The sequence below is a fragment of the Apodemus sylvaticus genome, chromosome 9, assembly GCF_947179515.1.
Source record: "Apodemus sylvaticus chromosome 9, mApoSyl1.1, whole genome shotgun sequence".
Classification (NCBI taxonomy): Eukaryota; Metazoa; Chordata; class Mammalia; order Rodentia; family Muridae; genus Apodemus; species Apodemus sylvaticus.
In genome coordinates, this window is record NC_067480.1 from 93527733 (window position 1) to 93671911 (window position 144179).

General features: G+C 40.1%; 1 protein-coding gene across 4 annotated transcripts; it reads right to left on the reverse strand.

The window, feature by feature from the left end:
• Positions 1–203: 203 nt before the first annotated feature.
• Positions 204–86924, reverse strand: Fam135a (family with sequence similarity 135 member A). 4 transcript variants are annotated; one of them, XM_052193041.1, is made up of 23 exons: positions 86728–86924; positions 85230–85318; positions 74014–74105; positions 72829–72944; positions 63935–64014; positions 52608–52747; positions 52446–52516; positions 51490–51663; positions 50025–50151; positions 49215–49368; positions 45146–45223; positions 42504–42553; positions 40568–40723; positions 22676–22749; positions 20819–20973; positions 18271–20605; positions 16491–16651; positions 14802–14893; positions 14255–14352; positions 11628–11779; positions 10442–10552; positions 3528–3641; positions 204–1882 (listed from the first exon to the last, which is right to left on the reverse strand). In XM_052193041.1, the coding sequence occupies exons 4-23, from the start codon at positions 72903–72905 to the stop codon at positions 1677–1679; spliced, it is 4605 nt and encodes a 1534-aa protein (XP_052049001.1). In that variant the 5' UTR covers positions 72906–72944; positions 74014–74105; positions 85230–85318; positions 86728–86924; the 3' UTR covers positions 204–1676. The 4 variants fall into 4 exon arrangements, with proteins under 4 accessions (XP_052049001.1, XP_052048999.1, XP_052049002.1 ...); XM_052193039.1 differs by having other exon boundaries at positions 86654–86924; XM_052193042.1 differs by having other exon boundaries at positions 205–1882; positions 18271–20017; positions 86654–86924.
• Between the last annotated feature and the right edge of the window lie 57255 nt (positions 86925–144179).

The following is a 144179-nucleotide window of genomic DNA, read 5'->3' on the forward strand; positions in this document are numbered from 1 at the left end:
ATTATGAGTGAGGCCTCTGTCAAATCAGAAGGTGCTTAAACTTAAAAGATCAACTATCTAACTTATCCAAACAAAAAAATATGGAGCAAAAATATATGGTTGACAATGAATGCATTTATGTTTTTGAGCTACAATACCTTTGGTAAATTTATTGGTTAGTTCAGTTCATAAAAATCTTGGATAATTTTTTAAAAGTAAGTAATTATAAAAAGTCATCAATGAAATTCTTTAAGAACTTGGCATATAGGAAAGACTACAGTGTCTAGTTAAGGGTGAAGTCACTGGGTGATGAGCACACATTCTAGGAAGAAATCTGGGTGCTGTGTAGCACCAGGATGTGCTCACATAAACATATAGCACGCAGCCCACGACACCAAGGCTGCATGGATGTCCATCACTGACACAATGGTCACAATGCTCCTCAGGCCGCTGCTGCATCTCTAAGCATTCTTGGAGTCAGCAGGCATTACAAATGTCATTGCTATCCTCCAGAAAGGCATTTGCACATTTATTAACATCAGAGGCAATTACATGATACTAAAAATAAACATGCACCAATTATACATAACACAGACTCAACAACGCTTTGTCCACAACCATCGGTGAACGAAAACAGACCTTTCCACCACCCTCAGTGCATTACTGTTTTCACAAGTAAAACAGGAGGAAAAATAGTGAATTTAATGCTAATCAGCACCTTTTGTAAAGACTCAATATCGCCATATATCAAAACACCTGCATCTGTACCACTAAACACGTGAAATTAATAGTCTCTCAATTTTAAACCGAATATTTGATTTACATGATTTTTTTTAGCCTGATAAAATTTAATAGTATCTAAAATTTATCTAAATTCATAAAAGTATTTCATAAATGTCAACACTGAATTATTATATACAAGAAACTCTATGAAAAGGGTTACAGGGATGTTGTGAGAACATTCACGCAACATTACCAAACATAACAAAATTCCAACCAAATCAGAGGGCATCCAAAAGTCTTTATAAGCTTGAAATGAACAAGAAAAGTTCCAGTAATAAAAGTCAATATGAGAAATAATGTTGAAATTACCAGTAAAAATAGATTTTAATAAGCATGACACATGTTTAATAGCAACAATATGATTTATAGAAAACGTTTAAAACATTGGCATGTATGAACCACCTGGTTTGATCAAATGTAAATTGAATCTTAGAATTAAAGAAGTTGATTTCAAAAATACATTTTAGCAGCCATTATTTTACTTCCAGTTAAAACAGAATAAGATGTTAAAAGTAAAATTTACTGTCTACTAAAAGCCCCAAATTAGAGAATTCAAAATACTATTCTATTCTAGCAATAACAGCCTTTAATGTGATATAGTCTGAATAAGGATTGTGGAAGCCAATAATAAGAGATCAGACAGACACATGGGCACAAGGTTCACCTAAATACTTAGGTAGCAAAATATATGAAAAATAGAAAAGTAAAAAGATAAAATTAAAAAAATATTGCACAGCCACATTACCTAGAAAGTAAAGTTGATGTTTAAAAGGCTCTACACATGGATGATATAAATTATCTTCCATATAAAAAGGTATAAATATGTCATAAACTTAGCATCTACACAACTATAATACATTATTCAAATCGTCACTGAATGAGGTAATTGGTAAGTCTCTAATGATGCTTCAGTCCTACTGAAAATATTTGAGGGCAGCAACCAGGAAAAACTTCTCTAAAAAAATCTCAGAATCAAGAACAGCTATGTGTGCAGCTCTCCCGATGAGTGAATCAGCCGTGTTGGGCAACGCATTAATGACATTGTATCGAACCAAATTACAGCCTTTGCTTTGTAGAACTGGGCGAAGCAAGTTGTGGATCATTTCGGAATAGATTTGTCCTATAAAACAGATAAAAGGAAAAATTATTTGCATAACTGGAAAGGTCTATGTCAACTTTTCTCTAATTTATAAAATTTGTATTATTCCCATATAAAGCAGGAAAGTATCATCAAATTTGTTCTTCAGCTATTATTTTGAGAGTGTTTAACAGGAAATATTTACAGAAATATTTATACAGAAATAATAATAACTTACCTGGCCAGTTCAAATTTATCATACACTATTTTTGTCAATTTTTAAACTCAGAACAAATCATGTAAAACAGTTTTCTTTGAATGTAGTCAATTATAATTTGCTAAACAAAGAAAATAAGCTGACCATGATAATGTTTTCATTAAGTAAAATAAAATACTTTATAATAAGAACTTTTGGACAGAGAACAGCGACTTCCTCTTGTCAGCGTGAGCTGGCCTGCAGAGATGGCTTTGTGGTCGGAGAGGTCACTCAGCTCTTGTCGTGAGCTCCACCACGTATTTAGGTTTGAAGTTTAATTTGAAGTTTGATTCTTTCACTCATCATTAAAGGAAAACATGGCGTCTGTCTTTCTGAGCCAGGCTTGTTTCATTTAACATGGTTGTATCAGTTTATCTATTTCACATGGGTGCTGGTTCCCTCTTTTTTAATAACTGAATATGTGCCAAACTTTCAGACGCCAGAAGAGAAGCGAAAGAATGACAATAATAACACTAGAAGCAGAACACAAGAGGAGGGGACCAGGAAGGGAGAAGAAGAGAGAGGGGGGAATATGGGGAAAACAACATCACCGCGGACCCCACTTTTCTGTATACAAAATAGACAAACCCCTGAATCTGCTTCAATTCAAAGTTGTACTCCTATTCCCTGCTTCTTGTTTATTTAATTCATACAAGGGGTTTAGTAGGTCATGTTAAGCAAAAGAGATAAAGATTAGACCTGTCATGCTTGTATATAACAAGTATGGGAGCTACTATAAGGTGCTTACAGTGCGTCTGTACTACTTATCTTTGGCTGAACATCTTTTGTACTTCCCCTATGTAGGCGCTAGTTATTCAGACGTCACAACAAATGTGAGATGAACCAAGGGCTATGCTAGGCTCTGTCAATGCACACATATTAAAAGCTCCCACTGCTGCCATAAGGAGCTGTTTGCTGTCATGGTGTGTATTGAGAAAGGATCAAGTGTTTAAGAAGGGAACAATAGTGAAGGTAGAAGACCCGATCCGAGCTTTAATCCTGTATTTGTCAACATCTTTGAGCTTTAGTAACTGAATGAGCAAGTACGACTCGGGTTGCCTTGCAGCTCTGATTTAAACTGTAACTCGCTGCAAACGGACAAGGAGCGCTCAGTGGCACTGTAAAGGGCGCAGTCCTCGCTGCCATCTCCACTAAGTGGTGCACAGAAATGCACGAATAACAAACACTACACAACAACTAAGCCAAACAACGGAGGGAAACCACAGTTCAGATTCATTTCCAGACTGTGGAATGCAGAAGCATTACTTAAAAAGACAGCTCATATATCAGGAGGGAAACTGAAAAGCATGGAGAACAGCCTGTGAGGTCACAGGAGGGGAGGGGAGGAAAGGGAGAGAAGGGACTCCAAGGCATACTGGGAACAGTTCATGCACAGAGGAGACTGGCTGCGGTACTGGGTTACTTCATCACCTGACTGCTTGTCCTTTAAAGCTGTTTTACACATTTCGATGCGGGCAGAATGATAAGGAACATAGCGATCCTGCAGAGACCCAACCAGCACAACATTCTTGAAATAATGAAGCCCTAAAGGTAGAAAATAAAGAATTATAAGGCAAAACTTAAACCAGATTTAAAACTTAGTATATAAAAATTAAATTTCCTCACCAGCATTATGTTTTTGACTTTTAAAATAATTATGAATCTAGTCTTCAAATTCCTAACATACTCTTTAGAAAACACCCATTTCAATGTATGCGATCTACGATCTAGGAGAAATCCGAGTTTGCACTTCCTGACTGCACAAAGACTCTGACATGGTAGACTGAGGACTCAGATGTGGGCCTCTAGGGTTCTGTTCTGTATGAGCATGTGATGGCATTCTTACCTCTGAGAACATACTTCATAATCCTTATGGATAGTCCCAAAGACACAAAGTCACATTCTTCCATAAAAACACACCATCCACTTAAAATTATTTAAAGCTTTTTCTTCAGTTTTCCCTCATAACAGTTGTCTATCATCACTCACATATTTTGCTTATTTGACTTTGTGAAGAGAACACATGCTTAGATTTTCTTAGTGACAATAATAATGGATGCTGTGACTCAGTCACACTTTTGTCATCCCCTCCTGACCCTTTTTCTCTATAGAGGTGAATTCAGGGTAAGGACAGGGGTTCTTGATTGAATGAACCCATGTAGTACTTGACCTCTTAGCATCAGCAATATTCAAATTTGCTGTTTGCCTTCATTAATGAATAAAAATTCTTATAATTATTAACTACAACAGTGGCAATATATTAGAACTAAAGTATGTAGACATGATATTTTGTTCTAGAATGTTCCACAGTGGAGGTTTGGTATTTTATGCTTGAGTTAGAATCTTAGGACAAGGTAACTGTGAGAATGACTGTTAATTTTGAATACAGGACTTTGGAGACATATTTTTTCTTTGGTAACTCAAGGAGAGTAGGTGGAACCTACAGAAACACCACAGTAACACTCATGGCCACTACCATGCATGCAGAAAACAAAGCCATTCTGCCCTTTTCCTCATGAAATGCTACAACTGTTCTGAGTGACAAGCGGAAAACCACAGCTCTCAAGCAGTAATAGAAACAATCAAATATCTATAAAGGAATTAATCAACTGCATACATAAACACAAATATTGAGAATAAGTGATTGCCTTCTTCATCATCATGTCTGATGAACCTGATCTGTTCTCTCTTGGGCACCACATGACAGGAACGGTACCAACGCCCAGGTCTGCACACTGAGTGCTCACTCCCCGAACCATACAGTCTCTCCGAGGGGAGGGACATGCAGAGCATTGTCATCACTTATTTTCAATGTTTTCTAAGGATGATTTGTTCATTTCCCACTTAAAGATTTTGTCCACATGTATATATGTACACCACATCTGTGCCTGAAGAGGCCCCCAGGGGCCAGTTGAGAGTGTAAGATTCTCTGGAACTAGAGTCACAATTGTCTGTGAGCTGCCGTGCTGGTGTGAGGAACAACCTGGATCAGCAAGATCCCTTAAGCCGTGAGGCATCTCTCCAGCCCTGTCACAGTCTCTTCCCACCCAGTGAGGATACGGCATTTCAATACTTTTAGATGAATGTTCAACATCTTTTGTCAACAGGGAAATGAAAATCAGTAGCCTTCCAATATACAAATGACCAAGAAAGAAATCAGGCAAACAGTAATTCTCACTATAACATAAAAAATAAATTATTGGGATCATAAACTAAACAAATCAAAGAATTTTATAACAAAAACTTTAAGACACTGAAAAAAATTTGAGGAAGACAGCAGAAGATGGAAAGATCTTCCATGTTCATGGATTAGTAGGATTAATATAGTAAAGATGGTCATCTTACCAAAAGCAATCTACAGATCGAATGCAATCCCCATAAAAATTCTAACACAATTCTTAGAGAAACTGAAAATTAAAATTTAAACTTTGGGGCTGGAGAGATGGCTCAGTGGTTAAGAGCACTAGCTGTTCATTCAGAGGTCATGAGTTCAATTCCCAGCAACCACATGGTGGCTCACAACCATCTATAAGGGGATCTGGTGCCCTCTTCTGGCCTGCAGGTGTATATGCAGCAGAGTACTAATTCATTTAAAAAAAATTTAAACTTCACATGGTAACACAAAATGGCTAGGATAGCTAAAAAAATCCAGAATTAATAATGATGATGATGATGATAAAAATGCTGGAGGTACCACAATCCCTGATTTTTAAGCTGTACTGCAGAGCTATAATATTAATTTAATAAGTATGGTAACAGCATAAAAACTGACACATTGATCAACTGGGACTGAATTAAAGGTCCAGATATACGTCCACACAGCTATGGAAACCTGATTTGTGAGAAAGAAGTCATAAACAGACACTGGAGAGGCCAGTATCTTCAAGTGGTGCTGACCCAACTGGATGGCTGCATCTAAAAAAATGCAAATAGATTCCTATCTATTATCTTGCACAAACCTCAAATCTAAATGGACCTCAGAATAAGAGCAGATATCCTGAATCTAATTTTATTTTTATTTATTAATTTATGTATTTATTTATTTATTTATTTTGTTTTCTTTCGAGACAGGGTTTCTCTGTGTAGCCCTGGCTGTCCTGGAACTCACTCTGTAGACCAGGATAGCCTTGAACTCAGAAATCCACCTGCCTCTTCGTCCCAAGTACTGGGATTAAAGGCATGCACCACCACCGCCTGGCCCTGAATCTAATAGATGAGAGAATGACGATTAGGCTTGAACCCACTGGCACCAGAAAAGATATTTTGAAGAGAACACCAATAGCACAGGCACTAAGACTAACAATTAATAAACGGTATCTCATGAAACTGAAAAGCTGCTGTATGGCAAAGAACATGATCTGGACAAAGCAACAGGCTATAGAATAGGAAAAAGATTTTCTTCAACTACACATCTGTAGCATGCTAATATCTAAAGTATTATAAGGAACTAAAAGAAGAACATCAGGAAGAAAAGCAATTTAATTACAAATGGGGTTTGGAACTAAATAGAGAGTTCTCAAAAGAGGAAACACAAACAGCTGAGAAAAAAAGAAATGTTTGCCATCTTTAGTCAGCATGGAGATGCAAATCAAAATTACTTTGAGATTTCATCTCATCCCAGTGAGAATGGCCAAGATCAAAACAAATGTCAGCATATGGTGGTGAGGATGTGAGGAAATCTTAACACTCAACCACTGCTGCTGAGAGTGAAAATATGTGCAGCCATTATGGAAATCAGTGCAGGCAATCAGTATTCAGGAAGCTGGGAATAGATCTACATCAAGTTCTAGGTATATCCCTCTTGAATATATATCCAAGGGTGCTTCATCCTACCAGAGAGCCATTTGCTTAACCATGTTTACTCCTGGTCTCTTCATAAAGGCCAGAATTTATATTCAGACCAGATATCTATCCATCAGTGGATGAATGGATAAATAAAATGTAGTGTGCTTACACAATGAAGCATTATTCAGCTCTTAAGAGAAATGAAATTTACAGGTAAATGCATCAATCTATCTATCTATCTATCTATCTATCTATCTATCTATCTATCTATCTATCTATCTGTTTAAAAATTATCCTCGATGAAGTAATCCAGACCTCAAAAGACAACTATGACATGTTTTCTCGTATGTGTGAATGTTAGCTTAAGCTTCAATGTGTGTGGTAATCCATATAAAAACAGAGGTTAGGTACTTAGTAAGTATCAGGCAAGAGAACAGTCCCCAAGGAAGGGTCAACAGAATACAGAGTCATGGAGAGATAGGGGGACACTAGAGTGCAGAGTCATGGAGAGATAGGGGGACACTAGAGTGCAGAGTCATGGAGAGATAGGGAGACACTAGAGTGCAGAGTCATGGAGAGATAGGGGGACACTAGAGTGCAGAGTCATGGAGAGATAGGGAGACACTGGAGTGCAGAGTCATGGAGAGATAGGGAGACACTAGAGTGCAGAGTCATGGAGAGATAGGGAGACACCAGAGTGCAGAGTCATGGAGAGATAGGGAGACACTAGAGTGCAGAGTCATGGAGAGATAGGGAGACACTAGAGTGCAGAGTCATGGAGAGATAGGGAGACACTAGAGTGCAGAGTCATGGAGAGATAGGGAGACACTAGAGTGCAGAGTCATGGAGAGATAGGGAGACACTAGAGTGCAGAGCTAAGGAGGAAGGGGGCGGAAGAGAAGAGCACAGGATGGAATATGGAAGGAAAGGCACACACTGAACACCGGTCAAAATCTAAATGGAAACTGAAACCCAAACTGAGTCACTGATAATACTGAGATACCCCACCTAGGTATCTCTTGCTACCAAGTAAAACCTCCAATGTCAGACATGGGTTAAATCTTGCTGAGTCATTCACCACTCCTTCACATCACAGGCTGTTGCCCAGGTTATGGGATGCCCTACATAACCCAATGGTAAGGCCCTACTGCTGACGACAACACTCACATATGTTATCAAACACAGAGAAGTTGAGCTGGTGCCAACGTAGAAGCTTCACCACTACCGACAAGCATTCCTCATATTTTAAGGTATTCTGCATACTACCAGAGAAAGAAAAGCATCAATATCTCCCAGCTACAAATTCTGTAACCCACAACAGCAACCTGCTGCAAGATATACTTGTGCAATAATGACACAAACGTTAAGGGAACAACTACCACTTTTTGTTTGACTTTAAGGCCCACTCCCTGTTAGAGCTCACATATGCCACTGCTAAAAGTGGCTGAGAGCCCGAGATTAGACAGGTCACGAGACTAAAGGAAACGCAACATCATTATTCTGCAGACGTTTTATTATATGCATAGATTGGTACCTCACTCAAACCACATCAAAACTCTTATTGCAGTAGAATTAACTTTTCTTCTTGCAGGGAACTAACAGACATCCACAACGAGGATAATGTGTAGACTGAGGGACTTTGGAGCACTAAGTCAAAAATAAGATGTCTACATCAAAACTCACCCCTCAATGCTCAGGGATCTACATGGAAGAAAATAATACTGCAAGTCAAAAGTGATGGATGACTCCAAGCAAACTATATTTTCAAGATAGGGCTGATGCACATAAGAAGAAATCACAGAGATGGTGGCAGTACACACAAGGCCTGTGCAGAGACCCATTACTGAGAGGACACAGTAGACACAAGCTCTTTTCTCTAAGCAAGAAGCTATATGTAGCTGATACCTGCTGACAACAGGAAAATCAGCGGAGTTTCACTAGATATATTAACCACAATTCAGAGAAAGCCCCAGGCCCAGGAGTAGTTGATCAACACACAACAAGCTTATTTTTTTTTGTATGTGCTTTTTATTTTATTTTGGTTTTTTTTTTTTGAGGGGGTCTTATAGCCTTTGCTTTTTCTCATTTTCATTTCTGTGTTTCTTCAGTGTTTTGTGTTTTGAAAGCAAGGGGGAAAAGAACACACAGTTGGGTGAGTAGGGAGATGGGAAGCACTGGGGCGAGTTGGAGGAGGGAAAACATGATTACACAAAAAAGGAAGACGAGACATTATAGCACTCTATCCCCAAAGAAAGTGCCATTTGACGCTTTAAAAAATGTTTGACAATGAAAAAACAAGGAAGAAAAAATATCTGTCAGTTTATATAAAGGGCTGAAGGCTGGAGTGGGGTCAGCTAGAAGACCAGAGATGGACAGAGATAGTGCTAGAAAACCCTGATTAATAGGGGCGGTGGGATGACGCTCAGGTAAAAGCGCGTGTGATCCAGCAGAGCACGTGAGTCCAAACCCCAACCAGATGGAGATGGAAGGACAGAGTTCCACCATGTTCTCCTCTGACACTCAAATGTGTGTTGTGGCATGCATGTCTCTACCCTACCTACCTGCCTGCCTACCTGCACGCACGCACACACACACACACACACTTAAAAGTTCTATACAGCTTGTAAAAGCCACAATCCTATCAAGAAATTAAGAACTACTCTAATAGCTTAGCATTAGATTCTGATATTTCTTTCCAAATTATGCCAGAATGGTACAGTCCATCGGCAGGGAAGGGAGACACCTGGTAATCTGTCAGCTCCCAAGCTACCAGCTAAGCTGCAGCTCCGTACTCACCCACTTTATTTTTTTTTAATTTTTAAAAAACATTTTCTATATCCTTTGTTTACATTCCAAATGATTTCCCCTTTCCTGGTTCCCCCTCCCCATAAGTCCCATAAGCGATCTTCCCTCTGCCATTTCCCAATCAACCCCTCCCACTTCTCTGTCCTGGTAATCCCCTACATTGCTGCATTAGGCCTTTCCAGGACCAGGACCCTCTCCTTCCTTCTTCTTGGGAATCATTTGATATGTGAGTTGTGTCTTGGGTATTCAGAGATTTTGGGCTAACATCCACTTATCAGTGATTGCATTCCATGTGTGTTCTTTTGTGATTGGGTTACCTCACTTAGGGTGATATTTTCCAGTTCTAACTATTTGCCTAAGAATTTAATGAATTCATTATTTTTAATAGCTGAGTAGTATTCCATTGTGTAAATATACATTTTCTGTATCCATTCCTCCATTGAGGGACATCTGAGCTCTTTCCAGCTTCTGGCTATTATAAATAGGGCTGCTATAAACATAGTGGAGCAAGTATTCTCAACAGTAAAAGAACTTCTGGGGGAATCAGTATCTCAGAACTCAAGCAGTACTATAGAGCAATAGTGTTAAAAACTGCATGGTATTGGTACCATGACAGGCAGGTAGATCAATGGAATAGAATTGAAGAAATGAACCCACACATCTATGGTCACTTGATGTTCGACAAAGGACCTGAATGGTTTCCATCCAGTGGAGAAAAGATAGCCTTTTCAACAACTGGTGCTGGTTCTACTCACCTGCTTTATTACTAAGCTTATATAAAAATGTTTGGCGAGGGTCTGAATGATCTCGACATGTCAGCTGTAAAAGAGAGCCTGATTTTTTCCATTTCTGCATAAACCAGAGACCTGGAAAGTTGAATATGATACGTAAGCACATATGGGAAGGTAGTAATCATAAAATTATTGTTAGTATATACTCACTTAAAAATATCATTTAATAGTTAACATTTTGTTAGTTAATAAAAATGTATTTGCCAAGTACTTCTACTCTCCGATAAATGTATTTACATGCATTGTTTAATGGTGGTTTACAGAGGCTTCTGTAGTAACAAAATATACAATAGTATACAAACAGCAACCTTGGGATAATTGTGTCTTTAGACATCCTACTTAAAAGTATAAAACAAATAGAGAGCAAAACTTTCACCACAGTGGGTCCAAATGTCTATGCACTGAACTGTCAGTGTAAAGGTAGTCAGAAGGAAGGTACAGAGACTAATTTAGACAGCATGTGGAATGAACAACTTATCAACATCTAGCGACAATTTGAAATCACTGGTTGGAAGTGGGTACAAAACTGGAACGATTCATCAATGAAAATTTAAATGTATTTTTACAGTGGGAATCGGACTAAGCTAGCATATTAAAAAACCCAAGGGAAATATTAAATCAACCTATAGGCAAATTAAGGACTTATCACATATCAATAAACATTTTATATTGGTTTGGCACTCTGACACATAACCTTTGATCCTAAAGTTATGCTTCTTTAACTTTCATTGATTTATTTAGTTTTCCGAGTATGAATGTTTGCCTGCATATAGGTATGTGCATGCCTGCTGAAAGTCCCTAGTCCTGGTGTGAGAAACCGTGTGGGTGCTGAGATCACACCTGGCTCCTCTAAGGGAGCAACCAGTACTGAACTGCGTGCCGAGCCGCCTCTCCAGTCTGCCACCATGCTGTCATAATTCAAGATCAGAGAAGTGGCCAGCTAGCTGGTAGGGGAGATCTGTAAGTAACTATTATAACAATAGTTTTTATTAAATTACTTCATATAAACAACAAGATAAAAATGAGCTTTATTTTCTATTTTTACAAGACTTCAGGTATGTGACAAACTGGCTGTAAATATAAATAGCAAAAAAATCCTAAAATTATCTGCCTATGTCAAACTTTTAAACAGAACAACAAACCTTTCTACCTGTATTGACGAGAGCACTGCTATTGTAGAGTGTCCCAAGGTGAGGTCCAGAAAGAGAGAGAAAGGTATGAAGTTTGCTGAGGTAATATTTAAACCTTGGCCTTGTAAGCACTGAACGGATTATTAAATTGCCTAATGAATGTCCAATAAAGCTGTAAGAAAGAAACAGAAAAATGTATTTACAATATTCATTTTGAAGAGACAAACAAAAAAAAACCCCACTCAAAACCTGATACATAAGAGATTATTTTGAAATATTAAGAATTTTGAAATTTTATTTTTAAACTATAGCTTAATACTTGAAATACTTTAACTTATAAAAAACGTAAGAATTGGATCTCAATTATTATGATAAGAAATACATCTTATAACACCTATCATAATTAGCAACTGTGTGGAAATAAATACTTAAAAAAGTATTTGTAGGGGCTGGATAGCGCATAGATAGCTCAGCAGTGAAAAGTACTTGTTGCTCCTGCAGAGGACCCTGGTTCAGATCCGAGCAACTGCACTACAGCTTACAAGTGTGTGTGACTCCAGTTCTTGGGGCTCAGATGCCCTCTTCCAGCCTTGATGATTATAGGCATACATACGACACACAGACATTCATGGAGATAAAACATTTGTATACACGATGTAAATCTTTAAGATATAGTCATAAAATAACTAGGTCATCATTTTTTCTCTTAGGTACACATCAAAATTATTTACTTCTTAAGCCTCAAATATAACAATGAAATTGTGCATATAGAGGACAAATTTTAAGAAATTATCTGTGCTGCTCTTATGCTGCTGACAGTTGAAAGTAATGAAATGAGGAGACAGCGGTTGCTTAAGTGCTTGCCCAGGAAGCATGAGGACTGGAGTTCAATCATCACATGCACATCTGAAAAAACAACACTAGGAACATAATCCCCTGAAGCCACATGATGGAAAGGGAAACTGAACCTGGCTAACTGTCCTGCAGTTCCCCATATATGCTGTGTGCTATGGTATACAACCCCCCCTAAAAAACAAACACAGAGTAAATGCATTTTATTTTTTTTTAAAAAAAGATGTGTATGTGGGTGCTCTTTGTGATCCTGGTGCGGGAGAGGCAGGGACAGGTGAACTTCTGGGGTTGTTTGCCAGCTAACCACTCTGGCCTATTTGGTGACATCAAGCCTAGACAGAAAGCCTGTCTCAAAAACAAGGTAGACAGCGCCTGAGGATGGACACCTGCGGCTGTTCTCTGCTCTGTGTGTGTGTGAATATACATGCATGTGCATGAACATACATACCCACAAAAATTTAAGGTAAAATAATTTAAAATGTTACCTGACATGTATTACCACTATGTATCTGTAGGTTACAATGTGTTGGTTCAAAACATGTATGTAATGTATCATCCCCAAATCAGGGGAGTCAGCATTTGCACTCCTCAGACAGCTATCATTTCAATCTGCTGGAAACTTCTGGCTCTCCTGGTTATTGTAGATGAAACTAGACTGTTTTCAAGGCACGGGAATAATGTCTGCTACTACTATCCTAGTTTCTGTCCCTAATGTTTATTCTGAACACTTTATACAAGAAAATACTATAACCTTTCCTCAATGGTGATTAAATGTGTACATGTTTCTGTGCATATACATATAGGGACATATATGTGCATATATGTGTAAAGGCCAGAGACTGACATCAGCTATCTTCTTTTGTTGTTTTCCATTTTAATTCTAGAGACAGGGTCTCTCAATAAACTCAGAGCTCACAGACTGACTAGACAGACTGGCCAACAAGTTCCAGGATCCCCTGACTTGTCTCTGTTCCCCAGCACTAGGCTGGTAGATGTGTACCATTGTGCACTAGGCTGGTAGATGTGTACAATTGTGCACTAGGCTGGTAGATGCGCACCACTGTGCACTAGGCTGGTAGATGCGCACCACTGTGCACTAGGCTGGTAGATGCACACCATTGTGCACTAGACTGACAGATGTGCACCACTGTGCACTAGGCTGGTAGATGCACACCACTGTGCACTAGGTTGGTAGATGCGCATCACTGTGCACTAGGCTGACAGAAGCGTACCACTGTGCACTAGGCTGACAAATGCGCACCATTGTGCACTAGGTTAACAGATGTGCACCATTGTGCACTAGGCTGACAGATGTGTACCATTGTGCACTAGGCTGGTAGTTGCGCACCATTGTGCCTGGCTTACATGGTGTTGGGATCCTCCTTCTTGCATAGCAAGAAACAAAGCAATTTACCAACTGAGCCAATCTTCCTAGCTCCAAAATATAGTTATAGGTCCTTACATTTCACTGCACTAGCATAAACTGTTTTGTGTAGTATGAATGTATGTATGTACGTATGTACGTATGTATGTGTGTATATATATATATATATATATATATATATATATATATATGTATGATGTATGTGTGTGCTGCAGTGTACATGTGGAAGTCAGAGGACAACACAGAGATGTTGGTTCTCTCCACTGCTCCAACTGGCTGTAGACCTTGTTATCTGTCAGCTGAGTTATCTTTCCAGCCCCAGTTCTTAGGCTGCAGATTAGATTAACAGTACTACAAATGTTTTGTTCTTTAAATCATAGAAATATAAAAACAGTGTAATAATAATGTTACCTTATTTTTGAGACTGTTAAACTATATATTTGAATATACTGTATGATCTCATCCAAAAGGCGATCAGTCATGCAGTCAAAATCAGCAAAAGTGTCATTCTAAACAAGAGAAAAACATATTATATACTAAAATACTTAACATGAAAAACTGGATACAATTATATATTTTTAAAAATTTAGGTGTTATCAATATAGTTGAGCTCATTTTAAGGCAAGTTAGTGATTATATAAAAATGAACAAGAAGTTTCTAGGGAGGAGTCAGTACCTGCAGCAGCACGTGCTCCGCTTAGCTGGGCCTTAGGTTAGTAGTATTAAACACAGCGCCACATATAAAGCTTAATATAATTTTTGTACAGAAATGTGAACTCTAAAATGTTTTATGCACAAAGAGAACTCCCAAGTCAGAATGTATGTCCACTGTACATGAACTGATGGTAATTTCACAAAAGTCAGAGTGTTTGTAAGACCACAGGCACTGTGTAGCAAGCAGGATGTAGGAACTGGCACAAGCATCTTTGCTGTCACTGGAAATACTGCCTTACTGTACCTGGTTTCTCTCAGACATAAGAAAATCAACTCTTCCCCCAGGCAGTCCAAGTTCAATGTATGTTTTTACTAGTCGGAGATCTGCACTGTTTCCTAGAAAATGAAAAGTGATGTTTATAGACGGCATGGAGGAATAGGTATCATGGACGCTATCATGCATTTTTACGGTTTCTGACAACAGACTAACTGGACACAGCAGCAGTCAGTGACTGGCTTGCTCCCTATCACTGCCCCAGGGGACCATGTAATAAACATTGAATGTAATTTATATTTATGTCTGTCAACTTTCCTATGGTGGCTACAGTTTAATAATATTGATGTATTAACCATAAATACATCAGTAGGCATATTTAAAGAAAGAGAGAAAATACACAGATATAAAATATAGAACATCTTTTAAACTAGTAGATTTTTCTGATTCCTTTGGTTTGCTAGGAATATATATATGCTATTATCAGGCGTTCAATTTTGTTTTACCCTTCTAATATTCACTGTTTGGTATTTCAAAATCAATGTATTAGATATTATACTTTTTTATTCCTAATTTTAAAATGAATACCTCTAATCTTCACTGTTAAGTGTAAGTCTTACATGGCTTAGAAACATATCCAATTAGTCACAACTATGGGCTAGAGAGCAGTTCTACTAACTACCTAATGTTTGGTTCATAGCTCATATTCACTAGGAGTGATTCTTGAATCTCATCAATTTTCCATATTAATTTACTTATGTACTACTTTAAAGAAATTTCTTTATATTTATTGCTGTATTCTGGACATATAAAATTTGTTATAATAAGTTAATATTGATGCTATAAGCTAGAGTTTTATCATATCAAATAGTCTGTTTAGGGGAGTGTTGGTATGATGTTACCAAATTTGGTACCTAGTTGGAATAACCACAGAATGGACTGCCCTCCATCTTTTTTCTATTACTCTGAACCAGTCTATGTGACATAAGGACAGTCTGTGTTGTGGAACTTTCAATGAAGGAAATCTGACAGAAAACTCTACTGCCAAAAAATCTTGTTTTGCAGATTATTCTTTGACATGACATTATCTGAAGATAGGGTTAAAAGACTGGCACTGAAGATGCTTTAATTCTTGAAGAGTCTTTAAAAAAAGGTCTTTAATATTTTTTATATCCCACAAAATAGTTTGTTGTATAATTATAGTAATATGCCATATTAATCTAGAAATAGGGTTTTTTTCCTATTAGCTTCTCAAACTAGAAAGGAAAGTCTGCTGATGAGCCATGGCTGTTGTTCTGAAGCTACAGCATGACTGTAGTAATGCCTAAACTTAGCAAGGATACCAACCCCCCACCCCTAAGGTATAAAATTGGTAAGGATACCAACCCCCCATCCCTAAGGTATAAAATTGGTAAGGATACCAACCCCCCATCCCTAAGGTATAAAATTGGTAAGGATACCAATCCCCCCATCCCTAAGGTATAAAATTGGTAAGGATACCAATCCCCCCACCCCTAAGGTATAAAATTGGTAAGTATACCAATCCCCCCACCCCTAAGGTATAAGAAGGAAGGTAAAAGAGAATAAATAGGAAACTATTAAGGGGGCATTACTGAAGTTATAGGTTATAGTTGATAAATGTGAAATAGTTGAAAATGGGATGTTCTATTAGGAAAAGCTACTGAGTTGCGTCGGTGGGTATCAATGGCTGCCACGTACCATCTAGACCATGGACACAGACAATGAGATGCACGCCGTCCTCAGAAGCATCCTCTTCTTCCATGCTGAAGTATGGCGCTGAGGACGCCAGCAGAGGAACGTCACTGTACATGAAGCCAGGCAGTCTGAGCTGCCTCAGCTCTTCCTTTGCTTGTAGGAAGCTGAAGTGAAGGATTACAGAAAACAGTCTTTACTAAAGGCTGGCCACTCTTTGTTTTTAGAAACACAAAGAAAACATAGTGAATTTACAGAAGTGAAGGAAAAGAAGATCAGCAACATTTGTAAAAGTCATGAAACTATGTGGGGTCATCTAAATGACTTTATCAAAGGATAACTGTTTTGGTTCTTTTAGTATATATTCTAATTAAATACAATGAAAACGTTAAGTCTGAAGTAACTTTAAAGTAGACTTTTAAACTTGAAACTAAGAAAACGTTAGAAATGGTTTACGCTTTCTCCAAAATTTAGTATTACATGCAGAGAATAAAAGTACTGGGAAAATGGCAACTGATATTTATCATGCAATCAACCTTTTTCTTTTTTATTATCTTACAACTTAAAAAAACAAGAAAGAAAGAAGCTATCATATATAGCACAGTTGTGAGCATGGTATTAAGGCAGGTGGGATATTCAAATTTTTTTCTAATGTTCCAATAAAGAGCAGCAACAAGAGGTACACAACTCTAACGCAGCATACAGTATTTGGTACAAAAATAAATCTAATTTGAAGGCTGTAACCTGCCATTTAACATGAAACCCACTTGGCTGAAATCAGGTGGGAAGGATGGAACAGATGGAGAGTAGCCTCTGGGGTGCATACTGGGTGAAGACAGAGACTTTGCCTTCTGATGCCTCAGAGAAACTGAAGATCCCAAAGGTGCCATCAGTTTTTCTTTACTTCTGTCCATGTGGCCGTGGTTGTCCCTGGGAGGGCAGGCTGAGCTTGAACTCATAAAGATCTGCCTGACTCACTCCTGAGTGCGGGATTAAAGACTTACGCTATCATGTCAAGCTAGTATGTAAGTTTTCAAATCAATGACTGTTACCATATTATTGCTTTAGTTTTATATATAATTCATAGTCATTTGTGACTTTAAAAATCTACTCCAGGCAGTGGTGGCGCACGCCTTTAATCCCAGCACTTAGGAGGTAGAGGCAAGCGGATTTCTGAGTTCAAGGCCAGCCTGGTCTACAAAGTGAGTTCCAGGACAGCCAGGACTACACAGAGAAACCCTGTCTCGAAAACAAACAAACAAACAATCTACTGTACACATGCCCGATTCCTCGCCTCACAGATGATGACTTGGTCTGGGCTGAAATAGAAGACCTTAGGAACCCGAGCACACAAATCAATCTGCTACTGCAAACAACTGACTTAAGGAAGGCGACGGGGCTAAGGCCCCCGTACATGGGTTTAAGCAGTTCCTACAGAGGTGTCATTCATTTCCTTATTATCACCTATAAGTCCCACATGTACTCAGTACAACCCAGCTCTTCCTCGAAATTATGAGGGAGAACTGATGTACTGTCAAAAGCAGAGTTTTAATCTTAGCTACTGTACACTTCTAACATAAAACTGCTGAAAAACAGATCTAACCCATATGACAGGACCCTTTGGAAGCAGACTTCCAAAGGTACATACAGTGTCCATTTCATCATTTTTAACAATCAAGGAAACATGTTTTGTTAGAAGAAACAACAAAAGATTCCACCTTTTGGCACTATATTGATGTTCCAGATATATGCTTAGCACACAATTCCATTGAGTTCCATTACTTACGCATGTATTTGAGGCTTTGGTGAATTCTCATACCAGGAGGTTGAAGAACTGAAGCTGTAAGAAATGCTGCTTGGCTGCTTTGTGATGGCATCAAGTTTACTTCTAGAAGAATATTTAACGCAAGGAGACTCTCGCGGAGCAGATGGGAAGGACAGACAACCAGATGTACACACAGCAGGAACAGTTATGCTAGCCCTCAGATAGTCACTGCTTAGTTTCTCGGACTGTTCATGTCTTTCTTCTCCTAACTCATTTCCACTTAGATAGTGAACACTTACTGTTCCATCTGTAGCTGAAAAATCTGTTTCTTCATGATACCCATTTTGAACCATTTCTTGATCCTCCTCCTCTTCGTCTTTGCCCTGGTCCTGCTGAAGATTACTAATTCCTTTGTCAGAGGTTTCCTGAGAGCTAACTGGGCTGTGGCAGGTAAGAGCACATGCATCAGAAACATCTGTATTGCTATGAGATCCAAAATAATTTTCCACAAGCCCTTGCTTAACCACATCAGTGCTATTGGAAAGAGAGTCCCCTGTACTCGGAGGGTCGCTCTCTACAGCAGGGGCTTCTGAACACCTTTGTTTGTGACTTAGTGGCTCACTGCTTTTCCCTTCCACAGTTCTGTCTCCACTGAGCTCGGCATCAGTGCAAACGGAACCTGAAACCACACAAGGAGAACCTACAAAAATCAGTTTTGAATTTGGTGTTGGCACTGTGTCCGTGGAGTTGTTACTAGATGCGCCATGGCTCTGGGAGCTGGTAAAGAGAGCGTCCAAATGAGGCTTGGAGCCCCAGCCACTCCCTACACCACCGGAAGCATCTTCACCTGAGAAAATGAGCTGCAAAGGGTCCTCACTGCTTAAATCTAAGGAATGCACTGCTAATGTATCACTGTCCAAATGCTCTGAAAAAACAACACATTGTTGTTGCAAAATAATACTTGACTTTTTAGTATCATCGCACTTTGGCAGATCCATGGTTCCTAGTACAGCTTTATTATCACTTAGATGACAGTCAGGCACAGCAGATTTCTTACAGTTATCATCAGGTGACAATTCATCATCAGAAGGCAGTGAGTTTATTGACGTCAAAGATGACTGTATTTCACTTAAAGCACTTGTGCTCTCAGTGCAATGACTTCCTAGTGAAAATTTTACATTGTGATCAGGCCTCATCAAAAGCTGAGGAAATAATCTTTCATTATTGCAAGGACCTGGCCCATGGAGGGTTTCAAAGGCTATTTCCGGATTTGGATGTGTTGCAAAAGAACTTGGTTCACTTTCAACACCTGAATCTGAAAATCTAGAGGAAGCATACATGGCATTAGTATCTGGTAATTTAATTGTGTCACTACTTACTACAACATGATATTCTCTTGTAGAAGGAGCAGGTAGATAACTTCTGAGTTTAGTTAATGATTCTTCAGTAGAATGACATTTTGCCTCCCGTAGAGCATCCTTTTCAAGAGGTATATCTATAGACTTGGATTTATCACTGGAGTCTAAGGCCTCAAAATCGGGCAGTAAATTATCCACAAATAGTTCATTTTCTCGAAGCTCTGTCCAAGGTCCTATTTTAATTTTTTCTCCACTGAAAGACTCTTTACTGCTGGACTTGACTTCAAGTGTTCTAACTCCTGAAGATGGGGCTGTCTGAGAGTCATGGCAATCATTTGATGAACTTGTAGATGCCAGATTGTGTTCCGTATCTGGGATATCACTATCGTCTTGGGAAATAGCAAGTTTACCTGAAATGGACAAATTTGCACAAAGATTTAGGCTGCCAGAGTTCAAGAGATCGAACTGGTCTGGTTGCATATTTTCAGTATCTGGAGACTTGTGTTCAGTTCTGTCTGTATTAGTTGACAGAGAGCTAGCTTCCTTTTGACTTGGCTGTCTGATGTAGGTCTTTAGGTCAAAATTATCTCCACACATTGTGGGATCCAGACCTTCCTTCTGACTAAGTGAAGGATTGCCTTCAAAGCATTTAGTGAGGTCACTTGATGCTGTAGTTTTCAAACATTTGTAGCTTACTAAAACCACAGAATCTTTAGAGTTCTGTTTTATTAACTTTTTTGTGTTTTCTGGTTTCATTGTTTTCATGAGCTTAGTGACCTTAACCTTGGATTTATTTGATTCTTCATTCTTTCCTTTCAGAGACTTTGTTAGCTGCTTTTCACCTTCTGCATTGCAATTACTGGAGGCAACAGCAGGTCTGACCTTCAACTCTGGGCTAGAAAGTCCTGCTACAGAGCTTTCTTCAGTCTCATGTTTATCCATTTTACTGGTCTCTGATATCTGAAGACTCTGAATTCCCATCCAGGGCGCATCTAAGTCTTTTATTCAAAGAAAAAAGATTCAAGTTTATAAGTGTGAGAACTCAAAGGATCAAAACTACTTTTTCTAACTATAACTTTCTACTTTCCTCAAAAGTAAATGAAACTAGAGGGGAGAATGATTTACTATTAGGGGATGGTTTTATGTATATTTGGAAGAATATACTGAAATTGACATACAGAGCTTATGTATTTTAGTTAGATTATACTTACCTTCGATAACTGAATCTAAATACCTATCTTCAAAGATTATAGGTAATGAATTGAGATCTCCATCTAATTCACTACATTCAATAGGTAGGGGTGGAAGAGAGCTGCAGAAGGAAGTGTTTTTGATAGCGGTGCACATCTGAAGATGACTCTGAGCACTGAAAAATATTCTTAAGTCAGATGGTAGTGACAAGATAATTCCACCCGCCTCCACTTTAAACTCACTCCTGTTCTCTTCCCCACCAGTTCTCGTCCCTTTCAAGATACTACAGCCTTGGGAACATTCTCTTGGTCAGAGATAAAAACAGGCAAAATGATAATTAGGGTTTTCTGATACTAAATTATTGACATAAAAATATAGTTTGTTAACAAACTAATTCCTAATCTATTTTATCATTTCAAGGTTAATGCCAATGCATTTTGGTTGAAGGGTCAAATTTTCTGTAAACAATTCATAGAAGTAGTATCAAAAGTTCAATGCTTACTAATTATATAAAGAGAATACAGGGAAAATGTGTGTTTCACATGGCTGCTTTCTTAATACATATTGTACAGTGAACAGCTATTTCAAACAAGATATATAAATTTCTAATCCAAAATAGTGATCAGAAAAATGTTCTAGGGGACTGGAAGATGGATGACTTGGTAATTAAAAGCACTCAGTGTTCTGGCAAAAGGCCTGGTTTGAATCCCAGCACCCACATGGTGGCTCACAACCATCTGTGACTATAGTTCCAGGAGATGTGAATTCCTTCTCTGATCACCAATAGTACCAGGCATACACATGGCGAAATACACACATTCAGAAAAAAATACCAGACACACACAAAAAAATTTTTTTAGAAAAAAATTCTAATAAAAATTCTTTAAAAAGTCAAAAATGTATAGTAAAAATTCTATTTAATTATTACCAGTCTGAACAATTAACACTTGCCCTAGTTTTATAATTTACTACTGACTACCTTTGATGTCCAATTATTGTTTATGGGTATTTTTAGGAGGTTTTTTATATATACATATAAAATATATCCTATGATTTGACAAATATACAACACAGAACATTTCCATCTACCCAGTGTGCTCCCGTTTCCTTAATTTCCCAGTCACGCCAACCCCAAGAGGACCACTGTTTGGGCTTTCTTCACATTAACGTTTTGCTTGTTCAAGACTTCATATATATAAAATCTTACAGAATTCACCACTTAGGGTCTGCTTTACTTTTTTCAAGTGAAATTACTTCAAACCACTCTTTAAAGACAAAGAAAATGAGACCTAACCATATTCAGTAGAAAAGATGGAAGGCATTTCTTTTGGATTTTTGTTTTGATTTTTAAGACATGGTTTCTCCATGTAGTCCTGGCTGTCCTGGCACTCCTATGTAGACTAGGGTGGCCTCCAACACGAGACCAACCTGCCTCTACCTCCTCACTGCTGGGATTAAAGGGTGTGCTCCACTGTTCAGCTATTTCAATTTCCATCACTTATGTCATGGAAGGCAGTGCTGTTCCCATTTAGACTGAAGATGTTACACAAAAATGACCGATGTGAGCTATTGTGACCTGAGAAGGGAAAAGCAGAAGTCGGGCACGGGGAAGAGTAGAGGCCCATGGTAATGTCAAAGGTGTGACAAAGCTTATCTCCAGGGACACAGTGCAAGTCCATTATGCTTTTATTAGATCAGAAAGGGACTTTCAAGAATTAATTCCTTGGATTAAACCTAATGTCACTGAAGTTCTAAACTGAAATTCCTTCATTTTCTTCTGCTTTAAATACTACGAACTCTGTCATTAATTATGTCTAAGATATCAAATATAAAATGATATAAAATAGAATTCTCTGCATTTTGAATCTGCTACTTACTGGAGTTCCTGGTATGCAATGGCAGCTTCTCTTGGATGTTCAAAACAAAAGAACGCTTCCGAAAATCTGCGAACCTACAGAATTCAAAAAAGGAGCATTGGTTGCGTGGAGGCTCATGTCAGTCTAGCACAGAATACAGGCCGAGATGCCGATTCCACCAGACACCCAAAGCCAGGCCTGTGAGAATTCACCTTCTTCCCTTCAGTGCTGCTAAATCACTGTACTTCTAGGTTGTGTGGACTAAAGAAACAAAAGGACCGTGTGAGAAAAGTTTACAGTTGTATCTCTCATCTCCTCCCTGAAGGTAAAGATGGCACTTGTCCTGCTTACTTCGTCTACAGTTTCTGAAATACTCCCTGACAGACACGTGGGGGACAATGTCCACTGTGGCAGACATTAACAACGTACATGAGCATGAACTGACTGACCTATTAGCACTGGGACTTTGGGCACTTGACCTTTGAGCTTCAGGTGATGCACTTTCAAAAAACATTCAATACTTGTTATGCACATGGCATTGTGACGAACAAAGAATATGTGCCCAGAAGTTTCCATGGGGACAGTCTGTATAAGGACATGCTTTTGTCTAGCACTCATTGCATTCTGCCTTAACACAACTATGCACAAATGACATCCTTCTCTAGCAATATGTTGTTCTTTAGGACAGGAACTATGTTTTGTATTTTGCTTTTTAAGACTGGGTCTAACTGTTTAGGTCTGTGTAGCCTGGATCTTGCAATGTAGACCAAGTTGGTCTTGAACTCACTGGGATCAACTTGAGATTTACTTGCCTCTGTTTCCCCAGTGCCAGGATTAAGGGTGTGGCCATGATGGCTGAAGAAGCTGTGCTTTGATGACTTAGATGCCTGCTAATACATTCTGGTGTGCTATAGAAGAATATACTTGGTAAATACATATTGAATTTACTATTTCCTCCACTGTTTGTATTCTGACATTTATTTTTAATTATAAAAATATAATTATTTATAATTATTAAATCATATTATGCTAAGGATTTTCTTGGTGTGTGTGTGTACATTTACTTGGTGACTATAAAGAACAAATGTCTATTTTTGTAATATTAAGTGCACAAAGACAGAAGCTTCATTACATTTCTTCACTAACATCGACCTTTTCCTTAACCCTCTTCCCTCTGGCTGTTCCCCAGAGGACTCTTTCACTTCATTTGTCCTTCCTTTCCTTTAGCGTCCACTGGACTTCCAGAGTCCGTGAGCTGCTTCCTTCCTCTCCTTAGCAGCCCTGATTCCCACAGCAAGCCTGGGTGAGACTGATGTAAACCTTAAACGTGCCACAGGGGAGGTATCTTCGTTTAGTACGTGAGGAAGCTGTGCAAACAGAGCCAAGGGCGGGATGAGCCTGGCCTTTCAAGCACACATTTGGGAAACTCCAAATCTGTGCTCTAAAGGTCTTAGCTTTTTGTTTTGTTACACCAAGGCTTTGTTACAGAAATACTCCCTTGCCTTATGTACTCAAATGAACTTCTTTTTCCAAATTCTCTGAGTTATATTAGCACACTGGGATAATATGCAACAAATGAGTCTCCGTGTCACAGTAACTGTGGTCTGACTGCCGCCTGATGGCAACACATACTAAAATTTGTTAGGTTTGAAAATTTAAATTTAAGGTATATAATACCTCCCCCATATGATTGCTTTGTTACAGCTGCTTATAAAACCAAGTCTAATTTAAATATAATCTGCTTGGCAATATCACAACTATTCAAACTTGAACAGATAGAAAAAAAGCTGAACTTTTGCTTTAAAGAGCTAAGTTCTTTTCTGGGCTCACTCTACTACTTTGTTTAAATTGTTCAGCATATTTGCTATACTAATTCTATATGCCTAACACTGAGTATGCAGGGTCTCTATGTCCTAGATTATAATCTTTATATTAACCTGAAAAATGAATACACTTCACAAATGTGTGATTGCATGTCCTTTGCTATTTATGTTACCACAATGCTTTCTTACACAAAACTATTTCATATACATAATATTAGATACAATTCTAACTTATTTAAATAAATTGATTTCTCTATCCACATCTCTTCCAAAAGAGTGAATTAACAAAGAAGAACTTTATTTTTGTACGTGTACTAGGCCATTTTATCTATCTTTATTAAATTGTCTAGGTCTTTCTGTTCTTCCTGGCACTGGGATCAGAACCCAGCACACGTGTGAGGTGGGGCTGCCGCAGGGAGTTCTATCCCTTGCTCAGCATTGTCTGGTTCTGTGGAGGGACATCTGAGTTATGGAATTACACATTTAAAGTGAAATTTGAGGAATTCTGACATGAAAGCATCACTGTACTAACCGTCAAGGAGACCATGACGACTTGCAGAGACAGCTGCACATCACTAGTCAGACAACACTGAGAACCAAAGCTTGCTTGTTTCTCTTACCCTTCTCTTCTCTTTTCTGAGACAGGGCCTCACTCTGTGGCCTTGTACTTGCTAGGTAGTTCATGTTCATCACAAGCTCATGACCCTGTTATCCAGAGGCAGGGATTACATACATGAACTACCATGCACAGCTATAATTCACCTAAAATAGAAATATCCGCCTCAGGCATGATAGCACAGGCCTTTACTTCTAGTATATGAGAAGCAGAAGTGATCTCTGTGAGTACAAGGCCAGCATGCTCAACATGCTGAGTTCCAGGACAGCTACAGCAGCACAGTAAGACTCTCTCAAAAAAGAAAAAGAAAAAAGAAAAAAAAAAACTCTGACTAACCTAATTAGTTAACTAACTAGCTAATCACTTTCTTTCTTTTTTTAATTTTTTTATTCGATATAATTTATTTACATTTCAAATGATTTCCCCTTTTCTAGCCCCCCACTCCCCGAAAGTCCCGTAAGCCCCCTTCTCTTCCCCTGTCCTCCCACCCACCCCTTCCCACTTCTCCATTCTGGTTTTGCTGAATACTGTTTCACTGAGTCTTTCTAGAACCAGGGGCCACTCCTCCTTTCTTCTTGTATCTCATTTGATGTGTGGATTATGTTTTGGGTATTCCAGTTTTCTAGGTTAATAACCACTTATTAGTGAGTGCATACCATGATCCACCCTATGAGTCTGGGTTACCTCACTTAGTATAATGTTCTCTAGCTCCATCCATTTGCCTAAGAATTTCATGAACTCATTGTTTCTAATGGCTGAATAGTACTCCATTGAGTAGATATACCACATTTTTTGCATCCACTCTTCTGTTGAGGGATACCTGGGTTCTTTCCAGCATCTGGCAATTATAAATAGGGCTGCTATGAACATAGTAGAGCATGTATCCTTATTACATGGTGGGGAATCCTCTGGGTATATGCCCAGGAGTGGTATAGCAGGATCTTCTGGAAGTGAGGTGCCCGGTTTTCGGAGGAACCGCCAGACTGATTTCCAGAGTGGTTGTACCAATTTGCAACCCCACCAGCAGTGGAGCTTACACCAGTCAGAAAAGCTAATCACTTTCAAAAATAATCCCCTTCCAAAAATCCTTGTAAGTAAAGGATAAAAAAAGAAATACTAGTAAAAAAAATATCACTTGGGACCTTTTAACATTGGATCTAATATTCCAATAATTATAAACTAACTATAATTATTCACTTTTACTATCATTATAAATATTATTTATAATGATAGTAAAAGTGAAAGTCTGCTCAAACCTTGTAAAAAATAAAACAAAAATTATTTAGAAAATATTCCTTAATATCTTAACATTCATATTTACAGTTGTATTAAAAGAATATTAAATAGTTTTAGAGAGGAGTATATCTTTAAAAATGCAATGCAAACTTTTTACATCACTATAGAAATGGCAATGTGGCTATTTCAAACTCCTCCTACAACATAAATTGTACCTACTCTGTTAAAATATTCATTCATTCATTCATTCATTCATTCATTCTTTCTTTCTTTCTTTCTTTCTTTCTTTCTTTTATTTATCTTTGGTGTCATGGGTCAAACTCAGAGCCTTGTACAAGCTAGGCAACTGGTTTACCACTGAGTTGTAATATCAAGCAGCCAACCTTTTAAAAAAAAAAAAGATCTTGAATCTTAGTTACAGCTTTTCACAGTTCCCTGGCCCACTGTCTTACTGGAAAGCAGTATCTACACATGAGAATGAGGGTTAGTCAGGGTTATTCAATTTGGTAATTTTAAGTGCCAATGTAAAACTGTGTTTTCCCCACAGTCAGAACTGCACTCAAATGAGGACATGCCATGTTCAACTCCCACTCTTTTTACAAGAATGGTGTTCATTTAGGCAACAGTAGAACTGATAATAACTTGGGTGAACTTAAAAACCTGTACCTATGTCTAGACCTCAATCATTAGTTCATGGTTTTTTTTTTTTAATGTTTCTTAGCTAGACTTGAAAAATTGTTTTAATTTCACCAGTGAGAAATTGATTCAGAACCCATGATATAATAAAAACAAACTACAAAACTGGAGAAAGTACATCAAACAACAGCAGCAAGAATTGAAGAAAAATGCATTTACATTCAAGGAAGCAGGAAGATGTAAGGAACAATCAAGAAGTAAATGCAGATCGTAAAGATGACTTCAAGATAATATAACTGTTATAAAAGTAGTGGTTCAACTTTTAAAATCTTTTAGAGAAAGATTAGCTTTATTAAAGGAAACCAACCCCTCAAATACCAGGCCCCGGTTCTATCCCTGGTCGAACAAGCAAGCAAACAAATGAATCAGCTTCCACTGAGACATGATGACAACTGACATGGGGCAATTTAGATGGATGGAAAACCTTACTTCCAAAAACAGTAAAAAATACATCCAAAACAAACCCAATATAACGCAAACAAACAAATGAATCAGCTTCCACTGAGACATGATGACAACTGACATGGGGCAATTTAGATGGATGGAAAACCTTACTTCCAAAAACAGTAAAAAATACATCCAAAACAAACCCAATATAACGCAAACAAATGGTAGCTACGTGCAACCCACATGGTCATGCATTCTGTATACACAAACACACAGCCAACAGAATACAGAGAATAACTGTTAGCAAAGATTTGCAGAAGTCATAGAATCCTTCTGCATTGCTAGTAAGAATATAAAACTGTACAAATGCTGTGTAAAAAAGTTGGAGTTTCCTCAGAAAACTAAACAGAGAATGACTGTATGCCACACTAATTCCATTCCTGGATAAACAGTCAACAGAAATGACAACAGACAGTCATCCAAATATTTCAGACAAACTTCACAGCATCACTACTCATAGCAGTCAGAGGCAAAGAATTCTGTTACTTTTTGTCAATGTGTCAGTAATGTAAAGAGAGATGCTTACTTTAACTCACAATTTCAGAGGGTATTGCCCAAAATGGCAGGTACAGTACTCTTGCTGCTGTGCCTTGGTTCAGAACCAGAAGATATACTTTGAAGGCCAAGTAGGCCAGTCTCAAATGTTGCAGAACCTTCTAAAAGGGTGTCACTAGGGGTTCCCACATACAAGAGTCTGTGATGGGTATTTCCCACTTAAACCATATTATCGGTTTATCTATCCAATGGAATTTGGCCATAAGATGAAGTATCAACATATGCAGTAACAGGATGAACTCCGAACAGTGTACTGAAAGAAACCAAGCACAATGGTCAGGCCTGTGCTTACTGATAGGAAACATGCAGGAACTATAAGTGAGACTGTAACCACAGAAGAGGAAGGGAAGGGAAGAACAACAGGTTCACATCTGGATAAATGTCCTAGCTGAAGGTAAAGGTGACAGTTGCATAACACTGTAAATACTATAAATACTACAGAGTTATATATAATCTTTAACGTGTTTTATGTTTTTCTGATTGCAAAAATGAGGAAAAAGTCTTGGGAAACAGCTACATGTTACCTATTACACTGACTCCATAAGTCTTATCAATACATATTTTGATCTCCTAGTCATTACGCTATTGGTGGGATGTTTAATATTTTAGGTCATCAATTCTAGTAAATAAGTGCAAATGAAACATGTTCATATCAGTTCATATTCAAGCAAAATGAAAATTCAAATCCATATCTTTTATTGCCATGGTCATCGCAGAAAATATAATTGAGATTATATGTCATCTCGTAAAACACAGATGGAACAACACACAAGAATCAGAATGAAAGGTATACTACAGCGCAGGACTACTGTTTACTCTGCATGAACACACTTCATGTGAGCACACTTCCTTTCACAGCCTCCCTTCTCTCGTTAGTCCTTTAGACAGCTTTACTTCTTTCCTGTCATGTGTGCACTAATGTTTTTATGTATTCATATAAAACCTACGAGTCAAAATTGATAAAAACAAACTAACAGCAAACAACATGCAATACTCTCACACCAGCGGAGGTAGCCAGAGAAAGAGCGAGACTTCTTATGAGAAGTTCCCACTGTTACTAATGAATACATAGTAAAACCATGAGCTTCCCTCTGCTGTCTTTCCCTGAAGAAATACTGTACAACTTTTCGGCTAATCTGGTTATTATAGGCCTTTCAGAATGTCCAGGTAGTTTAAGTTCATGTTGAACTGAGTAAGTGGGAGCCCGACATCAATCAAAGCTATAACTGCCACAGTTTTTGTGACACACTACAAAGCAAGGCACTACAGCATTTTCTCATTATATCTTTTTTATTCCATATATTCTTTATTTACATTTTAAATGATTTCCCCTTTCCCAATCTCCCCTGCCCCCCGAAAGTCCCTTAAGCCATCTCCCCTCCTCCTGTTCCCCAATCAGCCTCTCCCCGGGTTCCCTGTCCTAGTATTCCCCTACACTGCTGCATTGAGCCTTTCTAGGACCAGGGGCCTCTCCTCCCTTTGATGTCCAATAAGTCCATCCTCTGCTGCCTATGCATCTGCAGCCATGGGTAATGCCATGTGAACTATCTGGTTGATGTTTTTGTCCCTGGGAGTCCTAGGTGGCTCATATTGTTGTTCCTCCTATGGCACTACAGACCCCATTCAGCTCCTTGGGTCCTTTCTCCAGCTCCCCCATTGGGGACCCTGTGCTCAGTTCAACTGAGTTGGCTGGCTGAGAGTGTCCCCCTCTATATTTGTCATGCACTAGCAGAGCCTCCCAGGTGACAGCTGTATCCGGCTTCAGTCAGCAAGCACTTGTGGGCATCGATAATAGCGTTTGGGTTTTTTTTTTTTTTTTTGATATATTTTTTATTTACATTTCAAATGATTTCCCCTTTTCTGGGTCCCCACTCCCCACAAGTCCCATAAGCCCTCTTCCGTCTCCCTGTTCTTCCATCCACCCCTTCCCACTTCCCTGTTCTGGAATTCCCCTATACTCTTGCACTGAGTCTTTCCAGAACCAGGGGCCACTCCTCCATTCTTTTTGGACATCATTTAATTTGTGGATTATGTCTTGGGTATTCAAAGTTTCTAGGCTAATATTCACTTATCAGTGAGTGCATACCATGATTGATCTTTTGAGACTGGGTTACCTCACTTAGTATGATGTTCTCCAGCTCCATCCATTTGTCTAAGAATTTCATGAATTCATTGTTTCTAATGGCTGAATAGTACTCCATCGTGTAAATATACCACATTTTTTTGTATCCATTCCTCCGTTAAAGGACACCTAGGTTCTTTCCAGCTTCTGGCTACTACAAATAGGGCTGCTATGAACATAGTGGAGAATGTGTCCTTATTGCATGCTGAAGAATCCTCTGGATATATGCCCAGGAGTGGTATAACAGGGTCCTCAGGAAGTGTCATGCCCAGTTTTCTGAGGAACTGCCAGACTGATTTCCAAAGTGGTTGCACCATCTTGCAATCCCACCAGCAGTGGAGGAGTGTTCCTCTTTCTCCACATCCTTGCCAATACCTGCTGTCTCTGAGTTTTTGACCTTAGCCATTCTGACTGGTGTGAGGTGAAATCTCAGGGTTGTTTTGATTTGCATTTCCCTAATGATTAATGATGTTGAACATTTCTTAAGGTGTTTCTCAGCTCTCCGAAGTTCTTCATGTGAAAATTCTTTGTTTAGCTCCATGCCCCACTTTTTAATGGGGTTATTTGGTTCTCTGGGTTCTACTTTCTTGAGTTCCTTGTATATATTAGCCCTCTGTCAGATTTAGGGTTGGTGAAGATCCTTTCCCAGTCTGTTGGTTGACGTTTTGTCCTTTTGATGGTGTCCTTTGCCTTACAGAAACTTTGTAGTTTTATGAGGTCCCATTTGTCAATTCTTGATCTTAGAGCATAAGCTACTGGTGTTCTATTCAGGAACTTTTTCCCTGTGCCCATGTCCTCCAGGGTCTTCCCCAGTTTCTTTTCGATTAGTTTCAGTGTGTCAGGTTTTATGTGGAGGTCCTTGATCCATTTGGAGTTGAGCTTGGTACAAGGAGATAAGAATGGATCGATGTGCATTCTTCTGCATGCTGACCTCCAATTGAACCAGCACCATTTGTTGAAAAGACTATCTTTTTTTCCACTGGATGCTTTCAGCTCCTTTGTGAAAGACCAAGTGACCATAGGTGTGTTGGTTCATTTCTGGGTCTTCAATCCTATTCCACTGATCCGCTTGCCTGATATTGTACCAATACCATGCAGTTTTCATCACTATTGCTCTGTAGTAGAGTTTAAAGTCTGGGATACTGAATCCCCCTGAAGTTCTTTTACTGTTGAGAATAGTTTTAGCTATCCTGGGTTTTTTGTTATTCCAGATGAATTTGAGAATTGCTCTTTCTAGCTCTATGAAGAACTGGGTTGGGATTTTTATGGGGATAGCATTGAATCTGTAGATTGCCTTTGGCAAGATGGCCATTTTAACTATATTAATCCTGCCAATCCACAAGCATGGAAGACTTTTCTATTTTCTGAGATCTTCTTTGATTTCCTTCTTCAGAGATCTGAAGTTCTTGTCATGTAGGTCTTTCACTTGTTTGGTTAGAGTCACCCCAAGATACTTTATGCTGTTTGTAGCTATTGTGAAGGGGGTCATTTCCCTAATTTCTTTATCTTATCCTTTGAATATATAAAGGTCTGCTTATCCTTTGAATATATAAAGGTTACTGATTTGCTTGCGTTGATTTTGTAGCCAGCCACTTTGCTGAAGTTGTTTATCAGCTGTAGGAGTTCTCTAGTAGAGTTTTTAGGTCACTTAAGTATACGATCATATCATCTGCAAATAGTGATAGTTTGACTTCTTCCTTTTCAATTTGTATCCCTTTGACTTCCTTATGTTGTCTAATTGCTCTAGCTAGGACTTCAAGAGCTATATCGAAAAGATATGGAGAGAGGGGGCAGCCTTGTCTAGTCCCTGATTTTAGTGGGATTGCTTCAAGTTTGTCTCCATTTAGTTTGATGTTGACTACTGGTTTGCTGTATATTGCTTTTACTATGTTTAGATATAGGCCTTGAATTCCTGTCCTTTCCAAGACTTTTAGCATGAAAGGATGCTGAATTTTGCTTTTTCAGCATCTAATGAAATGATCATGTGTTTTTTTTCTTTGAGTTTGTTTATGTAGTGGATTGCATTGATGGATTTCCTTATATTGAACCATCCCTGCATCCCGGGGATGAAGCCTACTTGATCATGGTGGATGATCGTTTTTATGTGTTCTTGGATTCGGTGGGCAAGAACTTTATTTAGTATTTTTGCATCAATATTCATAAGGGAAATTGGCCTGAAATTCTCTTTCTTAGTTGGATCTTTGTGTGGTTTTGGTATCAGCGTAAATAGTGGCTTCGAAGAAGGAGTTGGGTAGTGTTCCTTCTGTTTCTATTTGGTGGAAAAGTTTGAAGAGTATTGGTGTTAAGTCTTCTTTGAAGGTCTGATAGAATTCTGCACTGAAACCATCTGGTCCTGTGCTGTTTTTGGTCGGAAGCCTATCTATGACCCCTTCTATTTCTTTAGGGGTTATGGGTCTGTTTAGATGGTCTATTTGATCCTGGTTTAATTTTGGTAATTGGTATCTGTCTAAGAAAATGTCCATTTCCTCCAGATTCTCCAGTTGTGTTGAGTACAGGTTTTTGTAGTAAGATCTGATGATTTTTTGAATTTCCTTGGTTTCTGTTGTAATATCTCCGTTTTCATTTCTAATTTTGTTAATTTGGATACTTTCTCTGTGCGCTTTGGTTAGTCTGGCTAAGGGTTTATCTATCTTGTTGATTTTTTTCAAAGAACCAGCTTTTGGTCTTGTTGATTCTTTGTATGGTTCTCTTGGTCTCTACTTGATTGATTTCAGCCCTGAGTTTGATGATTTCCTGTCTTCTTCTCCTCCTGGGTGAATTAGCTTCTTCTTGTTCCAGGGCTTTCAGTTGTTCCGTTTATCTTCTAGTGTATGCTCTCTCGAATTTCCTTTTGGAGGCACTCAAAGCTATGAGTTTTCCTCTTAGCACTGCTTTCATTGTGTCCCATAAATTTGTGTATGTTTTGCCTTCATTTTCATTAAATTCTAAGAAATCTTTGATTTCGTTCTTTATTTCTTCCTTGACCAAGGTATCATTGAGTAGAGTATTGTTCAGTTTCCATGTGTATGTGGGCTTTCTGTTGTTTTTACTGTTACTAAAGACCACTTTTACTCCATAGTGATCTGATAGGAGGCATGGGATTATTTCAATCTTCTTATATTTGTTGAGGTCTGTCTTGTGACCAACTATATGATCTATTTTGGAGAAGGTACCATGAGGTGCTGAGAAAAAGGTATATTCTTTTGCTTTGGGATGAAAAGTTCTATATATATCTGTTAACTCCAATTGGTTCAAAGCTTCAATTAGTTTCATTGTCTCCCTGTTTAGTTTCTGTTTTCCTGATTGGTCCATTGGTGAGAGTGGAGTGTTGAAGTCACCCACAATTATTGTGTTAGGTGCAATGTGTACTTTGAGCTTTAGTAAAGTTTCTTTTATGAATGAGGGCGCCCTTGTATTTGGGGCATAGATGTTCAGGATTGAGAGTTCTTTTTGTTGGATTTTTCCTTTGACCAGCAAGTAGTGACCTTCCATGTCTCTTTTGATGACATTAGGTTGAAAGTCAATTTTATCTGAAATTAGAATGGCAACTCCGGCTTGTTTCCTGGGACCATTTGCTTGTAGAATTGTCTTCCAGCCTTTTCCTCTAAGGTAGTTTTTGTCTTTGACACTGAGGTGTGTTTCCTGTATGCAGCAAAATGTAGGGTCCTGTTTACGTAACCAGTCTGTTAGTCTATGTCTTTTTATTGGGGAATTGAGTCCATTGATGTTAAGAGATATCAAGGAGTAGTGGTTATTGCTTCCTAACATTTTTGATTTTAATTTTATACGTGTGTGGTTATCTTCTTTGGGTTTGATGAAAGAAGCTTAATATCCTACTCTTTCCAGGGTATAGTTTCCCTCGTTGTAATGGTGTTTTCCCCCTATTATCCTTTGTAGGGCTGGGTTTGTAGAAAGATATTGTGTAAATTTGGTTTTGTCATGGAATATCGTGGTTTCTCCATCTATAGTAATTGAGAGTTTCGCTGGGTATAGTAGTCTCGGCTGGCATTTGTGTTCTCTTAGAGTCTGCATGAGCTCCGCCCAGGATCTTCTAGCTTTCATAGTCTCTGGTGAGAAATCTGGTGTAATTCTGATAGGTCTTCCTTTATATGTTACTTGCCCCTTTTCTCTTACTGCCCCAAGTATTCTTTCTTTGTTTAGTACATTTGGGGTTTTGATTATTATGTGACGGGAGGTATTTCTGTTCTGGTCCAGTCTGATTGGAGTTCTGTAGGCTTCTTGTATATTGATGGGCATCTCTCTCTTTAGGTTAGGGAAGTTTTCTTCCATAATTTTGTTGAAGATATTTGCTGGCCCTTTAAGTTGTACATCTTCACTCTCATCAATGCCTATAATCCTTAGATTTGGCTTTCTCATTGTGTCCTGGATTTCCTGGGTATTTTGGGTTACAAGCCTTTTGCATTTTGCATTTTCTTTAACTGTTGAGTCCATGGTTTCTATGGTATCTTCGGCATCTGAGATTCTTTCTTCTATCTCTTGTATTCTGTTGTTGATATTTGCGTCTATGGTCCCTGATTTCTTCCCAAGGTTTTCTATCTCCAAAGTTGTCTCCCTTTGTGCTTTCTTAGTTGTTTCTACTTCTGTTTTTAGATCCTGGAAGTTTTTGCTCAGTTCTGTCATTTGCTTGTTTGTGTTTTCCTCTAATTCTTTAAGAGATTTTTGTGTTTCCTCTTTCATGACTTCTGCCTGTTGATCAAAGTTCTCCTGTATTTCTTTAAGTGATTTTTGCATTTCCTCCTTATTGGCTTTTGTATTCTCCTGAATTTCTTTCAATGATTTTTGTGTTTCCCTTGTAAGGGCTTCTAATTTTTGATCCATTTTCTTCTGAATTTCTTTAAGTATGTCCTTTATGTGTTCCTGTACCAGCATCATGACCAGTGATTTTAAATCCAAATCTTGTTTTTCTGGTGTGTTGGGGTATCCAGGACTTGCTAATGTTGGAGAATTGGGTTTAGATGCTGCCATAATGCCTTGGTTTCTGTTAGTAACATTCCTACGTTTGCCTTTAGCCATCTAGTTCTCCCAGGTGTTAGATGGTCTTATTGTCCCTGGCTGGTGCTTCAACCTACTGTGGATCTTTAAGGTTATCTCTGCAACACTGGATGACTAGGTTTCTTCTGGCACAAAGACTGAGAAGGCCTTTGGAGCCCTTCTCAGTCTTGCCTCAAGCAATATTTTACTTAGGTTGTCAAGGTCAACCAGGTGTTCTCTGTCTGCTCTATTATGGAGCTAAGATGTTGTGGTGGGGGTCACTCCCTCTGTCGATTCTCACATAGGACACAGGTCCTGCGATGGACTGGCTTGCAGATGAACCGCCTATGTGCTCAGTTCCTGAGTGCAGGCAGACACCTGGCGGTTTGCACCACCAGAAATCTAAAGCTCAGGATGATACAATACCTAGTGATTCTTTTCTGTCCCGGCAGGCAGCAAATATGGCCACGGGGCTTCTCTCCTTCAGCAGCTCCCTGGGCAGGACATGGGCCCAGAGCCCGGCGGGCTGGCAGAAAAACCCGCCTATCGCATTTGGGTTTTATAACTGAATATGGGATAGATCACTAGGTAGGGCAGTCTCTAGATGGTCTTTCCCCCAGTCTCTGCTCCACACTTTGCATCTCCTTCTGTGGGTATTTTGTTCCCCCTTCTAAGAAGGACCAGAGTATCCACATTTTGTTCTTCCCTTTTCTTGGGCATCATTTGGTTATGTGAAATATGTCTTGGGTATTCGAAGCTTCTAGGCTAATATCCACTTATCAGTGAGTGCATACCATGTGTGTTCTTTTGTGATTGGGTTACCTCACTCAGGATGATATTTTCCAGTTCCACTCATTTGCCTATAAAATTACAAAGTTTCTATAAGGCAAAGGACACTGTCAATTGGACAAAACGGCAACCAACAAATTGGGAAAAGATCTTTATCAACCCTACATCCAACAGAGGGCTAATATCCAAGATATACAAAGAACTCGAGAAGTTAGACTCCAGACAGTCAAATAACCCTATTTAAAAATGGGGGTACAGAGCTAAACAAAGAATTTTCAACTGAGGAATATCAAATGGCTGAGAAGCACCTAAAGAAATGTTCAACATCCTTAGTCATCAGGGAAATGCAAATCAAAACAACCCTGAGATTTCACCTCACACCAGTCAGAATGGCTAAAACCAAAAATTCAGGTGACAGCAGATGCTGGTGCGGATGTGGAGAAAAAGGAACACTCCTCCACTGTTGGTGAGATTGCAAGATGGTACAACCACTCTGGAAATCAGTCTGGCAGTTCCTCAGAAAACTGGGCATGATATTACCGGAGGACCCTACTATACCATTCCTAGGCATATACCTAGAGAATTCCCCAGCATGTAAGAAGGACACATGCTCCACTATGTTCATAGCAGCCTTATTTATAATAGCCAGAAGCTGGAAAGAACCCAGATGTCTCTCAGCGGAGGAATGGATACAGAAAATGTGGTATATTTACACAATGGAATACTACTCAGCTATTAAAAACAATGAATTCATGAAAGTCTCACTATATCTTAATTACTTTTTTTCCTTTAGGAGTTAAAATATGGGCTATCTTGGTATTAGAAATAGGGCATGGAAAGGAACGCCTGAGTAAAATGTTAAAATTTATCCTTGTCATTCAGTGAATGTACAAGTATAAGAAGATATTCTATGTCTTCCTCTATTGCTCACTTCAAAAATGGCTTCTCAATGAATGAGAACCTCACCATTTCAGCTAGGCTGCCTGACCAAGACGATTTCAGGTTCCATCTGATTTCATCTTATATGGTGGTTTGAATATGCTTGGCCCAGGGAGTGGCTCTATTAGGATGTGTGCCCTTGTTATTTGAAGTGTGTCACTGTGGGCATGGGCTTTAAGACTCTCCTTCTAGCCACATGGGAGCCAGTCTTCTTGCTGCCTTCAGAGGAAGATGTACTATGTTGTGCCTGCCTGGACGCTGCCATGTTCCTGTCTTGATGATAATGATCTGAACCTGGAAGCCAGCCCCAACTAAATGTTGTCCTTTATAAGACTTGCACTGGTCATGGTGTCTGCTCACAGCAGTCAAACCCTAACTAAGCCACACTCCAATGCTGGGATTGCAAGCATGCATAGCCCTATCTGATGTTTTCCATGGTGTTGAGCTTTGGAAGTCAGATCCTCATGCACAAGTGTTCTTACTCATCTCTCTAGCTCCTAGCATTCAAATCTGATCTCTGTCTCCCTTTTTTATTCCTTCTCACCAGCCAATCTCAGTATTTACATTTATATTTTTGTTTCTATTCAAGACAGCTTTATAAAGTATGTTATAAAGTTGTCTCCAAACTTTGCAATCAATTTTTTTTCTACAAACTACACTAGGGTTCAGTAGGTAGTAACAGTAACTTAACAAAACTGTAAAAATTTTTCTCTTAAAAAGTTTTTAGTATATTTTGAAGAGTATCTTCTTTGTTCTAAACTATTTTTGAGCTTTATGAAAAGTAACATTCAACTTGTTTTCTATCAACTTGAATTAAGAATTACTCATCTTCTTAGCCTTGCCTAGGATCAAAGGATTTTCGTGTTGTTTTTCCTCTTAAGTAATAACATATTTAAGGACGGCCCAGAGCAGTATCCTCTCAGAGCTTTCACGCACGCGTGCCGCCTCCCTCCCTCAGTCCCCGCTCCTGCTTTCCACTACCCACACTTCTCTGCTCACTTAAAAAATCTCTTCCAGCTCATCCTTACCTCTCTGGCTATCCTGATTCCCATGATTGGTAATCGATGTTTTGCATATCAAAGAAAATGAAGCTTCTGAGTCTACATTAACTGATTAATGAATGGCCTGGTGAACTATTTGAAAACAAAGTTCTCAAAAGTCAATAAACACATGAAACAAGTGTCGAATATCCTCAGTCTCCTGTGACGTGGCTTTGTTACTTCATCGAGTTCCAGTCAGAATGGCTCTCAAGAAAACCATGACAAGTATGCAGTGAGCTCCCAGAGGAGGCAGGCTGGCACTCCAGTCATTTCCAAAGAGTACCACGTCAAAGGCTTTAGTTCACTAGTGTTAGTACCACACCACACTATAGTACAGGGCTGCATTTCTACTAAAATTCATCACTGCTCATGGTCTTCATGGTGAAAAATGTTAATGAAAATTGCCTAAAAGAAACACGCTGCATTTATTGAGCTATTCATTTTAAATTGTTACACTAAGCTAAAGATCATTAGTAAGGTGGTCACTGCAATTACACTATTTTATCCACTGTGAAATCTTATATAGGCCTTTTAGAAATGTCTAGTCTTTATTAAAGTTTATTAAAGAACTTCTAAGGAAGAATCCTAAAGTTTCCAGTATGATAATCCTACTTACTGAAATATAGTAACAAGAACAAAACAGAAAACCAAACACATCAAAGAGAGAAGTAACAACATGAAAAAACAGTCCTTTAAAAATACTAATAAAATGAGAGATGTTCTCTTTAAGGCCAATTCAGAAAAAGATAAGGACATAAAAATATTAGTCATGAATGGTGGAAAACACTACAGAACTTGCAGATATTAAAAAGGGGGGGGGGATTCTGTTATTCGGTAATAGTAAATTTAAAAATATAGACAAAACAGGAAACTCCTTAGAAAAATATTATTTATCAAACTATGAAAAGTGAAATACAACGTCCCTACTTACATTGTGTCATTTTTACTCTATTTACTAGGAAGAATAGACTAGACTGAGGGTACTCTATGCAACCTCTGGCCAATACTCTGCAAAACACAATCAGTCACACAAGGTAAAGATGTAAGAAAGACTTCACATTAAATGAATTTAAAGGGCTGTCAGAACTGAATGTGATGTGTGAATCTGAGCTGGAGCCTGACAATAGAGACAGGGATGGGGCTGTCAAGCAGCACATGGCCACTGGTCACATTTGCACATGGGTCTCGCTGTGGCTTGAATGTGAAATGTCCCCTGCAGCTCATATGCTTGGACACATGGCCACTAGACTGTGACACTGCTGGAAGGTAAGAAGCCTTGCAGTTTCTGGTCTGGCCCCGCTTACTGTTCTCTCCCTCCCCCCACCCCCACCTCTCTCTGCTTCCAGACTGCTAACACAATGGAACCAGCAGGCCTCATGCTCCTGACATCATGCTTCCCTGGCCACGGTAGACTGTATCCTCTCTGGAACTTTAAGCTAAAATAAACCCTTTCTTTCTTATGTAGCGTCTCTCAGGATACTTTATCCCAACAAAAATTTAATTCAGACAAGCTGTAAACTAAACAGTATATCAGTATTAAAATGTTTAAGTTGGCTACTATGATGGATTAAGTGTTCTGAATCTTGGGAAATACATACTGCAGTAGTGTATGAAGAATAGATAAAGGTGCTCTTCAGGGACACTGTTCTTGGTTTATAACAGTTACAAACATAGGAGAAATCTAAACGTCTATCAACACAACAAATTGTGTGTGTATTCTGCATATATATGCACAAATGGGACATATTACAAGAGAAAACACCTGGTGGCTACAAAAAAGGTGCATTCAAGAGGCTATCACATAGTATAGGATCTGATGTATGCAGAATTTAGTAACGAGTAGATGCTATATAATAAAATAGTTTTATAAGCTTTCTGAGTAAGGGCCAAAGTAGATCTACAGCAAATATATCTATATTTTCTTTATCTTACAAAATTCCTAATACATATTCCCACGAAAGGCTAGGGAAGGCAATGCAAAACCAAAGTGAAAATAAACGAAAGACCTTCAGAGATGAGTTACTGATTTCTACCTCCTGCTTCTGGGTTCCAAGAGCTATCTCATATCACGGATATTCATGTTTTATTTACTTTTAGGCAGATTTCTTAGTTGGCTTTAGAAACAAACAATAGCACAATGAAGTCTCTCTTCTTACTTGTACAGAGCCATATTGGGGCAGTCATGCACTTGGTCAGAGTTTGACTTTGGTCAAGGTTAACTTCTCCCAGATAGCCAGCATCCTGCTCCACCTAGGGTGGAGTGCTCTAAGTAAAGGTTAAGTTCATTGTTCCTCCAGGTCTAGGAATTCCTGAATTAAGCAGGTGACCCACCCAGCTGCTGGAGCAGTCAAGACGAGGACCTCAAAGAGAAGCTAGACAACTTCTACCGGAACTCAGCCTGGAGTCTGGGGGGAAGGGTTTGCCCAAACTGTTAAAAGGTCTGGCGCCATTAAAGTTTCTGGCTTTGATCAGTGAATATTGTCTTAGCCATACTTCTTTTCGCCCCTCTTCCCTATTTATCCCCCAGCTTCTGTTCCAGAAACCCACTTCGTAATAGCTGCAGGCAGCTATGGAACCCAACACTGACTTACCTACATATTATACATAATGAATTCCTAAACATATAAAGTACTAAAGTGCCATATGTCTTTAACTTACCCTCAAAGTATGGTGCTCCTGTGCTAAGAGCACTCTTAACTCCTCATGCAGAGTTACAGCCTCCAGAAACTGGGCCCACAAAGCCATGAGAAGTGAGCAGAGCTGTGCAAGGTTCATGTTGATCAGCTCGGCCAGTTCATCAGGGTTTTCTACTTTCTAGAAAGACAAGGACAAACAGCTTCACTGCTTCCCGAGAATTACTGACAATATCTCACCACAATACTACTCAACATCAGTGTGAAGTTCAGTGTGTGAGAGAGAACAGCTCAGAGAACAGCTGAACAATGATTTCTTATTTAACTCATGATACTGAGGAGATTCCAGTGAGCTAGCCAGTACTGTATTCACAAAGCAGTAAAATCATAAAAAGAAACCCCAGGGGTTTCCACCATGGAAATGAAGGCTGCTCAGCTGGCGAGGACGGAGAGGGGAGAGAGGAGAGCTGCCAGGAGCTGACTGACAGGGACTGTACTCAGTGCATGTAGAACAGAAGGTGAGACCAGCCACCTGACCCTGCGAGAGCGAAGTTTGCTGCCTGAGGAAGGGACAGTTGTGACAGCACACTGAAAATCTCACATGTCAGATTTACAGAGAAGTGGGGTTTAAACGGAGGTTCAGCACCATGTCCTGTCAGCGCTCGACACTGAGAGGAGAGGTTGGGCAGATAGGACACACGGAGGTTTCCCCTGAATGAAATGTGAGAGAAAAGTCAGCCAAAAGAATGGAACACAAATGAAGAGATTTAAATACTAAAGGACCAAAACCTAACCAGACCAAACCGAACCTAACCCTTTAATCTCCGAAAGACTAGATTTTTTTTTTTTATATTGAGTGCATATTTTTTATAATTATTTTTAAGTTAATATTGTCCTTTGGGTAACTATTAAAGAACAATGGTTATATATTTTTGTAATCTAACCCTTTATTTTATGTAGATGGGTGTTTGCCTGCATATATATGTACATGTGTTCAGTGTCCATGGAAGTCAAAGAGGAATTGGATTCTGTAGGACTGGAGTCACAGATCACTGGAGACTGCCACGTAGGTGCTGGGAATAGAACTTGCAGTCCTCTGGAGGAACAGCCAGAAGTTCTAAACTGCTCAGCCAACTCTTCAGCCCTACACTGATAATTTTTAAAGAAAATGGTCATTTGAATTCTGAAGCATTGTGATACTGCATAAAATTACATCCTTTTCCATCTTGCATACTGACAATTATTAAGGAGATCATTCTCAAAGAGAATCTAGTTTTCATGGAAACAGACAAACACTTCAAACCAAATGTAGTTTCCTGTGACTTGTGGCTTTGCCTTTTGTCCTGACACAGCTGGTGAGGAGTGGACCCACCGTGGGCCTAACAGTCAGGGCACTTAGGTTCCTGACCAAAGGTGAGAGATGTGTGCAAGGTGATTTTGAGGATGAGCTGGAAAGGCACCACGAGGCACGAGCAGTCTGCTGGGGTAAAACATGCTATTTTAAAGACCTGCCAGGCAGGCAGGAGGGTTGGCAAGAGGGCTGAGCTGCAGGACAGACAGGGCAGTGTGCAAGGAGGGACAGATGAGAACCGAGTGTGATAACAGGTGTTCAAGAGTGTCATAGAAAACTTATTTCTTTGCATACTAACCGAAAGTCATCAGATGAAAAAAAAAATGATGTTACAAAACTACACAAGTGCTTTAAAACCTGTCCAGAAATTCCTTAAATAAAACCACAGAAGATCAGTTAACTGTTCTTTACAAAATAAAACTTTTCAAAGCAAAAGTTATTTTTATGTTGAGGCTAGATGCTTTTGACCATTTAATCTGTGGTATTACCATGAATACCCAATTTATCTTTGAATTTTAAGAAAGGGTAATTAGATTTTCTTAGACAAATATTTAGAATAGGAAACAGAAATCACTCAAAGAATGAGTATTAACAAAACAGCTACACATACCTTAACTTCTTCACATAGTTCAGTAAGACGAGCTTCTACATCCATTTCCTCTGAAAGGGGTAAAAATGAATTAGAGGGAAGATTTCAATGTTAGCTCTGAAAACTATCTTTGATAATATATGAAGGATAACATTTTTTGCAATAAAAAGTTAATCTCTAATGCAACAGGATATTAGATACTGTTACAAGGTGATTTTTTTGGTCATATAATTATGATTTACTTTTGGTCATATTATGATTTACCTAAGTATACTCTAAGCATGTTAAGAAATTTATAATTAAAATGGTAATATCAACAGGGAAATATTGAAAGTAACAACATAAAGATTATTATTTTTAAATGAAGAGAACTGCATTAACATCTCAAATATAACCTTTAACTAATTTTAATTTTTAACTAGAAAAAACATAATTGAAATGAGCTCTTTTTAAAAAAAATCATTCTCACACAAAGGAAAGATACATCCTATGACATGCTGCAATGAACTCATTAGGTCACCGATTTTACAATTAATCTCACTGTCAGAAACATCAGTGGCTTCTAATGTTAAGTTAACAACAAAACCCATCAGCAAACCCTGCATAATTTCATATGCCAACATCTACTTTCAGACTGCTCACCATCCTTTCCTATCACAGAAGAAAAAAATCATTAAAATTAGATTTAGGATATTCGTCCCATTTCAGAAGATAAACCTAAAAACTGGATACCCCTTTTCTAATGTTTCTATCGAAGAGTCCAAATATCCATTATAGCTGGTGAGCTACTTGAGGGAAACGTTCTCTTGTGTAAGCAAAGGTCAGTCTCTCAGTGAGTCAGCGCTCTGCTCCCATGTTAGGTTGCACAGCCACACTGCATGGGATACAGGCACAAGCAGTTACCCTGGCTCTTACTTCAGGGATGGGAATCCTAACTCAGGTCCGTACACTTATGTAGCAAGCACTTTAACCACCTAGTTATCGCCTCCACCCACAGCATCTTTAACAAGGAGTGAAAGCAGAATTTAACTGCTAAACTTAATTACAATGGTTTCAAATCACTTAAGAGTTTTACCTCACTTTAAAAATTAGTTTTAATTATATTTTTCTTTCTAAATGCTATATTATGAGATAGCAATGAATAGAAACAGGGTTTCTCTATGGATCTCTGTCTGTCCTAGAATCTGCTTTCTAGACCAGCCTGGCCTCAAATTCAGAGATCGGCCTGCCTCTGTCTTCTCAGGGCTGGAATTAAAGGCATGTGCCACCACCCCCTCACACCCGAATTTATGCTTTAGTTTAGGTCAAGTCTTTCTCCAACAAATAAAAGTCCACTCCCCCGCTTTTTTTTTTTTTTTTTTTGGTTTTTTTCGATTTGGTTTTTTTTCCGAGACAGGGCTTCTCTGTATAGCCCTGGCTGTCCTTCTGTAGACCAGGCTGGCCTCGAACTCAGAAATCCGCCTGCCTCTGCTTCCCAGAGTGCTGGGATTACAGGTGTGCACCTCCACTGTCAGGCTCCTCCCCCCTCCCCACCTTTTAAGAGAAGCCTTAATTATATTAAACAATATTTTATGAAACTAGACTGTTCCCAAGCTAAGCAGAATGGCTGGCAGTACACTAATTAAACTAGAAGTATATTCTAAACACTACACAGAATCCTAACATATGCCAAAGATGGCCATTATTTCATACTATAAATTGTCTAATTTTAAGTAACTTCATATGAGAATATAACACTATAATTAAAATTTCAACCTTGATTCTTTCCATGATAAAGAACTGCACTTCTGAAACAGTTTTGGTAACAATTCAGCATTTTAAGCTCCAGCCAGCCCCATCTGACAGACACTGCCTTCATTTCACCTTATTCCCTTATCTGACAAACTGAAAATACAACTGTATTTCATATGAAAATTGCCACAGCTATCCATAATTTTAAAAGCTATAACCATTATTGAATACCACACAAAACCTTCCAAGATATTTACAGAAAATTAGTCAACTCTGTGCTATGGCTATGCAAGGACGAAGCTAGACTGTGGCATGGAGGCCGTGCCTGGTGGCTCACACCTCGGATCCCAGCACTTGAAAAGTAGAGGCAATAGGATTTCTGTGATCCAAAAATTATACATAAACAATATGAAAAGTACAAACAAAAACAGATAACCGGACTGCCTCCTTTAATACAGTAACATTTAGATAGCAGGTATTTAACATCATTTTCTTAAGTCTAGGATGATAAAAAACATGCAAATTGACTACAGCCCTGAAACCAATCCTGAGGGTTTATCCCTCCAACTCACAAAACCAGCTTCAGTCTTTAAATCACACCACTAAGGATTAGGTGTGGATTTGAATTTCATCCTAAGATGAACTTACTTTAAGGACTTTAATGGCAATTTTTATTCAATAAGCTCATTTTGGTGGTGTAGATGGTCTTGAAAAAGCTAGATTATGTGAAAAACCAAAGAGATATTCATACTTTCATTTTCACTTCTAAATAAAAACTTCAACATTAAAAATCAATGAAATTACTCCAAACTTAACTACAAACCAAATTGATTATATACATTAGCTCTTAAGTAAAAGTGTTAAGAATACACTCTGCTATTTACAGAGTTTAACTGAAAGGGATTATTTCATTAACCTACTTGTAAACATACCTAGACACGTGTCGTTCTGAGTTCTTGGCTGTGTTCTTCTGAGGAGGCGCTCATATAGGACCTGCATGCTGGCCTTGGCTAGTCATAAGGGTTGCACACAGCACTAGTTACTACACTCCTTTTACAATAAAATTTATTTGAATTTTCCAACTTGTTAATAATAGACTTAGTATTGATAGGGCAATTGGTTAATTAGCTTATTAGAATTACAAATGATGTACATTCAAGTTTAAATTATTTTTTTAATATTTGTTATGCTGATAAATATTTCTTATTCCAGTATTATTTTGATGTTTAGTTTCATAGATTGAGAATTTTAGTCGGGGCCAGAGTCTCAGAGACCAGCCAGCTCAACTCGCCACTTGTGCAAGGGTAGGTGTTAGGCTCAGACAGGCTAGCCTGTCACAACCTAGACTCCAGAAGTCCTGACTCCAGTTTTATGAGCCTCTTTAGAGTAGAGCTCTTTTAATCCAACCAGTAGTTAACGCTACATCCTCAAAACACAATGTACATCATTTATCTAGGACAGAAGAAGAGGACAAAAGAGCAGAAAGGAATTTAAAGTATTATTTTAAAAGAGGGAAGAGTTTATATTAGTTTTATTCAAAGCATGGTGCTTAAGAAATTTAACTCTATACTTATTTGAAACATTAAAAATATTAAATAGAAATATATAATATATTCTCTAATCAGGAGCTACTTTATATCCCCTTATTAAAGCTAGTGATCATAAGGATGTTTAATAAGTAAATAGCACATTATATACCATGGAAATATATGAAGTGTCCACAATTCAATCTTACTAGAACAAAAACACTGTTGATAAGTTCAGAATGAAAAACACTTTTACTTTAAGCAGTTCAGAGTATTTTTAGATAATCTCTAGAGGATGTATTTAAGAGTAAACTAATCTACAATTAAGAGAAAGACAATATAAGTAATCAAGTTTAAAGATACATAGAATTACTAATAATATTTATTGAAGATGAGTCTTAATTTAAAAAAAAATCCCTACGAATCTATTATAAGCTGTGTTGATTGGCTATACTTTTCAAGTAACACAATAAAAACCATATTTTCCTGTTTTTATTAGTTAAGTAATTCAATAAGCCGGGCGGTGGTGGCGCATGCCTTTAGTCCCAGCACTCGGGAGGCAGAGGCAGGTGGATTTCTGAGTTCAAGGCCAGCCTGGTCCAGGACAGCCAGGGCTACACAGAGAAACCCTGTCTCCAAAAAAGAAAAAAGAATAAAAAAAAGTAATTCAATAAGTATATTCTCAGTAAGTATAAGCAATATACTTATTTTCTAATAAGCAATATAATCTTATTTTCTAACATTTTTATTTCTAAAACTGACGTGTAGTCTTACTTTAGGATTTTGTTTTGTAATATTTTAAAGTAAGTGATTTGGAATAACTTTAATAATTAACTGCCAAATTTAAATAAGGGCCTTTTTAATGTGAAATTTTATAAAATGTACTTATAAGCCCCAAGTTATACAACAGAAATAAGAAATTTGAGACTATTATAAATAAATAAATGATTAGGCAAAGTTAGACTAATACAAATAAAAATAGTGCTAGCACTGTCTAAGTTATTTGACAAAAACTGTTTTTGTTCAAAATTGGCCAACACTTGGCCAACAAACATGTTTCTTGGTTTTTGAGAAATGTTTCTCCTTACTGAAAATTTGGCTTGTGTGTCTTTTTTTTCTGTAATATTATATGTTAAATCTTCTTGAACACTGTATGCTGAAGGTCATCTTCACAATGATGCTTTAGAACACTCCACACTGATAGAAGATATCATCTACCCACCCTAGCAAAGTGCTGGCTTGTCACCCCTGCTGCAAGGAGAGTCATTTAAGACTCAGACTGGTCCGTTCCCCTGCACCTAGCAGGGTGCCTGACACTGCAGCTACTTTAAAATCCAATGATATTACCCTGAGAAGCCCCTGCTGCTGCAACTCTACACCTGTGGCTCCTGAGTATTCTTACCCTGAGTTTTTGATCTTCCAGTGCAATAGTGACTCCTAATCTGGAAAGTACAAACTAGCTGGTGTTTACTGAGGCAAAGCGAAAGACTTTCAAGCACAGATGATGAACAAAAGCCTCTCTTAATTCTAATATGGTATTTCTCATGGATTCAATTATTTTTTTCTCATAAAAATGCCATCATCGCACAAAGTTGAATTTTTACTCTTATGTTGGTACTGAGGACACAGCCAAGGACTCCCACATAACAGGCGAGCACCCAGCCTGCCTGGACACTTTAGGTCACTGCTCTTCACAAACCCTCCCTTCCAGCACACAGTGCCCTTAACAATACTGTGGCTTCAGAATTTTGTGTCCTAGTCGATAATTCTAACCAAATTTATAATTTCCTTGCAAAAATATTTTGAGTATCAAGTTACATATTTAGGACATTGTTTTTATCAGAGATAAAGGATGAGTGAAATTAGCTCTACTTGATAAAAGATGCTTCCATTTCTAGCAGAGAACTTCATTTCTGTCTGAGGCAACAGTTTCCTATACATTCTTCCTAAGGAAGAGACAGAGGCGTGTGAATACACGAGGCAGCCGGAACAGAGGTCCTTGAGAGCAATGAGCAGAGGCCTCCCTCTCCAATGCTACCATTTGCACTCTGAGGAGGACTGGGTGACCAGGCTATCTTCCTACTAACTAAGAGCAGGCAAGTGTATTTTCCTCATGATTGCTATCCCTCGAGGTTCCAGAATCAAATCAACAGTTCACTCAGTGATAGCTGTATTTTGTCAAGTGAAGAAGCGTGAACTCAACTGACATTCACCACACCCAGTCTTCTAAGAAGCAGCATACTGCCTAGCATTCTCTCATAACTAAACTGACATGAGGTTAGAAGGAGTTAAGATTTCTTACAATGTTTTTGAAAATGTTCTTCCCTTATTTTTATTTTATGCACATGGGCATTTTGCCTGCACGTCTGTATCCGCATCACATGAGTGCATTGCCTGAATAGGCCAGAAGAGGTTGACAGACCTCTTGTGACTGGAGTTAGAGTGGTGAACCACAAGGTGGGTGCTGGGAATTGAACCTGGATCCTTAGGAAGAATAGCCAATGCTCTTAATCAGCGAGCCATCTCCAGCCCCTCTTGCAATGTTTTATAACCTCTAGGACACAATTAAAACAAACAAAAAATCTTCACTTAGTCTCAAATCTAAAAAATATTTAAAATAAGTTACCATCTTAAGAGAATGTATTATTATTGTTAAAATACTTCCCTTGAGGTACAAAGAAATATATGAAGAACAATAGTTAAGCAAAAATTTCAAAAATTCCTAACTTATTTAAATAAATAATGATGAAAACAACTCATTCTGTCAAGAAAATTAAATGAGGCTTTTATGAACTAGTATCTGTAAGTTTCTAAACTAGACATGAAGATGGGTGGTGGTGGAACAAACCTTTGATCTCAGCACACAGGAGGGAGAGGCAAGTGGATTGCGGTGGACTTGAAGCCAGCCTTGTCTACAGAGTGAGAATCAGAACAACCAGAGCTACAGAGAAGCCCTGTCTCAAAAACACAAACTAACAATTAGATAAATAGAAGATAAACTAACCATGCAACATCTGAGAAAAACTGAAGCTTGATTTAGGTACTTTTGAAATGTTAAAATACTAAACACTGTTACTATTTTTTAAATTGATTTCAGAGAAAAAGAGTCCTGGGATAATTATCGCCAACTATGTACAGAAGTGTCTAAGTGTCTGTACTGCGTAGGCTGCTGGCGTGTGCATTCCACTTGCTTTCCTAAGACTTCAGATAATCATATTTGATTTCTGGTATACTGTTAAATTAATGTATGACTTGTTATTTTAAAAACCCACTAAGACTCACTTCAATCTTAGCACCGAGAAATTATTTCTCCACATTCTAAGAAAAAGTTTCAAATTTCAGAACGTGATTATCAAAGGTAGAAAAAGTCAGAAGCAAGAGAGAAGTGAACACCTAATGCAGGAAGGCTGCGGCGAAGCTGCTCATAGAAGAGCGGTGGAGAGAAGGACGGGGAGGTCTGGCCGCTTGAACATACCCAGGTCTAGTTTCTGACAAGAGGGAATCTCTTCTGTTACCGTAATGAAGTAGCTGTGCAATCCCTTGAAGGCTAGCAGCAGAGTAGCACAAAGTGTGTAATGAAAATGATAGGCGTGGTGCAGGAAGGACTCTGCAATGAGGAAGCTACAGCCCTAGGAAGAACACATTTGGAATACAAACAGTAAGCAAACATCAAAAATGTTACACTTGAAACCTTGAAAAACTAAGAAAAAACCCACAACCAACCTATTGCCATTTAGTTATTCTAAGGGTGTAAGAAATTCATCAGTATCATACTCCTCCTGCAAGTGATGTAAATGTATAAAATGATCATAGCAATTTTAGTCATCACGGGCTGCTAAAGCACCCGGATGAAGTTCTGGCCTTGTTAATATGAGGTCGCTACCACAGCTCTTTGGAGACACTGCTTTCGGTCTTCAGCAGCATTTCTCCCTTCCTGTGCTACTTTCTCTGACTCGACACTTATGTCCACCATTCTTCTTAAAATGCCCCAGTGCATGTTCCTACTAAGTTTACTAAAGGAACATCATGTGACTACAACAGTCTTACAAAAAAGATCTTTTTACTAAATTTGTCAACACTTTAAAGTTAGAGGTTGGTGTTTGTAATACACAATTGACTAGCCAATTGGTTTTGATCTCATTTAACTAGACCTTTAAGTTACTGAACTCCACTAATTCATCAAAGAAATTAAATTCACTTACAGATAAAATACTCAAAACATTTCTTGTAAAATAAGGGAAAAATAAAATACGAAAAAAAGTTTATACATGTATTCAATGCTTACATCTGGTGATAACTGTTTTGTGTAGTTAATACCAAAGACTACACTTTCCAGAGTTGGAATCGCTGAGTCTTTGCTCTGTGCTGGTGCATTTCTATTTAACCAAGTGGTCTTCACAGGGCGCGGAAAGCTGGGGAGACAGGCAGCACGTCATTACTGTCTTAACAGTCTACTGTCATGGAAGATATGTACGAAAGAAAATACTACAAAATGAAAAGCAAAGGCTTTACAACATTCTAAGTTCTATAGTATTCGTAAATTTTCTTTTAATAATTCGAATTTATGTAAAACAGTACAATGAACATTAAGGTCTAAGGCTAGACCCTTAGATTGCTTCTCTCTCTGTGAGATACGGAGGACTGAACCCAGGACCTTACACATGGCAGGCAAGCACCGAGTATACCAGGCAAGTGCGCCAGCTTTTTCTGAGGGCGATTCTACAGCTCACCTGCTTAGCAGATAGGTTAGATTTTTATAATTATATATACCCCTTATGCATCACCCCAACAGCTGTTACAATCACATTCGTGTTAGAAGTTGTAGATAGCACAGAAAGCAAATCTATGGAGTATTTTCAGGTAAAGTTTTTGATTTGAGAGTTCCAACTACTGCCAACTTTACCAAGGACTTCTATTTTATGGTCCATACAGCACGATTGTGTCTTACACTGATGAAACGTAATTTTTCTCTCCATGGAAGTAGTCAGAAAAAGTAATTACCCAATGAATTTATTACCTAAAATATTACATATTATTTAAAGCTTTATCTTCACTTATTTTACTCATGTGCATGTACAGGAAGAGGAGTGTGTAAGAGTGCAGATGCTCCAGAGGGGTCAAACCTCCCTGGAGCTGGAGCTGCAGGCGTTACGCGTGCCCTGGGGAGGTTCCGAGAATAGAACATGCGTCCTCTGAAAGGGTATTGTGCACTCTTAAACCTTGAGCTATCTCTGAGCCCCAATATTATACAATTCCAAGTGAAAATAGTATTATGGCATAATATAAAAAGGTTAATAAAAATTCATAAAAATTGTTTAAAACTGTAAAAGCAGTAACTCTGGTATGAAATAGAGGATCTAGGGAAAAGACAAACAAAACAAAGCTAAGAACACATTCATATCCTCTTTCACAGAATAAGTACATTACACACATGCACGCCCACACAAACCAAAATACATTAAAAGTTAAGCCAGAGATTAAACAATGTTGCATGATTTCTGATTTGCATTCTTTTCCTTAAGTAACTGAATTATTAAAAAAAATCATTCCTTACTCCATATTTCTGCCATAAAAACATTATTGATAATAATGGTCCCATGCTCTTAAATCATGTCATTTTATTATGTTAGCAAAAAGTGAAATTACATTAATAATTATTTTACTACTTCAGTTATTTTTGCCAGAGTATGTTTCAGCATAAAACAGAAAGGCATTACATTAATAAGTAGTAGGATCTTAGCTGAATTCACCTTATTAGTGGCTGGTGTAGTGCAACTAACGATGCGTGGACTGTAACGGACACCACAGAAAGGTGGAAGTAATCAAACATGACATTCGCATGGTGATGAAGTCCTCTGCAGATGCTATAGTGCAGCTTCAATGTCCGGCTGCTTATTAGTTGTAAGGCATTCAGATCATCTGCCCTGCAGAAAGCAACATATTTTCATCTAATTATGGGATATTTAGTAAAGGCTAATACGTCTAAATCAGTTGTACCTACTCCTTAAAGGCTCCGCTATTCCAGCTTACAACGAGAGGGACTTTGAAGCATCGATGTGATGTGGAGCACTGTGAGAGCAGCCAGACTCGGTGTACAATACGGGCTGCTTTAACTAACATGCCTATAAACACACGTTCTTTTTGATAGTCCAACGAGTAATATCCATCTTAAATACTGAGTCACCCACTTACTTCAGCTTACTCTACTTAAGGAATTATTACGACTTGATGTCTTAAATGAATCCAAGCACAGTGTGCCTCTACCACATGTGACTATTGCTCAGGAGCGTGGGCAAGTTCAGGATAACTGGGATCTCAGACATTAACAAACTAGAAACACCTGTGGAGTGTCATCAGCTATGTGCATTCTGAATATTAACAAAGTTATACCTAAAGAAGCTATAACTCATGCCATGAAAAATTCACCAAAGACCAATGGAAGACAAGTCAGGTAAGTATTTTATGGTAGTGTTATTATAGTTTCTAGAGTCTAGGAAAGGATTTTATAATTTTTCACCACATCTGATCTCACTACCGGGTATGGGCATGGTATTAGTCCCCATCCTCTCAACAGTCTTTCCCAGAAAAACAGAGGCATTTAGAATAGAAAAGAACAAAAGACGTTCCAAAGAGAAAATGGGGTTCACACGAATAAACCATGAGTTGGCTACAGATGTCTACATGTCTGAGCAGCCAGCCTACTTACGAATAGTCCCCATCTGTGAAATGCAGATCCAAGGATAACAAAAAACTTATTTCTTCAAGGGTTTCTTCAATCTAAAGAGAAATTTATAAGATGCTTAATATTTATAAATGTTATAAATATGCACTGGGGTTTCACAGTAAGTAGATATGAAGAGATGCTTACCTTTCTCTCGTCCAACAGCATTTTAACTTTGAAGATCATGACATCATTTAAAACAACTTCTTCATTTTTATATAGGATCTGAAATGTTTTGCTGCAAACCAGAGCATCATGAACTGAAGCTGGAAAGGCTAGTGTCATGCCTAAAACAGATGAGAAAGACGACTGAGAGGTGAAAGATCAACAGTACAAGAAATTAAATGCCATCTTAAAATACTATAATTTGATATAAAATACTATAATTTGCCACTACCATTTTACACAGAAGTGTTAAAAATATTTGTGAAAACTTACTAATTCCTGATAAAAAGTAAGTACACCATAATCATTATGAAAATTCCTGTATAGACTTGTCTTTAATTGAAAGGTAAGTGAGGAAATATGAGTAGGTATTTTAGAGTGAACACAATCTAACACAGTAACCGGTAACTTAGACCTCCACTGCTGAAGTACAGAGAGATGCAGCCGGGTCTTTGCCTTTGTTGCTGGGACAGAAGACCCCAAATCCGTGTCCTTAGATTTCTTTTGTTAACTACGGAGGACCCAGAACGGGCTGCCAAAACATGAAGAGAAGCCATGTTATTAGAGAACTGGCTTTTACCACAGGAAATAAGGTTACTATCTAAGCAGGGAAAAGACTGGGGAGTTGAATTTATGTTAGGAATAATCAAATCTTGTGCTCACCTAGTAACACATCAATACAACTCTGGACTCAGGACTTTGGATGAACTTCTCTGGCTTATAATATTGCAAGTTCCTATCTAGACTGGTTGGACATGTGAGTGATGGCAATGCACCCTGGTTTTGTGACGAAAACAATGGAAGCTTACATATAGGGCTTTACATATTCAGTCTTCTATGATAACTTTGGTTCTTATGGAATGACATGGTCATCATTGTTTTCTTCTTCTTCTTCTTCTTCTTCTTCTTCTTCTTCTTCTTCTTCTTCTTCTTCTTCTTCTTCTTCTTCTTCTTCTTCATTGTTTTCTTCTTCTTCTTCTTCTTCTTCTTCTTCTTCTTCTTCTTCTTCTTCTTCTTCTTCTTCTTCTTCTTCTTCTTCTTCTTCTTCTTCTTCTTCATTGTTTTCTTCTTCTTCTTCTTCTTCTTCTTCTTCTTCTTCTTCTTCTTCTTCTTCTTCTTCTTCTTCTTCTTCTTCTTCTTCTTCTTCTTCTTCCTCCTCCTCCTCCTCCTCCTCCTCCTCCTCCTCCTCTTCCTCCTCCTCCTCCTCCTTTTCTGCTTCTTCATCATCATCTAAGAAATTCTATAAGCTCCACTACTCTACTACAGATAGATGATCCTGAACAAAGTTATTGTTTCTGTTTCCTTTTCTGGCACAGAGCTCACATTCTTGGCATTTAGTAAGTTTATTTAATTCATATCCCCTCCTCTCTCAGCCTATTTTGTTATTACCAGAATTTTAGATGGGCCATTGAATTCTTACTTCCTGGTGTCCACACTCTTGTATAATTTCTTCCCATAACATAATCAGGATTAATGTTTGTGAATAAAGCAAAGGTAATGATATCAGAAGTAACTGACAGTAACTTGTGACAGACTCTGAGCCTGAGGCATGGGGATAAATTCCTGACACACAGAAATAATGTGGTGTTTAAAACTAAGTTGGGTGGCAAATGTTTACACATCAAAAATTAATTCACATTCCATCTAGTCTCTGACCCATGCAACTGCACATCAAGACCAATGAATTCTGAACTGTTAAATCCAAATGGAAACCCTCAAATCTCAGTTAATTGTCAGCATCTACCTTAGTTACAATTTGTATCAGTTCTGGACAAATCTAAAAAAATAAAGATTTGTTTATTTTACATATATAAGTACACTGTAACTATACAGATGGTTGTAAGCCTTCATGTGGTGGCTGGGAATTGAACTCAGAAGCTCTGCTCGCTTGGGGCCCCCCTTGCTCTGGCCCAGAGATTTGTTATAAATAAGTACATTGTAGCTGTCTTTATATGCACCAAAGAGGGCGTCAGTTCCCATTACAGATGTTTGTGAGCTACCACGAACTTGCTGTGATTTGAATTCAGCAGAATTCTTTTCTGTTCAGAAGAACAGTCAGTGCTCTTAACCACTGAGCCATCTCTCCAGCCCTCCTGAGCACTTCTTAATGTGCCTTTCTTGATAACACACTCTTGAGGTGTTCTGAGAAAGTATTCCACTCACAGGCTAAGCAGCTAACCTACTATAGTTTCATGGCTGCTCACAGAAGACACAAGACAAGAGAGTTTATAATTCCCAGCACAGACAGTGGATGCATCTCAGTTACCTCCCTTTCCTAAGTCCCATGGAGTGATGGGAACACTGGCTAAGTGAATGTCACATGTGCCCTGAGTGTTTGGTTGCCTCAGCCTTTACCAATAGTTATATGTAAACCTGTCAAATCTTGCATCAGCAGAAAACAGTCTCATGATCAGACCAGACAGCAAAAAATTTTACTCAGTGGCTCAAATGAAGACTTTATATATAGCTTCCAAAGTTGTCCACAAGCATCTTTCCAAGTCTCCAATAGGTTTTCCAAGTATCACTACTCAAAACATGTACAGAAACATGGAGAACATGGAAAGCAATTTTCAACAATGCACAAAGTCAAATATTAAGATTCTTCACAATTCCTGACATTAGGCCTCTGACTAATCCAATAAAATACATCTGTAGGAAACTGGGAAGGTAGCTCTGGGCAAAGTGCTTACTATACAAGCACCATGACTCACTTTTGAATCCCTAGTTTCCATCTAAAAGTCAGGCAGGGTAGTAGTTTGCTCTTTGTGGGACAGAGACAGGATACTCAGAACCTCTGGGTTGGCCAGGCAAGCTCAATCAGTGAGCTTCCAGTTCAGTGAGGGATGCTGGGTTGTTTTGTTTTTTGTTTGGTTTTAATTTTTTTTTCCCTTTTAAAAAAAAAAAGGCTGGAGGGAGAGAAAATAGGAAAACACATCCAGTGTCACCTCTGCCCTACAAAATGCACATTGCAGCTACAAATGCTATCAAGAATTTCTTAGCAAACAGTTTCTCAATTTAAAATTAATCTCAAAGAGATATGTTCAAGCTCTTCCAATATCTAATTACTCCCTTCTTTCATTGAATCATGGTCAGACAACTGAGACCTAGCAGAAATCTAAATGAAGCTTCTAATCATGCAAATTAGAAAACAAACCACTCTGTTAATGTTGTTCTTATTAAAAGAGGGATGAAGCCAGGCGGTGGTGGCGCACGCTTGTAATCCCAGAACTTGGGAGGCAGAGGCAAGAGGATTTCTGAGTTCAAGGCCAGCCTGGTCTACAGAGTGAGTTCCAGGACAGCCAGGGCTACACAGAGAAACCCTGTCTCGAAAAACCATAAATAAATAAATAAATAAATAAATAAATAAATAAATAAATAAATAAATAAATAAATACATAAAAGGGGTGAAATACAAACTTTCTCACCAGTAAAGAGAATATCAGCTGAAGTTTTTCATAAACTTTTATTAGGTTTCAAAGTTTGCTACAATCTGGGGTGAGAAGATTTTTATGACACTAGTTGGTTATATACTTTTCTAAAATTTGATTTTTAAATTAGCATTTTAACTTCCATGTTGGTGGGGTATGAAGCAGTATATGCAGTGGTCAAATCGAGACGAACAGCTTTAGTAACCATCACTCTGCCCCACTCCTGGGTCCGTCTTTCTACACTTCTATACTGTCGCTTGCAAAATGGCTTAGAAATAGGTCAATACATGCTAGGTCTATCCAATCCACTGGTCTGAGTCAGAAACAGCGTTTGAATGTGTTAGAGGAAATGGCTCCATGAGGCCGAGAACCACATTTATCTTTGTCAGTCCATTAGCATTGGATTGAACACCATATCTTATATATAATAGCATTTTATAATTATTTTTGAATACATCACCACCTAACTTGTTTATTTCGTGACTTATTTTTGTTCAAGTGACCACTTACGTTTTGCTGACCAGCTATTCTGTCACAGACTTTTAGACACTTGAGAAGCAGAAGCTTACCTAGTATTTGCATCAATCTACATCTTCACCTTTTGGCTATACATAGCTTTGATATCTCTTAATGTACTTTGTGTAAGTGGTCTTTTATCCCACCTCACCTATGTCTGTGGTATGGTAAGGTACAGAACTGCAACACAGGCAAGCACCATGCCCAGCTCCTGAGTTCACAGCATGGTCAGGGTACAAACCTTCAGGAAGTAACTGCATTCTTGCCCTGACAGAAGGGAACTGCTCAAAGGAGAGCAAGCAACGGGAGGCCTGGAATGCCAAGCCAACCTAAAGGCCTCAAAGTAACCCAAAGTTTACTGAAAGATAAAAACCTGATAATGAATTTTTTACTCAAGGCTGCTGAGATTGTTACCAATAACAGTAAATAATTGGAGACATGGGATGAATTGCCTCCAGTTACTTATTGTCTTAAACTATCCGTTTTTTTAAAAGCACTGTTTTTTAATGGGTTTGATAATTGGCTGTTATAATGGAATTTTATTTCTGAGAAAAAAGTGAGTTTTCTCAGGGGTCTCCAAATCCTAGTACCCACATCCTTACTATTTAAGAGTGACATCTGAATGAGCAGCTAAGCCTTAGCTATGTCTGCGTCTCCCTATGGACCCACTCATCTAGATCAGCACTCGAATAACTGGACCTCCCTTAATTTTCTTCTAGAAATTTAAGCCTGTTCTTCTTTTATGCTGGATAGTCATTTCAATTTAATAAGTCTGTATCCTCTTATGCAGTAACAAAAAAAATTTGAATGCTGTTAACGGGTTTTCAACCTGTAATTACAAACAGGGCATATGTGTGCAGTCACGTGAGGGAGGGAGGCGCTGCAGGTAGAGGAACACAACACCTGAGGAAGGTGGAAGGACTCCTTCCTACTCCAGAACTGACTGATCTTCAGCTATCTGCCTCCATTTAGACAAAATGTCTACCAAGGAGCTGGGAAATTGCTCAGCAGTTACGAGCTCATGTTCTTACTGCCATGAAATACAGCTTCTGCTCCAGTTTCCTGGATGTGAGTCGCTCTCACAGGTCCCAATGGGTTTAACGGCACACAGTTTACACCCTTCCCAACTACAGATCTTGAGACCCCTGACCAGATCCTTAATTCTGATTGACTGTCCATCACTATTTTTGATTAAGGACAGAAAAAGATCCTCTTGGCAGGAATACATCCATAATGGAATATAATGAAGCAGCAGTCAGTGAGTCACTCACAGCTATGGGAGGAGGAAGGAGAACCACAGCACTGCTAAACCACCTGGGCATTCATGTTTCATTCTCCTCCTAGTCCCCAGCTTAAGTAAAAGTAAAAGCAGAGACATGCTTCATAAAGTTTATAAAGTTTAGGTCAACATTACTAATAGAAGAAAAAGAAGTTACAGCTATCATAATGCATAATTCAATGAAACACATCAACCAGACGCAATGCCCTGTCATTCGCTTCTATCTTCTAGATCTCTCTAGATATATCAGTTTGCTTTCAAAGAACAGCTGTCCGCTTGTCACCGGCTCTCCTGTCTGCCCCCTCTGGCTCCACAATCTTCCCTAGAACCATCCTGTAACACTAAACCTCACTAGCCTGCTTAGTCCTCCCAGGTGACTGGTTAGAACCTAAGAAAACTAAGGTAGAAGTAGTTCTTTGAATTACTAAAAAATTTTTAATTTTAACAAAAGTCTTTATCTCTTAAATATAATATTTTCTCCTCCCCCACATACCTAGCATAAACAAAGAGCTATTTCTGGTGCATATAGTAAGACTATGTAATGAACATAATAGATTTATTCTTTCTAGAGCATTCCATTCTGGCCTTTCACACAGTCATTTGCTAGGAATCTGCAACTTACCCAGTTTTGTATACATTCTATCATTTCCTCAACTCTCTTTGTAGAATTCTTATCTCCTCTCTTACCCACAATTAGAATTTTCTGAATTAACTAAATGATCTTACATCTAAACATCTAAAAAGCAATGTTTAAAATATTAGCCTCAGCATAAATTAATTCAGCCGTAAAACAATACAAAACAAAACAAAACTTCATTTCTTAGTGAGAAAAACATCAACTGCAAAAAATATTTACAATTTTCAGCTACACAGTGGTGGCATACACCTTTAATCCCCAGTCTTGAGGAGGCAGAGACAGGCAGATCTCTCAGTTTGAGGCCTAGTCTACAGATTGAGTTTGAGAACAGCCAGGGTTAAACAGAGAAACAGTCTTGAAAAACTAAAACAAAACAAGTTTTACATGTAAATATTATATCAATATATAATCCATTAATATAATTATATAACATATAACAACATATTGATCTAAACAATATGGAAATGTTATTTACATATATTTGTATATTAATATACAGTATATCATTATTGTTTATATTTATTAATATATAATGCTGACATTATTAGATTACATTAGTTTTTGAGATTATTAGTACTGTATTTATATAATTTTTATCCCATATACTCTCCCAATTTGTCTTGTGTTCCTCCAACTCCCTCTGAGAGGGAAAAATTTCATAATTTCTTCAATTATAATTGTGATTTATAGTTTATACACACACATACATGCACACACACAGACAAATATAAATATCAAATTTGGCCTTAGTTTTCTCCAAATTTCATTACTATAAAATAACTAATTCTATTTAAGAAATTCAATATTAAAAAGCAGTTAACTCAGTGTTTTTGAATTTACATAAACTATACTGACATCTGCCAAAGTATTTCATAAACCAAAGTTTGAGGTTTTTGCAATGGCAACCTCGAGAGATAAAACAGCAAAGCCATCGACCTGCTAGATTTGGGGAAGTTCAGAGAGGAGTACCAAGTCTGTTTTGAAACTGCTGGTGTTTCTTGACATTGTGGTTGTGAGCCTAGTCTTGACAGCTGACCCATCTCTCCAGCCCCCTCCCTCTTGTTTCTTGAGGGTAGATTTACAGAAGGCTTTATTACGACAGTAAGTATGTATGTGCGAAAACAAAGTTACTTTGTTTTCCCTTAAGCAACAAAAGCTGTTTGTGTATGTATGTAATCATAACAGGTTCCCTGAATATTTTGACAGTGTTTGAAAGATAAACTCCTATTAAGTGCAATTCATCAAATGTAACAAGAACAGCATGTTAGTATCTACAGTGTGATTTAAAAAAGGGTAAGTTTAACAATTCTATTTTTCAGTAAATTTCTTTAAAAATCAAAAATGGTCTGTTTGTGCTCAGCCTACTTTTAGGATTAGTGTGTTATTATTTTTATAATGCTTTGAAAACTATAATATCAGGTTTATATGTCAAACTTTAGAATTTCTTACTAACCATCTCGCTTCCTTACACTTTTGGTTGTGAGCCTAACCCTGAACAGCCAAACCATCTCTCCAGCCCCCATCTCACTTCCTAACTACATGGAATAAAAACACAAACAAGCTGAGTATTTCTTATCCAGAATGCTTGGGATTAGAAATGCTTAAGGTCTTTAATCTTTTTGAGAATGTGGAATATCCAGACATAGACATAGTACTTATACATTGTACCTTCCAGCTTATGTGTGGATATAATGTTGTTCTGGGGGGGAAACTCAAGACTAAAGGCAAAATTTTATGTTTCTTATACATGAAGGATGGAGATAATTTTACACAGCATTTTTCTTGTACTTCTATGGCTGGGCGTGGCAACATGCAATTGTAATCCCAATATTCAAGAATCTGAGTCCCGGCTCTAACACACCCAGGATCATAGAATCAGAGGTGAGGAGGACACAACATCTGTCCCAACACTGGGAGTAACTGGGACCAGTGGTACCCAGGCACTAGGAACCCTGCCAGACCAGTGGCACAGGTTCCTTCTGGTCTGTCTGGGCTAGTGCCCTAAGGAGACCTTGGGCGCAAATTCTACAAACAGTCCCACAACACCCAGAGGAAGCTCCACTCCCAGGTGCTTTTACACACCCAGGATCCCAGGATCCCAGGATCTCAGGATCCCAGGAGCTTGATCATGCCAGGATCTCAGGATCCCAGGAGCTTGATCATGCGAGGATCTCAGGGTCCCAGAGGCAGCTTGACTTCCAGGAGCTCAGACACATCCAGGATCTCAAGATCTCAGAATCACAGGATCCCAGAGATAGCTTTATTCTGAGGAGTTCTGACACAACCAAGATCACAGGAAGGACAGACTACAGTCAGATATAGTGAGGGCAGGTAGTGCTAGCAATAACCAGATGGTGGGAGGCAGCAGCAGAAAACCAAGGTTACTTGGCATCATCAGAACCCAGTTCTCCCACCACAGCAAGTCCTGGATACCCCATCATACCAGAAAAGCAAGATTCGGATCTAAAATCACTTCTCATGATGATCACCAAGGACTTTAAGAGGAACATAAATAACTTGCTTAAAGAAATACAGGAGAACACAGGTCAACAGCTAGAAAGAAGCCCTTAAAGAGAAAACACAAAAAGCCCTCAAAGAATTACAGTAAAACACAATCAAATAGGCGAGGGAAATGAGCAAAACCATCCAGGATCTAAAAATGGAAATAGAAACAATAAAGAAATCACAAAGGAAAACAACCCTGGAGCTAGAAAACCTAGGAAAGAAATCAGGAGTCATAGATGCAAGCGTCACCAATAGAATACAAAAGATAGAAGAGAGAATCTCAGGTACAGAAGATACCATAGAAAACATTGACACAACAGTCAAAGAAAATGCAAAATGCAAAAAGCTCCTAACCCAAAACATCCAGGAAGTCCAGAACACAATGAGAAAACTAAACCTAAGGACAATAGGCATAGAAGAGAGGAAGATTCCCAACTTAAAGGGCCAGTAAATATCATCAACAACATTATAGAAGAAAGCTTCCCTAACCTAAAGAAAGAGATGCCCATGAACATCCAAGAAGCCTACAGAACTCCAAATAGACTGGACTAGAACAGAAATACCTACCATCACATAATAATCAAAACACCAAATGCACTAAACAAAAAAGAATATTAAAAGCAGTAAGGGAAAAAGGGCAAGTAACATAAAGGCAGACCTATCAGAATTACACTAGATTTGTCATCAGAGACTATGAAAGCTAGAAGATTCTGTAGATCTCACACAGACCCTAAGGGAACACAAATGCCAGCCCAGGCTACTATATCCAGCAAAACTCTCAATTATCATAGATGGAGAAAACAAGGTATTTCATGACAAAACCAAACACAATATCTTTGCACAAATCCAGCCCTACAAAGGATAATAGCTGGAAAATACCAACACAAGGAAGGAAACTACACCCTAGAAAAAGCAAGAAAGTAATCTTTCAACAAACCCACACAAACATAATTCCAGCTCTAACAACAAAAATAACAGGAAGAAACAATCACTTTCTCCTAATATCTCTTAATATGAAAATTACCAACATATCCTAATGGATTGAAATTCAAAAAATGAGGAATTAGAAATTTGTTGGCTGTTACCCAGTGGTCTCTCTAATTAGGTAATTGGAGAAATATGTTCAATATTGTACAATCTCCATATACACTTTCTGCTTGTTTGTATGTGACAGCGTCTGGCTGTGTACCACATAATGGTTGTGAGATCATGCTTCTCCTACCTAAGCCTCTCTACAAGTAGGATTATTTATTTGATGTTTTTACACTATACTATGGTTTTCAGAACAGCTTACATTATTTCAAAATTATTTATACAGCCAAAAGGAATGTAGACAATTAATTTGGGAGGTGGCTTGTAAGAGAACAACAAAGAGTGAGACTGAATGTTTTGCTTAATATTTATAATTATTGTATAAAATTTGAAGAAGATGACCTTCTAAGTTATTCTTTTTCTGAGATGAATGCTTTTCAAAATCATCACAGCCACTGAACCAGAATCTTACCCTCACCCTAATGTCTGTGCCACCCCTCCAAGCAGAACCATTGTTATTGAAACAGTTGATAAATGACTTCATGGATAAAACATCTTAATATACACACCATTTCTTAAACGAGTGCAACCTGTTTCCTGTGGGCTAAGAATGATGACAATCACTCAAGTCAAATAGCTTTGACCATAGCAGGAAATCTGTATCCAAATAATTGCGTCTACAATTCATTCCTTGGCACAGCAGAACTGTCACCTCTTAGTTTAGCTACTATGAAGGTAAACTCCTTTAGTGATATGAATTATAATGAATATGAGGGCCTTATTACAATGAACTCCAATGTCTAAAAATTGTTCTTATTTTGAGTTTGTACCACAGTAAGAGCCAAGATTTTAAGCTCTACTAAAAACAAAGAAACAAGAAGACTTTATGTTTTTATGTTCATTTAGTAACAAGTCCATCATTTGTATGATTGGTGTAAAATATATATTGTATTGAATATAATAAAAAAATAAAATTAAAATAAGATGAAAAGCAAGGATGGATAATAACCCATGTGGCCCAAGTGAAGGATTCGTGACAACACTCAACACTGCCAGATTCAGCCCGACTGCTCTGATCCACGTGATGACAGGAGCAGTGGGCGTGGATACTTCAGCTTTGGACTGGTAGATCCCTTACGAGCGCTTGATGATTGCATTTCTTTTTTTTTTAAATGAGTCCTAGATTTTTCTGGACTGTATTGTTAATATTCACAACCTACTAATAGTAACATGTGCAGAGAAATAAACCAATATAATTTTCACAAAAATAAAAAGAAGCTGAGTCACAAGAATACAGAATTCAAAAGCATTTATTGTAAAATTTCATCATATGACAGTCTGGTAATTTTTTTAAGTCAAGTATGTATGGACTTTGACTGCATACCCTTTTAAACCTCAACTTATTTTTAAAGATTTATTTATTTATTTTATGTATATTGACAACATTGTATCTGTACAGATGGTTGTGAGCCATCTTGTGGTTGCTGGGAATTGAACTCAGGACCTCTGCTCACTCCAGGACAGCTCGCTCCAAGCCCAAAGATTTATTTATTATTATATGTAAGCACACTGTAGTTGTCTTTAGACACACCAGAAGAGGGCGTCAGATCTCATTACAGATGGTTGTGTGCCATCATGTGTTTGCTGGGATTTGAACTCAGGATCTTCAGAAGAGCAGTCAACGCTCTTAACCGCTGAGCCATCTCTTCAGCCTTAAATCTCAACTTACAGGACACAGTTTACATGTGTTTTTAAGAAACACATGTTTCTTAATAAGGGAAATTATTACTATTACAATACTATTTGCTAACTCATGCTTATAATTAAGAGTCAAGTCTTTATAAAATGTTTTCACTGACCAATACGCTATTTAAAATTCTTATTTTTAACGTGAAAATCTGTCTTGACTTACCTGTTGCGTGTAACAAACTGGCTTCTACTCTGTGGGGAATTCTTGGTGGTATTTTCATTGATGCACGTATTTGGTAAAAACTAAAAGAACAATAAAATAAGTCATTTTAAAACATATGTTCCCATCTTTATATTCTGTATCTACTAAAATAAAATTCTGGCTCCAATTCTACCAGTTTCTACAGTTCTACCAGTTCCCTGTAACATTTCCCATAGTCCCCTATGAATATTAGCACAGCATGAAACCAGAAAAGAAATCTGATGAACAACAGAAACAGAACAAACAAATACGGTAGCTTTGCTTTACAGCAGTGACGGTGACTAACCTATAGAATTACAAAGTCATCCAAGAACTTCATCATGTACCTTAAGTTTCTTTAAGAGATAATGAAATTGGGCTGACAAACTTGCTGCCACTCCTGATTTCATAAGTTAAGTTCAGTTCCTACAAGCTTCATGGAAGGACAGAACTGATTCACTCATATATGATGTGCAAGCACGTGCACGTACACGCACACCCACACAAATGTTAAAAAGAAAAGAAAATGTTCCCGATTGTGAGTGTGAGAAAGACATCAGATTAATTTAAAATAGCTTTTGAAAACTGGTTTTATGTATGCCTTCAATTCTAGTTTGCAGAAATCAGGAAACTGGTGCAAAAAGAGTTTAAGTTTGAAGCCAGCTGGGCTTTGTACGGCCCTGTCTTAGACAAGCAAACAATAAAAGCCCTTCGTATGATAAACTAGAAGTACTATGTACAGGTGCTGTGTATACGACTCGGGGAGAAAGGGAATGAACAGTGTGGTCCAGCTGTGAGCCCTGTGAGCGTGGAGGATGGCCTGCAGGAGACGGGGTTAGCTAGACCCCAGAAGGAACAGGGAGCATTCCTGCAGTTCCACCAGTCGCTGACAGTTCCTGGCACCTGACGCTTGCTGGGAGCCCATCAATCTGCACTGGGGATGAACCTCTGACGGGCTGCCTATGTTCTAATGCAATAGAAGCAAATGTATAGTTGGCCTTACGGATGCATTGGGAGCACTGAGTGGACTCAGTGGATTAAAAAGAAAAAGCAAATGAAGCTGAGAGAAAGAGTGGGAGAGACAGGAGGATGTAGAGAGGGAGGAGATGGACTAACCAAGGCACACTGCCTACGTGCATAAAAAAAATCAACTAAACTGCATTTGGTTCATCGGTCAAGAATTCAGTTGTTTTCAAGGTGGGAACTACTTTCTTATATATTTTTCCTTTTTTGTTTTAAGACATTTTATCACTCACCGCAATCATTTTAAATTAGATAAAAGCTATAAAATAAAAAATTTCTATTAACACAAGAGTTTGCAAAGTGAGGCAAGCATTAAAACACAAGAATACGCTTGGGACAGTGGCACACACCTGCAATCCCAGCACCCAGGATACAGAGGCACAGAGAGAGGCAGGTAGATTTCTGTGAGTTTGGGGCTAGCTTGGTCTACCTAGACCTAGTGAGTTTCATGACAGCCAAGAATGTATAATGAACCCCACCCCACCCCTGTCCCCCAAAAACAAACCGAGAGAAGGAAAGGCAGGGACACGAAAGGTAGCGACACAGGGACCATGCTCTCAGTGAGCACAGCAAAGCCCGGCTCCCTTCCGATTGTCCTCCTTAAGCCACAGGCTCACTCCTGCTTTTTATGGAGGGCTTCGGATGTATTACTTATGTATGTGAATGACATGAAGAAGGAGCAGGCCTGGGCTCACATCCCAGGCAGAATCAGTCACGACGAGCAGAGGTGTAAGGGCCCTAAGTGGACACAGCAAGCTCCCGAGGAGAGCAGGACTGTGAGAGTACACAGTCTGCTGGCAAGCAAAGACAGCTGAGACTTAAAACCAAATCAGGGGAGACCTTCAAACCAAAGAGCAACGTTTGCGAGGAGCTCTTCAACCTCTCACATGAAGAGCATGGTTAATATTAGGCGAAATATTGTAATTTTTAAGCATAAATATATGACACAAAATCTTATTAAGACTAAACAAATACTAGGTGATATTTCATTTTAAACCACTGAAGCAGTACTATTTGTTAAGTCTCTAACCATAATCTTGTATTTGACAGTTTATACAAAAATGAGCACTTAATATATTCTGGCTAGAAAACACAAAAGCCCACAAGTCTAAAATACATAATTACCCCCCTACACACACACCATAGAATTACAAACATCAAAAAGAGCAGGGTTGGAAGTCTGTGGAGCAAAAGACCCACGGCTGCTGGGAGTACATGGGAATATTGGGTATTCCATCTTGGAGAACAATACGGCAGCTACCCCAAAACTAAAACAACACGATCATATGACCCAATGACTGAAACTCCTATGTGAACCCCATGTTGTAGTATCACTTGAAATGGATAAGCAAGCTAGCTGTCTATCTATGGATGACATAAGAAAATGGACTCCATAAAACGAAATGTATATAGTCTTAAAGGGGACGTGCTGTCATTTGAAGTAACATAAATGGAATGCAAAGGTGTTTTGCTATGTGAAATAATCCATGCACAGCAACTTACATTAACTTAGTTAGACAGTTGAACCTATGACAGTGGCATGTGGAATGCCTGGAGAGACCTGAGAGGTAGAGGGTGTGGGTGTGTGAGTGGTGGTGTGGGTGGGGAGGAACAACTGGGGGAGGATTGTGGGAGTTGGAGTGTGTTGGTCAAAGAATACAAAACTTCAATTACAAAAGAAAATTAAATCCCCATGAAATTGCATATGATGGTAACCACATTAATAATGTATTGCATATTTCAAAATTTCAAAAGAATCTTAAAACTTCTTACCATATGCAAAAAGGCAAGTAGGTGAAGCAGTGGCTAAGCTCACTCCCTTAAACAGTGCTAAAATTTCCTACATCAAAACATTACATGGTATCCTATATGCTACAGTGACTATAATTTTTCTAAAAATATGAAAATGTCCAAATTAGAATACATCAGGGACAACCTATTGGATAGTTGTAAAGGATGGGACATTACCTAAATATTCTTCATCAAAGACAAATGAACTTCAAGGCCTGGTGATACATATCTCTTTAAATGTGGGCCATACAGCCTGTTGTGACACCTCTTTCCTGTACTAAGGCAAAAAAGCCTCTACGTGACAACAAGACGTAGGATGGAATCAGATATATAATCAAATATAACCTGTGAATGTTAATTTTTTGAATAGATAAAAAACAATCTAGTGGTTAAAAGAATGCTGTATTTCTACAATATTTTTCTTGAACTCTTTAAACAGAACTGTATGAGGTAAAAGTGTTTAACACAAGGAGCAGGTGGTAGTGATAACACAGTGGCTTACACTGGCTTACTCCTGAGCCTGACGGCCTGAGCTTGAGAACTGAGACTGCAGGTGGAGAGAGAGCCGACCCCCAGGCTGTCCTCTGACCTCATGTGCATGCTGTAGAACATCTCACATGCAGTGTGGAGAGAGCTGACCCCACAGGCTGTCCTGTGACCTCACATGCATGCTGTAGAATGTCTCACATGCAGTGTGGAGAGAGCTGACCCCACAGGCTGTCCTCTGACCTCACATGCATGCTGTAGAACATCTCACATGCAGTGTGGAGAGAGCTGACCCCACAGGCTGTCCTCTGACCTCACGTGCATGCTGTAGAACGTCTCACATGCAGTGTAGAGAGAGCTGACCCCACAGGCTGTCCTGTGACCTCACATGCATGCTATAGAACATCTCACATGCAGTGTGGAGAGAGCTGACCCCACAGGCTGTCCTCTGACCTCACATGCATGCTGTAGAACGTCTCACATGCAGTGTGGAGAGAGCTGACCCCACAGGCTGTCCTGTGACCTCACATGCATGCTGTAGAACGTCTCACATGCAGTGTAGAGAGAGCTGACCCCACAGGCTGTCCTCTGACCTCACGTGCATGCTGTAGCACATGTCCCACATGCAGACACACATAGCACATCACAAAAAATGGCATTAAAAATGTTGTTACATTCTTGTGTGTGTGTGTGTGTGTGTGTGTGTGTGTATGTTCCTGTATGCCTCTGGCCAATTCTAAGTGCTAAGAAGTCTCTTTGAATGGCTCTTTGGATCCTTGCCTTCTCCGTGAAAACAAGACGTAGGATGAAAATCTGTAAAAGAAAGTTGTGTCTGCCGCGTTGAGGCCATTCCACATCAGCTAGTACTCAGCCAAGCTGTCAGCTGACTGGACTGATGAATGAACCCAGCAAAGATCAGCCAAGCTAAAAGAGCTTAACACAACTATTTAGCTAATACAGCTTTAGGAGCAGAAATACATGTTTGATCCAATGCTATTGTAAGCTCTGTGCTTGCTATTAACTGTTTATAGATATATTACCATGGCAATAAATAAAAAAAAATACACAAATCAATACCTAGGATTGGCACTTGCTATAACAAAATTTTAAAGCACAATGACTCTATGAACAATTTAAATGCTAATTATAAGAAGTAGAAAATAATGAAATTACAGATTAGAAAAATAGTAACTCTTGTTAATGGGATGATAAAATGTTGTTTATAAGAACTTAGGAAGGAATTAGACAATTTCCTAAGAAACTTTGGGAGATGAAAAAGCAATCCTAAATGATTTCTACTAGCTAAGATGGAACAGAAAAAGCTGAAGAAAGAATTAGTCACTTTACATAAGGATCCAGGAAGGTCAGAGGGATTAGGACTTGGGAGTTGGAAAATAAAAATGTTTTGTTTCTGGTCTCCTAAAAGATATTCAGTATAAGATGAATCAAAGATTATATCAAGAATATAAGTGTAAATTTTTCTTCAAAATTCACTGAAAGAATTAAGGTAGGCTGTAAGTAGGCATTCTTAGATTGACAAATGCTTTTTAGGAAGTTTGGAGGCATGACCCAACAGAACTCTGATGCCCAAGTGGTAGTGATTACATCTACAGAGCAAGCACATTTCAAAAACAATTACAGGTATGGGCTTTTAGCGCCTGGACCAAACCATGGCTGTATCAGACATAAATGTGTCTGGCCCATATGCTGAGTCCAAAAAGCCAGCAGCCTGAACTCCTGGCTATGTTCTGTAACTTTCTTAACCAGGAGACTACAGTGGAAGAAATAGCATGCCAATTTACAGGGTCTTGTATAGTGGGTAAATTATTTTTGAGTTCTGTTGTATGAACCAAGTTAGGCTAGCTTACTGACGAATGAGAAGTTACATGAAGCATACCGGAGTAGGAAAAAGCAGAGCAGGCTATTTTTTTTTAAATAACATGGCAAAAATAAGCCAAATCCTCTGAAAAACAAGCTCCTTAAAGCTAGAAAATCTCTTAACTATTCTTAGTTATTTAACACCCACCACTGTGAGGCTAGGCTGGTCCTAGACCTGGTGACAGAGGATATGATCTAACTTCTCTACAAAGATACCTGTAGCCTCACCTCAGACATGAGCCATCAGCACAGCTCTGCCACCCTGATCCCACCCTCTCTTCATCTTTGCCTTTACAAGCAGGCTGATCTTAAAGCAAATTTCCAAAGAAAAGATATGAAAGACTTCCTGCCCTACATTCATCCAATGGGATGTAAGGACAAACAACTCTATGACCCCAAAAAGGTGTGGATCTTAAACCTACATTCCAAAAAATCCAAGAGTTTTTCTTCAGAAAATGGTGACATTTCAGAATATGTGACTCCTCTTCCTTAGGCTTGAACCTCAGTTAAAACATAGCCTCAAGGAAGCAAAGAAAACCAGAAACCTGTGGCCCAGTCGCCTCTTCCCCAGGAAAGGATCTGCTGGTCAAACTATCTGACAACTGATCTACACAGCTTCTAAACTCTCTCATGGTTTTTTACAAATGGTTACACTGCCACAGGAACAGTCTTTTTCTCTGACTGTTGGGCTGGCTAGACCAGTAACAGGTCCAGTTACTTTTTACCAGATTTGGTCCTTTAATTCTTTTGGAATACAGGAAGTGAGTCAGCAGGTTATGGACCTAGCACAGCACAGCACAGCACAGCACAGCACAGCACAGCACAGCACAATGCACACACAGCCCTTCAGTTAACACATGAGCATGCTGTAGATGCCTCTGAACTGCTTGCTGTGCTAATTTCTTTTTGCTACCTTTTTCCTTTGGAAAGTGTTTCCTGTGCAGGCTAGCCTGGAACAGTTATTAACCCAGACTAGCCTTTTGTGCTTGTTTCCCAAGAGCTAGGAATTACATACATGAACCACCATTCTAGGCTACACTTCTATTTCTTCCATGCAACCATCAATTTTACCATATGTGGTGGTTTGCATGAGGATGGCCTCTATAGGCTCACATGTTTGAAATCTCAGTTGTCAGTGGTGGAACCATTTGGAAAGACTTAGGAGGTATGGCCTCATTGGAGGAGGTATGTTACTGGGGAAGGCTTGAGGTTTCAAAAGACTGGGACCAATTCCCAGAGTGTCTGCTTCTTCCTCTCTTTGCCTCCAAACTGAGGATCAAGATGTATGCTCGGCTATTCCTGCAGCCATGCCTTTGCTCTGTTACCAGACTCTGGTTCTCTCAAACTATAAGGCCCAAGTTAAATGGTTTCTTTTATAATGACATTTATTAATGGCATTTTATCAAAGCAATAGAATAACTAACACTCCACATTAACAAGTGTTTTTAGTAATAGTGATAATAATTCTATTCTCACTGGGAAATAACTCAGAATTTTCTCCCAATTAATTTAAGTCTTAATACAAGAAGCCTGTGATTGGACAGGGAAAAGGAAGGCGGAGCTAAGGGTTTCAGGGACAGAGACAGGGACTGGAAGAGAAGAGAAGGAAGGAAGATGGAGGAAGAGAAAGATGATCCAGATTCCACATGGCTAAAATAGCCACGGGTAGCTATGAGTATAATAGATGGATAATTACAAGACTATTTGTCTTATCTAGGTGGGCAATTTATATCAATATCAATTGGCTCTGAGATTATTGTGTGGGTGTCTTGTGAATTGAGAATTCATTGATATAAAGAACTGATAATTATAAGCTTCTAGAGTTTTGATTTACTAGGTTAAGGGGATTTGTGACTACTAGCCACAGAGGGTGGATGGCTGGGAAGGTACAAAAGGCTCTGAGACAGGTGAATCAGAGCTGGGAAGACCACTGCGGCCTGGGGCTAGCCATGGAGGTGATGAGCAGAGACCGACCGCTGGGGCAGAGCAGCTGGGTATGGTGCGGCTTGGTGCCTTTTTTAAATATTTCCCACAACAACTCACTGAATCCTCCTAAACCCACTGTCAAATCATCTCCAGTCACTAAAGCTATCAGAAGCACAGCTTTGCCTTTCCATGACCTTTCTTCTAGAATTCTAAAAACCCTTTAAAAAAAAAACATATTTATGTGGTGATACAAGCCCGTAATAATCCTAGCACTTGGGAGACTGATGAACAAGAACTGTTACGAATTTAAGGTCAGCCAGGACTATGTAGCAAGATCCTATCTCAAAAATTACAAAATAAATTAACTGAATAAATAATATATTCATATTTCTAAGACTTGGCTCTTTCATTTCACCCTTTGTCTATTTAAGTCTTATCTGAATTTTAACCCTATCTTTGACATAGGATAAACAGACAGGAAAAAAAAGGAAGGAACACAAACAGAGGAAGAAGTCTCCCACCCTAGGATCTAGTTGGCTTTTCCTGCTGAAAGTCAAGAAACTTCAGTATAAAGCCAAAATTGCCGTAGAGATAATGCCAGTCATCCTAAGACCTTTCAGACAAAAGTGCTAAAACACACAAGCTGGAGAGCCGGCTCCAGGGTCAGGAGCAGGCAGCGCTCTTGCAGCAGACCCACTGCAGGTCCCTGCTCCTATGTCAGGGCCCACAACCACCGTGACTGCAGCTCCAGGGGACTAGAAGCCATCTTCTGACCTCTGTGAGCCCTGCATGAACATGCACAAACTTACAGACTGACAGAGAGACAGACAAATGCGCACAGAGACACAAACAAATCTTAAACAACAACAACAACAACAACAACAACCCCATGATTACGCAGAGCAAGGGTCTTGGTAACATTGAAGCCCACCGTCTTAGCACTTCTCTCACACCACTGCACCTAAGCAAACACCTCAAATTTTCATCTACAAAAGAAAATTCTTTAAGAAAATAAAAAGTAAATAAGCTCATATAATTTTCCTTAATTTTTAAGCTAAATTTCAAACCTTGCTTAGTCTTTAAACCATGTCGCCCATTACAGGCTTCCCACATATAACTGAGACACAGACTCTGCAATGGCACTGAAATGAGACTTTCTCTTGAGAAGCTCACATCCAGGTCTTGGATATGGACTATAATTTTCGTTAACAATTCTTTGTTTCTCTTAAATGCTGACTCTTGAGAGTATATTCTTCCTTGTCTTAATAAGCTGTATCCTGGCTCACCATGAAATACTTTTCTGCAATGCATCGAGGAGCTGGCTTTCTCTGAATGGAGATCTTTAAGTGGGGAAGGAAATTTCTCAGGCTACATAGCAGTGTTGGGCTGTTTTCCTATTGCTGCTAATATCACTGTAATGACTTTATTAATAGAAAAATGTCCTGCTTGATTTCTATTAAATCTTCGTTATATATGCTTTATATTTCTACTTAGCTCTTTCTTTGTAAGTAGCTTTCCTCCATTATATAATATGCCTATAAACAGTAAAAATGAGATAATACATTTTCATTAAAGCAACCCCTCAATGATCAATACAAAGTCTCAAATATATATTAAATATATTCAGCATTACCACTAAATCCATGTGCATAATCTCCAAATATCTAGTTATATGAAAATACTTAGACTATAATCACGTGAATATATCTCATTATTTTTACATATATGCTAGAATAAAACCTGTAATTAAATTCTTACTATAAAATGCTTACCCTCTTTGGAATAAATCCACATTGTAGAACTTGTTTAGCTCCACGGAGAATTCTACCATTGCTTGAACTTCAGTCATTTTTAATTTATACCCAGAGGACAAATCTGGTAACAGCACCTTAGTGAAAAAGGGAGCGAGGTCATGAGAAGCACAACAGAAATGCTGGCGCAGCTTAATCCAACTAAGCAGAAGCAGAGTCCTGAGGTTACCAACTAGCAGTGCGACTTTTACCACAGGCGTGCTGGTTATGAAGCTTTTCTAACATTTGTTTCCCCCAATGACATCCATATAATAATCCATGAATGGATATTTTTGTTAAATGAAGAAAATATTTCTTAAAGAACAAAGCACTTTTGAATTTTTTTTTTAAAAAAAAAAAACCTCCCTCTCATTATAAAAACCTCAGGCATTCATTTTCATAGAAGTTAAAATAAAGGTACACAAGCAAGTGACAATTAAAATATTCATATACTCATTAAAAACAGTTTCATATGCATTATGTGTGTGTGTGTGTGTGCGTGTGTGTAACTGGTGTAGATGACATTATTTTAACCGTATCTATTTTCCTGTGGTCATGTTGCAGTTTGAAAGACCACCTCGTGTTAGTGTTTCAGTGGTTTCTATTTTCACTATTTAGAGAGATAACAAACATCAATGCAAAGAGCACATATTTTGAAAGGCAAGTTAGAGAAGATAAATGCTTGGAGATAATCTGACATCTCTGCACCTCTTACTAAGGCAAGGGCCCTAACAGCCTTTGTTCCAGGCTATCTCTTCATGGACATCTTGAAAGCCAGCAACAACATCTCACACGAGAGCAAAGAGTAGATCTGCTCCTATTCTACACAATAAAGCCTCCCAAGAGAAAACGGGTGGGTGGACTGTCCGTGACCAGAGTCCTAGGATTCTTTAGCTCAGGATCCTATTCTCTCCTCTCCTCTCCTTCACTCTGCTGCTATGTGATGTCACCTGGCTCTCTAGCCCGACTGCTGGGAGTAGAGCCCACCTTGTCTCTGACTGTTGAGGCCAATGTCTTCTGCCTGCCAACATCACAGCACCATAGCAAGCAGCTCACTAGCAAGCATGGTGAAACCTCTAAGCCTTCACAGGTCTGGAAAAGCTACTGCTCTGAACTTCAGCAAGTGTTCTAACCTAAGGAAGTGCAAAAGACATGCCAGATGCTTACCTCTGCTGATCAGAGCTTCAGTTTACATTATTGAGTAACGAACTTTGTATTTCCAGTTACTGATTCTTGTTGTTAAAAATATATTGTGCCCCCTATGAAAAAGAAACAATAAAATAAAACCACAGATACAAAATGTTTCTTTAAAATACCTATGTTTCTTTACTTAATGTTCACAACTTACACACAGGACTTATATCCTCCTCAAGGCTTGGGAATGCATTATAACATCATCATTAACTAGTCTGTATTTCTATTAAGGATTTGCATATGCAGACTACACCATACAATATCGAGTACTTTCTTAGTTCAGTGGTTCAGAAACACTTCTCAAGAACACCTAAATTATTGGGGACCTATCATAATTTTTAAGATTCAGAATTCATTTAAAATAACTAAGTACTGAGTTTTGTAATTTCATATATCTCATATAGACATGTACATAAAATATACTATTTAAAATAATGACAAAACATTGCCCGACTATGCCATAGTTTTTCTTACAGTTCAAATATTTAGATGAAAAACCTTCTGACTTGAACGTAACTGTGTTAGGTTCCAAAAACATCAAAATGAGGAGCATGTTCACTCTTCACTGTTTTTCTTGTCATGATCATATAGACTGTGCCAAGTCCTAAGGCTAATACTACTACTTTAATCACTTCATCAATTATAATAAGGGTTAATATAGATCACATCAATGTATCTTTAGATAAAAGACTTCCCATTTCATAAAAATGAGGTCAGTTCTTGGTACGAGTGGGCTCAGTAATCGCAAGAAAGCAGGAAGCACAGAGAATAGAGTATAAAGGTACAGTGAGTCTTTAGGACTTCAGTCCCAAGATGTTGTCTTCCTTTCCTATAAAGCACAGATAGCACTCATCTCACAGCAAACAGTAATAGGCCTACTATAGGGACAAGAGATAAATTCTGATCTTTTAAGCCCCTTTCAGTTTGGGATCCCTATTGGGCTTTTCTTATGTAAAGAATTGGGAAGTAGGTACAGTTTTACTAGAACCTTAAAACATATGAATCAATAATTACCAGAAGTAGGGTTCACTTGCAACAAAATCTTAAGATACATGACATTAGCTTACTTACCAGGCAACAAAGACACATACTACAAAATACTGATAAAGTCTCTTTCTTATACTGAGCTAACAACTGATAAAAAGTTTACCTCCAGAACTAGGTATCCCTCTAAATGGAGAGCCCCAGAAAAGTAGCTGAAAAGAATTACAACACTGGTTGTGTTGGTGGCTCTCTTTGGCTCATCTTTGTGAGCAAAGATGGAAGGAAATTAAATGGCAAAAACTGGGGATTGGACTTGGACTCAAGTCCTCCAATACACCAAATCAGAATTCCTTTCTCAAAGGAATTCTAAAGATTCTTGACATTAACAAGTTAACATTAGCTAAGGGTGTTGCCATCCTACAAACTGCCTGTTATTACATATGGTTTAAAAACAATGGCCACGCAAATGAGAGATAAAGCTGAATCTCACTGAAATAACTATTAAAATGAAGCAGGTGTGTCTAAAGGGCAGGCATGTGAGCCACATCCACAAAAGAAGTTCAGTAAGTCACTGACACACAAATAGAATAGAAAAAACCCAAAACACAAAAATCATTTTTTAAAAAATAAATCAGTATTTATCAAAGAAATAACCTGTGACTTTGTAACTTGCAAACTATAGAATCTGTAAAAGTAGGAAGCTATAGATGGTATGAAAACTGTATCCTCCAAAGTAGACAAACTTTCAACCTGAGTGTGAATAATAAGGAGGTTCACACAAGGAAGGATATCCAGATATCCATTAGAAGGCTCCTAATGCAATGGACATCCACGTTCCCATCTTAAGTCAGAACTGCAACATTCCTGCGCTGCCAGGACATGGGAACTCCATCATTCCAGTGTAGCACTGCTCTCAGCTACAAAGTGTTTCCTACTGCTTGTTTTCCCAATTGGGAGTCGTTTTCCTATTCTATTTCTGAGCTCACTGACAAAGTGTAGGAGGCACAAGGGTGGAGCATAAACAGGCGCTTTATTTGTAGGTAACTGGACTTGCAGAACTATCAGTGACCTAGGATTAATGCAACACACAGAGAGTTCCTCCTTTCTTTGGCTCTGGCTTTTCTTTACAGGAGGAAGCCACACTGGCGGTAGGCTATACATGGGCTACTGGGATGGCCAGAGCAGCAGACACTGCATGTCACTTCTTTTTTCCTTTCTAAGCCAAATGGTCACCAAGCCGGAGACTGTTTCTCAATCTCTCTTGACAGCAAGTTACCCTGTCCACGGAATGGGGTCAACTGACTGCACTTTTGGAATATAAACTAAAGTGAAGCATGCAGCAACTAACTTGTTTAAAAGGAAACTCTCTGCCCTTAAGTTCACTTTCCATCATTTTTCTAGGCAAGAATATTTCCCTGACAGTGGTCTAGTTTTGATTACAAAAATTAGGGCAAGTCTCTTTAAACACTGGCAAAAGAAGAGAAGGATTCTGGGCTCCCGAGCGTCCTTTCTGCTCAGTCCTTTCGTCTTATGATTCTTTGATACAGTAATAGACTTAATCTATGCCCTTGTATGCAGATCTTTCATAGCTTCTCTGACCTATCTCTTAGCAGCCCCCCCCTCCAGTCATCCTTAATTCCTTCCTATTTCCCCAGCACAGTAGATGTCCCTGAAGTCCTTGTGTTCATTTCTCTCTGGAGCTCTCCATCCAGCGATGGGCCTGACTCACCCTTTTACCTTCTCTTGGGCTAGACTCAAACACCAGCTTCTCAACTAGACCAGCCTTGGCCAACTATCTATCTGCTTCAGCCACGCCCTATTTGTGCCTAAGCACTTATGTCCCTTTAAAATATTGAAGACTTTACCCACTACCTTTTAAAAACTAGGTCACTGCATAGCCTAGGCTGGCCCTGAATTCTCAATCCTTTTACTTCTTCCTCCAAAAAATTTGATTGTAGACATGAGCTATCAAATCCAGCCTTATTACCCTTTCTTACATCTTAAATATAAGCCTCTGTAAATGTGGGACGTTCTGGTTACTCTATTTACTGGTTCATACTTGTATGTCCAGACACATGGAAGGAACTCAAATTTTAATTTTGGAGAATGTTTAAGATACTAACATTAAATATTTCATAAAGAGAAATTATTATTTTTCTTCTATCTAAAATAAGCCAATCTGGAGGAAGGCGCTATGATATGGATATGTTGAAAACAGGCACTGATGAACACATTCCTTTATTAGTGTATGTTCAGAACTCCCTCTGCTCCAATTCCTACTGTGCTTTTCTCTATATTGTTGCTGTCTCCTTGTCTTAAATCCTTTCCTTTTCACTGAGCAACCTTAAAGAGAAATATACACATATATGTAAAAACGTAAATGAGGCTTCCAAAATCACTGTGACTTTCACTGTCACCCTCAAAAGCACAGGTGTTTATACTTTTACCAATTGTTTAGAGGAAACAAAAGTAACAAAAGAACTAAGAAAAAGGTTAAGGGTGAGAGAAGAAAGATAAATGAGGTCTCTCAGGCTGGAGCATGGCTGTGATTCTCCTGACACAAACCAGCCGTTCCCCATCTATGAAACGCTGCTTGGCCCCATCAATCCTCACTGGCTCTCTGCACGAGGAATTAGACATTTTCTGTCATCTCCAGGCCACCCCTTGGATGGCTCAAAATTCCCAAAAGGAAGCTGGAAGACCTTTTCCCCCTTAAGGTGAAATCCTACTTTTAAATGCTGTTAACTCATTAAAAATCCAGATCAAAAACTTGTCACTGTAAACCAAATTCAAAAAGTGCAAATTCATTCTACGGACTAACATACTGATTTCTAACTTATACAGTTTTACACTACTCACAAGAGAAAATTCTGGTCTTTGAGAACTAACAAAACGGTCTTCTTTCCTTGTACCACAATTACGCATAGGGAATTCTCCAGCACAACCTTTCTGCAGTCACAAGCCATGAGCTTCATAGCCTTTTCAACAGTCTGGGGCTGGCTCAGAGTTCACAGATTTAACCATGGCCCCTGACATTATCAGAATCATCTGACTCATCTGAAACTAAATGGTTTACTCTTGTAGCCCTGGCAAAACAATATAAAACTCAATAATCTGGAGGCCAATCAAACAGAAATCCGTTCTGCACCATTTCCTAAACCACTAGCAGACAGTTCAGCTAAGCAATCTACACATCCCAACCTAGGCGTGGAGCCGCCTCTGCAGCTCAGTGAGAACCCATGCTGAAAGCCCATCCCTACCAAGCAACGCAGAGAAGCAGATAGGAAAAATTACCTTGTAATACCTCAGGAAAAGTAAAGTTTTCTCTCAGTGAAAAGTTGAGTGACGAATCTGAAAGTCATTCTTATTCTTTCTGAAATGCTATGTCCAGCACGGAGATCACAACGAAACTGCCCTAGTGTGCTGAGGAACTAATTTCTTCACTTAATTTCAATCTAACACAGAAGCCATGTAAAATATTTCCCTACTAAGCACAACTTTACTGTGCTGACAGAACTATTTTAAACATTCTATCTTGAGTATTATCATTAGACCTAGGCATGGAAGTATACACCTTTAATCCTTACACTCTGGAGACCGAGGCAGGAGATCTCTCAACTCAACTCAAACAGGACAGGCACCTGCAGCAGGAGTTGATAGGGAGACCATGGAAGGGTGCTGCTTACTGGGTGGCTTCCCATGAACCACTCAGCCTGCTTCCTACAGAACCTGCGACAACCAGCCTAGGGATAGCCACAGTCACAACGGGCCGGGTCCTCCTAATTAAGAAGTACCCAACAGCTGGAGCTTATGGAGGTGGTTTTGTTCAATTGAGATTTCCTTCTTAAAATAACTCTAGTTTGTGTCAAGGTGACATAAAACTATCAAGCACAATATGTCTTTTTAAAAATGTTTAAAACTTTTGATGTATATGTACATATGGGTACTTGTGTAGGGGTGCCCACGGGGCCAGATTTCCAGTGTCTGTGAGCTGCCTGATATAGGTGCTGGCGACCAAATACTAGTCCTCTGCAAGAACACTGTGTAGCCAGTATTCTTAACCACTAAGCCATCTCTCCAGAACTTACTTACTGAATTATCTCAAGTAGAATTCTGGATTAAAATTAACTTTACCTATTCCCCCACTATATTCAGACTTTTTATTTATTTAACATGCAGGAGCACACAGTGACTTGAATGAGGAGGTCAGAGCACAACTTGCAGGGGTGGATTCTTCTACTGTGTGGGTTTCCGGCCAACAGAGTAGGAGCAAGTAAGTATCTTCATCTGCTGAGCCATCTCACCAGCCCTCAAAACTAATTTCACTTGTGCTTACAATACATGGTTACTAGACCATTTTAAACTGCATGCCCTCACAAGCTTATGCTGTACATCAGCCGCTCATACTGAGCTGTATCTTTCAGTGGCTGCTGAAATATGGATATGCTAACTGCCCCGGAAGTAGTATTAAAGTAACAGTAGTACACAGTCCTGCCACGCACAGCTTTTAAGAATGCCAAGATCCCAACTCTCCATCCAAGTAGTTGGGACAGCTATTAGCACTAAAGAACTGCCAAGGGATGAAGCTTGGGAAAACGCAAGAAATGTTCCTAAGTCATCCACACTGATCCTAAATCACTCCCTTAGTGTTTTAGAGTATCATAAATGTGGAAACACTTGAAACTGCAAGGCGAAGCTCAGAAGTTCCCAAGATGACCTGGAGACCACAGAATGAACTGCTCTCACAGAAATGGAAAAGCAGCCTAAACTCTTGTGGTGTAGGATCCCAGACAGCCTTGGGATGTTCTGTTTACCAAGGCAGATGGAAAAGGAGGGGAACAAATTAGAGATGCCACACTCCGTCAGCCCCAGAATACAGCAGCCACAAAAGGGGGAGCCAACAGCTAGTGTCTGACTTCTACTTGTAATTTAGGAACTATAAGACAAATGAGATCAGTGCCCATAATAGTGATAGTCCAAACAATGACACCCAAATGGTATCACTTACAGAAAACAAACAAATTCTTGAAAGGCTCCTTGTTAGCATTTAGTATGTCATTTTCTCCTAAAACAAATACTTTTTCCTCCAGTACTATCTAAAAGTTGACTTTTTCCCATGCTAAATACTGTCTAACATAGTTAAGCTTCCTTTTAAGGAGCTATACTGTTATTAGATCTTCATATTCACTATAGTGACAGGCCCATTATGACAGACAAGCAGATCCACTCACATTGTAATAGGTAACTGGGAACTGAGATCAACAATCGGAAACTATAACCAACAATAGAAGAATATCTAAAATGCACAGTTAAATGCACAGTTAAATTTAAGTATGTCAGAAATAGGATAAGAGATTTTTTAATGAGGTTAGAATGGGGTTACCTCAATGCATCTAATAGCAGTGAATATAAAATCCATGCCAATTTCCTTGGGTTTCTCTAAAGAAATAAATAGGAGGCCTTAAATAGGAGGAAGCCAAGAAGACTTCAGAATGTCGTTTTCTTGTGAGTAACACTAAGTTCTTTTTAATAATCCTGTTTGTATCCCACCAAGCAGTAGAAAGATGGTCCCTACTGGTGGAAGGAATGCTTAGCTTTCCTAAATTTCAATCTAAATTTAGAACTCTACATTTACATAGCTGTTTTAAGTTAATCTTGATCAAGACATAAACCACAGCATACATATACTAAAGATAATCAGCTGGTGACATCTGGATTTTCAGAGTTTGTATTGAGCCTGCTATCCCAAGTATATTCTAGTCATGTGATTAAGTATGCACTGGCTGGCTGATTGTGAATATCTGAGCAAGTCTTATTTCTTAGGTTTGTATCCAGTTCCTTTTCTGGGTGGCTAAGGCCATGACGCCCTACCCATCATTATTAGTTCTTGTTGGGTGAACCATGCTTATTACTGGATCATAGCCTACTCTAAATGGCCCAGCCACCGGGCAAGCACCAGCCTCTAAGGATCACCACCATCCAGAAAGCTTTTTACCATTTACTCAGAATCATGTGCATGGACATACACACTCTCATCAGGAATGCCATTCGCTGACAGGGGTGACTCGCAGCAAAGCTGGGTCGTTCCACTAGAGAGAACAAGTTAAGCAAGGCAAAGTGTCGATCTAGAATTCTTGCTGACACTCCTCTCTTCTCAAAGTAAACTCTGAATGTCACATTTTACCAGACACTTGCACACTGCATGAATTACACAAAATTAAAAGTAGAGAATTAGACTTTCTTCTTTGGGGAAGGGAGAGAAAACAGACCTTTGAGAGGAAAGGGAAGAGTAATTTGACAGACATATTTCTGGAAAGCTTTGTTCTCCGTTGGTGATACCAAATAGAGAGCAAACAGCAGAGTGAAATAAAAGCAAATATAGCCACTTATGACTTGTGCAGCAACTCCTACGCTAGCAGCTTTAATTATGTTATTTGATTTATTTCTCCTATAAGTCTGCAAATTAAGGTTTCCAGGAACACAAAATGTTCCTGTAACTATTCCAAGATCACACAGAAAGGAATTAATGAAAAAAGACATTGCCCATATTTGCACTTACAATACTCTAAAATCCACACTGTAAATAACAATTAATGATCATGAAGCCACAGATAAATGTGCCCAGCAGAGGAAAAACCAGAAACACTAAGGGGAAAAACTACATTTACTAAATTAACTATGTTCAGTCTCCCATGTAATCAACACTATTTCCTATGAAATCCTTAAAGCTCTCCCACCCACTGTCACAAACAAAAGCATACTATGAAGAGATTGGCCCTTCTGGCCTCTTTAAAGTTTGTGTTTATTCAGCTGACTATTAAAAAGAAAATGTATTATTACTAATATTAGAACTGACATTTATGTAAGTAGGCACTCTTTAAAAATCAATGAAAGGAACACTGTTGATATTAGAAAACTGTGTCAATGGCATAAAAAAAAGGACAAATAAAAAATAAAAACTAATAGAAAGCATTAGTTATTCTGAGTTTGTCTGTGTTTCCTTCTGGACATGAGAATGGAGTGAACTATGAGCTTTTCATGTGACAATGGAAAACCCTAACTCCATTATCATTTGGATAATAGGAACACAGGATTTATTAAAACCAGTTCATACAAACTTTGTACGGATACATTAAAGTAGAGGACTTCTAATTCAGTAACATGGCTGCTCTAGCAAGGGATCACATCTCAAGATATGATCCGGTCAGATGGCAGTCATGCCCTGGATGACTGTCTGATCTGGCCGGAACAGACAAGCCCTTAGTACACACCTTCAATCCCTAGTGGTGTAGGTAAGGTTAATTTATAGAAGGAAAGCACCATGTGTGAGAGTGATGTCTATCGAATGGAGGGCAAAGTGATCTTTCAAGAGAAAGATTGCACAGAACAGGCTATGCCCAACTCACACAGGCACAGAGGACCACAGGCTGCTGAAGCGCAGAGGAAGAGAGAACCACCCTGTGGACAGCATGGGACAGAGCCTTTGCATCTGCCCCTATACTGTAAACCTGTAAGACTTCAGAAGGACCTAAGTTACAAAAGCCTATGGAATCACAGTGATCCTCTAATGTCTAGTTCAAGGACCTACTCAACAGTGCTTGAAAACAAACAAACAAACTTTTGTTTTTGTTGTTGTTGTTGTTGTTGGTTATCTCAACAGAAAACAAGACTGAGAACCAGAGTAAAGAACACTACAGTCAGACATACTGCCTTCTTGACATCTGATGATCCCTTGTAGCCACTATCCCACGCCCAACTATGCTATCAGACCTGAATTCTAATTCAGACTCAAATCTGTTTCTCAAAAGAAAATGATTTTGTAAGTCCTACCTGAGACACAATATTCACAAAGTACTACATGTGGAACTTGATGCCTGGTGGATGGCGAGCTAACTGTGTGACTTTTATCATATCCTGTTTGAGAAAATATCTACTCCAAATAATACAGATCAAGTAAAACTGTATTTTTCAAGTGTATAGCCTGACAATATCGTCACTTATAGGACAGACAACTTTAAATGGCAAATGATTAACTCCAATTAAAATCCAATGAAGATCCTTATAAAGGCTGGGGAAATAAACGACTGAAGATTTCAATTAGAAACTTATGGAATTTTTTTTTTTACAGATTTTGTTTCTAACATTTCCCCCCTGTTCACCTGTATGATTTTAAAACTCTTCTATGAGTATTATGTTACTATATAGCAATGTAGTTATGGATTTTACATAGAGGATCTGGGGAGAGCCTGGACTCTCACTCTGTCCACCTGAATTGGGAGCTCCTTTTAAGTCTTAAAGCTGAGTAAGGATGAGGACAGTATGAAAACCTGGAGCTCTCAATTCCCAAAGACAAAAGGTTGTACACGGAGGTAGCTCCCTGATTCTGTTACTGACACAGGAAGAGGGAGCAGCTTCCAAGGCTAACTTACTGGCACCTTGTACACATCAGTGATCCCGTGTGACAGTTGCCACTGTTGTAACAATAATTACGCATGATGCACATGCCTATCATAGTACTACCCGGAGAGGATTCGTTCAATAGGGAGCACCGGTTCTAGGACAGACCAAACTAACTGTTGCTAAAAGACATGAGTAAAACTTATAGAAATGTTGTAAACACCTATTGAGAACCAACTGTATTTGGTGAAACCCAGACTTCTATATTCACAAGAATCTTTAGAAATAATGTCTGTATTATGACGGGTGTGACAGAACTCTATAAAAGGAAATATATGCTACAATTTGCCTAGAACTGTCTCTTGGTTGAGAGATAATTCACAAAGTTGCTTTCATAAAAACAAGAACTGGATAAAAGTTTTACATAGGAGATGCCCTTTAATGACACAGTATACCTGGCACTTTTGTATTTTTCTATTTCTATTAAAGAGGTTAGTTTTTATATTTAGTATGCATGTTAAAAACTGAAAATCCTTAAAATACGCAACCACTGTAGAGGTGCCTAGCTACACTCTTGAAAACATATACATTGTAACTTTTTTTTGAAAACTTAGGGATCCAGTAAGAATGCTTTTTCTATCACAACTCTGAATCTGGTTCCCACTCGTTCCTTAACCTTCTTCCTGACACTCAAAACAAACTGACCTCCTCACTTTACGGCTCTATGCTTTATCTCTGCTCACTTAAACACATGCACACACACACACACACACACACACACACACACACACACACACACATCACATCACAAAGTTCACTAAGTAGAGCTTTCCTCGATACCTCAATTCAAAAACAAAGGAAATCCTCGCCTTTTTATCTCCTCAACAATCTCTCATGACCTTGACCAGTAAGTCCCAAGGGGCTCCAGTTTACAGAAACCAAAGCAAACATAAAAGACAACAGAAAACTGGAGCGTCACTAAAGATAAAACTCTTACAGTTCCTTTCAGGATCAAGTCCTGGCAAACAAAGCCTTGGTCTCTTACATATTGAATGATCCAATGCCTGCTCGTTATGTCTGCACATTAACTAATCTAAGCTCGTTCATAGTTCACTGCTATTCTACTAGATATAGTGCATATAAATATGAAATAAAAAAAGACATCAAACTCTTTAGCTTGATCTTAGGGGATTTAAGTATTAGTAACTTTATTGTTGCTAGTCTACAATTAAACAAACGAAAACTATGTATTTACGAGGTAATTTTTGTCTGGGGTGGCCCTAAACATGTTTAAATGAGGGGTGATTACAGAGAGATTACTGGGTTGCCAGAATTACTACTGCAGTTTACAGGTGGAGACATTGAGGGAGAGGTTAAATGGCTTCTTCAGACTACTAAATTATGCTCTGGGTTCAAATCTTTTCACATTTACTATTGTGCCTGATATATAACATAGACCCCTTACTATAACACTAAGATTTTGTAGATGGTGACTTTCTAATGGATATTACCCTACAAGTAAAGAGACTGGTTTTTAAAGGAGAGCAAGCATCACTGAGAAACAGAAATAATTTATTTGCATTTGAAAAAGCATTAAAAATGTAAACCTTAGGAAATGCTCTTCACTTGTCATTCCCTCTAGCTCTTTTAAGAGAAGTGTAGTTTAATAACACTGGGTTTTTCTACTTTTTACTTGTAAGTCTCTCTGAACAACAAACTACTCCTTTTCCTCCCCAGCCTTGGTATTTTTCTTCTAAAAATAGAAATAGAAAAAACAAACAAATAAACAAACAAAATGCAAGTCCTACCTGGCATAGATAACACAAGGAAGAACTGATTGTTTGTAGGCTGCTTTGAGATTCCAGAATGAAATGCATAATCCAGTTGCTCTTCAACCCTAAAGTAAAGGCAAACTTTACTAAAAATAATTGTCTCAGCAGATGCTTCCATAATATGATACTAAACCATTATTAACAGAAACAGAAGCTTCATTTGAATTAGATTTGAATCAAAATGGAGGGAAGGAAAGCTCCCAAATGTATTAAGTTCTTTTGCCCAAATCAAAAGATCAATACTTCTTTCTTAATCAGCAGTTATCTTATTCTTGTTAGCAGAAACAGTATGCACTTATTAAATAGAACAGGCTCAAAACGATGTAACCGTAAGTGTGAGAGCCAAACACCAAATCAATATATTTCATATAGTAATTTTTGTTAAATTTCATTTCAGATTTGTTCCTGGACAACTGTTATATACTGGAGCACTGACTTCTGGCAAATCTTAACTCTTTATAAATGGCCAGATTGTTTCTCATAACATGACTGATACATGTAATTCTTCAGGATCCAATAAAGTGAACTGCCATTCTTTAGATAATCTCTGGTGAAGAAAGATGAAGAAACTGCTCTGGAGGCTTCAGTAGGGATTCTAGGCATATCCCTAGCTTATGTAGAAAGCAGAAGAGACAGGAGGTTATTAGAACGCTTCAGGGATGTAATAAAAAGTAAAACATATGGACTGAAAAAGAGGTTCCATCCATACAAATAGGAAAAAAAGGAGTTTTATGGATTAAAAAACAAAACACCAACATTAAAGAACTGAAATCGTTGCGGTATGAAGGTTGGGGGCTCCTAAACAGAGAGCAAGGTGCCGGGGTACCAAAGAGGCAGGAGAGGGACTCTGAAGGCAAGGCTCAACACAGAAACACTGGCGCAATCAACAACAAAATGAACAAAAAAGCCCAAAAGCCCACCCTCCTACAAGTCAGTAACTAACATAATAGCTGGAATGATGTGCAAGGGGAAAACAGTGCTAACTGCGAGAAAACTGGTCAGCGGCGGCCAAGAGGGTAGCGACTGAGGATGCACAGTCGAGGGAAGCACCCAGCGCGGAGCTGGACCGACATCGGGGGACCACCGGGGCCAAAGGGCGCGCGGGCGCGGGTGGAAGCGAATGAGGGTCGAAGGGCCAGGCGGCCACGATGGAGCCGAGCGGAGAGCAGGCTGGACCCCGCGCGCGACGTGCGGCAAGGGCCAGCCGGGAGCACCCGCCTGCGCGCCGCGCCCCTCGCGTCCCCGCCGACCTTCAGCGGGCCCCAGGACCCGGCTCCGACTGAGGCCAGGGCGCCGGAGGCGGACGAGGCGAGGAGGCCGCTTCCTGTCTGGCCCGGCGGGGGAGATGGACCTGGCCCGAGTCGCGGGGCTGGGAGTCCCGCAGGCAGCGAGGGGCTCACCTCTCAACCCGCGCGGCCTCGGCTGGCGCCTGTGAGACGGAGGAGCTCTGCGTCCGGCTGGTAGGCGTCCTTACCCAGGTCCGCACCATCCCGCCCCGGGCCCGCTCACATCGCCAACGCAGCGCCCGCAACCACCGCAAAGCCGAGAGCCGGTTCGTCACGGGCGCTCGGCTCCCGGCCCAGAGCCGCCAGCGAGCATGCGCAGTCGCCGCGGTCCCGAGGGAACACGGCCAGGGAGCGCTACCTGCGATCAACAGGTCCCGGCCCGCGGCCCCGCCCCTGGCGCTCTCCCCTCCCCCTCCCGCAACGCCCCGCCCTCTCTGGGGGCGAGGGCCCGCCCCCTTGGGCTCCAACTCCCGCCCTCCAGGAGCCCCCGCTGCTGCGCCCCCGCCCGCCGGCGCCAACCGAGATTTCAAGATTTGTTCTCCCTTCCCGGCTCGCCGTTCCCGAGTTCCCGCGAGAACGGGAGGCTTGCGTCAATAAAAAGCGCGAGCCCCAGCCAGGGTGGGAGCTGGGGGCACTGTGTGAACCACTGATCAAAAGTTAAAGGGGTCCCCAGAGGCGCGAAAGGGCAGTGGAAGACTGAAGAGATTTCTCTTGAAGTCATCCATTCCCCTCCACGCCCACTCTCCTTGCTGCCAGGGCTGGAGCTGATCCCTGCGCCCCTGGTAGAGCAATGGGGTCTGTGCTGCCCCCAGCAGTGGCTAATGGCCTTTTCATGGTGTGGCCATCCATGCATGTTGATCCATTAGCTTCTTGATTGATGACATCTTAAACAGAAGCGTTCAGGTCTTAAGTTTCACTAACAGAAGCCCATGTAAAGCATTCCTTCATTGATTAACTTCATTCTCTTCTTTCCCACTGTCCCAACAGAACACTTTTTAAAATTTATTTTACATCCTGCTCAGTGCCCCCTCTCCAGATCATCCCCTCCCACAATCCTTCCCCTATTCCCTCTCCCCTTCTTTGAGTGGGTGGAGGCCCTCCTGGATGTCCCCTCCCCCCCAAAACATCAAGCATCTGTGAGGCTAGGCCACTCCCACTGAAGCAGGACAAGGCAACCCAGGTAGCAAAATATCCCACATAAAGGGAATAGCTTTTGGGATAGCAGCCATCCTCCCCCTCTAATAGTTAGAGACCCACAGGAAAACCAAGCTGCACATTAGCACAAATGCTGGAGGAAGGAGGCGAGGTCTCGCCTGTGTATGCTCTTTGGATGGTGTTCAGTCTCTGAGAGCTCCAAGCTCTGAGAGTCCAGGTTAGTTGGACTTGTGGAGTTCCTTTCCCCTTCAGGGTTGCAGTCTTTCCTCCTATCCTTCCATAAGAGTCCCCAAGCTCCATGCACTGTGTCTGTAGGTCTCTGCTTCTGTTTGAATCATCTCCTGGGTGGAGCCTCTCAGAGGACAGCCACGCTAGACTCCTGTCTGCAAGCATAACAGAGTATCCTTAATAGTGTCAGGGATTGGTGGTTGCCCATGGATGGGTCTCAAGTTGGGCCACCAACAGGACATTTTATAGCTCGTTCAAGCATCTGTGTGTGACTCAAGGAAAGTTGGGAATTTCAGCTACAGCTGAAAATTTCCCTCAGAGCGGTAACTCTTCACACAGCTCAAGATAAAATGAATGGGGAAGAGAGAACACAGCTTGTGATAAAAATGAGTTGGGAGAACAGAGAGTGGTATCTCTTAGATATAATGTGAGGGAACATGATGCCACTGATAATGTGCTTTAAGATAGTTAATAATGAAAAATATTGTGTTTATTTGCTAGGATAAGCATGAATAAAACCTTTCTGTTCACTTGGCAGTAGTGACGTGGCCTTGGACCTTAGGCCCTTTGAAGCCAAGTGTTAAATATGATTTAACCATTGGTTTTCCTTCAGTTTTTGGACAGAATTTAAACAGGATTCGAATGCCTGTGTTATCCTATGATAATGTTTGCATAAATGATCCTTCTGGTACAGTCACTCTTGCCATTTATAGACAGAATCGTACCCAGTAAGATAGGTGCCCACAGTGCACAATGGTAAGGTATTTGGGGAAGTTATATTTCTTTAACAGCAAATATGGGACTGAGGAAAGTGAAGCTTAAGTGTCCTTTATGGGTCCAAAGGGCAAATATATTATTACCTCATAACATTGTGATGTTACTTCTTGATTTAATGGCTGTGGTCTTACTGGGAAAAGAATGGTATAAGACAGTGACCATACCAATCTCCCAGTTAAAAAGAAAGTGCTCAACTGTGTTTCAAGGTTCTCAAGGTGTATATCAGCCTGGGCTACAGTCTGATACCTTGTCTCAATAAGTAAATGAATGAATTTCTTTTTAAGCAAATAATGTTACTTGCATCTGGTTGCTGAATGGAAATAGGTGAGGAGTAAGAAGACTTTGCTACTTGATCTTAGTGAACATGTTAAAGGAGAAGATTGGAATCTACAGAAAATAAACGCAGTTTTATACTGCATGTGTCATAGGCTTTAATAATATATTACCAAGAAAACCTTGATACTGCACAATTGATTAAACTACAGAGTGCTTTTTACAATACAGTATGAAAGGTTTCAAGCAGTTACTTCTGGATTGCACCTCAGATTATTTGGGTTTTCCAAGTGACAAAGCATTTGCTCGGATCAGAAGCTGTCAGACAGGAGACGCCCCTCCCACCACCACACTTCTGAATCACTCCTGTAGAGTGTAATTATACAGTATCGAGTGACAGCAACTGTGTGACTTCATGACTTATTCTCCTCTTCGTGTGCCTGGAGCTTACGGTGGTGTTTTGTGCTGTGGTGTTTGTGTTAATTACCACCAGCTTTTCAATAGCAAACACACCAGAGAGACTATCTCATATATTTTATGATTCAAGCCTTATCTTAGTCCTGATCTCCTAGCCAGGTCCAGCCACGGATCTGTGGCTCACATCAGACTGCTTTTCACAGGTAACATGATGAACCGCCTTCTTCACCATAGCTCAAACAGACCTCTGCCCACTTCCCCTTTCCCTTGGTGAGAGATCTGTCTCTCCCCATCTAGGATTGGCAGCGTCTTCTCAGGATGGATTACCAAGCCTAGAGCCCCCCCCCCCCCCCCCCCCGCCCCAGTCGTACTGGACACTTTTCTGTGTCTCCTGTCTATTTCATTTCCATGTGCCGATTGCGTTTCCAAATACTTCTCTATTTCAAAATGATTTTCAACTCCAAGGAAAAGTCAGATGTGGACCAAAAAGGAGTGTTACTTCTAGTGAGCCTGGAGAAAGGCATTCAAAGCATAATGTGAATGGAAATAAAGGTGGCTGTCAACTTTAGATTATTTGATGCATGAAGGTATCTGCGAATATTATCTAAAATAGTCATGCAACAAATTTAAACTTATTTAAACACTAATTTACTATGAATTAAAATCTGCATAAAAGAAAACATTCTACCTGTATCAAATAAAAACTTGTCCTTTTAAATGTGTATCACTTTTCATATTTGTTTAACATGAAAATTCAGTGTTCTTGCCTTTTTCAGTTATAGAGATTTTAAAGTTGTATACTTCTTTTCAGTTACTTCATGAGTTCATTACTTAATTTAAAAAGTTGAAATGTTTTCTAAAACCTGTGACCTTATAAAAATGTTTACTGCTTTCTGATTTATAAACTGAATAGTTGCTTCATGGGTGTGTTGGAAAACTTATTCTTATAAAGACCTCTTTAAAAAAGAAGACCTGTGTTCTGAATATTTCTTTCCCTAAATAGATTGAGTTTCTAGGACAATATTTATAATCATTGCTTGCAGTCACTTAAAAATGCTTACAACTCTAAACTCAAATGTCCATATAGAATGCAAAATTAAACATTTAAAATTCTTTTCTATAGAAAAGTTCCTTACAGTTCTAGGTTTTGCATTGGAACCACCATTATAAACACAGCAGCCAGAAAAGCCACAACAATACAATTACTCTTTTATACTCCAGCTATCGTTAGCCTTAATTTCCTTTATTGCCAACTACAAGTACGTTTATCCTTATGTTTTTTCTTATTTTTGAAATGTATCACATTACATTTGCTGAATTTATTATCTATGGTGCAGAGAAAAAAAAAACATACAGTGTCATGAAAACCAGGAATTTGGTTTTTTAAAAATTTCCAGCCAAATCTTGAAAGGCTGCAGCCATGCTTAGCCTCCGGGTTGGTCAGGTTCAGGATAGCATGGCTGCTGACGAAAATTCAGCTCCATCTTGAAAGGCTATTTAAGTTCCTGTTCTAATTTATTCAGTCAAAAAATGCAATTTGAACTAATCTGGGTCAGGAGCAACTTGTTGACTTCTGGGTGGTTGTATTTGTAGAAGCATCTTGAAAAGGGAATTTGCTGCATGCTTGCTTTTGCAGGTTAAGGGAAAATATTCTTGGTGATAGGCTTTTGTTTTTGTTTCATTACCAGAGAATACAAGACTCTTTAGCAACTAGAGGTATATGAGTCTGTGCATGTGTGTGTGTGTGTGAGTGTGTGTGTGTGTGTGTGTGTGTGTGTGCCTGGAGTGTGGGTGCCTGTGTGTGCACGTTCTATAGCGTTCACCTTTATTCACAGCACTTGGGAGTCAGAAGCAGGCACATCTTTGTGAGTTCAGGGCCAGCCTGGTCTACATAGTAGCTTCCAGACCAACCAGATCTACATAAAGACTCTGTATTCAAAGGAGGGGGAGAGAATTTACCATAATGAATTTTCTGTCCATTTAAAAGTATTTTCCATTTATTCCTATGTTGTTTTTACGTGATTCTATAAATACTATTGTTGTGATTTTTCGCTACCAAATCCATCCAGCCGAATAAGGGAGATGACACAGGAGACTCTTCTAGACGCAGTTTATTCAGGAACGTTACTTCAGGAAGCCCCCAGTCCTAGCCCGTTGCCCCAGTTATATATCCCAGCCTGCACCAATCAGCGACCGCCACGTAAGACTCGTGATAGGATCGAGACGATGGCCTGGGATGGCCTGATATGACATCAAAGGGCGCATGCGCACTTCTCCAGTGCTTACGTGACTCTTAAAGGGGAACGAGGGGGAGCGTTGCTGACTGATGTGTCTTGGCAACCAGCCCAGGCGCCATTTTAGACTGGCTGCCATGCCCCCTCCCCACAGTGATTTACATGTATAGGTAGGACACTTTACAGGAGTCATGTCACTATCTCTTTCCATTTTACTTTTACTAAGTCCAGGAGCTCCAATGTGCCACAGTGACTACAGGTAATAATAATTAATATGCTATAATAATTAATATGCAAGAACCTTTTTGAGATTACATTTTCAGAGTTTTCATCACATACAAAATATTCTTTTATTTACTTCTAAATGGAAGTAAAGAAAATGGATAGTTTCTTTATTTACATTTCAAATACTATCCCCTTTCCAAGTCTCCCTTACTGAAACCCCCATCCCATCCCACCTCCCTCTGCCTGTAGGAGGGTGCTGCCCCACCCACCCACCCACCCACCCACCCACCCACCCACTCCTGTCTTCCTACCCTGGTATTCCCCAACACTGGGGCATTGAAAACCCTCAGGCCCAAGGGCCTCTCCTCCTACTGATGTCCAGCAAGGCTATCCTCTGCCGCATATGTGGCAGGAACAATGGGTCCCTCCATGTGTGTTCTCTGGTTGGTGGTCCAGTCCCTGGGAGCTCCAGGAGATCTAGCCTGTTGACACTGTTGCTTCTCCCACGGGCCTGCAAACCCCTCAGCTCCTTAAGTTTCTTCTCCAACTCCTCCTTCAGGGACTCTGGGCTCAGTCCAATGGTTGGCTGTGAGCATCCAACTCTGTATTTGTCAGGCACTGGCACAGGAGACAGCTATATCAGGCTCCTGTCAGCAAGCACTTCTTGGCATCCACAATAGCATCCAGGTTTGGTGACTGAATATGGGATGGATCCCCAGGTGGGGCAGTCTCTGGATGGCCTTTCCTTCAGTCTCTGCTCCACACGTTGTCTCCGTATCTCCTCCTGTGAATATTTTGTCCTCCCTTCTAAGATGCACTGAAGCCTCTACATTTTGGTCTTCCTTCTTCTTGAGCTTCATATAGTCTGTGAATTGTATCTTTGGTATTCTGAACTTACACACAAAATATTCTATGTGAAATGCTGGATATGTTGACTAATGTGGCTGTAATCGTTTTACTCTATGTTAAAATATCACATTATATACCCTGAATGTGTGCATGAATTTTGTATGCCATTTATACCCAAATAAATCTCCTTGCTTTTTTCTCCTCCTCCCAACCCTTTCTGTGCCCTCTCCCTTCGTTTCCTTGTATTTACTATGAGTATCAGATTTATATCAACTGTCAAATAAATTTGGAAGTTTTTTTTAGTTATATCACATAGTAAGTATATAAGATAATTTACTGCTTTACTGATATAACTCTAATCATCTTTTATTTTCCTGTGCTATCATAACCATTCTTCTTAGGTCTTCTTATATTTGTTACTTCAGACATAGAGCATATGTTTATAAAGAGAATAGTCAAATTAGGGATTGTGGCAAAAAGTTCTACATAGATAATAATCTGATTTAATGAATACGTTTATATATGTGTATATATACATATGTATCTGCGTACATATGTTTCTGCACATCGAGAGCCCTCCAACCATCTGTGTCCAATCTGAAAACACTATTTTTCCTCATATGACCTAACATCACTCACAACTCTGCCACTGAATCTTGATACTACTTAGATTATACATTTTACTGTGTTTTAATGGAATTCTTTATTTCACGTTATTTTTAAATGTTGCTTTTGAAAATTTTGTATCGTTTTGTTTCAAGAATGGCAAACAACTGTGTCAAACAGGTGTTGATGTCTGTATGTTTTTTTCTATATGTATAAACCAAACGGGTCCTAAGTTGCCTGTGTAGGGTACATGCTAGTGGTACTAATTTTCTTTAAAAAAAAAAAAAAAAACTTTACTGGGCTGGAGAGCTAATGGCTCAGGGGTTATGAGCATTTGATGCTTTTTGTGAGGATGCGAGTTCAATTCCCAGTATTCATGTGGGTTCCCAGTACCACAGCCATCCACAACTCCAGGGATCTGATGCCCTCTTCTGACTTCTAAAGGCACTAGGCATGTACTTGATACACATACAAATAAGCATACACATAAAAGAAATAAATCTTAAAGGAATTACTGTATCGGCAACATAACATACTTACCCATAGTTTTATCTCTTCGTGACAAATGCAACATAATAATTCTTCAGAACAAATGACTCCCATCTAAGTTTCGGCTGGGAAAAACCACAGTCTAAAAGCTTGGCTATAGGATGAACGTTGGCAACATTATAGAAATTTTGTGAGCATCATCATACACAGACCATACAAGTTGTCTCTGGCTTAACATCTTGCTAAAAGAATTAAGTAGAAAATGAACTATCATTTGATTTTTAGTAGAACATTTTTTTTCCTAAAATAAATTTCCCTATGTCTTGACCTTCAGGAAATTCAGCTGTGTTTTTGTTTTTATAATATAGTTGAGTCCTTACCTCTGAAGCGGTGGAGAAACCTGCTATATACTCCTGTATAATAGGGGAGATACCGAACCTGCTGGCTCCTCCCAGCCCCACCCCCATCCCATCCTCTACCCTGCTTCCAGGTTCTTCTCCGGATGCATGTTGGGTGGGAGAAGGGAGATGGAAAATCTACCTCCTCGGCATGCTTGCACAACCAGCTGCCAGAAAGAAAACGAGCCAGTGAGTCAAGCCTTTTAGACAGAGAAGCACACGGTCACGGTGCTCACGACTTGTCTACCAGGAGCGAAGGAACAGCTCACTTTTCAGTCCTGTTTCATTACAACCTGTCACTTTGGCTTTCTCACTTCCAGACTCTCAAAGTCAGGAGGCGGCTTTGTGCTGTCAAGCCTTCACAGCTTCAGCAAGACTGAGGCAAGCGGTCTAGACCTTTTATAACAATCGGAGCAATGTGGCACAAAAGAGAAACACACAAACAATGGTGCCGTAGCAAACAATGTATCTTTCTGTGTGGGAAGCACTCAGCCTTTGAAGTGTTGGAAACCTGAAGACAGATTTTCCAGGATGTTCAGCCTGTAGCTGTAGCACCCAAGGCATATTGCTGGTTGCTAAAATATGAACATAAAAACACCTGACTCACCAAATTATTTCCTTGAATAGTTAGCTGGGCGGAGGCTCAGCAAGTTAATAACTAAACCCAACCCTCAAGTCTGTTGGCCAAGGGCATATTTAAGCTTAATGATGCCGTATCCACCCAGAAAGATAAACCAGCCTTTGATATCCTGCTGTGGTGACTGGGAAGAGGAAAATGACTCATTAGATACTTGGGACACAGAATGAGTGGCCCCACTGGAGCTATTTTGAAAGGTGAGTGGAAGAGCTAAACCAGTCTTCCAGAGACAGCTCTAAGTAAAGCCTGAGGCAGATGATGATTCAAAAGATGAGACTGCCGAAAACTGTGCAAGAGAATCAGGAGAGTAAGCGAGTTAACCTTCCCATTATGAATATGCGAACCAAGTGTGGTATGCTGGCTTGGGCAAAGAAAAACCAGCTAAACACGTCCACGGCCCTCTGAGGTTTTCTGTCTGAATGTGCTCATGTTAAATCACCTGAAGTGTGTGTAGTGCCTGCCCCAGTGTCTGGCAATAGCAGCACGCATTTCTCCCTTTGCCTATTGTCTAATTTTCTCTGGAGTACTCTAAGATGGTTTCGTGATAGAACCTCACTCACACAAGTTTATAGTTCTGAGGGGTCAGTGTGTCACATCTAACTCTCTGTGTTGGTTTTCGTTCTTAATAATTAACAAGCATGACAGCAAGTTTAGCCATCTGTATCAAATTTCTTCCATATGGTTCAGAATTACATAGGGGCAGGGAGCACTTTAGAGTATAATGACTCTCTCACTTTGACAGAGTCACTATAATATTGCTAACACAAAAGCCACCTGTATATAGCCAAAATACAAGTTTTTAAGATATTACTGGTAATTGTATGTAGCTATAATATATACCTTTAAATATTAAACTGACATTGTTGACATTTTAAATTTGGAACAGAAGTTGGGCGTGGTGGCATATGCCTGTAATCTCACCCAGTACCCAAAGGAGAGGATCAGAAATTCAGATTCATCATTGGTTCAATGGTGAGTTTGAGGTTAGTCTGAGATATGTGACACTCGATCTCAGAAAAAGAAAATGGAGAGAATCTTTCTGGTCCTATTACTGAGAAAATAAATTATACATTGATATTAAGAAACCGGAATAAATTTCCAGCCCTTCCATAATAAAGTGTTCCCCAGTACAGAGGAAATGAGCCCACAAGTATTATTAAAAGTTAATTCTTTCAGAATCAGGGCAGCATACACTCTAATGCATAATATATGTACAATGAATGAAATATTTTGTATATCTGGGTGTCTCGAGTCCAACTAGTCACTTAGTTCCTGTTTACTCAGACTCCTCATGGAATCATTCAGCACTTCACTAGACTTACGTACAAGAGAAGCCCAGCATCTTGTTTGAAGCGTTTGATTATGCAGCTCTCTCTTCATGCTTTCCCGAAATAAAGATCCCCATTTCTAGAACAAGCGAGAATCTCGTAGATCAGAATGTGGGTAAAAACTCTGAGGTTCCATTCAACTGAGTGTGTGTGTGCCATTTGGATAGGTTACAGCCTTACACTTTTGAGACTGTAGTTTCCGTCCAGCTCCTCTCCTCCCACAAACGCCCTCTTGGGCAAGTTTAACACCACAGATATAAGGCAGTAGTTGGGTCAGTTCAGTTACAGACAGGATGTAACTGGTAAGGAGAGGTCCGGTGTGTTAGAGAGCCTGGCTGCCAACTGAAGGGTACGTCTGCCTCTTCCCTTGGCTTCTCTGCAGAAGCAGGCCACTGTAAGACAGGACCTCCAGAAGCTGTGGCTGACCCCAGGATCTCTGTAAGAAAGGATGCTCTGTAAGGGACAAGACATAAAATAATTGGCAGGACGCTCCCAATAGACAGGAGGAGGAAAGTCGAAAGAACTCACAGACTTGGAAACTCTATTTTCTTATGCAGAGACAGTGTGCTTGTATGCAGGGGCGCGTGTGAATGAGGAAGGAGCGACACTGTTAAATAAACCGACACTGTTAAATAAACCAAGGGCTGCCTGTCATTCTCTGAAAGACAACAACTAAAAACAAAACAAAACTACGTTAAATAACTCAATAACAGGAAGCAGCACAATAGAAACTTAGAGAATTATGATGTGGGAAAAAAAAAAGTAAGAACCTAGAACCAAAGTGCCTGAAAAACTGAATAAAATTATGTGTAATTCAAATTGAGAATAGATACAAGGTAAGTTTTAGCCATTTAGAAAATAGAAGAATCAGCCACTTGCTAGATTTTCAAAAATGTCTAGATTTTTAGTGTTTCCATCTTCAACTATATATAATCTTTATATTGAAGCTTTTAATTTTTCAAGTTTCTTTTCATTTTTGTTTTGCTTTTTTTGTTGTTGCTGTTTTGTTTTGTTTGAGACACGGTCTCTCTAAGTAACATTGGCTGTCCCCGAATTCACTATGTAGCCACTATTGGCTTCAGAGAACCCCCCCCCCCCCCCACCTCTGCCTCCTGAGTGCCAAGATCAAGGTGTAAACCACTATGCTTGGCTGTATTGAAACTTTCGTAAATAATAGCAGAAGGTTTCAGAATCAAACCTGACAACAGGTTTCAGAGAATCCAAAATGTTACTTGTTAAAGCAAAGCAAAACAAAACAAAACAAAAAAAACCCTAAAGAATACAGGTGAGCTATGCTACAGAATAAAGGGTATATTCATGGTTTACTTCGGTCAAGTCAGAAAAGGGGATCATCACTATTGTAAGGTAGATATGCCGTGCACATGATGAGCTATCAGAGAGCTAGTGATTTATTTTGATATACTATTTAGTAAGAACACTTCTGAAAATCATCTGTTCCTGCACCTGACCTAGGTAAAGACAGGGAAGAGGCTACTGAAGAAGTGATAATTCATCACACAAGGTGGGCCCTGGTGGAAAGGGTTAAGAATAAAGGTTCTTTACCACATAGTCTAATTCATCATAACAATTTTATAATATAAAATGCATGGACTGCATTTCCTTTTCTTGCTTTAGATATAAAACAGCTCTGTGGTCTTATGAGCTCATTCTTTCTCTTTTCCTATCTCTCTTTCTTTACTTCATTCTTTTTAGCGGCCGAAGAAAGGCATTTACTGGGGATGAAGAAACCCGTGCAGCACACACAGAGAAAGACTCCCCTGCAATGTACCGGTGGGGCTCAGAAGCCACAACTCCTCTTGAGAGTCCCTTCTTGAGAACTGGGTGTTCTAAAGTCCCTGAGTTTCCCTCCCGTACTTTAGGGCTAGTCTGTTAGAAGACAGACAAGATGCTTGACTGTCACAGAACTGTTGTGTGACAGTTCTGAGCAGGCCTTCAACTTCTTTAGCCAATCTATCAGCTGGGGGTGGGGGTCGGGGCTGCCAGTGGAAAACAAAAGCCTCTAAAGCCTTTGTTTCAAGCTGCCGGGCTTTTGTCTCCGGTCAGGAAGTAGAGGAAGAAGCTGGCCTTCCTGGAAATGTGCCACCTTTTTACCTAGCCCTGGCCCCTCTCCCTTTCTGCCAAGCAGATGTGTGAGATTATCGAAGAGGCGGCTGTCGAGAAATGGAAGGCCTGGTCTGACCCTGGCAGGACCAAGTCTATTTATAGTGATGGAGCACCGCATCACCCACCTGTGCGGATGGCCAAAATGCCTTCTTACGAGGGAAGCTGTCCCTTATAAGGTTGGAAATGGAAAGTTTTGTATAGTGACACCCTTGGTTCACAAGGGAAGCTGGGAAGTGTAGTCCTTCTGCAGGAAACTATTAGGGACTCTGTCTAACTCTTAGTCTCCCATTCCTCCCCTCTCAGAGGTCACCCTAAAGTGCTGTTAGGGGACGTGGGGGTGATGACTGCTCTTAGCTGCTTTGAGCTGACAGCCTGCAGTCAGAGAGCCTCCCTAGGGGCCAAGAAGAACTGTAACAGGTGGTGATGATCCAGCGCATGGCACATGTCTTTGGAGCTTACAGTCTGGTAGCATCTGTAACAATAGAAAGTGAGGGGGCCAGCAGCCCTATGATTCTGCTGGGAAGGTAGTTAGAAAACAGGTGGGGTAGTTTTGCTCTTCTTAGTGGCAGGGAGTGGGCAATATTGGCATTTCTTCTAGGTTCCGCCCCACAGTTACCTGGCAACAGCCAGGTGTGCCTGACTCACTATAAAAGGGGTTGCTTGCCCCCTCCTCACCCGCTTGCTCTTCTTACTCTTACCCTCCCCTCCCCCTCTCCATGAGTTTATGGCTGACCTCTCTCTCTCTCTCTCTCTCTCTCTCTCTCTGTCTCTGTCTCTCTCTGTCTCTCTCTCTCTGTGTCTCTGTCTCTGTGTCTGTCTCTGTCTCTCTCTGTGTGTGCGTCTCTGTCTCTGTCTGTCTCTGTCTGTCTCTCTGTCTCTCTGTCTGTCTCTCTCTCCCAACTCCCCTCTATATGTTCTAAATAAACTCTATGTAATACTGTCTGTTCTATACAATACCGTGTGGTGTGGCTGGTACCTTCAGGGGAAGGGATGCCTCAGCATGGACCTGCAGAGGCGCCCACTCCTCCCCTCCCACCCTGGAGCACCGTATCTTGCATCCACCAGACATATCCCTGGCTTCTTTTTCTTTCTTTTTTTTATAAAACACAACAGGCAAGAAAAGCAAAGAATCCTCTCCGTAGATTCTGTCCTAGAAGATGCAATGGAAGGACTCAAAATTAAAACCAAGCCGAACATAAAATAATAAAATAAAATAAAATAAAATATCCTGGCAGCCTGGTGTTGCCTCCTTAGTCTAAAAAAAAAAAAAAAGGAGAGCTGCAATGATAACCAGAGGACCAGGAAATTCAATGTATGTTGTCATAAATGGTTTATGTCGTGTGGTTACATTAACCAAGATGGAGGTAAGGTCACAGGGCTGCTTCCATGTTGATGGGGTCATCAGCCAAGATGACAGCAAGCCACATGGTTCCTTTGTCTCTGACAAAGTGAACCCATCGCTGTGATAAAGTGAGCCCATCTCCCATTGGGCTCAAGTGCCCGTGGGATCCACACTCACAGACTAAATATAGATCTTTACATCTTTTTGGGGAACAGATACTTTAGTTAATTAGCATGCATAAAAGAGGAAGCAGGTTTATGACCTCTTCTTACTGGCTGGTTTTGTGTGTCAGCTTGACACAAGCTAGAATCATCATGGAGCACAGAGAAAGGAGCCTCGGTTGAGGAAATGCCTCCGTGAGCTCCAGCTGTAAGGCATTTAGTGATCACCCCGCTGTGAAGGGTGCCATCCCTAGACTGGTGGTCCTACTTCTCTAAGAAAGCAGGCTGAGCCAGCCACGGGGAGCAAGCCAGTAAGCAGCATCCTTCCATGGCCTCTGTGTCAGCTCCTGCCTCCAGGTTCCAGCCCTGCTTGAGTTTCAGTCCTGATTTCCTCCAGTGATGGACTATGACCTAGAAGTGTAAGCCAGATAAACCCTTGCCTCCCCAACTTGCTTTTTGGTCATGGTGTTTCTTTGAAGTGCTAGAGACCCTGACTAAGGCAGGCCCCACTTAACAAAATAAAGAAACAGAGTAATTTCATAATCTCATCTCAGAGTAGCTAGGATTTCTTTTGAGGTCTTTTAGATAGCTTTTAGAGAGGGAGAGAGAAAAAATTTAATCACGGTTTAATTTTAATTTAGAACAGGTGTTGGCTTGTCTTTACGTCTTGTAGAAGAGACAGGTTAAGGGATAGAGGTACTTTCGGAAATGCAAAGATACAGGTACTCTCTCCTCAGGGTAGAAAGTCATTTTCTAAATTTTCCTGAAATGTTGCTCCTTTAGGCATCCTAGCCAGGTTTCACCCTAACCAGAGTAAGATAACATAACCAGGCCTTTGGTTAACAGTACAGTTTTAGTGCCTGTCTATGGTTCTCTAGTCACCAAACACCTTCACTGGCTTCTTAGTGTACATAGACATCAGAGTCAGGAGCTCTGAGTAGACCTTCCCTGACTAAGAAAATAAAATAAAATTATCAGCCCCATTCCAGGATGAGGCAAAGGTGTCAGCAGCTTAGCACAGACACTTTCCTGTCCTGATTTCTTACCTTGATGAATCAGTGGTCCTCAAAAGAAATTCCAAGACAAGGCCCCCAAAAGTTACCATTATCACAAGAAATTTGAAGTCAAACTCCCAAAGTCATACAGTCCAGGAGTCTGGAACACTTACAGGTGCATCTTTTACTGCCATATCAGGAGAGAAGTCCAGGGGCCAGGAGAATGATAGAAGTATGTAGCAGGGGGTGGGGGTGGGGGTGGGGAAACCACTAGAAAGTCCCAGACACCAGGGATGTGAGAGGCTCCCACAACCCAATGGGGATGACATTAGCTGAAATGCCCAACAGCAGGGAGACAGAAACCTCCAGTAGACAGGCATGGCCCCGGCTGAGGGATGGTGTCATCTGTCTATCTCAAAAATTTTAACCCAGAATTGTCTCTGACTAAAGGAAATGCAGGGACAAAAAATGGAGCAGAGACTGAGGGAAAGGCCATTCGGAGACTGTCCCATCTTGGGATTCATCCCATCTGCAGACACCAAACTTGGCATTGCTGATGCCAAGAAGTGCTCTCAGATAGGAGCCTGCTCTGCCAGCTCCTGACCAATACAGATGCAGATACTCACAGCCAGCCATGGGACTGAGCCCATGGACCCCAATGGAAGAACTAGAGGAAAGACTGAAGGAGCTGAAGGGGACTGCAGCCCCATAGGAAGAACAATATCAGTTAATCAGATCCCTCAAAGCTCCCAGGGACTAAACCACCAACCAAAAAGTACATATGGAGGGACCCATGGCTCTAGATACATACATAGCAGAGGATGGCCTTATCTGTCATCAGTGGGAAGAGAGGCCCTTGGTCCTGTGAAAGCTTGATGCCCCAGTGTAGGGGGATGCTAGAGGGGTGTAGCACAAGTGGGTGAGTGGGTGAAGGAGCACCCTCATAGAGGAAAAGGAGAGGGGGAAGTGGGGGGATGGAATGAGGGATTTGTGGAGGGGAAACTGGGAAGGGAGATTTTTTTTTAATATTTTTATTTTCTATATTCTTTGTTTACATTCCAAATGATTTCCCCTTTCCCGGATCCCCCCTCTCCATATGTCCCATAAACCTTCTGGGAGATATCATTTGAAATGTAAATGAATAAAATGATTAATAAAAATAAGGAAAAATTCACTTGCTGTTTTGCTGTTGTTTTCCTGAAGAGGATTTTCAATAGAAGAAGCAGGTTAACAAGATTTTAGGATGTTTTGCTAAAAACAAAACTTTTACCTATTTACTAGCTTTGCCTGGTAGAGGCCTGGTGACCACCATTTTGCTCCCACCAGCCTTCTTTCCATGGTTAGGGAGAGAAAGTCCTATAGCAGCATTTTATAGAACTTCCATTAAAGGATATGTTTATTCTGAAGAAATTGTCTCCAAAATTTTATCTATAAATTCCACCTTAGAATTTTAATGCTAATTTCTTATCATTTTCCTTTTCTTCATTTCTACTTACTGTGATGCTCAAGCTTCACAGTCTTGCCCTCATTCATTAACCATTTATTGAAACTTTTTGTTGTGCTGGACATCGGAACACGCTTACTGGGCAAGTGGTTTACAACTGAGCGACAAGCCCCTCGGTCTTCTAGCCATTTAATAAACTGTCTTTTTAGATGGTCCCGGAAGAGATTACTTGTTTATATGTAAAACAGTTTACAGCCAAGTGTTTATTGTCAGAGTTTATTGAAAAGAACTGTGTCTCTTTGTATGAAGTTGTCCTGGGAAGCCTTCCAATGTCCTTTATGTTAGTAGTGGTGTGTGTAAGAGTTTTAGGTCACAGGCTTTTATACTAAGTGTGAAGGCTCGGGTGGCAGACTGACTTTTTGTGGATCCAGCCTGGTACTTTATATAGCTTGTTATGTAATTGGTTATCTAATCTTTTAGAGTAGCCAAAAGAAAGGTTGTTAAAACAATGATCTTTCAACCTTGCTTTCTTTTTCCAAAAACAAACTTACAGGTTAATCAGCATATCCAAAGTTTCCTCTTTATTAATTGATTTTAAATTCTAGGAAATGTGATTTAGTACATGCTGATTGAGATTTTATTTTAGGATTAAATTCTTTCCCACTTTCTGATATTCATCTATTTAAGCATACTTTTTTAAAAAATTGTTGTACATGACATATTTTGCTTTCCTCCATCCAACCCCCCCCAACTCTCTTTCAAATGTATGACCTCTTCTTTAACCATTATACACACACACACACACACACACACACACAGACATAGATAAATGCAACATGCTGCATTTATTTAGTGGTTCCTCTGTATGTTAGGGCTGTTTGGATTTGGATAATTTGTAGCAAGCTCATCCCTGGAGGAGACAGATTGTGCTTCTCCAGCAGCCAGTAATTGCCTATGGCTCTTTATCTAGGACAGTGGTTTGGTTCTCAACCCGTGGGTCTTGACCCCTTTAGGGATTACTTAAGACCAATGGAAAAGACAGATATTTACATTAGGTTTTGCAGTTATGAAGTAGCAACAAAAATGTTTTTATAGTTGGGGGACATAACATACGGAACTGTATTAAAGGGTCACATCATTAGGAAGATTGAGAAGCACTGATATAGGAGTAGACTCTTAAGAGATTTCTACCACCCAGTGGCATGTCCTTTCGTCTTGTGTGAGTTTTATTTAAGCAACCATAATTTTGAGATTTCATGGATGCAGCTTTCCTGACATGAAAGGTTCTCGTTCCCTGGAGATGTCCTAGTCTTTGGACTCCTACAATATCTCTGCTCCCTCTTCATCCGTGGTCTGTGAGCCTTAGAGGATGGAATTGTGTTGTTAGAGGTCTCAGTTAGGGTTGTGCAGATCACGGTCAGTGTTGCATGTAGCTGGACCAGTGGTGGATTTTGTGGTGGTCTCTATCTCTCTTCTACAAAACGAAGCTACTTTGGTGAGGTTTGAAAGCTACACTTATCTATGAATATAGTTATTTGAATGCAGCAAGTCATTATACTAGTTAGGAAAGGGGGAAGAGGAGGTTCTCATGTAGGTGTATGACTTTGCCAGCCATGGATAATTGGCTAGGTTTATAGCACCAGGAATGAACTCCCTCCTATTGAGTAGGCATTATGTCCAATTGGATGGCTGTTGGTTACCCCTATGATATAGCATCCTTGGCTATATCTTGCCATATTGCTTATTGTGTGGTTGATAAGTGTTACAGCTAGGGAGGACTCTTTATTTTATTTATTTATTTATTTATTTATTTATTTATTTATTTATTTATTTATTTGGTTTTTCGAGACAGTGTTTCTCTGCGTAGCCCTGGCTGTCTTGGAACTCACTCTGTAGACCAGGCTGGCCTCCAACTCAGAAATCCGCCTACCTCTGCCTCCCAAGTGTTGGGATTAAAGGTGTGCACCACCATCACCTGGCTGGGGAGGACTATTTTGCTTTCTTTGCTATCTGGTATAGCATCTTTTGGATCCTATGAGAAGTATTATTCAGAAAGGAGGCTCTGAGGGCAGATACAGTTTTATTCCTCTAAGTCCTGGGTCTGCAGTCTGGAGTCTTCAGCAACAGGGTCATTTCTTCAAATTCTGGGAGGCACCCAAAAAAAATGGCAATAGTCTTTATTATTTGGGGTGGCCTTTGATTCTCTTAGCAACTTGGAAGAAGGTTGCTGACAGGACTTTTTTGTTGTTATTTGTTTGTTTTGTTTTGTTTTGTTTTTAGATAATCTATGGTTTTTGTGGAGATTGTTATCCTCCACAGAGGCATAACTTCATCCAATATATTACATATTTTAAGTAAACAAAAGATAAGTTCCCCTATGTACTTTTGAACATTCTTCATATTTTTTATCCCTCCTCCTTCTCCTTTCCAGGTATGTCTCTCCCACTCATTGATCCCTTCCTGGCCTCCTAGCCTATTATGCTCTCTTTAGAGTGCAACCACCCCTGCCTGGATACTTTTTATTTTCCTGGCTTTTGCAGTGACTACGGCACAGCTAAAGATCCTGTCTCAGTCAGGGTTCAGGGTTTCTTTTTTCTTTCTTTCTTTCTTTCTTTCTTTCTTTCTTTCTTTCTTTCTTTCTTTCTTTCTTTCTTTCTTTCTTTCTTTCTTTCTTCCTTTCTTTCTCTCTCTCCCTCTCTCTCCCTCCATTTCTTCCTTCCTTCCTTCTCTTTCTTTCTTTCTTTCTTTCTTTCTTTCTTTCTTTCTTTCTTTCTTTCTTTCTTTTGACATATAAAACCAGCCAGTTTTTTTTTCGAGACAGGGTTTCTCTGTATAGCCCTGGCTGTCCTGGAACTCACTCTGTAGACCAGGCTGGCCTCAAACTCAGAAATCCGCCTGCCTCTGCCTCCCAAGTGCTGAGATCAAAGGTGTAGGCCACCACCACCCGGCTCAGTCAGTGTTTCTATTCCTGCACAAACATCATGACCAAGAATCAAGTTGCTGTTGTTGTTGGGGGGGGGGGGGGTTATTCAGCTCACACTTCCACACTGATGTTCATCACCAAAGGAAGTCAGGACTAGAACTCAAGCAGGTCAGGAAGCAGGAGCTGATGCAGAGGCCATGGAGGGATGTTAGTTACTGGCTTGCTTCCTCTGGCTTGCTCAGCTTGCTTTCTTATAGAACCGAAGAGATGGTACCACCTAAAAGGGACCCTCCCCCCATGATCGCTAATTGAGAAAATACCCCACAGCTGGATCTCATGGAAGTATTTCCTCAACTGAAGCTCTTTTCTCTGTGTCAAGTTGACATATAAAACCAGCCAGTACATCTATGATCTACAAACAAAAAAATGAACATGCAGCATTTGCCTTTCTGGGACCTGGGATGTTCGAAGCAGTGGTTTGACTAAGCAGTTTATATGTGTTATATGAAACATGTTGGTACTGAGACCTGCGAGGCCTGTGACGTCATGTAGGCGGCAATTAGGACAGTGTAACTATAGGCCTGTTGCCAAGGCAATGGCCGCCATATACCCAGAATTCAATGGCCCACCTTTACCTGTAATTTACGTCATCACCCTCTTTCTCTTTCTTTTCCTTCCTTCTTCCCACCCACTACACCTTTCCCCATCTAAAAGAAAGCCCTACATGGAACTGTTTGGCCTGGTGTATCTCATTGCGGCCCACATCTCCACCGCATGCCATGGCAGACGACCTGTGTGGGAAAAAACCAACATTTTGGCGAGCTAGCCAGGATCCAGAAGTGACCCTAAAATCCCCCATTAGCTTTTACAGCTGCAGACAAAGTCCTGGCACAGGCAGGGCACTTCCTCTGACGTTCTGAGAACATTTCAGCTCCTAAAAGCCTTCGCGACGGCCTAGGTCCTTTAGCTTAGCTGCATTTCATTGCTAATTTCTTTCAGGACGCTGAAATATATCTAGAAACTTCCTTTTTTTCTTTTTTCCCACCCACCCAATGGGCAATAAATTGTCTTTGGCTGTACCTCCAGGCACTCCACTGGGATGTCTTTGGGAAAATCTCAAGTCTCTGAAACTAACGCCCAATTTGAGGCAGTCAAAACTAATAAGCCACTGTAATAAGGTCTGGACTCAATATAAGTTAGACAGTAATTCCAAATGGCCACCTAATGGCACCCTAGATCCGATTGTGTTAAGGGATCTTAATTTATACTGCCAGCAATCCAGTAAATGGGACCAAGTTCTATGTGTTCAGGCTTTTATCTATCTTCGCTCTAAGCCTTCTCTGTGCTCTGCCTGTCCCCCATCCCAACTTCTCCTAGCCATGAAACCTACCCACCAGCTAGATGGTGCTACTTTTGATCCCGCTGATGAGCCACCACCCACCTGTGGCAGGTCTATTGGAACTGCGAAATTCCAAACTGCAGCCTCCGTCTCTCCTTCACACCAGGTCCCGGAGTCTACCAACCCGGCATCCCCAGATCCCTCCTCTCCTTGTGCGCCAGCTACAGGTCACTACAAACGTCCTGAACTGGCATCAACCTTTACGTCTCCAATTATGTGTTCTACAGCCAAACCCCCAAGTTCTCCTTCTCCTCCGAGGACACCTGACCCAGCGCCAGTCCTTCTCTGAGGGAAGTGGCTGGAATTGATGGTCTGGTTAGAGTACATGTTCCTTTCTTGTTCAGCGAACTTTCTCAAATAGAAAGTAGATTGGGATCTTATACTTCTAACTCCTCTAACTTTATTAAAGAGTTTCAGTACATTACTCAATCTTACACCTTGACTTTCCATGATAGTCATATGATTCTGTAAGACCCCCCAAAACCGAGGGTGCCCCAGCACCCCACGCCTTGGGAGGCAACACCCAAATCACTTGCAAGAAACGGTTGCGATGCAATAGCATGAGGATTTCTTTATTCCAGAATTTTGGGTTCCACAGCTGTGCACTGTGCAGGGTTAGAGGGCTGTGGACCCCGAGGGCAGAATTAGGACAGCTTTTATAAGTTCACAACAAAGCCCTCGAATCACCAACTAATTATTCCTTAGCATGGAGAGCCCGCAAAATGCAAGCCAATTTGTGATTTGTACCACTCCATAGTTTTTAGGCCAATCAGTTTAAATTATCGGAGCCCGTGCTCACTGGGCCAATTAGTTTCTTATTTTCTTGAATGTCTATAGCTACGTGAACTCCTTCATAGGGGTAATGGCATAAGCAGTTTACAGAAGCAAGATAAGCTTAGCTCATTTCCAGTTACCTTATGGGGCCAGGATCACCTATTCAAGGCCTTTTTGCTAGCTCTAAACAAAGGGCAGACTCTGGAATATGAAGTGTTTGGGGCTCCTTAGAAGGCTGGAGTTAGGCTTTATTTTCTATTCTTTCAATTCTTACTAACAATTTACTTCCTGATTAACACAGGTGAGTTTGGGAAGAGGCAAGAACGCATGCAGATGAAATTCACCAGACAGACAGAACTTATCCAATTGGATCTGAGACAGTGCCTGACCAGGACCCTCAGTGGAATTACAATTCCACAGGTGGTATTTTAGCCAGAGACAGGTTTGTTACATGCCTTCTGGCTGGTCTCAGAAAGGCAGCCTTAAAGCCAGTAAATTTTGAAAAACTCCAAGAGGTTGTCCAGGACTAATTGGAAAATCCATCTCAGTTTTTAGAATGCCTCATAAAGGCTTTGTTACGATACACTAATATAGATCCCGAGAATCCAGAAGGTAAGCAACTTTTAATGATTTATTTCTTTTCCCAGAGATACCCCGACATAAGAGCTAAACTTTGGCGCCTGGAGAGGGGGCCCCTAACTCCACAGGTGGAAGTCTTGGCACTGGCCTTCAAGGTATACCATGGGTGAGATGAAAAAGACCGAAAACAAAAGTACCACATGCTGGCAAAAGCTGTCTGACCAGCTCCAACTACCACCTCGGGCCTCTGGCCTTCCAAGGCTCAGGTACTACCAGCTCCCTGCTATAGATGTGGTCAACCAGGTCACTGGGCAAAGACTTGCCCCAAACCCCCCACAAGCCAAAAGGACCATGTCCTAGGTGTCATCGTGAGGGACATTGGGCTGTCGATTGCCCTCGTGTTGCACAGAACAGAGGGCCATCCTGTCCAGAACCCCCTGCAACTGACTTCCTAGGCTTGGCTATGGACAAATGAAGGGGCCGGAGCTCCCTCAACCCTACTACGCCCATCACCAGCACGGAGCCCCCAGTAACTATCATGGTATGTGGGAGGCCCATCTCTTTCCTTTTAGATACCGGGCCACTTACTCTGTCCTGGTGGAGTTCTGGGGTCCTACCTTACCCTCACGTCTTCCCATAGTCGGGATAGGAGGACAGCCTTACCTTCCTCATCAGACCCTACCACTTAGCTGCACTTTTAGAAATATATCCTTGACCCATTCCTTTTTGGTAGTGCCAACTTCTTCCGTTGCCTTATTAGAAAGAGATCTTTTAGTTGGGAGCTTCAATTTCTTTTGCTCCCCCCACTCGCCTGAACCTAAGCTCTCCAGCAGTTCTCCTACTTCTCCTTCTAGCCAGTCAACCTACTAACACTAACATGTTATTTCCTCTACCAGCTTCTCAGGTGGACCCCAGAGTTTGGGACATCCAGAACCCCTCTGTTGCTAGACATCATTCTGTTGTCATCCAGTTACTGGACCCCACCAGGTAAATCACCCAAGCTCAATACTCTCTCTCTCCAGAGCCTCAGGGGACTTAAGCCTATCATTTCTGACCTCTTAAGGAAAAACCTCCTTCATCCCACTTCTTCTCCTTTCAATACCCCTATACTAGCAGTTAAGAAACCTAATGGTACCTACCGCCTGGTTCAAGACCTCAGGCGCATTAGTGCTGCAGTGGTTCCTCTCCATCCTGTCGTAGCTAATCCTTACACACTTCTTTCTACTATCCCCTCAGGAACTTCTCATTTCTCAGTCCTAGATCTAAAGGACACATTTTTCTCTATTCCTCTCAACACCCAGTCACAGAACATATTTGCCTTTACCTGGACGGATCCTGACACCCACTTTTCTACCCAACTTACCTGGGCTGTTCTACCTCAGGGATTCCGAGACAGTCCACACCTATTTGGCCAGGCTCTAGCTTCTGACTGACTCTCTTTATCTCTCCCTAGATCTAAAATTCTTCTTTATGTAGATGATGTCCTTGTCTGTAGCCCATCTCTAGAGATTAGCCAAGCAGATACCTCTGCTCTTCTAAATTTCCTTTCCAGTCAAGGCTACAGGGTCTCACCTTCTAAAGTTCAACTGTCCACTCTTTAGGTTACCTATTTGGGATTAACAATTACCCCAACCCACAAGGCTATTACCTTAGATAGAAAGAATCTGATTTAGTCTTTAACTGTTCCTTCTACAAAGGAAGAGATTTTATCATTTCTAGGAATGGCTAGCTTTTTATGTTCCTGGGTTCCTTCCTTCTCCCTCCTCTCTCGACCCTTATATGAGGCAGTGTTAGGCCCCACCCACGAACCTCTTCTTAAATCTGTTACCAAGCCCTTTCAGAGGCTCCAACAGGCTCTCCTTAAGGCCCCAGCCTTACATCTCCCTGACCTGACTCACCCTTTTCCCCCCTATGTAACTGAAAAGGAGGGATTTGCCCTTGGAGTCTTAGGTCATCAACTGGGACCTTCTTTTGCACCTGTAGCATATTTGTCAAAAAGATTAGTTTTAACCATCCAGGGATGGGCACCTTGTATTTGTGCCTTAGCAGCTGCTGAACTCCTTATTCGAGAATCAAAGAAACTAACATTGGGGTCTCCCATAATTGTGCTCTCTTCTCAACACCTGTCACAGCTCCTAACTTACAAAGGCTTGCAGACTCTACCTCCCTCCAGAGTTCGTTCTCTCCAGGTAGCACTAATAGAGGATTCCACGCTCACCTTCCAATCATGTCCTCCTCTTAATATTTCTACTCTTCTCCCCCGACCTAATACTAACCACTCCCTGTCTCATTCCTGCACTGAGACTTTAGAGCAACTATTACCTCATCCTTCACACATACAGGAGGGCACATTGCCTCAAGCCATTTATACTTGGTACACAGATGGAAGCTCCTTTCTATATGAAGGGACTAGAAAAGCTGGCTATGCCATAGTGTCAGACACCAAGGTGGCAGAGGCACAGGCCCTTCCTGTACACACCACTAATCAACAGGCTGAGCTGATAGCTCTCACCCGTGCCTTTCAACTGGCACAGGGAAAATCCCTCAATGTCCATACAGATTCCAAATATGCTTTCCATATCTTCCTGTCTCACGCTGCTATCTGGAAAGAGCACGGGTTACTTACCACAACAGGAGGATCAGTAACTAATGCAAACATATTTTAGCTTTGCTAAAGGCCTCCCATCTCCCCACAGCTATTGGGATTGTCCACTGCAGATCCCACCAGACGGATGACTCTATTGTATCTAAGGGAAACAACCGAGTTGATGAGGCAGTTAGAGCTGAGGGCCTTAGGGGCCTAACTCATCTCATCTTCCCCAGGACATTCTTACACTACAACCCACATCTCTACCTCCAACCCCTGACACTCGCCAAACTCTATCCTATCTTCACCAACTCTTTCATCCTAACAGCCGAGCATTATCTTCTTTTGTTAAGACCCACTTACAGCCTACTCCTGAAGACTTAAATTTCTTAAAATCTATCGCTGTTTCTTGTAAAATCTGTCAGATTCCAACTCGAGATATCATAGTACTGCTTTCCCTACCCATCGGGCTAGATGTTCCCTTCCTGGAACTGACTGGCAGCTTGACTTTACCCATATGCCTACTGTCAAGCGTGCCAAGTACCTCCTGATCTTGGTGGACACCTTCTCGAGGTTGGTAGAAGCCTCTCCCACCACTAACAAAAGGGCTCAGACAGACTCTGATTTCCTCCTCCGAGAGATCATCCCCCGATTTCCAGCCTCCCTTCAGTCAGACAATGGTCCTGAATTTACTTCCCAGATCTCTCAGAGTCTATCTAAGGTCTTAAACATCCCTTGGCATTTTCACATTCCCTACCATCCTCAATCTTCAGGTAAGGCAGAAAGAACTAATCGCCCTTTAAAAACCACTCTTGCTAAGCTATCACAGGAACTTCACCTCGACTGGGTAAAACTCCTACCTCTGGCTCTTTTCAGGCTACGAGCTCTCCCCAAGCGACCACTTCTTATCTCATCCTTTGAACTTATGTATGGACGTCCAGTTTTAACTCCTGGTCTTTCATCTAAATGCTCTCCCCTCCCAGACCACCTACTCACCCCATTGCTTTGCCACCTTCACTCTCTCCTATGGGACTTTGCTGACCACCATCTACTGTGGCCACAGACTGTCTCCTGTCCACTACCTGTCAACACTGGAGACCAAGTCCTCTTATCCCCTCCAGATCATCGGCCCTCACCCCTCTCTCCCAAATGACAGGGCCCTTTTAAGGTGATTCTCGTGACCCCTATAGCCGCTAAACTCGAAGGATTTCCTCATTGGGTCCATCTATCTCACCTTAAACCTTTCATCCCTCCACCTAAAAATGACTCTTCTTCATACATGTCAACCCTAACAGGACCATGCTCTATTAAGCTCTGGAGAACATCGAGACCATCCACCTTGTCCCCAATTCCAGAACATGAGACTCTACTCCAGCAGCCGAGCTCAACCTCACTGGATTAGACATGGATTTCTTGTCCTACCCCTGCTGTTCTTCATTTTCATCCAGGGCAGTCCTTACATCTGGAGATTTGAGGTTCAAGAAAATCCCACAGATAACAGTCTTTCCAAATAGGGTCAGGAAACTGCTCCATAGCCGGATGCCAGGAACTAATCCAAATCTCGATCATCCCTGTATCTGTTATCCCATCTAAGTATTATGATCTCTATACTTGCTTTCTCTTTGACCAGACAGAAGATTATTGTAAAAAATGGCCAGACGAATATGGGAGCTGCCCATATTGGTCTTGCAGATACATATGCTAGGATCACGGGTCAATTATTTCTTCTATCAACACCGCAAGACACTTTTCTTCCACATACAAGACCCATGGGATTCCAGGTGGGAGGCAGGAGTTGTTGGTAAGCTCTAGCGTAAAAACCAGCCCAGTTCCCCATTAAGTACCATCCACATTCAGAGAAAATATATCTCAATTGCCCAACTCCTAGATATTGGAAAAGTAGGGGAGATAATTAAACACTCCTCAGAGGTCCTTGTTTCTTTGACAACACCCCTCATAAATGGCACTGACTTCTCATTTCACCTGTTGCTTCAAACCTTAACCTCAGCATACCAGCTCTTTAATGTTACTAGGCCTGGTCGCTTTAAAGATTGTTGGTTATGTGTGCCCCCAGGAATTGACTCAAAACTGTCACTTACAGCTTCTCCAGTGATACTGCCAAATAACCTTACCTCACCTTTTATTAGCTGTCCTGACTCTGATGTTACCATGACTCCACACCTTACCTCTGTCCCTTTCTTTGGCATGGCAAACTGTTTTAAGACCTCTGGGACACGTTCTGTAGGAACACTAAGCTCCCTAGAATGTAATAAAACTGTAAGCCTTGATATATCATCTCTACCACAATGCCCTGCAATCCAGAACATGTCAATTCTTTGTGGCACTCAGGTATATCATCGCCTACCTGCCAGCTGGTCAGGAGTTTGCACGTTGGTACTCCTTTCCCCTGAGCTAGGAGTAATCCAGGGAAATGAGCCCCTGCCAATCCCAGTTGTAGATATGATAGCTGCTCGACACGAGAGGGCAGTTCAGATCATGCCATTCTTGCTATAGGAATAGCCATAGGTGTTGGTACTGGTGTGGCAGGAATAACGACTTCTCTGTCCCAATACAATACATTCACTTCCCAGTTTAAAAGCCATCTGCAGGGAATGACTGAAACTGTGCTTACTATCCAGAAGCAGATCAATTCTTCGGCAGTCGTGGTGCTTCAGAACCAATGGGGCCTAGATGTCCTGACAGCTAAAGAAGGTGGTCTTTGCCTGTTCCTCCAAGAAGAATGCTGTTTCTATGTCAACCAATCTGGGATAGTGAGAAACAAAATACAGGAGCTTCAGTCAGACATAAAGAACTTCAGAGCTCGTGAGACCTCCAGCTCTGACATTTTCGGAAACCCTATATGGAAATGGATACTCCCTTTTGTAACGCCTTTTCTAGTCATCTTCCTGGTGTTATTGTTTGCTCCCAGCCTAATTAATCTTGTTTCTACATTCTTTCAACAGCAAATACAAAAAAATTTCTAACCAAACTATTAATCAGCTTCTGTTACAGAATTACCAGCCACTGCCCACAGAAGAGCCACTGTCCGCAGAGGTACCTGATGCCAACATGTACCAAGTGGACTCCGATGGTGAAAGTCAGCTACACCCTGAAATTGACAACACCCCTAGACAGCAGAAAGTAGTTTAAGAGACTCGGCGCCCTCACTCCTTTTCACCATCCAGTCTACCCCCTTCTTTTCCTTTTCTTTTTAATGAAAGAAATGCAGGGAAGTTGGTACTGAGACCTGCGAGGCCTGTGACGTCATATAGGTGACAATTAGGAGAGTGTAACTATAGGCCTGTTGCCAAGGCAACAGCCACCATATACCCAGAATTCAATGGCCCCCCCTTTACCTGTAATTTATGTCATCACCCGTATATAACTGGGTAGCGTTTCTCCCCCCTTCTCTCTTTCTTTTCCTTCCTTCTTCTCGCCCGCTACACCTTTCCCCATTTTAAATAAAGCTCCACGTGGAACTATTTGGTCTGGTGTATCTCGTTGCGACCCACTCGGCAGGCAGACAGGTGACCTGTGCTGCAGCGTAGGCAGACAACCTGCATGGAAAAAAACCAACAAAACAGCTCCTGAACATTTCTCCAAAGGAAGTAAAATTAGCATGTAAAAAGGTTACCGCATGTCCAAGTTTACATGGAGCTATTCATAATAGCTGAAGTATCCAATCAGGTGTCCTCAACGGATGAATGGGTAAAGAAAAATTAATATATATACAATAAAGTTTCAGTCTTCCACAAAGGAGAATGGTGCTATATCATGGAAACCTGTAAGAGAAAGTGTAGTCTTCTAAAGGAGGAAGTGCATCAATGGTTTTGGTTATGTTCATGTTGTTAAGCTATGAGGCACATTTAGTAGGTGTATGTTTATGTTGCTGCTGCTGCTGCTGCTGTGGGTTGTGTGTATGTATTTGTGTGTATATGTGCATGCATGTACACATGTGTTAAAGCCATAGTACAATCTTGGTTATCATTCTCAGAAATGTTATCCACTTGTTTTGAGACATGTGATCCCAAAGGCTTGGAACTCATCCCCCGGGGTAGACCAGCAGGCCAATGAGTCTAAGGGAGTCTCCTGATTTCAGCCTCTCTAGTGCTAGAATTACAAGTATTTTACAGGGACTCTAGGGATTGAATCAGGGCTTTGGCTTGAAAGTGCTTTGCTGAATAAGCCAACCCTCCCATCTGTTTGCTATTATTGTTATAAAATTTTCTATAAATTATGCTCTTGTTAAAGTTAATCCAATCATTCAATTTAAGCACAGCACACTGTGTTAAGTTCCTATTGTATCAGGAACCAATCACAGGAAGAGGGAAATATTTAGAGAATTCAATTGTACAAAACAGTTATCTCCAACTCCGATACCACATTAAAAAAAAAACTTTAAGAACATGGTGGCACATGCCTTTAATCCCAGCACTCAGAAGGCAGAGGCAGGCTCACCTCTGAGTTTGATGTTAGCCTGTTCTACAAAGCAAGTTCCAAGATGGCCAGGGATACACAGAGAAACCCTGTCTTGAAAAACTCGAACAGACAACAAAACCAAACAAACTTTAGGGATGGAAATGTGGCTAGTTGTTAATAAGTTGTTAATGTGTCTTCCAGAGAATCATGTTCAGTTCCCAGCACCCACGTGACAGCTATCTGTGACTCCAGTTCCAGTGGACATGACACCTTTACACATATACATGCAGCCAAAACACTAGAGCAGAGAATTTTTTTTTTAAAAAGGCAGAATTTTTAAAAAAGAGTATGATAGACATTTAAAAAAATAAAAACCCTTTAGGTTCATGATTGTTCTATAACTTTGATGGTGTTATACACACATCCCAGTCATTCAGGCATTTCTCTTGGTGTCAAAGGATCACTAGTCAGTTCCAATAATGGATGATAAATTACGCTTGTTTTCATTTTTTAAGGGAAGTAAAAACACTTTATGATAAAATTAAAGATTTACATGGAAAACATTTCAGATAAACAGTTAAAATTGACAATTTTCATGGAAAATTAAGGAGTAAAGTAGTAGACATGTAAAACATTGCTAAATTAATTGAAATATGGGATAGAAACATTTTATGATAGAATTGAAGATTTACGTGGAAAGTATTTCTGATAAAATTGTAGAAAAGTGTAGAAAAACATGTTAGAATCGAGGATTATCATGGAAAATTTTATATAGATATAATAATGGTAGGCATAAAAGTATTCTTAAGTTGATTAAAAGTGGATTATAAACATTTTCTGATAAACTTGAAGATTTACATAGAAAATATTTCTGATAAAATTGTAGAAATATATAGAAAAACATGTTAAAATTAAAAATTATCATGGAAATTATATAGATAAAATGATAGGCATAATGATAATTCTAAGTTGATTGAAGGTGGAATTGTAGGACCCCCCCAACGGGGAGACCCCACTCGAGTCTCGGGTCGGCGCACACCCAAGGAAACACGAGAGACCAGTTTGATGCAAAAACACGAGGCAATTTAATTGCGGAGCTCTGGGCCAACATGTCTCGTGCAAGAGACAAAGAGGTCCTCGCAGAGGCTCAAAAGCTAGGGGTTTATATGGGAAAAGGCAAGGGGGTTTCGCGCGCTTTACATAATTAGTCAATTCATATATTGAGGGAGTAATTGGCATACAATTACATCAGCAGGTAGTACATGCGTCAGCAATGTAGGAGAGTAGAATGTAGGGGAGTGGGAGACTTATCTTGTTAGCAGAAGGCCTAGTTAACTTTAAACTACACAAGAAAAGAGAGGGTGAGGGGAGGGAGCCCAGATGGCCCATGACTCAGCGGAGGTTGTTTAGGCTACTTTTTATCTTTCTGGCCAGCTAGTTTCTAGAATGTCTTAACGACCTTGGGAGGATCATCCTGCTATTCTAACAACCTTGAGAAGGCCCCAGTTTGTCTGGGTTTGCCCCTGGCCTGCCTTATGCCTGGGCTGTGGATTCTGTGAGGTCTTAACTTCGTTTTTGTTTCTAACTTCCATCAGAATTATAAACATTTTCAGATAACATTGAAAATTTACATGGCAAAAAATAAATAAGATTTATATGGAAAATATTTCTGGTAAAATTCAAGAAATAAATAGACAAACACATTAAAATTGACTATTTCATGGAAAATTTTACATAAAGAATGGTTGATGTAAAAATTCTTTCTAAATTAATTGAAGGTAGAATTAGAAACATTTGTGATAAAATCAAAAATTTACATTGAAAACATTTCTGATAAAATAGAGGAAGTATATAGGAAAGCATATTAAAATTGAAGATTACCATGAAAAATAATACAGATGAAATAGTAGACATAAAAGAAAATACTAAATTAATTAAAAGGGGAATTGCAAACATTTTCTGATAAAATTGAAGATTTACATGAGAAATATTTTGTTAGTCTATGTCTTTTTATTGGGAAGTTGAGTCCATTGTTGTTAAGAGATATTAGGGAATAGTGATTGTTGCTTCCTGTTAATTTTTGATGTTATTTTTATGTTTGTGTGGGTATTTTCTTGTTGGAAGAAGATTACTTTCTTGCTTTTTCTAGGCTGCAGTTTCCCTGCTTGTGTTGGCATTTTCCATCAATTATCCTTTGTAGGGCTGGATTTGTGGAGAGATATTACATAAATTTGGTTTTATCATGGAATATCTTGGTTTCTCCATCTATGATGATTGAGAGTTTTGCTGGGTATATTAGTATCCTGGGCTGGCATTTTTATTCTCTTAGGGTCTGTATGATGTCTGCCCAGGATCTTCTAGCTTTTATCATCTCTGGTGAGAAGTCTGGTGTGATTTTGATAGGTCTGCCCTTTTCCCCTTACTTCTTTTAATATTCTTTCTTTGTTTAGTGAATTTGGTATTTTGATTATTATGTGCCGGGAGGACTTTCTGTTCTGGCCCAGTCTGTTTGGAGTTCTGAAGGTTTCTTGTATGTCCATGGGCATCTCTTTCTCTAGGTTAGGGAAGTTTTCTTCTACAATTTTGTTGAAGATATTTATTGGACTTTAAGATGTAAATCCTCACTCCCGTCTATACCTATAATCCTTAGGTTTGGTCTTCTCATTGTGTCCTGAGTTCCTGGATGTTTTGAGTTACCAGCTTTATGCATGTTGCATTTTCTTTGACTGTTGAGTCAGTGTTTTCTATGATATCTTGAGTGTCTGAGGTTATTTCTTCTATCTCTTGTATTCTGTTGTTGATGCTTGCATCTATGACTCCTGATTTCTTGCCAAGGTTTTCTATCTCCATAGTCGTCTCACTTTGTGATTTCTTTATTGTTTTTACTTTCACTTTTAGATCCTGCATGGTTTTGTTCAGTTCCTTCACTTGATTGTGTTTTCCTGTAATTTTTTAAGGGATTTTTGTGTTTCTTCTTTAAGGGCTTCTTCCTGTTGACCCATGATCTCCTGTATTTCTTTAAGGGATTTTTGTGTTTCCTCTTTAAGGGCTTTCATCTATTGACGGATGTTCTCTGGTATTTCTTTAAAAGAGTTATTTAAATCTTTCTTGAAACCCTCTATCATCATCATGAGATACGATTTTAAATCCATCTCTTGCTTTTCCAGTCTGTTGGGGTATTCAGGACTTGCTGTGGTGGGAGAACTGGGTTCTGATGTTGCCATGTGGCCTTGGTTTCTGTTGGTAGGGTTCTTGTGCTTGCCTTTCCCCATCTGGTTCTAGTTGGCATTCTTGTCTCTGGCTGGAGTTTGTTCCTCCTGTGGGCCTGTAAGCCTGTGTCCTTACTCCTCTGAGCTCAAAAGTGAAAGCACTGCTGGGAGATCTCTCTCTCGGCGGGCTATGCACAGAAGGCTGTGGAGTTTCCTGGATCCCTGGTACAACCCAGCTGCTCCTCTGATCTTAGGCCCTGTGTGCTCCTAGCTGGGTCCCCTCCAGAGAGAAGGTGGAGATCTCACCTCTGTGCTCAAAAGTGAAGGCCTGCTGAGAGATCACTCCCTCCTCGTGGACTATGCACAGAAGACTGTGGAGTCTCCCAGTTCCCTAGTGCAAATTTTTTTAATACTTCAGTTAGCATTTTAATTTGGCCTCTGGATCAAACACAAATAATCAGAGACAAAAATGACAGTCTTTAACCTGGTGAAAAAAAATCAGAAAATCATGTCTCTTTTCTTTCAGGAAGAATCTTATTGCTCTACTTGTGGTTAGGAAAACAAAGAAACAATATCTGAAAAACATTGCTGGAACAAGAAAGCTTAACTATTTTGGGACTGATGATTTCAACTCCAACCAGAGCTGAACTGTCAGTCATCTGGAACTAGGATGATGATATATTTAGCGTTGAATGGATCCTGGCAACTTGTGATCAAATGACTCCCAATTATACTTCACAGCAGCCTCAGGGTGTGAGTCCTCTGGGTTAGGACAAGGGTAAATATTTACACAGACCTGATACACAGCTGCTCTGTTAGTTTACTAGACCATGTAGAGAGACCATGCTCATGTCTAAATTGGGAATGCCTGATAATCAATACCTTTGGGTTTAACGCACTAAATTTATCTTTGAAAGACATCTTGAAGATTTATTTTCTGTAAAGCACGCATCTATGTATATATCCGTGTGTGGATATGTGCACATGACTCCTGTGCCCACAGAGTACAGAAGCTCCAGATTCCCTGGAGATGGAGGTACAGACAATTGTGAGCTCTCTAACGTGGGTATTCGATCCACATTGAGATCTTCTGGAAGAACAGTATGTGCCCTTAACTGCTGGGCCATCTCTAGAGCCCTTAATACATGTAAAGATCTTTATTATGAAATATAGTGTGTACATTTAAATCTGAAACAATAGGCAGAACTTTTCAAAGGAAACATAACCTTCATCCAGATCCAGGGCACAACCTGCCCAGCACCCTAGTGGGGACAGCGTGCCTGTTTTCATGGCAGCCCCTCTGTACCTCCCAGAGGGAGCCACTAACCCAGGAGTTTTGCCCACTGATTTCTAATTTTGCGTATGCATTTCCAAGCAAAGCCATTCACTATTTTCTTCCCTGCCCCCATCTCAGGTCTCTTCCTGCTCATATTCTTTCTGCTGTTCTTCCTGCTTCTCATCCTCCTCTGACTTTTCTTCCTCTTTAATCCAGAACTGAGAATAGACCCTAGGACTTTGCACATGCTGGACAGACGTACAGCCATTGAATTTTTATCTTGAACCCTGTTCCTAGGCTTTTTTTTTTTTTTTTGGTTTCTTTTTTGCTTTTAATCTCTCTTCAATGGTATCCTTTCAACACATACTAGTATTTAAATATTAATGCTTATGGAGTATCTGCTGTGTGGTAATACTGGGAAAGCATTGATCACGTAAGTTGGCAGTAGTCAAATACAACGCTACAGTATGTAGGGTTCCTCTACTCTTTTCGTGCATTATAACTGAAATTTGCATGTACGAACAAGTTCAGGGTGCAGCCTTTCTGAGCCCCGAGCTGGAGATTCAATTAGCAGGTTAGAAAGCTTGTTTTTAAAAGTTATTTTAAAGTTGTGTTAGTTGTGTTGACCAAATGAGAAATTTTATAGAAAAATTTGACTCCTCTCAGTGTTCCGTTTTGTCAGTGCTTGCACAGGTGAGAAACTCAAAGGCAGAAAGACAAATGGACCAGCCTGTCCTCTGTTCCCCCTGCACTGCGTCATCTTTCCGGTATGTGATGCACATGGAATACCGTCTTTGATGGTACCCGGATGTACCAGAGACGTGACTGCCTGGCTTGTAAGAATCCTAGAAGACAGTCTAAACCTTCAGGGGATGAAATCATGAGCACAAATGGGGAGACTGCATCATTTCTACCCCTGACTGTCATCATTTAGCTGGCTGGAATCAGGTAAGTCACTTACCTTCTCTGAGGCTATGTCCCATCACATGACATAGGGTACTGATTGGCAATTTCCAACCAGAAGTTCAAGGAACATCCTAAGTTCTTATTTTAAATGCAAAATTCTAAGCCTTGTTGAACCCACTGAACCAAATTATGGAATAAAGGTGGATTTTTTTTTAGAACCTGAACATCTTTTATCATAACCAAGTCATATCTTTGTTTCAGGGTCCTAGAATTTTATTAATAAAAGTAAATGTATAAGCATTCTAATTCAATATTCTACATACACATTGGCCACCATTGCTATGAGTAGGCAGTGGTACAGGTCTAAGGAACCAGTTATCAACATAGCTTAAGATTATTCAGTGTGCAGAGACAGAATTAAAAGTATTGTACCAGTGAAACTGTATCTATGCTAAAAACTGCTTAACACAGGATAACAGCAAAAAGGGGCCTAGCTTTTCTACAGGATCGAGCATTTTTAGTGTGGCAGCAGCAGACAGATAACACTCAGTGTGCTACGTAGTCTTATTAGGAAAACCAAGTAGTTGTTTATACACTCAAAACAACCTTAGCACTCAGCTCATTTAATTATAAAATATGCTAAAAATAGCACCCAACAGATTGAAGACAGTCTGCTGCCTGGTTTATTTTTACTTTGATACTGCATTCCTTTTTATGTTTTTCAAATTCTTTTGGGACTACTGAGGAGGTGGGTGACATGGAGCGCCTTGTAATGTTCAATACCTCCCTAGGGAAAACTGTTTCTCTCGTTTTGGAAACAGTTTCTTTTTTCCTTTTGAAAGTTACTACACAAAGTAATGGCTTTATCTATATGGCATTTTCATACATACATGGCATAATATTTTGCTGTTATTTATCCCCAAATCCCCTGGTCTTACACTTCTCTTTCCACCCAAATAGCCCCCTCTGCTGCTTTCATATGACATGCCTTCCAATCTTCCTGGCTTCAGGATGTAATACCAACATCTCATTGTGGCAGAGAATGAGCTAACTCCAACTGACTTCTCTAAACATATCTCACAATAGTGCTCAAGTAATTGACTTCTCCTCCATGCCCACAAGAAGACCATGGGAATCCCATGCCTCCCTATCTGACTTTGGTCATGTATTGCTGTGGTGGTTTGAATGAGAATGGCTCCCATAGGCTCATAGGTGTCAGTAATGGACTCTCAGTTGGTAGAAGTGTTTGGGAAGGATTAGGGGTTGTGGCTTTGTTGGAGGAGGTGTGGCTTCATTGGAGGAGCTGTGGCCTTGTTGGAGGAGGTGTGGTTTTGTTGTAGGAGGTGTGGCTTTGTGGAGATGTGGCCTTGTTGGAGGAGGTGTGGCCTCATTGGAGGAGGTGTGGCCTCGTTGGAAGAGGTATAGCCTTGTTGGAGGAGGTGTGGCTTTGTTGTAGGAAGTGTGGCTTTGTGAAGGAGATGTGGCCTTGTTGGAGGAAGTGTGGCCTTGTTGGAGGAGGTGTGGCCTCATTGGAGGAGGTGTGACCTCGTTGGAAGAGGTATAGCCTTGTTGGAGGAGGTGTGGCTTTGTTGGAGGAGGTGTGTCCATCATGGCATCAGGGTAAGTGTGACTGACCAATTGTATTAATACACAGTGAAAACTTTCAATGTGGTGAGTAATTTTTGATAGTAAGATCTCCAGGGGAAGTTAATTATATGAAAATTATTAAATAAGCAAGGAGTCTAAATTAGTTGGCCTCAGTGGCTGTTGCCATTGCTGACATAAAAGCCTGGCTGAGTCTTACTTCCACACCACTGAGCAAATGAACCTCCTTCTTCTTTACTCTTTTCATGAGGATGGATATGTTTAGCTTGCTCTTTTTAAAAAGGAAACAGGAGGAGTGTATCTAGGAGAGAGGGGAGATGGAGGATACTGGGAAGAGTGGAAATAGGGAAAACTGCGGTCCAGATATAATATATTTAAAGAATAAAAATTAAAATTAAAAATATTTCTAGACATATTTCTATCTTTTTATTAGGAGGAACTCTACTGGCAATTTTTGTATCCACGTTAAAGCATTCTATACAAGAAGAACTAGCAGGGCATAAATTGGCTCCTGTATGCCTGTGCTTGTGAACCGTCACATGAGCTGGCCAAGGAGCTCTGAAGAGTTTAGCAGGCTGAGGAGCAAAGAAGAGCCCCAATGTGAGGTTGATTACAGACTGGAAACAAAATTTCCTCTTCCTCTGGTGAATAGTTCAGTCTGTTCTCAGAAGATCTTCTACGGTGGACTCTAGGCCTGCTGTAAGGTCTAAGTTTTAAGTCTTTATAACTTAAAAATACCCTCTATGAAACCTACAGATTGGGGTTTGATTGAATCCCAGGTATTGTGTTATAGCGATTTGTCAATAATTTAGCCACCAAAGTCCCTTCTTCCATGTTAGTCTGGCTTTTCGACTCGTTTGTGGCCTACTTGACGATATCCATTGTTCACACAGACAAACATTGCGGGGAGTTCATGTTGAGCACTATTCCTTGCTTTTATTTTTCATAATCAGCACATACAGGAACTGGTGATTAGCCTCCTTATCATTTATGAACTTATTTCCTTTCACAACCTAATCCTTTATCACCATTAGGTTATTATAGTCTTCATAGCAATTAATTTTTAACTTGAAAGATTTTACGCAATGCTTTTGCTATAGATTAACTTCCAAATGGTTTAAATATATCCCTGGGGAAAAGCTTGTATTTAAAAGAACTTTCAAGAGTATTTCACCTGTAAGAATTAGAAGTTTAAAACAATAATACTGTTCCTTTAAATGTGATTCAAGAATAGACACTTATTGTCTATTATTTTCTGTCTAAGTTTCTGATAATATGCATTTAATTCTCCCCTCGTTGCTATTCTTCAACATTATTTTTATTTGAGGAAATATTGGTTGATTCTTAAACTCCATTGTTGTAGCTTAACAGAGGCCAAGGTCATGTGTTCAGTTCACATGTAGTTCAATTAGCTCCACTTGCCTAGGGGCCTGCAGCACTGCTTCCAACTGTCTGTAGCCATTGTGCAAATGGATGTTATTGGACCCAGGAGGCACAGTCTGAAAGAATGGATGTGTGCACATCTGTAGTTATTAATGGAAAATCAATCAGAAGTTCATCCACTCTGTTAGCAGTCACTCAGGAATGTACAAAAAAGCACCCTGAGAAAAAGTGTGCTTGCTCTTTAGACTGACATCTTTAATTATTTATCTGCGTTTCCCCTTTAAAGACAGAAGAAATAATTCCATGGGAAATTTCCCTTTATGTCTTTCCTCATAAATATTCAGAAGTATTTTTTCCCCAGCAATTCATGTGTTTTTCAGAATGAATGACCTTTTGGTTTTTGCACCATAGCAGTCTCAAATTTTGCCTCTGGTTCTATGTCCTGTTTGACAAATAACCATGTTCTCTCATTTAGTGCTGGCTATGTCTGAGACACGATGGCCAAGGCCAGATTTGACCATATTGGGCACCTGATCACCAAGGGTGCTTTCAGCTCTGGCAAAGTTGACCTATCACTCTCAGTGATACTTTTGTTGATTGTAGCTGAATGGTTTATATGTAGACCAGAGTGACTCAACTCATGGACATTTCAATGGCGTGGTGAAGGCTGAGGATGGGAAGTCTGTCATCAAACGAAAGCCCAGCTCTATCTTCCAGGTGCAAGATCCCATCAATATCTAGTAGGTTGATGCTGGCACTGCATACACTGTGGGGTCCACTGGCGTCTTACAATGGGGAAAGCTAGGGATCACTTGAGCTACAAGAGTCATCTTTACTCCTCCTCCTAATATCACCATGTTTTTGAATATGGAAGAAATTCAATAACTTCTTCTAGATCATCTGTAATGTCTTCAGTACCACTAGCCACTTAGCTCCACTGGCCAAAGTCATGGTGACAAACTAGGCACTGTGGAGGGATTCATGACAACAACTCATTGTATCACTGTCACCTAAAAGACTATGGATGGCCCCTGTTGAATAGGGCTAATATGTTACCAGGAAAATTATTCATGTACCCACCGGTGTTGCTAAGGCTGAGAGCCAGGCCACGGCCGAGCTGAATTGTAAACTCCATGGCTTGGTCTTTTGTGTGTCCACCCCCAGTACATCAGTGCTTGGTCTGAGTTGCTGTTTGGGACAAAAGTACTAAACATTATGGCATCAAGAGGTAGTGAGGCAGGCTTTGTAGGGGTCCTAAAGGCCATCTTGAACTTTATTGAGAACCAGGTTGTCCTCTGTGACACTGATAGTAACATCCAGTTCTTTCACTTTTCATGCTGGAACTTGAATTGCCCACAGTGACCCATTTGTCAGCTTTTACTTTCTGAGATGGTGATGAGTTTGGATACTTCATAGCTTGCAAGGCCTTCCAAGAACAAGAACAACTTGGGCTAGCGGCCTCATTGAGAACACAGAAGAGGAGAGGTCCTTATGCCGGAGAGTCTCTTCTTCCAGCTCTGTCTTCTCACCATACCAAGACTCTCTGGAGAGGAGGAAGAACTCAAGTCCTAATATTTCATGTGCCATCAGTAAATTCTGTTATCCTTAGCACATACCCTCATTTTTCACCTCACTAGAGTACCTTCCACTTGGTCTCTGTAAGTCCCATGGAAACAAATATAATCTTATCTTTTGCCTTAGGAACATTTTAGATTAGGTCACAATTTGGAAAGCCCTGAGAGACTTGGCACATAAACAAGTGACTTTCTTATTATTCTTTCCCCCCTTATCTTACCTTTAAAAATGTTTGAAAATGTGATTAGTATGGGAAAATTTTTTAGTGTGGCATTAGAAATTCCACGTAGTGAGGAATTTCTCAAGGGTTAGGGTTAGGGTTAGGAGTAGGGTCAGAGTGAAGTAATTAAGAAATAACAAGATAGAAAGTATTTGAAAGATTTATTTATTTTTAATGAAAACCCTCTTTCTCTCTCTCTCTCTCTCTCTCTCTCTCTCTCTCTCTCTCTCTCTCTCTCTCTCTCTCTCGTTCTCTCTCTGCTGGGAATAATGCCATGGAGACCTTTTATTAATTATGAAAGTTTGGCCTTAGCTAGCTTGTTCTCAACTAGCTGGTATAACTTAAATCAATCCATTTTTACTAATCTATGTTCTTCCATGTGCCTCTTTAATTCTCTTCAATACTGGTCCCTGTTTCTTCCCTGAGCGCCTGTGGAGAATCCCTACCTCTGACTCTTTCCCAGAGTTCCTATCCCTGCAGGATGTCCCTGCCTATCCTCTCCTATAGCTATTGGCCAGTCAGCTCTTTGTTAAACAAATCAGAGGTGCCATAGGCAGGCACAGAAGGATTGAGACACATTTTGCACAGTGCACAAAAAGATTCTGCCAACTGGTGGGTGTAATGGCTGTGGGGGTCAGAAGAATGGAGATCCCTGGAGCTAGAATCGCAGGGGATTATGAGCACCCTGAAGATCCTGGTGCTGAGAACTTGGTTCACCTGAAAGAGCAGTACCTGCTTTTGTGTATGGAGCCACCGTTTTAGCACTGAAAAAGTTTGGGTATTTTAATTTTAGGCTGTGATTTGATAGGCCATCTGCTATTTGTTCTTCCATGTTCACAGAGAATTTATTTCATTTATGTCACCTAAGACCTGAAGTCCAGAAACAACAGCTTTCTGACAGAGATGTCTTTTCAGGTTTTATCAGTGTTGGAGGAGTAAGTTTAGGATATTTCGTTTTTGTTTTTGTTTTTTGTTTGGCTGAGAATTGAACTCCAAAGAAATTCTGACCTCAGTTAGGTCTTATGGCTTCTCATCTTAATGCACCACTGATATGAGAGACTTGCAAAAGCATTTGTGTCAGAATTTGGTAGTATAAATTTTCAAGCCTTAACTGTCCCTTCCATACTTCACAAGCTGGCTAACTGTACACATTGTATCCTTTGCTTTCCCCAGATTATTGTACTTTCAAGTCTATGGTTAATTTATTTTTCTACATAATTAAAAGGTATATTTAGTTATGCCTTAGTCTACTTTTGTTTCTGTAACTGAGTATGACAAACTGTATAATTTATAAAAACCTGAAGTCTACAGTGGCCGTGGTTCTAGGGGCTGGGAAGCTCAGGAATATGCCATTGGCTAAGGGCCTTTTTCTTACATTTTATGGTTGTGAGCCTAGCCTTTAAAGGCTGAGCCATCTCTCCAGCCCAAGGGCCTTTTTCTTGCATCATAACATGGAGGAGGGTATTGCTTGATGGCACAGAGCAAAGAAGGCAGAAGAAACTGGGTTCTAGAATGAAACCACTCCCAGGAGAACTCATTAATCCAGGAATGGCTTAGTCCATTCCCCAAGGCTTTGCCCTAATGATGTAATCACTTCCCAAAGGTCTGAACTCTCAAATACCATTGACTTCGATAATGAACTTTCTGACGTATGAATTGGGGAATACTTTCAAACCATAGCAATTGTGTGTAACTTATTCATGAATATATTCCTGCTGTTAAAAAGAAAAAAGAAGCCATTTTAAATGAAGCCTGAGTTTTCTCTGACTAATTAGATCCTCTAGTGGCCTAGAAGGAAGCAGGTTTTAGTAGTGTGGCTTTTAACAACCCTTTCTGTGCACTCCTGGTGTGAGTGTGTGGTATACACACACTGCTATAGATTGTGTGAATATGCAGTTTAGCACACAATGTAGCACCCTTATTTATATTTTAGATATTTTCTCACTCAGAATATCTGTTGGATTGAATTCTGCCTCATTCAGTTAAATGCCTCTGTGGATTTGGTTTTGTTCCAGATGCCCTTTCGTTTAGCAGGTTCTGATGTATTTCTGGTGATAGCTCTATCTTCTTTTCCCCCCCAAGATTTATTTATTGTTATATGTAAGTACACTGTATCTGTCTTCAGACACCCCAGAAGAGGACATCAGATCTCATTACAGATGGTCGTGCCACTATGTGGTTCCTGGGATGTGAACTCAGGACCTTTGGAAGAGCAGTCAGTGCTCTTAACCACTGAGCCATCTTGTCAACCTCTATCTCCTTTTTATTTTAGACCCACAGGATAACACAGTTTGTTAACACACAAAACCTTCACTCCTTGTTAAAGAATGTATTCTAGTCTCAGCTAGGAAATTAGTGACGAGTCAGATAAGATTGGCCAGTGAAATTGCCTTTTCTTTGGATTTTCATTCTCAGTTGGGTGGACATTTGTGTCCCAAGTGTCTAGCATTTTTGTTGTTTCAAGAACATAAGCTGTAATATTTTAATTTTCTTTCCCTTTATTGGTTCTTTATTTTAAAAAGGATTTATTTATTATTTTTGCTTATGTTTGCTTATTCCTGGCCTTCTTCAAAAACAGCGAGCCCTCTCAACTGCTGAGCCGTCTATCAAGTCCCTTTCTTTCATTTCTTAATGTTACAGAGGGCTGACAGGAAAATAGAGAAAAAAAAAACCCAGAAGACATTGGGTTAAATGCTATTTTCTTATATACGACATGCAAAGTAAAAGTGACAAATGAAGAATGGAAAATAAAACTGTATTTTAAAAGGTTTATTTTAATTAACTAATATATAGATACACACATATCACATGTATATACATATATCTGTGCATGCGCACACACACACACACACACACACACATTTTGAGACAGGGTCTTACTTTACAGTTTTGGCTGTCTTGGCTGCTATGTAGATCTGGCTGACCTGAACCTTAAAGAGATCTACCTGCTTCTGCCTCCTGAATGCTGGGATTAAGGCATGTACCACTACAACAGGCTAATTAATATTTCTGCATGTTTTTTGTGTGTATACTTGCATTAATGTATTGTGTATGTTCAGTTATGCATCTGTATATTTGTGGAGGCCAGAAAAGGGTGTCAGATCCCTCAGGGCTGGAGTCACAGGTACTTGTAGGACACTCGACCTGTTACGTGGATGCTGAGATCTGACCTTGAACAACAAACAAACAAATAAACAATAACAACATCTAAATGCACAAAAGAATGAAAAGATATGCCATGGAATAAGAGAGACATTTGTAAATCATGTACTGGTCAGACACATATAAAAATACAGAGAGGACTACATAATAATCAGACAATGCAATAGTCAGTGAGCAAAGGCTTCCAATAGGTATTGATGCTATTGATATAGATAAATAGTGCACATAAAAAGAGGATCAACATCGTCTGTCATTAAGGATGTGCAGATTAAAGGCTTATGTCTTATAGTCATACACCAGCGATCATGTGGTGTCTATGTGGCGTATTAGGAGGAACTTGTTATTAGCTAATTTTATTGCACAAACATCACAGTGTGTTTATATGAACACAGACAGTAATGGCCAGCCACCCCACATGGCTTCTTGATACAATTGAGAGACTCAGGAAACCAGACTGGTCTGAGCTTGCTGCTATTATAGGTTTGGTATTTGCTATGCTAAAGACTGGTTACTCCTAGTGGCCATACCATAGACCCAGGTAATGCTATGTGACCTTGCCCCTCAAGTTATCCCTGACTGGTGAATAAAGATGCTGACAGCCAGTCACTGGGCAGAAACGATATAGGCAAAGTTTAGGGCTCCCTGGGATTGCAGAAGAACCATGGGGGGGGGGAGAAAAAGGTGTAGAGAGGAGAAGCCGCCATGGGGTAAGAATCTTAAAATAGTGGCCATGTGGGCTGGCTAAGAGCAGCCAAGATGAAACATGGCAAATTGTATAGTGGGATTGATTATTGACTGGGAAATAGACATAATAGCATAGAGGATAGATAGCTGCCCAGCTCTTGTGCTAATTACGGCTTATTATAAATATAAAGGTTGTGTGTGTGTTTTGTCTGGAAACAAAATGGTCAATGGTGGGGTAGAAACCCTAGACTGAGATGAAATATTTTTACAGCATTATATAGCATATTGCTTTTTCCCCCTAGTAACTGAAATAGAAGGAATATACACTCTTCCCTAACATGGTATGTAGAACATACTAAACATACAAACCAGCAGACGTGTTTGTTAGCATTGTCAGGTGTACTGTGTGTGACTGTATACAGTTTTACGGACAGACAGCGCTGTAGACTCATTCACAGGAGTGACGCATTGCCCCGAGCTGATAAAATGGCTAAGGCACAACTAAATGATAGATTTTTTTTTTTAAATTTTTAGCTTCATTCTAACTTTACAGGACTACCAACGCATGTGGTGTCGATTGTTAACCTAAATGCTATCATTCTTCAGTGTGGGACTACAGTTCACACCATTTATGCTGGTTATAAAAAACAAACACACACGGAGTGTGGTGGAACACAGTTTTAATCCTCCCACTCAGGAGGTAGCTGTGGGTTGACCTGTGAGTCTGAGGCCATCTTGGTCTACATAGTGAGTTCTAGGCCAGCTAACAGTACAGAGTGAGATCCTTTCTCAAGACCAACAAACAAAGAAACAAACGAACACACCCAAACCCCAGAAACAAACAAACCATACTCTGCCCCAGAAAACTGCTGTCGCCAAGCAGAAAGCGGATTTGGTACCACTGGTGAGAACATAGCATTATGGAGTGCCTAAGAAGACCTACAAAGTTCCTAACAACCTAAACAGAATTCCCAAGAATCCATGGGTTCTGCCTGTAGGCATATATTCCAAAACTGGAAACAGAGATCTAAATAGGTTCCGAGTCAGCATGGTATTGGTGCGGATAGAATGCCGTGTCCCCACCAAGCTAAGTAATAGCATTTAGGCTAACAATAGACATCACATGCATTGCTGGCCCTGTAAAATTATAACAAAGCCTAAAACCATCATCTAGTCATGCCTTAGCCATTTTAACAGCTTGGGGCAATGCCAGTCTGTAAAACTGTATACAATGTCCTTTTCCTGGGACAAGGCCAGCACATATGGGCCCTCCAAGGATGTTGATGGCTGCCAAGGACATAAGGCTTGTCTGTATAATAATATACATATTTTACATTCCTCCTTTAAGGAATGTCCTTCCTGGTAACTTTATTGACTCCGTGAAAATTAGACAGCACAAATCCAGGAGGTGAAGGTGTGGCTAATGTCTCAGCAGAATGGTAAAAGCTGGGAACTTCATGACAGCCCTTAAGGGGTTCTGGAAAAGAATTCTAAACATATGTTATATAAATATGTGTGTGTGTGTGTGTGTATGTGTAATTTCTCAATTATGCAAAATATAAGGATGCAGTATGAATTATGAGGAACTTCAAGGATCTAAAGGAACAAAACCAGCTACAGTAATGAGCCAGCTGGTCAGAAAGATACAAAGACAGGCAGATTCCTGAGTTCAAAGTCAGCCTTGAACTCAGTTCAGCATGGCTAGTACAGGCCCAAAAGTAAAACTGGTAATTTCAGGAAGGGGTCCCACCCAGCTAGTTGATTGTCTGTGCTTAACAGAGGCAGGCAGATTTCTGAATTCTTTTACAACGTTAAAAGAAAATGTGTGCTTGTTGTTTCCTAAGAATTAAGGGGTCACTGGATGACAATTCTTAGGACAATTAAAAGGAAACCTTAAGTAAATGACTGGGTTGAAATGTAAATAAACAACTGGGCTTTTGGTCTGTCTGATAGCAGTTCCTTAGAATTTTCTCTATCGATACTTGAGCTGTCTGGAGATCTCTATAGAGAGCAAAAACAGCTCTTCAAGATTTTTTTCTTAACAGGATTTCTGACTTGGTCAGAAGATCCAATAGTTTAAAAAATTTTCTTTTTAAAGATTTATTTATTTATGTGAGCACACTGTTTCTATCTTCAGACACACCAGAAGAGGTCATCAGATCCCATTACAGATGGTTGTGAACCACCATGTGGTTGCTGGGAATTAAACTCAGGACCTCTGGCAGAGCAGTCAGTGCTCTTAACCACTGAGCCATCTCTCCAGCCCCCGATCCAATAATTTTTTTAATAGCATCTTCTCTGACTTTGGTTGGAAAATCCATGAGCTATCCAGATAGATTTTAGAACTTTTACTAGCAGAGAGAGCTGTCTCAACCAGAGAGGTTTTTTTTTTTTTTTTAACATTTATTTATTTATTTTTATTTATTTATTTATTTTTTTTAGTTTTTCTGAGATAGGGTTTCTCTGTGTAGCCCTGGCTGTTCTGGAACTCACTCTGTAGACCAGGCTGGCCTCGAACTCAGAAATCCGCCTGCCTCTGCCTCCCAGAGTGCTGGGATTACAGGCGTGCGCCACCATTGCCTGGCGAGAGTTTTTAGAATAGCAGGAAAACCTGTCTAGAGCATTGCCGACCACGCAGAGAGCCCAATCTGAAAAGCCGTCTCAGCAGAACCTAGGCCGCCAGCTTCGGCCCACAGTTTAACCTCGAGTCGTTTCTGTTCGCTGCTCCTCAACAGCCCTTCGCTCAGGAACCCCTCTCCAAGCCAAGGTGTGTCCTTGGCAAACAGGTAACTGAATGCCAATGTTCGTTCACAACAGCATTATTCACAAAACCAAAAAGGTAGAAGAGACTAAATGTCCATTAACTGTAGAATGCATCAAAAAGGTACACTGGATTGTTTCATCCATGAAACCGTGTGAGGTAGTCACATGATACAATGCAGGCGAACCTTGAGAACATGCTGAGTGAATGAAGCCCATCGCAAAAGACCATTCTATAATTTCATTTACGTGAGACCTCCATAATAGGAAAAAAGAGCATTGATTTACAAAGGAAATGAATTGCTGCTTCATGGGTGTATGTGGGGGGAGGATAGATATTGAAGGTATAGACTTCTTTTAAGGGGATTATAAATACTCTAAAATTAAAATGTGGTCACAGGCGCACAACCTGCTCTATGCAAGAGAACGTTGCATTGCACAGTTTCAGTGGTGGAATAACACGGAAGTTTTTTTCTTCCTTAGTAAAGCTGTTTCCGTGTTGGCAGTGACAATTAGCGTGGCGATTTATATTTAACTTACTAAATCTAAAGGCATTTTAGTTGTTTAGTTGGAGTCCACATGTTTTCTTTCTTTTTTTTTTCTTTCAGTTTTTTTTTAATGGAGAGAAGAATATTTCTTTAATATCAGCAATGACATTGCTTACCAGTGGGGAAGTGCTAGTGAACCAAGAGGGAAGATGCCCGAGCTTCGTTTCCCTAACCAGCCTGGACCTGAATGACAGGCCCTGGCATCGTGGGTGTGTCTCAGCGAAGAGGAGGTGAGGGACCGGATACCAAGGCTGGAAACATACGGATGAGGATGGCAGACTGTGAGGCCTGGCAGTGGGAGGGGCGTCGAGGACTGAGGAGCCACAGTGTAGTTCATCAGCCTTGAGCACCTCCTTGCTTCTGCGCACGATGGAGTCGTCTGCTGCGTCATAGGGATGCTCGTTGGACAGGATCCTGTGAACAGCTGGAATGGGGGTGCTACTGGACATCAAGGGCCTGCTGAACTCTCTCTGGGATGTGCTGGTTGAGGAGAACGATGCTGATGCCATTCTGCCTCAGAAAATGTCTGAAAATGTCTTCCATCTTACTGATAGTCAGATCCTTCGCACCGCCATTGGCCGGGCAGAGCGCTCCGCGCAAGCACCTCGTTTACATGTTTCCAGTTTATACCTAACTAACCTGTAGGTGTATTCTCCATAGTTGCATGCATTTGAAATTTATGCATACACATAAATAATTCTAAAGGGGTACCATGGGTTTTAGTATTTATAGTTCTTCCTATTTTGTTGTGAAATTTATTATATACTATACAGTATATTCTATACATTACAGTAAAAATAGATAAATTTAAGACAAAACATTTGTTTTTATTATACATTTTCTTCCTTATTTGCATACATGCTAAATTATGAAATTCTACTATCTTAAATTTTCTTGTGGGAAAGCTAAATTGGGATAAGGAAAAATTTCTTATTAATTCTCACTTTCTTTGACTCAAGGTATTATACATTTTTTTATGTCTACCACACCCACAGGAGTTTGTGTCTTGTTTAACATTACTTTTTAAAAACTTCTTTTGTTTTCTTTATAATGAAATTATATCATTTCCCCTTCCCTTTCCTCCTTTCAAGCCTTCCTGTATATCTCTCCTTGTTCTCTTTCAAATTCATGGTGTCTTTGTTCATTAATTGTCATGTACATGCATGTGTATTTATACACATATGTATTCCTACATGCATACACACCAACTTGTTCAATCCATATAATGTTACTTGTGCATACGTTTTTCAGGGCTGACTATTTGGCATTGGATAACCATTCAGTGTGTTCTTGCCTGGGGAAGAGACCATTTCTCCTCTCTCAGTGTTGTTCCCTGGTTCCCTGTAGTTCTTTGTGTAGGGTTTGAAGCGTCCTGAGCTGCAACATTGAACACAGTTTAGGTCAGGAAGTGTTCAAGTCTATGCCATCTAGTGGTAACACCGGAGAATTCCTAGCTCCCTAATGAGAGAGGTGATACACAGGTGGTGGTAGATTTCTAAGAAATGTCAATAACCATCAATGAATTAATGATTAAACTTCATGAACTATGTGCTTAAATAGAACTTTTATGAATTTCTCAGCCATTTTTTTAAATGTTGGCTGCCTGAAATACAAAATGGGGGCATGCAAGACACATTGATTTATTACTAGTTCTGAAGTGCTTATAATTCATGTTTCTTCTATAGACAGAAGACAACTGAAGAATCTGGTTATTTTTTTCAGTAATAATATCAGTGTTCAGTTTTAAATTGCTACATACACATATAAAATGATGGCCACAGTCACTGTTTTAAATTAAGCTTTAATGAGTTGAAGACAGTTTTGAATAGTGATGTCTCTCTGTACCATGTTTTTGTTTTGTGATGGATGAAATTCTGTCTGTCACATTCAAAGTCAAGAAGAGTCTGTTTCCTTCCTTAGGATATGTAAAACCCCATGCTATTAATGTCTCTATTGGCAGCATTCTAATGGTGCTCTCTTAAAAGTCTGTTAAAGTAAGAATGTTATAGTTCACAATAAGGTACACTTACTTCAGAACAATCTACTTTGATAAAATTGATAATGTAAAAGAAGTTGCTTTATTAGAAGTGGAGGATTAATATAATTCACAGTGTCTCCTGTTTCTTCCTTCTGGTCTCACTGATGTAAATGCTGATGGGGGAACAGATCACTGTGTGGTGTGAGCGCTGGTGTTCCTCAGATTCCCCAGCTCCTAGGCATCTAAAGTCCCGTCTTGGGCTGTCCTCTATGTTCTGTATGGCAAGCAGGACGAGAAATTCCCTGGTGGTATTGACCATGGCTTCACACTCTCCCTCACACCCTCCCATGCACTTTCCGTTGGCATATTAATAGATTAGAATGATATTGAGCAAAGTTATAAAGGTCTGTTTTAATTCTAACATTAAAACCAAACTAAAAGTTAGCGGACATATGAAAAAATGATGAATGTCATTTAATATTGAGGGATGAACTTTAAAATAAGAGTGAAATATCATTTCTAAAAAAGGTGGAAAATGGTCAATTTAAAGGGTAAAATCACACACAATTGTTTAAAAGAGAGAAATGAGGTGATTTTTTTTCTTCTGGTGGACTCATTTTATCTCACTTCTCAGTAGAAGTTAATTTAACTTTACAAAAAATGTTAGCGATGGAGGCAGCCTCTTCAGTAATAACTCAGGTGAGCATTTTAATAAACCAACTTCTGGATACTTAGCTGCTGAATTTGTATTCAAATGAACCAAAAAGTTATTATTAGGTTGAATTTAGAAAGGATAAGCTTAAAATGAATCCTGAGTGGAATGTCTAGATGAGAAAGGGCAGTGTCCAGCTCTGACACTCTTCTTCTAATAGACTGACGACCATGTGTGCTCCTAAGCCGTTAGGTTGTTTCTTCTTAGTAGGGCTCTATGGTGACGGGATGAACCAGGGTCAAAGTCTACCATGTTCACCAAAGAAAGTGAGCAAGTTTGTTCCCTTTCTAGGACAGTTTATTCCTGGGCATTCTGAGGGGAAAGATCCCCCCTTTGGTTTTCTTAGTAAATTCCTACTGGTGGTCATGTGATTTAGGGTGACAGCTACTTTGAAAACCTCTTGCCAACATTCACGCCCAAGACACTATGACCTTCCTTCACTATTATCTCAGTTTGTGTGCATGTTTGCACATCTTAAATGTTATTAAATAGAATTTTTCCAGTTGTGATGAATTTTTATCAAAATATTTCTGGCCATCTACATGGGAAATAATAGTTTGCCTTTAACTCTAACCTCTCTCCGCACAGACACACACACACACACACACACACACACAGACACACACACAGACACACACAGAGACACACAGAGACACACAGACACACACAGAGACACACACACAGATACACACACACACACACACATACACCCACAGACACACACAGACACATACATACACCCACAGACACACACAGACACAGAAACATACATGCACACACAGATACACACTCACACACACACACACAGATCTTGTAAAGCTGAGCAGAACACACTAGGGTTGCAGAGAAAGTGAAATGCTACACCTTGTACTGTGAATCTACAGCTTCCTTGGGGACTTGAAAAAAAAACCTTAAGGATATGTTTGGTAAGAATAAATCTAAACAGAAAGAAAGCAGATTTCTAACGTTGTCTTTGAGTATATTCATTATTCATGATTTGACAAAAGAGATTTAGAACAATTCCAAGTGCTGATTAAAGAGTTATGAGGAAATCCAGGAGAGCATGTTATTTCTGGAGCAAAACCAAAGCACTCAGCGGGAAGAGGTGTCCACATTTCAAAGCAATTCCCAGGCTGCAAGAGAAAGAACCAAGTCACGGGTTTTGAGCAAGACTTTCACACTAATTCAGGATTCCCTGCCCGAAAGACAAAGCTGCTATGGTAGTTACAGGCTGGCAACAGAAGGGGGCAGCAGAGAGCTTTTGGTGTGCATGGTCGAGAAAGGTCAAGCTAGAAGATTAAAAAAAAAAAAGCCAGCAGAGGAGCGAGGTTGGCAGGAGAGTCAGAAAGCCTCCCAGTGGGGGTAATGAAGGTGCGGAGAGGCTAAGTAAGTGGCTTTGACCTTCAGGAGGCATGGCTAGAGTTCTTGCCCTAAACAATCATTCAAAGCAGTTTTAGTGTGACTGGGCAGTAAATGGCTCAGGTCCTAAGAGTCACACCAGGATTTCCATTTCTCTCTACTAGACTTTTATATCTATTCAACGACATGAAGGCTGCACTGTTCTCAGTTATGCGTGTATTGACCAGTCAGTTTCTACTGACTCCATAGCTGATTGTAAACACCTTTCTTATTTTACATTGGTAACTTCAGATAGGACACGAAAGAAATGTACAACAGAAACTGGTTCTAAAAGTAACCAAACTCTACACGTTTTGTCTGTCCTTGAGTGATGGCTGTTAAACATTTGTCAACACATCACTGACCACACACACACATACATACATACACACACACACACACACACATACACACACAAACATACACATGCAACACATGCATGCACACATGCACACACACACAAGCACACACACAAACACACACATATGCAACACATGCATACACACATGCACACACACAAACACACACATGCACACACACAAACACACACATGCAACACATGCATGCACACAGGCACACACACATGCACACACAGACACAAACACACACACATGCAACACATGCATGCACACATGCACACACACATGCACGCACACACACACACATAAACGTAGCTCCTATCATTTGGCTTCTCTGCTGATGTGAATATTAGGTAAGAACACTCCTTCAACTATTGGCCTCTCTTCTCTCACTGTAGTCCTTGGTAGCGTCTCCAAGGCTGTCAAGAATTATAAATTATTAAAAGTGAAAACTTAATCAGATGTCCTACATATCATATTGTTATATTTATATAACAATTCCTAACAGTAGCAAAATTACAGCAGCAACTGAAATAATTTTATGGTTGGGGGTCACCCCGGCATGAGGGACTGTGCCAAAGGGTCACAGTGTTAGGAAGGTGAGGTTAGAAATTCCTTAGTGAGGAGATTGTCCCTTTATCTATGTGTCCTTCGTGCTTGTGATAATGTGTGGAACCCAGAAGGTGCTCAGCAAGTGTTTGTGGAAAAAAGGAAAGGAAATTAATGAATGAATGAATGAAGGAAGGAAGGAAGGAAGGAAAGGAGGAGTGGGACTGGAAGAACTCATCTAGCTGAAGACCTGGCTTAGAGACTGTGAATGAAATGTCACCTTGTGTATGTGTGTGTGTGTGTGTGTGTGTGTGTGTGTGTGTGTGTGTGGATAGTAGAGGCCAAAACCAGGTGTCTTCCACTAATGCTTTCCACCTGATTTACCGAGACAGGGTTTCTCACTGAATGTGGGGTTCACTATTCAGACAGGCTGGCCAGTCAGAGAGCACCTAGGATGGCTGTCTCCCCCCAGTGCTGGGGTCACGGGTACACATCACCACTTCTATCTGTGTCTGCATAGTTACTGGCTATCCAAACCTGGGTCCTCCTGCTTACACAACAATTCACTGAGATGTTTCTCTAGTTCCAGGCCTTTGATTCCACCTCACTCCCCCTCCTCCCGTCGCCTCTGTAACTGCGGTGGGCCTGGACCTCACTACACAGACCAGGAGAGCCTTGAATCCAGAGATCTGCCTCTGCCTTCTTCCAGGTATTGGGATTAAGGGTGCACACCACAGCTTCACCTCTTTTTTTTTTTTTTAAGAAAATGCTCTTTTTAAAAAATTTGATATATTCTTTATTTACATTTCAAATGATTTCCCCTTTCTAGGATCCTCTCTCCCTGAAAGTCCCATAAGCCCTCTTCCATCCCCCTATTTCCCATCCACCCCCTCCCACTTCCCTGTCTTGGTATTGCCCTACACTGCTGCACTGAGCCTTTCCAGGAGCAGGGGCCTCTCCTTCCTTCTTCTTGGGCATCATTTGATTTGTGAATTGAGTCTTGGGTATTCCAAGCTTCTAAGCTAATATCCACTTATCAGTGAGTGCATACCATGTGTGTTCTTTTGAGACTGGGTTACCTCACTTAGCTTCACCTCTTGAATGGTAGTCACTGAGTTTTGATTTTACTGTATAGTGTGCAGTTCTTTTCAGAGCTTCAAGGAGGATTTGGAAAACTAGTTATTGTTACCAACAACAAAAAATGGGTGAAATTTGAATGATTGGTTAGAATTTTAGCGTCTTTTCAAAGGGTCTTGCAGCCTTTCGTGGACCCAACCTATGCTTTACGCGATGGTGCAGCACTGAAAGCTTATAAGGCTTTAAACTTGGAGTTAAGAAGATGAAGATAATTCCTGAAAGATGGTTCGCCATATCCCGAGATGGGCACATCATATAAACGTATTTTAAAGGAGGAACAGAAGGGCATAATTAGTTACCAGACACATGGAGAACCAGATGATTATTATTCGGGATTATTTATTCATTTTTCATCTTGATCACTGAACTCCCTCCTCCTGGTCCAAACAAGTCCCTCCTCCCGTCACTCTCCTGTTCTCTCTGATAATTCAGTTGTCTTAAAGCAACACTTGAAGATGCTAAAGTCTAGCCAATTGAATGGTCAGCGGAAGCCAGAGTGCTTGCTGCCTCTTTTTAAAGATATGTATATGTATGTATGTGTATGTATATGTATATATATATATGTATATCTGTAAAATTGATATTTATAAGTTTGTACACAACTTCTAATTTGGTAGTTATAGTCTAACAACTTGGTGAGAGGGAAAAAAAGACAGGAGGGAAGAGATCTTACAACTTACTAAAATTCTGGAGCTGGTACATTTCTTAATATTCTGTTCTTCTATTTTCTGTTTTCTAGTTCCTTAATACAAAGTAGAGAGAGCACTTTTCTGAAAGTTCTTATTTTTCCAACTATTTTTTTTTCAAATTTCTTATGTTTTTTTTCTCTTCTATTTGATGTTCTGATCAAACAAATCACCTTTCTGGAAACCCTGTGAATAATGCTGTTGGATTTCTATTCAGTTCAAGTTGGGGAACTCTCCCAAACTTACATAGTTCCCGGTCTGAATTGCAATATCTCTAGTGTGCAGGGAGCATGAAGAACTTTGCTAGGATTGCTTCAAAGACATGTGAGATTTAGACTATATCAGGCTCACCATAAATTAAAAATAGGTATTATGTGTGCTCTGTGGGGGATAAAGTTGAATAAATTTAAGCACGCAAGAGAAGATTAATAGAAACTCAGTCACTTGGAAATTCCTTTGATTACATCTCTGTTAGGAAGTAGGCAAAAAACAGCCCGTGTTTCTTAATTTAATAGGTTTCCTGCAACTTTTCATAATTTCTCTAATTATCCTCTCAGGATTTGTCATATGCTCTTGTCTCTGAGCAAGGGTTCCTTCATTTTATTTTATTTTTTTTCATTTCCACAATTAATCTTAACCTTTTCTCTCTACATGAAAACAAATCCATTTTCTCCTGTTCTTCCAGTTGCCAAGTCTCTTTCCTGGTTCCTTCCCGCGCAGTTACATGAAAGTCCATTCAAGGTCATTAGACATTCACACGATTAGTCTATCCTCCTCCTGGTCTCTGGCCAGAGGTTTCCAGTGTAGCCTGGTTTTTGTCTTTTCTGCCTCATCCCCTAGGGTTATTGCACAAACCATGATGGAACAGATTAAACTGCATTAGGAAGTGAACGCTGCTCTCCTGGTGGCTTAGCAGAGGCTTCTGTGAGTTCATGTCACTGTCGCATTAGGTGGCCTGGTGGCTTCCTTACACTGTTCCTGGGAGCTGGACTCCAGGACTGCATGTTCAGTGCTCCAACGCAGAGGGGAGCATTCCGTTTCCAGCCTGATCATCGCGGAGAGCATGTAAGACAGACGCTACACTCGATTTCATCTGCTCAGACCAGAGCAGACTAGACACCTGGATCCCGCTCACAGTCGTTTGCCGAAGACTAGTTGTCTCTCTCCTCCAAGAGCCTTGGAGGCCTTGAAAATGCATAGACTTCACATCTTCAGTAGAACACGTTCTCATAGCTTTAAGGAAAGAAAGAGCAGCCAGTCTGTCACGGACACACTCCATGTCCTTTGGTCTGTGTATGGCTAGCCCGTGGTAAGCTGAAGACTTGGACACCGAGTTGAATACAGGATCTGAGGTAACAAACCGGCCAACGCTGGCCTGGATTTTTTTTCCCCGAGACAGGGTTTCTCTGTGTAGCCTGGCTGTCCTGGAACTCACTTTGTAGACCAGACTGGCTTTGAACCCAGAAATCCACCTGCCTGTGCCTCCCAAGTGCCGGGATTAAAGGCGTGCGCCACCACTGCCCGGCTACCCGGATTTTTAAAACATTTAAAGGAACCTAGAGAGCTATGAGAAGTGCCTGGGATGGCTAGAAGGGGCAAGTTATCAGAGTGTTCAAAAGATATTGGGGAAAAGTAAAACCACTTCTTTTTTTCCTCTACTGTGTTCAAAGGTATCCAAGAAAGCCTCATTATTTTTTATATTATTGGATATAAATAAAAGTATGTGGCATTTGGTGGTTTTTGAAATTTAAGCTACTCAGACAAGAATAAAGAAAGCCATTTTTGAATAAACTTAAAATGTCTTTATTTCAGTTTATAAAATAGGAGAGACAGAAAAAAAAAGAAAAAAAGAAAGAAAAAAAGGAAAAAGAAAAATAGTCAATAAGACTAAAAAAAAAAAAAAGAAGAAGAAGAAAAGAAAAATCCAAAACAAAAGAAAAATGAGAGACATTGGGGAGATAATACTATCAAAATTCACTGTATGAAAAAATTCAAATATAAATTTAAATAAAAATTGGGAAAGGGAATTTTACCATATTTTAAATTTGATTGAAGGCAGAACTTCTGAAAATAATTGAGGTTTAGTAAATGTCTGCTAGGAGTTCTGTGGACATAGTAATTAGGTTAATATGTTTATTCCTTGGAGCATTTTAGTAAACATAATCAGCCTTTGTAATAAAGTATATCACATCTAAAGAAAGTGACCTTTAATGTGCCCTCAATGACCTTTCAAGTGAAAATTTCAAATTCTTATAAGTTCTCTTCTGTACTTTCAACGTCTAGAGACTTAAGCATGAATTATGGTTCAAAGATAGAGTTTGCTGAATAATATATACCCATGGATAATTAAAAAAGAGCTCTTCCTTATGGAAGAAACACTTTAGACATGAGGAAAATGTTAGATACAATGTAGCGATCTGGACCGAATCTGAGATTTTACCTCAATGCCCATCTTCCTTGAATCATCTCCTGCCCTCCCTCGGGAAGCTGCTTTAATAGAACCTCTGGAGAAAATGATTTTGACATTTCATGGTTTAATCATCCCCCTGACCATGAGTAGATCTGAGCAGCATTAATCACATTGAAATTCTTCATCTTATTATTACTGTATTTCTCTCTCTCTCTCTCTTTCTGTCTCTCTCTCTCTTTATCCTTATACATAAAAACATCAATATCAACATTATAAACATTAATTTGGTCCCAATATAATACATGTATATACAGCATTGGGTTTAAACTAGGTTAAATGTATTTATTGTGCATAATTTTGTTGTGATACCAACATCCAAAACCTTTTCCACTGTGTTTATTTTTTTCATAGTAATTCCATGCTATGCCTTTTACTGCATGTTATGGCTTGGATATAAAATGTTCCCCATGGATTCATGTGATTGAATGTCTTGCCCCCAGCTGGTGACACTGTTGTGGAGGTTGTGGAGAGCCTTTTGGAATGGGGTCTACCTGGTGGACACAGGGCTATGGGTGTGGGGCTAGAGAGCTTCAGGCTGGCTGGTCTCTAGCCTCACTCTTTGCTTTCTGGTCATTACTGTGGAATAAACAGCTGCCCCACAAATCAGCCATTGTTGTCAAAACTTACCTAGCAGCTTCTCCTTCACCATTGCTTAGAACCATGAGCCGAAATCAACTCTAATCTCTTGCTGTCAGGTACTTGATATAGAAAATTGGTGCCATGAAATTGGGTCAATTTTTGTGAAATACCCAACCTTGTGGTTTGTAGCAACTGGGCCGTGGAAGGAAGTGGGGGTGGGGTGGGGATTTGGGCTGCAAGCTGAATGCTATCACAAGCCATTTGGATGGGGACAGAGCATTCAGAAATCCCAGGGGAATGTGATCAATGAAGGCAGCCTCACTCACTAGGGAAAGAAGCACACTTTCAGGACTTGAGAGAAAGGCTGCTCCTGTTCCTGTTCCTATTCTGGGAAAGAATGTGTCTGTGTACTACCTGTGTCTTGGAAGTTCGAGGGAGGCTGAATTTTAAAATAATGAACTAATTTATTTGGTGTAAGAAATTCCAAGATGACATGGCAGCATTTAGGCTGTGGCACGGTTCTTGTTCACTGATTGCAGTGTCGCTTAGTGTGGGAATTCTGGGTTCACTGATTGCAGTGCCGCTTAGTGTGGGAATTCTGGGTAAAAGGCTGAGCACAGAGACATGGAAAAGAACATGGGTGAGTTTGATGTTGCGGACAAGGTAAGTGTAGACAGTTTCTGAAAGTGCTAAACAGATTAGCACCATTAAAGAGCAACTGGGGACTTCCTGCTGAATCATCTGCTGGATTATCGGGAAGGTACCTTGAGGGCCATTTTCTGTTCGTCAAAGTGTGTGGAAGTGCAGATCTATTTGAAGAATTTTTTCATCAAAAAGGAGAGTGCTTGAGAAAAGAGTGTCCAACTAAAGAGTGGCCCTGTCAGATACCTGGCCCTGGAAGGCTGCCCAAAGAAGGGTTTTCCATAGCTCAGTTGTGTACTTAGAAGTTGCTGTCGCCATGAGCCAATGAGGCAGGCTATGTCTTGAGCTGACAGAATAATTGATCGTTGTCATTTGGTTATGAATTTGAATACATAATGATATGCAGGTGTTGGGAGGGGCATAGTGGCCTGCATCAAGGTTCTGAAGAGAAGCTAGATGTCGAGGAAGTGTGCAGCCCTTAGAATTCTGCTGATAGGCTGTGAGCATCCTGTGTGTGAAGCTGCGGAGATGAAGTCAAAGTTACAAAGGTGATAGCAGGATACTGAAAGTGATGGGGATGCGGAACGCCTGTTGTGAAGGGAATATTAATAGGACTCGATGGACAGGGACAGGGGCTGGCACAGCTAGCTTGTCACCGCTTCTTGGTCTCCAGTCTTCATCTGTGCTGATCTTCTGATGTTTGCTTTGTTGAGAGGGGCACAGCAGAGAACTGGAATCCCTGTTGGTCCTGGTCACTCCTGCTGACTTGTGACAATTCAGCAGATGCCCCCCTGTTTCTGCTAGGCCATGCCACTGCTGCTGATTCGTGTTTGCTTTCCCGGGCAACACTGAACTGGACTGCTGGTATATCTGTGTGGTATTTGTGAGCGAATCAAGCTGCCCCTGCTGGCCTGTGAACTGAAGTGCTGTTTTCCTGACAAAGTAGATTGGATTTGCTCCAAAGAACAATTTCTAAACAGGTCCACTCCCCCATATCCTAATAACCTTTCTTTCCCACTACCTCTGGTGGGCGGTGGGCTAGAAGGGAGGTTAAAGCATTTAAGAACCATCCTTCAAAGTAGGGTTTGAAAAATCAAAGCCTACGGGAAGGTGTCAGGGACTGAGTGAAGCTACCCTAGCAGGGAACCTACATGTATCTTAGCTGGCAGAGGTGTAGAGGAAGGGATACCCAAGCCCTCTGGAACCTGGATGATGCTATCATGAGTCCCAGATGCTGGTCGTGGAGCTGCAAGGATTGATGTTCCTCCTGCCTTGTTTTATTCTGTTTTCAGTTCGTTCTTCCCTTGTGGTCCTCCAATCCCTCACTTTGGGATTTCACAATGGGAATGATGTGGTGCAGACAGTGAGCTACCCTTCTTGGTGAGTCATTCTGCTATGCTGGTTAGAGGCTAGGAACTTATGCACTAGCATACTGTATC

Bases quoted from the DNA above. Each gene is read 5' to 3' on its own strand.
- Fam135a (XM_052193041.1), bottom strand. From the start codon at position 72,905: ATGACTGAAGTTCAAGCAATGGTAGAATTCTCCGTGGAGCTAAACAAG. The intron at 51,664-52,445 runs GTAAGTAGGCTG...TGCTTTCTGCAG, and splicing joins TTCACAGATGGGGACTATTC to GGCAGATGATCTGAATGCCT. The intron at 14,894-16,490 runs GTACGTGGCAGC...TTCATTTTCTAG, and splicing joins CTGTGTCCATGGTCTAGATG to GAAACAGTGCAGATCTCCGA.